This window comes from Dermatophagoides farinae, chromosome 7, assembly GCF_024713945.1.
Source record: "Dermatophagoides farinae isolate YC_2012a chromosome 7, ASM2471394v1, whole genome shotgun sequence".
Classification (NCBI taxonomy): Eukaryota; Metazoa; Arthropoda; class Arachnida; order Sarcoptiformes; family Pyroglyphidae; genus Dermatophagoides; species Dermatophagoides farinae.
Window position 1 is genome coordinate 2,501 of NC_134683.1, and position 107,073 is coordinate 109,573.

The window sequence follows — 107,073 nt, forward strand, 5'->3', positions numbered from 1 at the left end:
CTAACCTAACCTAACCTAACCTAACCTAACCTAACCTAACCTAACCTAACCTAACCTAACCTAACCTAACCTAACCTAACCTAACCTAACCTAACCTAACCTAACCTAACCTAACCTAACCTAACCTAACCTAACCTAACCTAACCTAACCTAACCTAACCTAACCTAACCTAACCTAACCTAACCTAACCTAACCTAACCTAACCTAACCTAACCTAACCTAACCTAACCAACCTAACCTAACCTAACCTAACCTAACCTAACCTGGCAACCGACGACTGACGTCTTTCATAGATCTCACCCTGGTATCACAGAATCTCAATGATAAAGTCAAAAATTGGACAGTTAGAGATGACATCCACAATAGTGACCATCGACCAATAATCACTGTTATAAATAATATCAGATTAACATCCTCAGACAGTGGAACGACGGTCAGGTGGAGTACAGCCAATATAGATTGGTCTGCTTGGTCATCAGAGATTGGTAACGCTAGATGGCCATAGTATTACCTGTGACGATATCGACAGCATTGATGACCGTCAACAACTGGACCTTGTCATCGCCATCTTCACCAACATTGTCCAGCAAACATGTGATAAATTCTGTGCGAAATATATCAATAAAAGAACTAGATGTGATACCTGGCATAAAGATAACGAGCTTCGACAAATTGTGATCAAACAGCGTCAAGTATATCGAAAAATTCGCCAATGTTACAATCAGCTGGCTCTTCAACGATACAAGAATGAATTCCAACAACTGCGGCAACAATATAGGGATCATCTTCAAAATCTGAAATTCAAAGCATTTGACAAACACATAAACGGGGAAGGACAAGCGAACTGTTTTCAGAAAGTCTCCCGTCTTATTAAAAACAGTGGCCACGTGATTGTCAAAACTATTGATGGAACAAATAGTCCGGCTGAATCCACAATCAAACTGGTCGATGCTCTATTTCCCACCGATGACATTGACAACGATACTGATGAACAAAAATCTTTACGTCGCTATATCGATCTCTGGTTACGAAAAAACCACACCGTTATCTCACCACCGCCAATATCGATGCATGAACTACATAGAGCAATCACGAAATTCAAAGACGGTACAGCACCTGGTTATGACGGAATTTCACCGAAAATCTTGAAAAACCTGTGGATATCATTTCCGGAAATTCTTCTTGCCATCTATAATGCTTGTCTAAGGCTGAATTATATGCCATACGTGTGGAAAACGGCCATTGTTCGAATCATACCAAAACCTGGCAAGGACGATTATTCAAAGACAAATGCCTATAGACCAATTGGTCTCTTATCAACAATGGGAAAGGCCTGCGAACGAATCATAGCAAACAGAATTTCTGGCCACCTGTTGAATAATGGGCATCTGTCAACAAGCCCTTGGTTTCGGCGTTCGTTGCAGGTAGGCCCACAGACCAAGCTTTTCTTAATTTGACCAGGGACATCGAATCGGCTATGGGCATTTCCAACAATCATGTGGGCTCTAATTTCGTTTGGACATCATAGGGGCATTTGAATCATGCCTGGCAATCCTTTCAGCTAACCCAGTTTATGTGATCGATTACCTGACACCGCCCATATACTTGATAACAACAATGGCCAATTAACAAATGGAGAGGAGAATTGGTGGAATCCATGGCCGGGGTATCATTCTGCAAAGAAACAAACCCGTGGTTGTCGTCCATGTTAAATTTTGGGCCCACTAAACTGGAAATAATTGTGGGTGAACACTTTACTGATGAAAAATCTGGGTCCCGACATTAGAAATGCAGGCGTATGCGGACGACAATTGCCATTATCGTATCGAGTCAAATGTCCAACGTGTTTTCCGATAAAAATCAATAATCGTTCTTACAATTGGCATATGAATGGGGAGCCAAAATGCAAACTGAGACCCTTACTCTGAACCCAAGACACAAGTGCTGTTCGTCACCAGGAGAATCAATAGGCCAATCTATCGCCCGGTAATCATGAATGGCATCGAAATCAAATCCGGTTGAACAAATGAAAATTCTTTGGCGTATTTTTGGATCACCGACTATATTATCGGCCACATATACACTATGCCGTCTCAAAAGCGGTCAAAGTTTACATGGCGGTCCCAATTCCATTGCACCGTAAAACATATGGCCTAGACCCACGCGTGCTCCAGCTCATCCATCCCTGTATCATCGAGCCTATTATCCGCATATGTGAGCCGTCGTTACGCACGCGTCGAGCTGTGGCAATAGCCACCCGTGAATCAAAGAACTTCCGACAAATGCTCAAAAACCCAATGGCACAAAAAGCCACCATGGCCATACCGAACATCACCGATCTTGGCCACTGTAAACAAATCCATAGCCGGTTTTCCCACTAATCGAACCTACTGATCAATTATCGTGCAACAGTTGTAAATGCTAGAGTTACCAAGCTATACAGCCATCTTGATTCTGATATTAAGAAACGGTCGATATTGAAGAAGTTCGAGTCCTCCGCTGAAGGTAACGAATCAAATTTTCATTTTAAACGTGAACCGGCCGTAGCCCTCCAATCAGAATCTTCATGAAATCGATTGTAAACAACCCATGGGTATTGGCAGGCGCTTTTATTGGCCTTTACTCAAAATAATCGCATCAATCACCAAAAGTTATCGGCTACCAGTTTAATTTACTTTGTCAACAAGTCTTGATTTCTTTTGTATTTCTAAGGCAATTGAATGGTCATCGGGTAAATCTTGGGTCACACAAGGCAACGTACTCCATGACAAACAACATCGGCACTGTCTCAACATCTAAAGGGCGGGCGTATCGACCATCGAAAGACACAACAACGGGCTGGCTAACACATCACCCCCGACCACCATCACCGACAATGGCAAACAACACCATTACGATTATGTGGCATAAAGTTTAGATCGAGAAAATAGATGGTATCGATCTATCGCATTTGAAAAACAATTGGCTAGACGAACCGGCAATCACCGGAACAGGAATTATGATTACGACCGAATTCATATGAATGTCCTCAAAAAGTGGGAACGAATGAATATGCTGGCCGAATGGAATAACACATATACAAATGACAAGGTTTTGGAACCACCATTAAAAACAATTTGTCCACAGCTTGGCGACGCGAGACAATTTTCCAAGGGTGATCAACAGGTTTCACCTTTACGCAACGCAACCCTAACTGGCTGGACATGGCCAGTATGGGAGCTACTTGGCCAGATTCCGTAAAAAAAATTTCATACGATATTGCCTGTATCTGCGGCTTCCTTCCCGTCCAGGATGCTGCCACACCTGATCAATGATTGGCCCACTACGATGCTCAAAACAAACTCGTCTGACGAAACGATTTCTGGCTGGCCTCCAGAACAACCACCGATCCAATCTCGAAAATCGAGAAGAGGGCCATTTTCTATTCTAACATTTGCGATTTTTGGCAGACGTGAACCGTAACGCAATTCATCAATTACGGCCACCATTAGTGCCAACTAGCTCGACTACAAATTATCGATTCAACGGATGGCTGAGGTCGCTTCGCCGTGGGAAGTGCGTCCTCCGGGACCTCGTCCCAAACCATCACGAGCATAGCTCGTGAGGTTTGGCTTGAAGTGCACTCCTCCGGGACATCGCCAAACCATCCACGAGGCAAAGCTCGTGAGGTTTGGCTCGATTTGCGGCCCTAACCTCACCTACACCAATTTATTCTAGTGAATTCGACACATACTGGTATACAATGTGCCATCACACATCCATTACAAGACATTATCATTTTGTTGTTTCCACACCACACCACAGTACCAGTAAAATCGGGTTTAGGGCGCACATTCGACTATGGCCATCAAACAACAACGATCACCACCGACACACACACATCAGCTCTCCATCGTTGTTTAACCATACAGAATTGTTATCACCTACACCGTAAACACACAAACATCGGACACAACAGCTGTTACAGACCCTACACACCCCAACAGAATACACAACATAGGGCCTACCCGGTTGTTTCGTTCGTGCGCCAACAGGGTCCCAGGACTAAGCCACCGTAAACAGCTACCGTTGCGAATGCGGTTGTTTTCCATGGTCATAGGATGAATCTTGAAGCATTATTCCACCGAATAACATGAAATGGTTGGGCCATTCAAGCCTATGAGCAAATCTAGGAGTCATGTGCAGTTTTGTTTGTTTACATTGCTCAAATTATTTTTAATCCATCCATGCCGGCTAGTTAGCCACATTTTTTTCAACAAATGCATTCGTGAATCATAATCGGGTACCTGGACCTAGATTTCTGGTACCAAAATTTACAATATTGATTCCGTAATATATTTTACCTCGAATAATCATAATCATCATAACAAATATTGGCATTTTCTCTCGAATTATCTCTATCTCTCAAAGACGAGTCGACCTATCACCTCACACCAGCTTCCATCATAAGTGAAATATAATCATCATATCGGTTTCTAAATAATATCGGGTGGTCAGTAACTTACAAATAGAAGAAATTTGGGGTCAAGACCTAGTCTGAAATTGAAAATCCGCTAAAAAATTTTATAATCCTAAATTTGATAATTCTAAAATTTGAAAATCCTAATCTCACAGTGGCATATCCTGGCGATCACCATCATCATTGTCATAAAAAATCGGGCGGCCTAAAAACGCTAAATAACAGAAAGCAACAACAAACTGGCTAAAATCTTAATTTTGAAAATCATAATATATCAAAGCTGATTTTTAGAGTGAATTTCCAGCGTTTTTCACTGATCAAACGCATCCTGGTTCGTCGATTTTCGCAATTGTTTTTTTTAACAACGGCGGGTTTCATCTAAGTAATCACAAACGGCTCCAGTTTCAATGAATCATTTCGAGTATCTACTTTGGGGGGCGGGTAAAAAACAGTTTTCAAGTTAAAATCGAATAATTTAAAATTGAAAATTTGATAATTACCTAATATCACAGTCGGCTGGCTAAATATTTTAAAAATATCTCATTACGAATCGATCAATAATTGAACACAACAAATATTCGGCATATAATTGGAGAATATCACAGAAATTTGAAAATCCTAAAATCAACTAAATTTGATATATCTAAATTTGAAAATCCTAATATCACAGTGGCATATTCTTGGCAACCATCACCATCATCAAAATCGGGCGGGTTAAAAACGAATTTGGCTCACGTATTTCACTAATCACTTTGGACCGACAATGCAATTGTTTTTCTTGGAGTGGGTTTCACAAATATCACAGTCGGTTCCATGTTACACGTATCAACAATTATCTGGGCGGGTTAAAAAGAAAAACAATTTCAATTCTAAGATCATCATCATATATTCTGGCTACTTATCTTTATTTCAGTCGGCTTGGCTTCCAATCACGAATCACGGATATTTGTCAATCAATGACTAAAATGGAAAAATAATTCATCATCATTAAATAATTCAATTGGTTAATCCTAAATATCACAGATGGACGGCAATTTGAAAATCCTAAAAATACAACGTGGTAGAATGTATGACGAACCAAAAATGAAAAAATCGCCAATCAACAACAACAAAATCGATACTGAGCAACAATCGAAATTCATCCATCAACAATGTACTTTGGCAATATATTAATCACAATTCTGCAGTCAAGTTCATCCAAATTTTTGCTATGATCACCATCGAAAAATCATCATCATCGAAAATTTTTTCCACCAATCGAGTATATAAACGTTTTTCTTGGCCATAGAGTCTTCGTATTCGCAACAGCCTATGGGGATCGGTCGTATGAAATCAATCAAGTTTCATTTCAACATTGCTTTCGGTCTCCGACGTTCGACCACATCAATCACACACAGCCATACACACCACACTTGTACACACTCACACCAACAGAGCTACACAATACACAGAATCACACCGGACACACACGCTCTGTTGGATTTCTTTGTTTTTACACACACAGGATAATTTACACATTTTTATTGGAATAAGCCTTTATTCAAATATAGTGTTATGCTGCAGAAATTTTTCTTCATCATATTTTTATGTTGTGTTGAAAATTTTGTTGCATACTTATATTTTGTTCGTACAAATTACATTGTGATCGTGTGTGCTGTGACATTTCACCGTGTGTCCCATCACCATCCAATCCATTTGTGTGATTCGTGCAACCATCATCACCATCGTCATCATCGTCATTCGGCCCATACACCTGTGTCCGTGGTCTGGCCAGGGTTCGTAATCATGGCCATTGGCAAGCGAAAGGATGTGTCGCCGAATGCGGAACTGCAAACTGGTTCCAAACAGCAAAACATCAATGCTTCATCATCCTCATCATCTGAAACATCTCTAGAAAAACGATTGATTTATGGTTCCAACAGTCAAATGATGCAACAACCAATTCCCAATGATCATTCCACCACATACAACGACGACGATATGCAGTTCTCACCAATCCTGGACAATAGAAAAGACAAACGAAATCTCACCACAACGATAGAGAAGATCAATAATAATTGTAATGATAATAATTCTAATCTTTCTTATGCCTCAGATACAGATGTCATGTCAGCCCAATTGGCTTTAAATGAATTAATGGATGTTAACGGCACAATTAAAGACGGCACCAAATTACGTGTCATCGCTGCATTAAATACAATACTGGCCTTGCAAAAAGAAGTGAAGGATTTACGGGACAAATTGTCCAATTATGAATGTCAACAATCTTCATCAGGTGCAACCAACAACAACAATAACATGAGCAACATTGCCATCTTTGAACAGCTTAAAGAGATGAAAAAATCAATCGAATCAATCAATGAAAAAATGACGAGAAGTGATGTCCCGCCAGAGACTGTAGAGTACCAACGGCCGGAGTCCTTCGCCACTATTGTTAAAAAAACAACAGCCCGAAATCAGCTTAACCTGGGCAGTGTCGTTTCAATTGATGGTAATGAAAATGCCGAAAATGTTCGTAAAGAAATTGCTCAACGTATTGTGCCCACTCAATATGGTATCAGGATCAAAGAAACGGCCAGTCTATCCAACGGTAAATTTGCGCTTCGGTTTGATAGCCCGGAAAGCAAAAAGAAATTTGATGATATTGCTACAACAACTGCTGGTTGGAAGTGTGAAGATGAAAGAAAAAGAAATCCAATCGTTTATCTCAAGGGCGTGAGGAAAGACATTCAAAAACGTGATTTGCCTGGTTTGATTACATTTTTCAACATACCAATTGCTGATCATTTGGAAGCCAATCAGATGGATATGGACAATGCAATTGAAGTCTGTTTCGAAAGGCCAAATAAAAATCCACAAAAATTTGCCAATTTCGGTATACGTGTCACACCTGCCATCCGAGACATCATCATCAACCGCTTGCAAGGTCGTGTCAACATTGATTACAATTATGTACATGCCGAAGACATGAATCCACTTCATCGTTGTTACAAATGTCAAGGTTTTAATCATCATCAAAACAATTGTCGAGAAGACAGACCAACTTGTTTACATTGTGGCGGCGATCACTACTATGAACAGTGCCATCTACGAAATGAATTGCCATTCTGCACCAATTGTTTTAAAAATCGAATCACTGATGTTCCATCTCACCGCACCACGGATACCAGATGTCCAGTCTACCAACGAATGTTAAAGCGTGTTGTAAATAGAATTCAATATGTCTAGACACGCCAAAAATTTTCCCGATATTAAAGTTGCTCAATTAAATGTTCATCACTCACCAGCCGCTCTTAATTCATTTCTTGATTATTGCACACACAAGAAAATCGACATCTTAATCATTAGTGAACCGCCCATTCGTAAGGGTGTACCAAACATCAACAAGAAATTTTCACCATTTTATGTCACGCCATCTGATAACAGCAGTCGAGTTCGCTCCTGCATTTGCATTCTCAATCCATCAATTCAGCCTATGATCATTTCACATTTATCGAACCACGATTTTATTGCAATTCAAATTGGGGACATCATCATAACGTCGGCATACGCAACACCATCTTATGACATCACACCAATCCTGCATCGTATTGCCGACGTGTCCAATTATGGGGGGGGTAGGGGGTTAATTATTGCAGGTGATTTTAATGCTTCTCATAAGCACTGGTTCGCTAAATATATCGATAAACGTGGTGAAGAATTGCTTGCCACCTTGCTACAATACAATCTCGACACAATCAACGACTGTGATATTCCAACTTATGATACCATCCGTGCCAATCGCCGGTTAACGTCATACATCGATTTGACCATCGCATCATCCACCATCATAAATCATATTCGCAACTGGCGTGTTGTTGATGATGTAAACATGAGTGACCACCGTGCCATCGTCTTTGATATTGTAAACAAACCGAATCTGATCACTGTATCGTCCACCACGAGATGGAACACCACCAACGTCGACTGGGAGTCTTGGGCAAACTCAATTCAGCAAGGGCTTGATGACCATAATCTCACCCGAAGCTACATCGACACCATCACTGCACCAGACGACATCGATTACACCGTCGCATGTATCACCACTTGCATCAAATCATCATGCGATCAGCATTTTTCCCGGTACGCCCAATGTAGACGGCGTAAAACGCCATGGTATAACGACGAAGAGCTTGTGGATCTCGTTCGCCAACAAAAATCTACATACCGGAAGATGCGGCGGTGTTTTAACCAATCACGATGGATATCATTGAACAACGAGTACCAGCGGCAGAGAACTGCTTACAGAACCCGTCTGGATATTCTGCGTGCCGCCCAGCTCAAACGAGATATCTTTGGCCAAAACGACCAAGACCATTACCAGCGCGTGTGTCGCATGCTGAAGGGCCAAGATATCCTCCCTGCACGTACGTTCATCAATTGTGATAGTCCAGGTAGCACCGTGCAGAATCTGGTAGACGATTTGTTCCCAAGTGATCACCAGGAAACTGACACACCACATCAAGCGGCTGTCCGTTTATCAATACATGATTGGATTTCCCGACATTCCGGCATCAATTCATCATACGAGCCTGTTTCACCGATTGAATTACTAAATAGTATTCAACGGGTTAAAAATGACAAGTCACCAGGTATGGACAACCTTTCGCCAATCATTTGTAAAAAATTCATCGCACATCATCTGGACATAATGGTCGCCATCATCAATTGTTGTTTACGGCTCTCATATGTGCCTTATTTATGGAAAATATCCGTGGTCCGCATCATTCCCAAACCTGGACGTGAATCATATGATAAATCCGGTAGTTACCGGCCCATCGGTTTGTTATCAATTCTGGCCAAAGTACTTGAAACCATCATGGCTAATCGTGTCCGTAAATTTATGCAAAATAATTGCCCGCTTTCTACAAAACAATTTGGGTTCATGAAAAAACGGTCAACTGAACATGCCCTTGTAAAATTAATGGATAACGTTGAATCAAATATTCAAAATAAATATCATGTGGCATTGGTTTCGATGGACATTAAAGGAGCGTTCAATCACGCGTGGCCACCTGGGCTGATAAAACGGTTAATTGGCATGAATCTGCCTGAATATTTGATTAAAATGATTACAAATTACAATGATGATCGGCGAATTGTGACAACATTTGGTGGCGTTACCAGGGTCAAAGAAACAAATTGTGGCACCGTTCAGGGTTCTGTTTTGGGCCCCCTTTTCTGGAATATAATTGTCGATGATCTTCTTCAACGTGATCATGGTCCGAATGTGCATGTCCAAGCCTATGCCGATGACATTGTAGCCGTGGTGGCTGATAAATCAACAAATGGCCTGGCCGAATCAATCAGTTCGCTAATTTCCGTGACCAAATCATGGTGTGATCAAAACAAATTAAAATTGGCCGCCGATAAAACTAGTGTGGTTGTGATGACCAGAAAATTAAAACCACCGACCATTCCACCGATCATTGTTGATAATAACGCGATTGCGTTAAGTGATAAAATGAAAATTTTGGGCATAATCGTCGACAAAAAAATGGATTACCGGCCGCACGTTCATTATATTATTGATAAATCTACAAGGATTTTCCGTCAAATTCTCGGTATGGCTAGATCAAAATACGGTTTGGGATGCAAAGTAATTCGCCAATTGGTTCAATCAATCATCGCGCCGATCCTAATGTATGGTAGTGCCGTATTTTTTGGTGCAATGAAATTCAAAAGTATACAGGATGATATCCGCCGGTTTCAACGTCCCATCGCCCAATTGGCCTGTAAATCATATCGCACTGCCGCGTTTATTTCAACCACCGCAATTACCGACATCATGCCATTTAATTTACAAATTATCGAACGTGCATACATTAATTTGGCCAAAATCCGTCGACGATATTGGATCAACAATGAACTGGCTGTGCCAGTGGACACCCCTGATGAATCAGAAATAGATCCAGGGCCCGGACCAATGATTTTAACTGGTGATGCAACTGTGGTCCCCGAATATCATGTTTTTACAAAATCAACGCTGACAAACCGTGGTATTGGCTGTTGTGTTTTTATTCTCGGTGGCCAAACAATCATCGACACATTGGTTTTTAGAATGCCTACGTATTGCTCTTTGTTACAGGCCGATCATTTTTGTGTTCTGAAAGCAATTGAATGGATAATTGAAAATTGGCCGTATCAGCATTCGGTTTACGTGATAAATAATAATCTTGGTGCTCTGGCCCATTTGATGAAAAAAGATAAAAATAATCTGGCCAACATGGCAAAAGATATTATCCGAACGTGCCCACACAATGTTGCCATCATTTGGAAAAAAACCGATCGGTCGGACAATATCTACAGGAATTGCAAAAGGGTTGCAAAACGGGCCGCTAATAGTAACCGTCCGTTCGACTACAGTATGGCACCAATGGCCACTGTCAAGAAAAAGGAACACTGTGACATCCTGGCCGAGTGGGACAAAATGTATCGGTTAAACAAATTTGGCACCACCATCAAACAAATCTGCTCTACTGTCGGGGAAGCAAGAAAATTCGCTCCCTATGCCAATTTTTGGTTGTCACAAACGCTCACTGGTCACGGGCAATTTGGCGCTCATCTAAAACGATTTGGATTTATTAACGATCCTTCATGTCCATGTGGAAATCCAAATCAAAGTGTCGTACATATGATAAATGATTGTAGACTGGCCAACCGTTTACGAGCCGATTTTAATGATGCAAAGCGGAGAGCAACTAACCATGATGAACGGACACGGATCACTGCTACCTTCTTCGAACAATTGGCCATGATGGTAGATATGCATCGATCCAATTTACATCGACAAATCATCAACGATACACATGATTGAGCCAATTGGCAAATGTAAACAACATTTGAATGAATAATTTCTTCAAAAAACACCAGATGGCAGCACCGTTGACATCAACAAACAAAAAAAATATAAAATCAGCTGCTTTTTGTTTTTGAACATTTTTGCCAATCAACATTGAACTCAACAGCCTGGCCGATACACATTGTGACACAGGACACTTGTTTTTAACACACCGTTTCTGATATTTATTGTATACAACACACTACACAGATCGGCCAGTTTTGGTCTTCACGAACTGGGTTGGCACCCGTAAAATGCCATCGTGATTTCCTACTCATCATGTGCAAAAGATTCGTCGTGTTTTTGGATTATCGATTGTTTTCAAATATACAACCATTGTTTCTGCATCACCATCATCGATATGTATAGCATGGCTGCTCTCCTCGCTTGTTACCACGGCGGTGGCACTTACACATTATCCTTGTTTTTATACACACACATTTATTCATTGAAATTGCTTGATTTTACACACTTCGTGACACATATACACAACATTGGACACACTGGTTACCGTCACGACACACAACATCTTTCAGACACCACACACCCACATCATATGTTACAGACATTGTGGCACATTGGACACAACATCGGACACAATTGGTTACCGCCACACTACACACACAAGTCCACCGCCGAGCAGTCATTGCTGGAACGTCCAACTGGCATCCGACAACACCACTTGTGACATTGAACACTTACGTATTTATTTATTTATTTATTTATTTATTTATTTATTTTTCATGATATCACACAAACAACACATTACACAGGTCGGATTGCCAGGGCAACAATGAACAACCACAATAATCAACCACGTTCATCATTTGCCCGTTCCTGAAGAAGTGTATGCATCGTGGCCTTTGGAAACAGCACATAGTGAAACAGTTCTTTTCTGCAAAACCAGATGGCAGCACTGTCGACCACAACAAACAAAAAAATATACGACAGCCGATATGCACCGGCCATCAATTACATTCACTGGTTGATACACGTTGTGACACTGGACACTTGTTTTTAATTTCTGTTTCTGATATTTATTACACACACCACATCACACAGATCAACCAGTTGAATCATCATCATGACAAGTTCTGGTATTGGCTGGATGTCCATACACCTGGTGGTGGCACACACTTGCATTTTTATTGTATGATACACACACAACAATCAATTGATATTTTCTCATATACACACTTCGTGACACATAAACACAACACTGGACACACTGCTTACCGTCACGTACACACAACACCTTTCAGATACCACACTCACATAATTTTATTTACAGACACCGTGGCACATTGAACACAACATTGGATACATCGTTATTGCCACTTCACACACACACACAAGTCCACCACCAAATGGAAACTTCGTGGATCCGACAGTGACCATCAAGCACAGCAACAACAGGTTGCCTTGTCACTGGACGCGACCGGCATCGACACAACAACACTTGTACACACATACACAACATTGGACACAGAGGTTGAAAGTCATGATGCGGCGTAACGCAGGATGGTACCTGCTTACGAGGATGCAAGTAAGAACCGGTAGCTCGGAGTTTTGCGCATCGCTTCGACTTCCGGTTACTCCGCCCGTCTGATTGATCGTAAACCTGATGCATGCACACACACATCATTGTTACACACCAACACCGGACACCTTCACACTTGATGCCATCCACCGCCAGCCAATCCACCAATGTGATTCAGCACCATGGCAATCATCCAATTGGTCTTGCACGATGAACTGGCCTCCTGATACACAATCGTGACACTGGATACTTGTTTTTAATATTTATTTATTTATTGTCATGATATCACACAAACACAAACTGTATACACAGATCAGGGGGTCAGGGGTCCAACGAGTGGGGCAGGCACCCGTAAAATGCTATCGTTGGCCCATTCCAGTTGGCACTTACCTGAATTGGTTATATCGATCCAGCATCAAGATATTGTTGCCATATTGCCATTGGAATTTCAATCGTTGCATTATTATCATGAAAATGTAAACATTGGGCTCAATCAGCTATTTCGGCACACATAAACATAATAGCTGCCCAATTGGCTGTTAGCAACCATCCATCATCGCATAGCAACGGCTAACATGGTTGCCATCGATTGTATTGTTCATACCATTGCTTGTTGCCATGGTACTTTAACTGTGTTCACATTGGCTCACTATGTGCTGCTATCACCATCATCATCATGATTGCGCATATCAGTATGCATATCATCATTGCAATCAATGCTTTTCCGCCTCGAACACTAAGACTACCGACCACACAAGTTGAAAATCGAGCATGGCTTCGTCACACACACATTGGTATTTAAACACAATGAAAATTTTAAATCATTGCGAGTCGACAACCTATAGTGTTATGCTGCAGAAATTTTTCTTCATCATATTTTTATGTTGTGTTGAAAATTTTGTTGCATACTTATATTTTGTTCGTACAAATTACATTGTGATCGTGTGTGCTGTGACATTTCACCGTGTGTCCCATCACCATCCAATCCATTTGTGTGATTCGTGCAACCATCATCACCATCGTCATCATCGTCATTCGGCCCATACACCTGTGTCCGTGGTCTGGCCAGGGTTCGTAATCATGGTCATTGGCAAGCGAAAGGATGTGTCGCCGAATGTGGAATTGCAACCGGATTCCAAGCAATTTGTTGTTAATCCCTCAACCCCGTTTTGGCATGCGACGTTTGGATTTGCATTGATCAAACCACCCGCACCACTACGTACCGGACATATTCAACATATCTTGGAATTGGAAAAGACTGGCCGACCAACCACCATGAACATTTTGAGCAAGCTGTCCCATCTGGGCCTGGCCTCGAATCATTATCATCATCATCACGAGAAAAAAAACCTCGTTTATTTTTTTTTATATTTATTTTACTTTTTATTGTTATTTTCTTTTTCTTTTTCTTTTTCATTTTTTTTTTTAATTCAAGATAATAGTCCTGTTCCAGGATAATAATTGTATTTTATTGAAAATAATGACCGGCCATTGCCGGTCTTTTTCTGGATATAATAAAATTTCATTTCACCTAACCTAACCTAACCTAACCTAACCTAACCTAACCTAACCTAACCTAACCTAACCTAACCTAACCTAACCTAACCTAACCTAACCTAACCTAACCTAACCTAACCTAACCTAACCTAACCTAACCTAACCTAACCTAACCTAACCTAACCTAACCTAACCTAACCTAACCTAACCTAACCTAACCTAACCTAACCTAACCTAACCTAACCTAACCTAACCTAACCTAACCTAACCTAACCTAACCTAACCTAACCTAACCTAACCAACCTAACCAACCTAACCTAACCTAACCTAACCTAACCTAACCTAACTAACCTAACCTAACCTAACCAACCTAACCTAACCTAACCTAACCTAACCTAACCTAACCTAACCTAACCTAACCTAACCTAACCTAACCTAACCTAACCTAACCTAACCTAACTACTAATTTAATATAAAAATCTTGATGAAACAAGCAATCGTTGCGATTTACAACGACCTAGTGTTGTGATGAAAGACATTTTTCAATCTTTGATTTTCTCTCCCACACACCGCGTCATATTGTATCCAATCTTGTCGATTTTCATCTTTGTCGTTTTCTTTTTCATTTCTTCACGACAATCATCGACACATACACCATACAAAACACACATTCATTTACACAGCCATCTACACACACGTCTTGGCCCGTTGGCTCAAACGAGCTTTGTTTACATCAATCTTTTTCATCCACAAAATTTCTTTTGTTTCAATTCACAATCTTTTTCATCACATCAAGCTTTCATTTATATCTTTTTGATTTTCTATACCAGTGATCTCTTTCATTCACTACTGGCTATAATCTCATCATTCTCATCAATTGGCTCTTCATCAAATTATTTCATCAAAATTTTATTAACTTGGCTCTCTATTTCATTAATTGGATTCATTCTCATCAACTGGCTTACAAATCATTGTTTTTCATCAACTGGCTTACAAATCATTATTTTTCATCATTTGGCTTACAAATCATCATTTTTCATCATTTGGCTTAAAAATCATCATCTTTTTTTTTTTTTTTTTTTTTTTTTTTTCATTAACTGGCTTATATATCATCACTTTCATCTACTGGCTTAAAAATCATAATTTCATTAACTGGCTTTTATTTTCATTTTTTTTTTTTTTTATCATCTTGGCTTTCAATTTTATTATTTATTTTCGGCTTTCAACAATATCAACAATTTTCTGCTCATCAATATCATTATCTGGATTCAGTTTCTGTAAGCTTTCAATTTTCTTATTGCCGATCATTACCACCATCACCGATCCTCCCATCACACACTTTATTATTATCACCATACACCAATTACATTGTTTATTAATTATCATTCCTTATTCAATTACACATATCTCAAATAACATTCACATTTGCATAAATCATTATTATTATCACACAATAACCTTTACCAAACCAATTTCTTTGTCAGATTCAATCACAAACCATATCAAACACAATTATTTTTTTTCTGGTAAATAAATAAATTTCTTTTCTTACAATCATACGAACCGACACCATATTCTTTATTAATTGTCAACATTAATCACACTTTCATGTTATTTTCTGATTACATAATTCCATTCACAATTTCCACTTTTCATAAACCATTATTTCTTCTTTTGAACTTACATCAATTCGGTATTGGGTCATCATCATTTATCACAATCACAGCTTCGATTAAATCATTCACATCTCATTGACATTGAATCATCATTTAATAAACAATTGGCTCATCATTCATATAGATCAATCAATTCAACCTTGATGGGCCCCACCCGTAAACCGACAGCTAAAAAAATCATAAAAGTTAGTGAGAAAGCATCTCCAATAACAGAAAATATCAGAGTGTCAACAGCATCTCCAGTCATGAGCAAACAAACCATAGAAATCATGGAGGATGACTCAAACGAACAACCAATGACAAACATTGATTTTACGCAACCATCCACCAGCAGACATATTGTTACACAACCAATCACCACTTCACACAATATCGCAACAACATCACACATGAATGTCAACGTTATGCCTCAACGTCATACATCAAGACATAACATAATCACAAGCAATGTAAATACATCAACAAATGCCCAATATACATCCAATACAGTGCCACCGTCCACAATCTATATGCCGACACAATCACAGACACAGTACACGTCACAACAATACACACAGCCACAACAACAAATCCCGCATCACACACAGACATACGGCACTTCATCATTTGATTATCGGTACTTACAATCCACAGTTTTGTCTAGACCTCCGACGCCTGTACAATTATCATCATCACACACCCACATGCCGTTATCAACACAACAACCGTTAACGACAACCATCACTCGCACAAACCCACTTAATTCAAATTTACAACAACCAGTGATAACAGAAGACATCCACTACATCACTGATGCATTAGGAATGGCCATGGATCTTAAAGGAAACATCAGCACGGAGAAAAAATTTCAAACAATAACGGCCTTGAAGATCGCAATCAATTTGCATACCGAAAACCAGGCATTAAAAGAGCAACTGTCAACCAACGCCAAGCGTAAGCGACATATCTACGACGAAGAAAAAGAAAGTATTCTAGGCGACGATGAAGACAGTCTCGACTCCATTGCAGAAATGAAAATGTGTATCCTGGATCTAAAACATAGTGTTAAAAATTTGACCGAAATTATAATGGGCCAAAAGAACAACAACGTAACCAACACCAAGGTGAATAAACCGGTTTCTTTTGCCGACATCGTAAAAGAAAACAAGAGTGCATCCACGCCTAGACACCAGACTGTGATTTCAGTAATCGACAACACCGACACCACCATAACCAGAAAAGTGCTATCCGACCTGATTCAACCAGCAAAACACGGCATTGATATGACTGGAGCTCAAGGTCTATCCAATGGCAAGATGATTCTAGATTTCCGAGATGAGCAGAGCAAAAATAAATTCAACAACATCGCTGTAGCCACAAACAAAATTATTGCTGAACCACCCAGAAAATTGGCTCCAACGATCTTCCTGAAAGGGGTGAGGAAAGATATTGACAAAAACATGATTCCAGAAATGTTCGCGAGCTTCAACCACCTAATCGAACAACATGTTACCAGCAATAATCTGGAAATCAAAAACCTGGTTCAAATCGTGAATGAACGTACGAATTTTCGTAACAGTGATCGGCTAATCAATTACGGTGTTACTGTCGATCCCAAGATCCGTGATATCATCATCAACGATATGGCTGGAAAAATCATTCTCGACTTCTCAATGGTCCACGTCGAAGACATGTCTCCTCTGCGGCAGTGTTACCGATGTTACGGATTTAATCATAAGGCTGAAAAATGCCAGCTGAAACCGGAAGACCAGCTCTGCTTTCATTGTAGTGGACGTCATCATTTTAATCTATGTCCAAATAAGCATCTGGAGCCTCGATGCACCAACTGTGTGAAAACTGGCATCAAGGACAACATCTTCCATAGCAGTGTGAGTAAAACATGTCCCGTCTACACCAGAATGCTAATGCGTATTGCCAACAAAATTCAATATAATTAATCATCAACCATCCAAAACCGAAAACCTCCGTATAGCTCAAATCAATTGCAATAAATCACCGACTGCTCTTTCACAGTTTTTAACCTTCTGCGACGATAATAAAATTGACATAGGAATCATAAGTGAACCTCCTTTACGAAACAACATACCATCAATCAACAGTAAATTTAAACCAATGTATATGACAAATCAGCTTCAATTACCGACGAATAATCAACGCATCACTCGACGACAAAGTGCTTCAAACAATCAATCAACATCCAACAACGACCAATCAAATAATAATAATCAACCAGCTGTTCGTGCTTGTATCATTTTACTTAATCCATCATTATCGTCAATCATCATAACACATCTTTCAAACAGTGATTTCATCGTCGCCAACATTAATAACATAATCATAGCATCTGTGTATAGTGAACCGCACGGCAACATCAACAATACAATCAATTGTGTGATCAATACAACGAATTATGCCAACAACAACAAATGCATTATAGCCGGTGATTTCAATGCTAAATCAATTTACTGGGGTGAACCAACATCAGATGAACGTGGCCACGAAATAATATTAACGATAGTTCAGTGCAATCTTCATATTTTGAATGAAGGAAATAGGCCAACTTTTGACACTGTGCGTGGTCAGCGCAGACTCACCTCATGCATTGATCTCACCCTAGTAAACGACAATCTTCTTGATCAAATCAACAATTGGCATATTCATGACGAAATTCATCTGAGTGATCACCGGCCTATCACCTTCACCATCACTGACCAATGTATTGATCACCAACAAAACCAATCGACAACCAAATGGAACACGACCAACATAAATTGGACCGAATGGAGCTCAGATATCGAGTATCAGTTGCATGATCACAATTTGTCCGCCACCACTATCAACAACATCAATGACACCAACGAACTGGATCTTGCCGTTACAATAATCACTGTATCCATTCAATTTGCATGCAACCTACATTGTGGTAAATATCGACACAAACGTATACGACCGGCTAAATGGACGAGCAATCAATCACTATTGGACATCACAAAGAAACAAAAAGCAATTTATCGAAAAATTCGTCGATGCCACAATCCGTTCACGATAGAGAGATTGAAAAATGAATATATGATTGCCAGACAGCAGTATCGTGACATATCACAATCTTTAAAAAATGATGATTTCAACAAGTATCTAAATGGCCAAGGACCAGAGAACTGTTATCAGAAGGTCTGCCGGATGCTCAAAAATAGTGATGTCATGGTTGCTCGAACAATTGAAGGTACCAACAGCCCTATCGAATCCACAACCAAACTGGTCAATTCATTATTTCCTGATGACGATTTTGACGATAGTAATGAACAACACGAGATACGTCAATTTACAGAAAAGTGGCTGAAGAAAAACAAAAACAATACTAGTGTGTCAGCTGTTTCGCTGCTAGAGCTGAATAATGTCATTCATAAATTCCGTGACGGCAAAGCACCAGGCTTCGATGGTATATCACCGCGAATTTTGAAAAATCTTTGGCTCTCTTTTCCTGACCTGTTGCTCGCTTTATATAATGCATGTCTTCGACTAAAATATGTACCGTACCTGTGGAAAAGCTCGATTATTCGTATATTACCGAAACCAGGTCGTGACGACTATAGCAAAACCAACGCTTATCGACCTATTGGTCTGATTTCCGTCTTGGGTAAAGTATTGGAACGAATAATGTCAATACGAATCACCAATCATCTTATCAGTAATGGCCACATGTCAGATTATCAATATGGTTTTATAGCTGGCAAATCTACTGATCATGCATTACTGAATCTACACAACGACCTGGAATCAGCCATCACCAGATTTAAGCACGTCTGTCTAATTTCGCTCGATATCAGAGGAGCTTTTGACCATACGTGGCATCCATTTATCATCAATCAATTGATCAATTATCGTGCGCCAAAATACTTAATCCAGCTGATTGATGCATACCAAAACGATAGACGAATCACAGCCAGTTATGGAGGCGTCACATGCAACAAGACGACCAATAGGGGAACCGTTCAGGGTTCAATTCTGGGGCCATTGATGTGGAATCTGGTGGTGAATGATCTTCTCCGCAAAAATTTCGGTCTGGATGTGAAAATTCAAGCCTATGCCGACGACGTCACCATGGTCGTGGCCTGTGATTGCATCAAATACATGCCGGTTAAAATAAATAAAATCCTGGAAATGGCCGCCAGCTGGGGACGTAAATGTAAGCTTACATTTTCCGAATCGAAAACCAAAATCATGTACGTTTCAAAGAAAATTGCACGTCCAATATATCCACCGGTAAGAATGAATGGCGCAATTATTGATCCAGTGAAAGAAACAAAAATTCTTGGCATAATAATTGATCATAAGCTTGATTATCGGCCTCATATTAAATATGCCATCGCCAAAGCCACGAGAATTAACAGAGCTGTAACTGGTATCGCTCGTAAGTCGCATGGTCTCAGCCCTCAGGTGCTAAGAATGATATACCATAGCATCACAGAGCCAATTATGTCTTATGGTGCCTTGATTACCGGTAGGGCTGTCAAATATCAGCATATCCAAAAGATCCTCAGACAAATGGTCACACCAATGGCACAACAAGTTGTAAAAGCATATAGATCGTCTTCATACATATCGGTTACAGCATTGGCTGATTTCACACCTATCGAATTATTCATTGGATTCAGAGCAGCAATAGCGACAGCAAGAACAACAGGTCAGTATAAATATAATGATTTACCAATTACAGTAGATATAAATGACGATCTCAACATCAATACAACGAGCAAAATTACCACCATCATCAAAGAACCATCAGCATCACCACCGCTTAGAATCATAATTAAATCCATCAAAACAACAATGGGCGTCGGTGCTGCATTCATGATTTTTAACAGCAATAATATTATTGGCGTCAAACATTATCGTCTTGCTCCTTATTGTATGCTACAACAAGCTGATCTCTTTGCCATAATGAAAGCAACAAATTGGATAAATGAAAATAGCAACAATCAAACGGTATATATCATCACCAACAACATAAGCACGGTACAACACATCAATCGTATTGACAGGAAAAACAGGCAAAGATTAGCAAATGAAATAATCGACAAATCCATTGATAATATTGTGATCGCCTGGAACAAAGTGGATAAAGCTGAACCATGGTATCACAGGCTCAAAAAATATGCAAAAATAACAGCCAACAACCGTTCACGAGATTACGACTACACCAGGATGCCCATTAGCTTCGTCAAAAAATATGAACACAACAATATGATGATAAGCTGGAACGATAGATATTTAAGAGATCGATTTGGCACAAATATCAAAAAGCTATGTCCGAATCTACATGACGCACGTAAGTTCGTCCCATACGTTAACAATTTCGTCACCCAGACGTTAACTGGTCACGGACAATTTGGTGCTTATCTATCAAAATTTGACATATCGAATGACAAAAAATGTTGCTGTGGTTTCCGATTTCAATCAGTTCAACACCTCATCAATGATTGTCAAATGTTGAACCATCTAAGACGTGATTATCGAATTTCAATCAATAGTACCGACGATGCCAGGGAAAAAACCAGGTTAACAGCAGTCTTTTACGGTAATATTGCAATGTTTGCTGATCAACATAGAAGATCAATTCATCGTTTACATCCACCGTAATCATATGAATATCATTAACCGGTATTGCATCGTGGTTGCCAAATATGCTCAGCTAATTTGATTACATTGCATGGCGTCTGCTCACCGATCTCCGGGACCACGCCAAACCGTCACGAGCATAGCTCGTGAGGTTTGGCTCGAAGCTCACTCCTCCAGGACCACCCGCCAAACCGTCACGAGCGTAGCTCGTGAGGTTTGGCTCAGAGTTCACTCCTCCGGGACAGCGCCAAACCGTCACGAGCGTAGCTCGTGAGGTTTGGCTTGCGGACATTACCTAACCTAACCTAGCCTCTGCTAGGGAAGGGATGGTATGGTATCTGCTTGCAAACATACACACAAGATTTTATCCAAACACACCAGAATTTATCCACACACACACCAGTTTTTATTATGTTAAACACACCCACATAAGATACAACATCTGTAACAGACTTCTACATACACACACAAAAACACTTTGCAGCAGTACCAAATTGACATTTCCGGGTGGCTCCCGTAAATCGCTATGTCAATTAACCAGCGGAGGACCAGGACGTGAAGCTCGACCAAAACAACAGCGTGACCACACATACACAACAATCATTACAAGAATTAATCCACAGTAATTTAATTTAATGTTCCACACAAACAATGGACACAACACCTGTTACCAGACCCTACACTCACACATAGAACACAACATAGGGCCACTTGTGGTCACGCGCACCAACAGTCCCAGGGTGGCCCCCGTAAACAGCCACTGTTGTGTGCAGTTGCCTAGTAATCAAAGTATTAACGATTCAAGCTGGAGCAAATCAAAATCAACATGAAACGGCATCTCATCATATTTGGCCATACTAGTCAACAACAAAAACAACATTAAACAATAGCAACGTAATTTATCGTCTGTTCCAACACAGCAACGTAAATCGATGAAATAATGTACCGGTAGTCCAAAAACAACAACAAACAGCGGCCTGCATCCTTCTCACAGCTTTCCGATCCATGATCCATAGTATAAGAAAATTTTGAAAAAAATCAACAGAAAACAACCGGATCAATGGTAGTGGCACTTCACAACAAAAGAGTCAAAAAAAATAACGGCATGTGAAGTATTAACTTCACATGCAATTCCATCATTGAAGTCTGTTCCAATAATTTGAAACGTCTATGGCTCATCCAATGGTATGTTTCCCGCCACATAAACGCAACAGACTATATGGCCTAAATATGGTATAAATCAAGTTAACATATGAACAAGTGCACAATGATCATCATCATAAAAATTAATAATATAGTATATATCATATTTCTGCGGCCCATCCATTTGAATATATCCGTCATGGCCAATCATTGGGTACCATCAACAGCAACAACATACGCCCCATCAAATCGAACAAAATACTTGCAGGATTTACAATTAAAAAAAAAAAACAACAGAAATTAACAATCAATATAATTATGACAAATAATAACAAATATCACCGGTATTGGAACGATAAAATCAACAGGTTAAAAACGAATACGACCACCATATAAAACAACAGAATCAACAAGAAAACAACAGTATTCAACATTAATTGACTAGAATCCTAGAGAAAAATAAAAAACAAGAATCAACAGTATTTATAATTATCAAAAATAGTAACAACATCACCAGTATTATAAAAACGATAAAACCAACCAACGAGAATATAAAACCGAAAAATCAACAAGAATAACCAACAAAAAACCAACAGTATTAATTAATTTAAAATCACCATGGACGAAACCAACAAACAACTAAAATCAATGATAAAAAAAAAGAAGAAAAATCAACAGTATTTAAATTCAACGAATAATAATAATTACCAATGAAAACAATTATAAACGACCACAATCCAAATCAATAATTTAAATAACAAGAATCAACAAATAATCGGCAACAACGATAACAATAACAATCAGCATAAAACCGATAATTTAAAATCTGAAAAATAAAATCAACAACAACAAGAATCAATAATATCAACAAGTAAACAACAACACTTACCAGTATTCATTTGACAAAATAACAACAACGAACGAATAGAATCAACAAGGCACCGCCAACGCATAAGAAATATTCTGTAAAGAAAAATCAATATGGTATACAATTAATTATAATGATTATCAACAATATCACCGGGCAACAAATGATGGTTTTGACGATTGAAAGAAATGATACAACCACATAATGATGACAACGATTCTAATGGAATATCATAGACTGATCTCGACACCAAACAGCACGATGATATATGAATATTAAAATGGAACACCAAGAATTTACCATCAACATTGGATATGGCTGGCAGAACCACAATACAACACCAGTAGCAACAACGAAACCAAAACCAGCATGGCAAAACATGACAATGGCGTTTTGCAATAATCATGACAACTGAGTGGCATTTACAATCAACAATTAATCATACAGTCAACATTGAACGAAAAAAAAAAAGAAAAATTGGCCAACTCACTAGCAAAACAACGTAAGTCATGCAAAAATCTTAGTCCATTCATAACAATGTCAATGTACACGCATGCACACAAACAAAGAAAACAAAGAAAACAATCTTTTCTTTTTGGCGCCAATTAACGCCCAACAAATAGATCATGAAACAAAAATCCATTTTCTTGTATACGAATTGACCATTATCAGACATAGTTTTTACTATTTTGTGTACCACTTGTACATCGAATACACCACTAGGACACAAAAACATGCTACAAATTTTTCAATATAAAAATCTTGATGAAACAAGCAATCGTTGCGATTTACAACGACCTAGTGTTGTGATGAAAGACATTTTTCAATCTTTGATTTTCTCTCCCACACACCGCGTCATATTGTATCCAATCTTGTCGATTTTCATCTTTGTCGTTTTCTTTTTCATTTCTTCACGACAATCATCGACACATACACCATACAAAACACACATTCATTTACACAGCCATCTACACACACGTCTTGGCCCGTTGGCTCAAACATGTCACAATACATAGGACACACAGGGTCTTTCTTTTCCTTTCCTTTTCTTTCTTCCCACACATACAAGAAATGGACACATTTTTATTTTTGGAATCATTTTCTTTATTCAATTTTATTGTTGTTTTTTTTATTATTATTTTACTTATGTTTTTTTTTTTCTGATCCATTGATATCAGTCTTTTATTTGATTCTGTATTATTTTTGAGGTCCTTGGTTTGGCCATTTCATCTCGGCTCAATTTCATATGTTTACTTTTTTTCTGATTTCATTTTCATCCTTTCATTCATCTTGGCTCAAATTCATTTGTTCATTTTTCTGCTTCAATTATCATCTTTCATCAATTGGCTTTAATTTTCATCAATTTATAAATCATTTTTCTTCAAAGACCCGGCTTACAATTTCATCAAGTATATCAGTTTATCACAATCATCAATCAATATCAATCTTTGCTGTGATCAACATTTGAAATCATCTGGCTCAAACTTCATCAACCAACAATCGTATGTCATTATAATCACATTATCCATTGTTTATTACACACATCACAATTCAATTGATTACACTGACCTTGTTTACATTCCATCATCATATTATTGTTTACATTAATACAAGATCACTGACACCATCATTATCATCAGGTGCCCACACATCAGCCATTCATCGATAAAACAATTAATTCTTTGGTAAATACAATCATTGTACCGATATTTTCATATCATTGATCAATTTGGTGTCAAAATTTCACATCTTATTGCACAGTTGATCTGTTTCATTGCTATCAATACAACACATCATTTTCATTAAGCACATACGATCAACACCATAACAAATAGTCAATTAGCTTTCAATACAATTTTTTTTTTTTCTTTTTCACACATCTCTTTTATAACCCATCAATTCATTGCATTTCTTCATCAATAAATTTATCAATATCATTTGTCTAAAACAATCTTTTTAAACACATTGGTGTCTGTCTTACAATAAATATTTCAATAAACAAACAAAACAAAATTTTTCAAATTACATAATCTCAATCATTATTATTCAATTTAATAAACAATTATTTCACCATAATCATTACATTCATTTAATCATCTTACGTGCAAAAAAAAAAAACAAACACACAACACTGGCTAAAAAAGTCGTGAAAGTTACTCACACATCAACCCTCCAATCGACACTTAGTCGGTCAAACACGTCATCACCAATGGAGAATCCATCTGATGATCGAATGGATGACGGCGATGAAGACCACCCAATGTCTTACGAAGAAGTTACACAACCAAGAAACACAAGACACAACACAACATCACAACCAGCTACATCTTCCAATTACATTGTAACAACAGTAAACACCACAATGCCACAACGACACACAACAAGAAGTACTGCTGCAACAAGTCATGCACAGCCACCAATTAGCACTGTACCATCAACATCAGCACAATACACATATCCACAATATATATCTGTCACACAACCAGATACATCATCAAATCATACTGTAACAACAGTGAACACCACAATGCCACAACGACACACAACAAGAAGTACTGCTGCAACAAGTCATGCACAACCACCAATCAGTACTCAACCATTCACATCAGCACAATACACATATCCACCATACACACAACCGAATATGCCACCAACAACTGTCTTCATACCACCACCACAAACACAGTTTTTGTCACAGCCATACACATACCAACAGTATCAAGTGCCACCATATACAAACGCACTCTCATTGACTTCCGGCAACACAAACGCCAATCCAATAAGTGTTCAAATACCATTAATATCCAGACCATCCACACCATTGAACACAACATCATCACACATACACACAGCCATACCATCACCATTGACAACCAGAATCACAAGACACAAGCCATCGAGCTCGTCGGATCAAGCACTGGATGCATACGAAGACGAACTCCAATATCTCAACGAAACACTGGCTATGGCCATGAGCCTAAAGGGCAACATCAACAGTGCCAGCAAAGCCAAGACAATTACGGCATTAAAAATCGCCATAAATCTGTATACCGAAAATCAAGCTCTCAAAGAACAACTGTCGGCCAACACAAAACGTAAATTATATACGGGCGATGAGGAAGAAGAAAGCGTCTTCAACGATAACGAATATGGCCAAAACACCATCACCGAAATGAAAACGTGCCTGCTTGATCTAAAGCATAGTGTAAAAAATCTTACAGATATTGTAATGAACAAACAAACCAGCAATAATATCGTCAATACAACAACAAAGCCGATCTCATTTGCTGATATATTAAAAGAAAACAAAACCACAGCAACACCCAAACACCAAACAGTGATATCCATCAGAGACAACACCGATACCACCACCACAAGAAAAGTGCTGTCCGAATTAATTCAACCGGCAAAACAAGGTATCGATGTCACAAATGCCCAAGGTCTCTCCAATGGGAAAATGATCCTCGATTTCCGTGATGAAGACAGCAAAAACAAATTCAACACCATCGCAGCCTCCACCGCCAATATCATTGCCGAACCACCAAGAAAATTGACACCAACAATCATGTTAAAAGGCGTAAGAAAAGATATCGACAAAAGCAAAATACCAGAAATGTTTGCTAGTTTTAACCATCAAATAGACATATACGTCTTAAGCAACGATATCGACATTAAAAAAGCAGTTCAAATTGTAAACGAACGTACAAATTTTCGCAACCGCGATAGATTGATCAACTATGGCATCACCGTAGATCCAAAAATTCGAGATATCATCATCAATGACATGGGTGGCAAAATAATTCTCGATTATTCAATGGTTCATGTCGAGGATATGTCTCCTCTACGACAATGCTATCGATGTTATGGATTCAACCATAAAGCAGAAAAGTGTCAATTAAAACCAGAAGAGCAGCTATGCTTCCACTGCGGTGGTCGCCATAACTACAACATCTGTCCAAACCAGCATTGTCCACCACGATGTGCCAATTGCATGAAAACCGGTGTCAAAGAAAACATAAATCACAATAGTGTCAGCAAATCCTGCCCAGTCTATACTAGAATGTTAATGAGAATCGCCGATAAAATTCAATTCAATTAATCATTCCACATCCAACAAGGACCGTATCTGCGTGGCACAAATCAATTGTAACAAATCACCATCAGCTCTGACACAATTTCTCAAATTCTGTGACGAAAGAAATATCGACATCGCCATCATCAGTGAACCACCATTACGCAACAATTTACCATCAATCAACAAGAAATTTAATCCTATGTATGCCATCAATTCAAATCGACCAACAACAAACAACCGACGAGTAACACGACGAAGTTCACGTATCAATCAATCGACATCCACCAGCCAACAATCAAACAGTGATCAACAACAGCCTGTTCGTGCCTGCATCATCACATTCAACCCAGCCTTACCATCGATAATCATTTCACATCTGTCAAACACCGACTACATTGTTGCCAACATCAACGACATTATCATCGCCTCAGTTTACTGTGAGCCAAATACCAGCATCAACGACACCTTAAATTGTATCACACAAACAGTCAACCATGCCAACAACAAAAAGTGTATAATTGCTGGTGACTTCAATGCCAAATCCTTATACTGGGGCTCGGACACCACTGACGATCGTGGTCAAGAAATCATGTCAACAATAGCACATCTCAATCTCAACATCCTAAATGAGGGCAACAAACCAACGTTCGACACTGTACGTGGTCAACGACGTATTCTTTCATTCATCGATCTTTCACTAGTGAACAACAACATAATCGACCATATTTACGATTGGAAAGTGCATGATAATGTCCATCTTAGTGATCACCGACCGATCACATTTATCATCACCGATCAATACATCAACAATCAATACGACAGATCAACCACACGTTGGAATACGTCAAACATCGATTGGAACAGTTGGAGCACCGACATTGAACAGCAACTTGACGATCACAACATTACACCAGCGATAATCAATAACATCAACGATCATAACGAATTGGATATAGTTGTCATAAGAATCACGAATTTCATACAACATGCCTGTGATCAACATTGTGGGAAATACCGAAACAAAAGAACAAGACCAGCCAAGTGGACCAACAATCAGTCGTTAAAAGACATCATCAACAAACAAAAATCAATATACAGAAAAATTCGTCGTTGCCATAATCCATTTGCAATCGAAAGATTAAAAAACGAATATTTGATTGCTAGACAACAATATCGAGACTTGGCACAGTCACTTAAGGATGATGAATTCAACAGATATCTCAACGGCTATGGACCAGAGAACTGCTACCAGAAGGTCTGCCGCTTGTTAAAAAATAACGACAACATGGTCGCACGTACCATCGAAGGTACATACAACCCGATCGACTCAACCACCAAATTAGTCGCATCGCTTTTCCCAGATGATGATTTCAACGACAACGATGAGCAACAAGTCATTCGCCAACATACCAACAAGTGGCTTAGTAAAAATAAAAGCAGTAATGGCATACCACCTGTATCAATCCTCGAGCTAAATAATGTGGTGCATAAATTTCAAGATGGTAAAGCGCCAGGCTTCGACGGCATCTCACCAAAAATCGTAAAAAGTTTTTGGCTCTTCTTTCCGGATATCATGCTTGCCATCTACAACGGGTGTCTTCGTCTAAATTATGTGCCATATCTGTGGAAAAGCTCAATCATCCGAATATTACCAAAACCTGGACGTGATGATTACAGTAAAACCAACGCCTACCGCCCAATAGGTTTAATCTCCGTCCTAGGTAAAGTGCTCGAACGAATCATGTCTATACGTATTACCAATCATCTCATCAACAATGGTCACATGTCACATCATCAGTACGGCTTTATGGCCGGAAAATCAACCGATCACGCATTATTGAATTTGCATAATGACATCGACACAGCAATTTCAAAATTCAAACATGTATGCTTAATATCATTAGACATCAGAGGTGCATTCGATCATACATGGCATCCTTTCGTCATCGACCAAATGATTAAATACCGCACTCCAAAATATCTCATCCAATTGATCAATGCGTACCAGAACAACAGAAGAATAACGGTTAGTTACGGCGGCGTTACGTGCAATAAAACAACCAATAGAGGTACTGTTCAAGGCTCCATTCTTGGTCCATTAATGTGGAATTTAGTGGTAAATGATCTTTTGTGCAAGAATTTTGGCTTCGACGTTAATATACAGGCATATGCAGATGATGTTACCATGGTCGTCGCGTGTGATTGTATCAATTATATGTCAATTAAAATCAACAAAATACTGGAGATGGCAGCCTGCTGGGGACGTAAATGTAAATTAACATTTTCAGAATCAAAAACAAAAATTATGTACGTATCAAAAAGGATTGCTCGTCCCATCTATTCACCAGTGAGAATGAACGGTTCAGTCATCGATCCAGTAAAAGAAATCAAGATCCTGGGCATAATATTTGACCACAAACTCGACTATCGACCACACATCAAACACGTTGTATCAAAAGCAACAAGAGTAAACAAAAGTATCACTGGCATTGCCAGAAAATCATATGGTCTGAGTCCTGCAGTCCTGCGCATGATCTATCACAGCATCACCGAACCGATTCTGTCGTATGGCGGGATTGTCACCAACAAAGCAACAACATACCAACATATTCATAAAATATTCAGACAACTTGTCACACCGATAGCTCAACAAGCCACCAAGGCCTACAGAACTTCGTCATTCATTTCCGTCACCGCATTAGCAGATTTTCCACCAATCGAATTGTACATCAATTTTAGAGCAACAGTTGCCACAGCAAGAGTAACAGGTAAGTACCTGTACAATGATCAACAAATTCAAGTGGACATAAATGACAACCATAACGATGATCCATCAAAAAGAATAGCAACAATCATCAGAGAACCATCAGTATTGCCACCAACAAGAATCATCATTAAATCAATCAAAACAGCAAGAGGAATTGGCTCAGCTTATATGATTTTCAGCAGCACAAACATTACCAGAATCAATCATTTCAGATTACCGTTATATTGTACGATCCAACAAGCCGACCTTTTCACCATCTCAAAAGTGTTCAACATGATACAAGAAAATCACATTCATCATACTGTTTATATCGTCACAAATAACATCAGTACGGCTCAGCATATCGGGCGACGTGACCGGAAAAATCGGCAAAGACTGGCAAATGAACTTATTGACATGGCTTTGACCAATGTAATAGTCGCCTGGAATAAAATAGACAAGAATGAGCAGTGGTACCAAAAGTTGAAAAAATATGCCAAAAGAACAGCAAACAACAGAACAAGAGAATACGATTATCAAAGGATGCCGTTAAGTTATATCAAAAAGTACGAACAAACAAAAATGATGATCAACTGGAATACCATGTATCACAGAAACCGATTTGGCACCAACATCAAACAGCTGTGTCCAAATGTACATGATGCCCGGAAATTTGTACCGTTCATCAACAAACATGTCACACAGACTATCACCGGTCACGGCCAATTCGGCGCGTATCTGGCCAAATTTGGAATATCAAACGATAAAAAATGTTGCTGTGGCTTCAGATATCAGTCGGTACAACATCTGATCAACGACTGCCAATTGTTAAACCGGCTAAGAAATGATTATCGATCCACAATCAATAATACAACCAACCCGAATGAAAGAACACGACTAACAGCCATCTTTTACCAGAATATTGCCATTTTTGCCGACGAACACAGATTATCGATTCACCGGCGACATCCACCATGATCAATTCATCGATTCAACTTATGGCCACTGTCCCGGTATTGATCACAATGCAACGCTTAGAGCTCATCATGCACAGCAACGTATGGCAGATCTCCGGGACTCCGCCAAACCGTCACGAGCGTAGCTCGTGAGGTTTGGCTCGAAACGCACTCCTCCGGGACATCGCCAAACCGTCACGAGCATAGCTCGTGAGGTTTGGCTCGATGTCTTTACCTAACCTAACCTAGCCTTACTAGGGAAGGAACTAGGTACGGTACTTGCAAACACATCCACACACGTTACACACCTACTAGATTTTAATTGTTAGACACATCCACTGGACACAACATATGCAACAGACGTTCATTCACACAAAGTACACAAATGCATTACCAGATGGCAGTGTCAGGGTGGCCCCCGTAAAAAGCTACTGTCCATCAACCACGGAGGAGTGCGTTTGCCAAGAATCGTGTTCACCGCAACAACATGACCATCAACACAACAATTAACCAGACAACACACACAGTAATTTAAATCATTGTATAGGAACACAAACAAGAATTACAACAATGTAACAGACGTTCACTTACACACACAAGAATACAACAACAGGGATACATGTTGGTCATGTGCACCGACAGTCCCAGGGTGGCTCCCGTAAACAGCCACTGTCGTGTGCTGTTGTCGGGTCATCACAAGAATATTGAATTGGTCAAATGTCAAGAATAATTTATGCAAGATGTCAACAACGCCATCCCCTGCTCAAACCAGGTCTACTATGCCGGTTCACGATCAGCAACGACAAACAAGAAATATAAACCAGATACAACATCCCAACAAGAATTCATCAACACAGATCTGTCATTATCAATTTCGATCCATCCAACAACGAACGAAATCATCACACATCCAACAGTTGGTTCCCCTACAAGTGAACGAAAATGGCATTACAAAATTTGATTCAAATATACATAAAAGTCATAATAATAATTTCAAAAATTGACATCGGCAGAATCGACAAACAAAACAGCAACAGTTGAATTTCCACCATCCATTCGTCACCAGAGTATCGGCATCATGATCATCGATTAAATATTTAACAAAAGTCCAGTACCAATCAATGAATAATAATGTATGGAATAAATATATCACAGATACAACTGGCATCGAAATCTCCATTAAGGACGACCACCATTGAAGCAACGAATAACGACAGTCGATATTTCTTACCAGCACTAGAATGATAAAAACAAGAATTAAAATCAACGAACAACAAATCAAATATCACAGATAATCACCGGTCACTGGAATTTCCGTCCGGACAATCACCACCAAAGTAACGAATAACGATGATTGATATTCCAAACCAGACTAGAACATAAAAACAAGAAGTAAAAATCATCATCAACAACAACACGATTCAACATATCACAAATAAACTTTGGCCATGGGAATTTCCAACTGGACGATCATCATCAGAGCAACGATTGATAAAAATCGATATTCCGGACCTGGGGAAATAAAAACGAAAATTATAAAAACCAGCAACATAAAAACGACAATTTTAAACATGATACATTCCACCAGTATATCAACACAGTGCTCGTATTCTTTTGGAACCATATCTCGAACAATTCAATTGGATGGCTAATTGGAGCCAATCTTCGATCAACAACAAACAACAACAAGTCAAAAATGAGCAGAAAACAAAATGTGGCCAAGCAGTGTGAAAATTGACGCCAACTCATCATTGAACAAATTGTAAGTCATATTCATGCACATTAATCGATCACAACAAAAATCAAAACACAACACAAACAGATGTCTTCATCACTGTCAACAAACACACGCATGCACAATTGACAGAAAATATACCGCCAAATTTGAGCCAACAATAGAAAGATCAATCGACCCGACGTAAAAACTACGTTTGGCGCCATTATCTTTAGCATAGAAATATGTAGACAACGCCGGTCGACATACGACACTTGACAATCACTGAGTTACATTGCCACTGTACAATGATAGATTTTGAACATTATGAACGACCAATAGATTTCTTTCTCGTAGTTTTTCCCCTCTTTTTCCCCCTCAATAACCGATAAAGCATTACGAACAGTGTAGGGAATTGATTTATCAAATGTATATAAGTCTCGACAAATCTTCAGATCATCAGTTCTCGCAGCCTAGTGAGTTATGCTGTCAGATATATCGACGACCAACAACAAATACAAATCAATCATCGATCACAATTTTTTATTTCATTCCATTTTCATTATTGTGATCATAAACACACCAAATTTTCTGTCTTTGATCGAACACAAACAGACACACACACTTTCAAATCGCATACACACACACACATATTGGCTTAGCCAACACACCAGATTCCATTTTATACATTCTATTCCATTGGACACATACACAAACACTGGACACAATTTAAATTAATTGAAATGTACTTTTTTTTTATTATATTTTTTATTCTTTGTTAGTTTTTATTCTTTATTTTATTGTCTGTTTTTTCCTTTATTTCCATTGATCGATTCCATTTTTTCCTGGCCGATTTGTATTGCCATTTTGAATGCCTTGATTGGCCATCGCCGATCTGTTTTTAAAAGAATAAAGTTCAGTTTAAAAAAAAAAAAAAAAAAAAAAAAAACCTAACCTAGTTCCGAAGACCTAGTGTTATGCTGCCAATCAATGCACAACATTTGTTTTTCATCAATTATCATCATTTTTATCAAGTGAAAGTTGCCATAGCTTGGAAGAAATTTCGTCAAAACACACACCATATCAACAACACAACACTTCGATACACAGGACACATTGTTTTCTTCTTCCACACTTTTTATCTTGTGTCTCTTCATCTACCATCGTTCCATTTCATCTTCTTTGCTTCAAGGATAATTTGCGGCAATCTTCCATTCTTCCATCCATATTTGTGATTCAAGGACGCTCAGTCGTCGGGTATAGATGGGTACCGGGAAAAAGACCATCACCAGCCGAAAAACGGTCAAAGTCAATCGTCCAACCAACAACAACACTGACGACGACCGATCCACTTTTCCATCACCAACCATGAGTCGGGCCTCCAATGATGATGAACGTATCGATAATGGAATCATTATAGACGATGATGATCAACCAATGTCGCATGTCGAGATAGCAACAACATCGGCACAACAAAACCTGAATCAACAAATTACAGTTAGACAACAACAACCGGTAGCTACAATCGGCAGTTTCGCAGGTGGGCCAATCTATAATAATGTAGTGTCCCAATATCAGCCTATGAGTCAATTTCAAGCTATGACCACGGCTAGTTATCAACCGCCACCATTTTCTCAATATGGCTCGACATCATATGCGTATACTCCATATCAACAATTACAAATCCAACAGCCTCATGTATCTGCGCCAATAACAACAAATCATGATTTACAGAATTTCAATTTTGTTATACCAAGACAACCTCAGGCAACTTCATCAAATAATCGATCATATAAAATATCAACAGCGGTGAAAACACCAATAACTACAACAATTTCTAGATGCACCACACCGATTGGGGATGATAATAAACAACTTGCAATTAATGATGATTTGGCATTCATAAACGATACCTTGAATATGGCTACAGATTTAAAAGGCAACATTACAACAGGTAACAAACATCAAGTTATCGATGCTCTAACTAGAGCCCTAAGATTATTGGCCGAAAATATGGAATTGAAAGAACAATTAAATACAGCTGGTAAACGAAAACGATACGATACCGACATGGATCCAAGAGATGAGGTGATGGATGACGATAATGAGTTTGTTACCAAATCGGAAATGAAAAAATATTTTGGTGATATCAAAAGAAGTATCAACAGCCTGTTCACGGCCATGACCAATAATAAAAATGACAACAACAAAAATAATAACAATCAAAATAAAACAATGACATTCGCTGAAGCATTGAAAGAAAATAGAAATACAGCAACACCCAAACATCAAACCGTTGTTTACTTACCAGATAATGAAGATACGGCCGTCACTAGACAAACTTTGGCTAAATTGATTCAACCCGCAAAAGAGGGCATAGCTATGACCGATGCAAAAAGCTTGTCCAAGGGTAAGATGATTATCGATTTTAAAGATGAAGCGAGCAAAAGCAAATTCGATTTATTGGCTAAAGCAACAAAACGACTAGCTACTGAGCCGCCGCGGAAGTTATCTCCCACGATTTTGCTAAAAGGTGTGCGTCGTGATATTAATAAAGATGAAATTCCAGCTATGATTAGCTCATTCAATTATCCTATCGCTTTCTACACCGAGACAAATGGACTGGACATCAAGAAATTAGTGGCAGTAGTGGCTGAAAGGAAGAATTTTCGCAGCGAAAGATTGATTAATTATAGCTTATCGGTGGATCCTAAAATTCGTGAAATAATTATCAATGAATTGAATGGGAAGATAATACTGGATTATTCTTTGGTACATGCTGAAGATTTGTCCCCGCTCAGGCAATGTTTCCGATGTCTCGGGTATAATCATAAGGCTGCTATCTGTCAACTGAAACCGGAACAACAAATTTGCTTTCATTGTGGCTTACAACATAAATTTGACGACTGTCCGAATAAGAGCTTTCCACCTTCTTGTGTCAACTGTCGCAAATCCGGAATAAAGGATAATGGTCAACATAATAGCATTAGTAAATCGTGTCCAATTTACCATAGAATGTTACAAAGAGTCGTTGATAAAGTTCAATACGTTCACCATGGATAGAGAAAATCAGCCAAATGCCCAACAAGTATATATCAAAATAGCACAAATAAATTGCAACAAATCACCGAGTGCTCTTCAACAGTTTTTATCCTTCTGTGACAAACATAAAATCGACCTTGCTCTCATTTCTGAACCACCTATTCGCAAAAACATACCAAACATTGACAAAAAGTATCGTCCCATGTATGCGACAAATTCATCATCATCCAGCGTTCACCAAGTGTCAAACAGTCTCACTGCAAGTAGCATCGACCAAGTATCTAGTGTGTGGCAAACATCAAGCAATCATCACGCATCTCATCACATTCATACAATGCAACAAGTGTCTATTAATCAACAGTTGCTTAACCATCTTCATGCATCCACCGTCCATCTAGTGCCAAATTTTAATCAGGTGTCTACTTCATCAAATGTGCCAGTCAATTACCAAGTGCCGAGTATTCATCTTCCGCCATCTAGTGCCCAACAATCAACATATGCCCATACGTCCCATGATCAACATGTGCCCATTACCATTCAGCCACAATATGACAATCATTCCAACAATAGCCAATCTTCCAATGACCAACAAACAATCAATGTCCAACAAAGATCAGACAATTCATCAACATCAACAACAAGTCATCCTGTCCGCAGTTGTATCATCATCTTAAATCCATTAATATCACCAATCATTATTTCTTCTTTATCGAACGTTGACTTTTTAGTGATTGAAACCAACAATTTTGTCATCGCATCTGTATATTCTCAACCAGTTGAATCAATTGAAACCACAATCGATAATTTAAATAATTTAACTGTATATGCTGGCAATAAGAGAATGCTGATTGGTGGCGATTTTAATGCAAAGTCAACTTTTTGGGGTCCACATAACGATGATAGAGGAGAGCAACTTCTATCGGCAATTATCCACAATGATTTGACATTATTAAATGACGGAATTAAGCCAACATTCGACACAACCCGTGGCAATCAACGATTATCTTCATACATTGACTTGACAATAGTTTCACAGAATATCCTCGACAACATCAGTGAATGGTCAGTTATAGATGATATATACAACAGTGACCACCGACCTATTTTAACCATCATCAGCAATACCAACATCACATCCACCACAAACAGGTCAACAGTGAAGTGGAACACTAACAATGTCAATTGGCTTGGGTGGTCAACTGCAGTTGGTGAAAAGCTGAGAGATTTTAACATTAGTGATAATGAAATAAATAATATCGACAATCAACAACAGCTTGACTTGACCATCGCCATCCTCACCAATGTGATTCATCAGTGTTGTGATCGATTCTGCACCAAATACATTGATAAAAGGACCAGGTGCGACAACTGGCACAAAGATGCTCAGCTAAAACAAATAGTGACCAAACAACGACAAATATATAGGAAGATCCGACGATGCCACAACCAGTTCGCATTACAACGATACCAACAAACTTATCAGCAGCTTCGACACCAGTACCGATCCCATCTTCAGAACCTCAAGTATGATGCTTTCAATAACGACATTAACGGGGAAGGACCTGTGAGCTGTTTCCAGAGGGTCTCCCGGCTGATAAAGAATAGTGGCCACATGATTTTTAAAACCATCGAAGGAACAACGGATCCAGTTGAATCAACAACGAAACTAGTCGACACCTTGTTTCCGAATGATGATCCAAATAGCGATAGTGATGTTCAAAAGTCAACAAGAATCAGTGTCAACAGGTGGCTACAGAGAAATAATAACGTCAGCGCTCCACCACCAATAACCATACAGGAGCTTCATAACGCCATTATCAAATTCAAGGATGGAAAGGCGCCTGGTTACGACGGTGTCTCGCCAAAAATACTGAAAAATTTTTGGGTTTCCTTTCCGGACGTGTTGCTGGCCGTATACAACGCATGTTTAAGATTGGGCTATATGCCATATATGTGGAAGACGTCGATCATTCGCATCATACCAAAGCCTGGAAAAGATGATTATTCTAAAACGAATGCATATCGACCAATCGGTCTAATCTCCATACTGGGCAAAACTTTAGAGCGTATAATTGCCAATCGAATTTCTGGACATTTGATCAACAATGGGCACCTATCGAAGAACCAGTTTGGATTTATTGCCGGTAAATCCACCGACCATGCCATCTTTAATTTAAATAGAGAGATTGAACTAGCACTGGCCTCCAACGATAATGTGGCACTAATCTCACTCGATATAAGGGGGGCGTTCGATCATGCGTGGCACCCATTTATTATTCAACAATTAATTGATTATCGTGCACCGAAATACCTGATTAAAATGATGGCCAATTATCAAAAAGATAGAAGAATCTGTGTAAACCATGGTGGTGTTAGTTGTCATAAAGAAACAAACAGAGGAGTGGTGCAAGGCTCTATGCTTGGACCGCTAAACTGGAATATCGTCATTAATGATCTTCTGGCTAAAAATTTGGGTGACGATATTAAGATGCAGGCATACGCGGATGATATTGCCATTGTGGTATCGAGCAAGTGCAAAACATACTTACCGATAAAAATCAACAACATTCTAAGAATGGCATATGATTGGGGCCAGAAGTCCAAATTGACATTCTCCGAAGCAAAAACGCAAATAATGTATGTAACAAGAAGAATAAATCGACCAATATATTCCCCTGTGGCTATGAACAATATTGTTATTGAACCAGTTGACCAAATGAAGATATTAGGTGTTATATTCGACCATCGTTTGGATTTTCGTCCACATATACAATATGCCGTTACGAAAGCAATCAATGTATATCGGCTAGTTAATGGAATAGCACGAAAAACGTACGGCCTAAGTCCCCGGGTGCTTCAGTTAATCCACCACAGCATGATTGAACCGATTATCACGTATGGGGCAGTGATTACATGTCATGCCACGAGATACCAGCATATAACTAACCATTTGCGGAAGTTGCTTAAGCCCCTAGCACAAAAAGCTACAAAAGCGTATCGTACGGCACCAGTGGTAGCCACATCAGCAATAGCAGATTTCCCGCCTTTGGATTTATTGATCAATCTTCGTGCTACCATTGTCAAGTCCAGAGTGACCAAGAAATACAATTATTATGATAACGAAATCTCGGTGGATATAGAAGAAGCACAAGAGCCATCAATCAATAGGCATATAAATTTTATCGTGCGAGAACCGGCCGTTATGACACCATCAAGAATCTTCATCAAATCGATCTTAACAAATCGTGGTATTGGCGCTGCATTCATGGCTTTCATTGACAACAACAGAATAGCCGTTAAAAGCTTTAGGCTACCGACGTATGGTACATTGCAGCAAGCAGATTTGTTCACAATTAAGATGGCTATAGAATGGACAAACATCAATCTGGGCGGACGATCAACGTATATTTTAACAAATAATATCGGTACGGTTCAACATTTAAAACGTGATGACCATAGAAGAAAGCAAAGTCTGGCCAATAAGATTGCCGCTACAGCAAGCAACAACATAACAATAATGTGGACCAAGGTGGACCGTGAAAATCAACATTACCGAAAATTGAAACAGGTGGCACGACGAACTGGCAAGTTTCGAAATAGAAGATATGATTATGAATACATTCATCTGAAAGTAATCAAGAAAATCGAATACAGAAATATGCTGGTCAAATGGGATGATAAATATAGAAATGATCGTTTCGGCAGTAATATCAAAAAGATTTGCCATCATGTCGGAGATGCCAGGCAGTTTTCAAATTTAATCAACAGGTTTCTCACCCATACTTTAACCGGACATGGGCAGTTTGGATGTTATTTGGCCCGTTTTGGCATCTCTGATGATATTGCTTGTGTGTGCGGTTTCCCTGTACAGGATGTAACGCATCTAATCAACGATTGTCCGATGACAAACCGGCTTCGTAACGATTATAGACTGGCAACAAGTAGATCTACGAATCCGAAATCAAGAATTGAGATAACAGCTATCTTTTTTGCCAATATTGCCATTTTTGCTGACATTCATAGAAATTCAATACATCAACTTCGCCCACCGTGATTTGTGAAATTTAGCCAGCCATTATTACATCAACTGTATGCGTATTGCTAAGCCTAGGAACGTCCACCTAATCTCCAGTAGCCAAATTATTGAAATCATCTTTATAGGTACTTTTCATCCTTTATGCACACAACACCATCACAGACGCAGTTTTTATTGTACCAACCACACATAAAAAACAACATCTGTCACAGACACACACACACACACACACACACAAGACACACCAACACGCATATAGTACCAGTCTGTTTCAGTTTCAGGGTGGCACCCGTAAACAGCCACTGACAGACGGCTAGTGGAGAGACACTTCATCAATTACTATCTTTCTTAATGGTGGCCGCAACATTTTATGTAAAGAAGAAATTTCCTGGTAACAGCTAATTCGTCTCTCTCACACACAGTAATACATATTGGCTCCATCCAATGCTGGCCGGCCTGCCACATTTTCGACAAATAATTTTGGCAATTGAAAATAATAAGTTGACCTAGTTTCTGGGAAAAATAGGTATAACAATGGCAAATCAAGTATAATTGACATCGATTCAATGAATAATTTCAAAGTAAAAATAACAATTAAAATAATGGCCAAAATCCTTCGTATCATCATCATGAACATGTTATCGATTCAAAACCACCATCCAGAATCGCCACCAGAATCAGGCAACATAAAAATTTATCGTTTGAACTAAAATGAATAAGTTATGAAAATAATTTGAATTTGATAATCCTAAATTTGAAAAAGTACCTATTGTATCACAGTTGCTGGATCATTTATCACAGATATAGTTACATGGAAATTTTTCGTCGATATTATTAAGAATGGTCAATGTCATCGAAATGGATTGTCAGATGATAATTGCTTTCCAGAAGCCGAACAGAATATATCACAGATTTGACCACCAAACAACTAGAATAATTGATAATAATAATTGATTAGACAAATAATTCCTAATAGTTAATTTAATTTAAAATACTTAGCTTAAAATAATTGTTGAAGAAATTGAAAACAAATCGATCAAAAAATGAATATAATATCGTGGCAGAAATACAATGTCAACAACATGAAAATCGAATGAGCAACAACAGCAACATCGTCAAAATCAACAACCAAATGATAAAAATAGCCACCACACACTGTGAGCCACAATGATCATCCGAGCATAATCAATGCATTGAATCTTAGTATAACATCAGCAGCAACATCATTAATATTAACCACCAGCTAGTAATCATATTGCTAGGACAATGTGATAAATTTTTCGAGACAGAAAAATTTTCAATATAAAAAGCCAACAAAACCACCGATCAATCGAGTTCCGAAGACCTAGTGTTATGCTGCCAATCAATGCACAACATTTGTTTTTCATCAATTATCATCATTTTTATCAAGTGAAAGTTGCCATAGCTTGGAAGAAATTTCGTCAAAACACACACCATATCAACAACACAACACTTCGATACACAGGACACATTGTTTTCTTCTTCCACACTTTTTATCTTGTGTCTCTTCATCTACCATCGTTCCATTTCATCTTCTTTGCTTCAAGGATAATTTGCGGCAATCTTCCATTCTTCCATCCATATTTGTGATTCAAGGACGCTCAGTCGTCGGGTATAGATGGGTACCGGGAAAAAGACCATCACCAGCCGAAAAACGGTCAAAGTCAATCGTCCAACCAACAACAACACTGACGACGACCGATCCACTTTTCCATCACCAACCATGAGTCGGGCCTCCAATGATGTATTTATTGTATCACAGTACCAGCCAACGAGCCAGCAATCGAGTCAGTCCCATCCAGTACAGATCCAGTCCAGCCATCTTCCACCAACTTCAGCATCACCATCAACAATTTTGAAACTTATTGCCATGATATATCCATCATTCTCATCATTACAAATAGAAATTAATGCAAAAGCAAATCATTTTGGCAATAAATTATCCTTTCGCAATCATCAATTTTCATTTAGGACAAGTACATATCCTTGGAAGATGTCCATTATAAAAATTTCTATTTTATTAGTTATTTTCTTTTTTATTCCTTTTTTTATTATTGTTAGTTTTTTTTTTCTCATTATTTTCATTGATTTATTATGATCGATTGTATTATTATATTTTTTTCTGATTGCCGAGATTGGCCATATGCCGATCTTTTATTGAATTGAAATAAATTATTTTTAAATTTAAAAAAAAAAAAAAAAAAAAAAAAAAAAAACCTAACCTAACCTACAAACCTAACCTCCGGGACATCGCAAAACCGTCACTCGCTTCGCTCGTGAGGTTTTGCTCGAAAGGCACTCCTCCGGGACATCGCAAAACCGTCACGAGCTTCGCTCGTGAGGTTTTGCTCGATTGTCCTCCCGGGAATTTGGCCACCGATAATCATTGTGTAAATATCCGAGCAGTTCATTGAATTAATATCAAAAAAACAAATAAATATTCACAAAACAGTCGATTCCGGCAATAACTGATAGTTATACCGCAAAACTGGATATTATAGTGAGGTTTAAATAAACCTTAGATTTAGGAAGACAGTTGGTAAGGTTTAAATGAACCTCAAATGTAGCAAAAAAAATGATACAGTAGCAAAAAAAATTGATACAGTAGCAATTTGAAATTGATACAGTAGCAATTTGAAATTGATACAGTAGCAAAAAAAAATTTGATACTGTAGCAATTTAAAATGCAGCAAAAAATTGATACTGTAGCAAAAAAAAATTAATACTGTATCAATTTAAAATGTATCAGCCTATTATTATACATTTGTAAAGTAACATATAAGTAAAAAACATAACCAGTAATGATAACGATGACATATCAAAACAAAATAAAAAAGGTACACTACAAATATCAGAAATGCCGAAGAAAAACCAATCCAATCATCAACAGGTGAATATATACTTCAATAATAAAACAAGTGAAAAATGACAACGAAGAACAGTGAACATAAAAGCTTGCCAAAATAATTTCAAAAAATAAGTAAAGTTTCTTCACATAGAAATATGGCGCACGAGTTTTCAAAATTTATAAATCGTAAACAATCCATTATCATCCACAAGTGTAGCGTATTTTGTCACGGTCATATGATCGATGCTGATATGACCGATGAGTCAATGACAAAAGCTAAAGACAAAAAAACGCATAAAAGGACAAGAACATCAGTGACGAGCAGAGTTTTTCTGTTCACGTTTTCTAGTGAGTATTATCTGTACATTTTTCATGATCATGTTTTCTTGTGCTCTTGTGTGTTACTGTTTCTCATATACCCGTGTTTTGCTCCAGTTTCATCAACCTAAACATCGATAAATTCTGGCTGGATCTTTGAGTTGAATCCATCATCATCATCGTAACCGAAAGATCGAACGTATTCAACCCATTGGAGAAATAATTAAAGAATCACCGTATTGCATTAACTTATATTCATCATACGCCTTTTTTTCTATTCTTTCATTTTTTTACATCATTATTATTATCCATTCCAATAAAATCAATTTTAATCATTTGCCTTCGTGTAACTTTCTGATCTAACAAGTCACAATTTAAAAAATCAAAGACAGATCATAATTCGATACAGATCGTGGCAAATGGCCAACCAAGAAAACACAATACAAAACAATGGCATTAAGTTGATAAAAAAAATAATTTGGATTCACAAAAACAAACAAAAAAGTAAACAATTTGTGTATGATGACTATTGTGACACAAGTGTACATAGTAAAAATAGTGACAACATGTGATGATATAAACAATTTACTAATCATCTCACATTTAGATCTATTGCAACTCTCAATCACGTCTGAATCTCACTTGTAATTGAAACTGAAATATTTCTCAATTCAAAATCGCGCAAATGAAAATGACACCTACTATGCAGTTGTCCGGGAACGTCGAGTCGATCAAGTTGATCAGAGATGATAATGTTAAATGTCGAGTTGATAGCTGATTTGAATTCACGATATGAAGATGAATTCTAGATGAACACATAACACAACACAAAACACAAATGAAATAATCACAATCTAATCAACACACAGAAATCCTCTTGACAATTGTTGATATATTGTCCGATGACTATGACGGTGATAACAATCATGTTGATTTAGTGACGAATACAAAAAAAATCACTTTGGATCACAACACTAAATCACAGCACTGGATCACAACAGGAAATTCTGCATGAAAGAAACAACAATTAGTCAAAATTTACTAAAAATAAACCAATCACTCACCATTCAAGGTATGGAATACACAAATGAATGGACAACACTTCATTTCACAAAACACAAACATATTCTGTCGAAAAGAAAATGAAATTAATTCACATCTTCAACAATATAATTAACAACATACCACTAATTGATAGAGATGACACCAATGAAACATTTGACAATACACCAACAAATCACTGCACAGCACTAAGCACAACACGAATTTGCAACACCACGCTGAGTTGATAATGATGAGAACTAAACAGATGATAATAAAACACTAAACACTTGACAAACACTAATTAAACACGGCACATCACAACACGAAATTCTTTTGGAAAGAAATACGAATCAATCGTTAATTCAATATTGTTAATCACAATCGAGTTGGATACTTCTTTAAATCATGTCATCAACATCTTGTTTTTATCATGGGCATTAATGGGTTAAAGCAAGCACAGATGATGGAAAGTGGCTTTCAGATGTTCATTTTCTGTGAGATGGCCACCGGCTGCTTTCTTGATTTGGTATCGTTTTGAAAGAAGCAGCTATTTATTGTACAGAATTGGGAGGTTGTTTTTATAATTTCCTCGGCTTTGATTTTTCATTTAAATCAGCATGTTTTGTGCATTGATGTGTAATATAGTTTCGAAAAGCACATGTTCACTTTATTCCATCATTATAATCAACGACACGAAACTTTGAAACAAAAAAAATCAGTAACCAATGCATTTTATCATAACGATCATCAGAATACATTGATCGACAATGATTCCGAAAAACACGTTGTTCGAATGAAAAATCACAACGTAGAAATGGAAAAAACAAACGCTCATTTCATTTGGTTGAAAAATGTTTTATTATCAGCTCGATCAATGAGTTGGCAAAAATGCAGAGAAATTAAATGATTGCAATGAATAGAAATAGAAATGAAAAACATTTAGTGTGAATAATCGAGTCATCATCGATTAAATCTGATCAAATTGTTGTTTCACCAGTGATAAAAAGTTGAACGTCATCATGCGCTTCGTTGTCCAAACCAAATTGCATTTTGAATGATAATTTGAATTTGAAAATTGTTCCATTGTACCATACGATTTTGCTTTTGGAATAAAAAAACAAAAATAAAATCCATCCAACTCTCTTATTAATAATTAGCATTAACGCATTTTGTTTTTGCTTGGCCATTGGTCTCTAAAATGATGATAAATACAAATACAGATTAGTTATTGGCAAAATTAGCAAAATTCTGAAACTTAATTTTCCGAGCACTGTTCATAGACAATGTACACTTTCATGATTTGGATACAATCATCAGCTGTGCTGGGTGAATGGAAAATGGATACATGAAACTTGATATGCATGCCAAGTGAAACCAGTTTATCAGCATACAATCATGAGGCCTTCAACTGGTGAGTTTTAATCGTCCGATTAATGATTAGAATCAGGTTAAATCAGCAAAATCGCTAAAACAAGACGACGAATGGCTATAGTTCATTCAGTCTGTAGAATCGTCAATGGCTAAAACGAGCTTGAGCAAACGGGCCAAGTCCCGAGTCCGGTCGTTACAATCGTCAGTGATCGTTTTTCTTTTTCTTCTAGAACAAACCGTATTGCACAGGATGTTTAAACTGTTGGAAATGTTGAAAGGTTAATAATTTATGAATGCCTGTACAATTTTCATTATTAATTTAACAATCAACAGGTCACAAGCGAAAATTGATGACTACTAAACGACTACGGTGGTTATATGTGCCGACATCGTTTGGACTCATTTTAATGTTGCTCGGTCAAGTGCGTAAAGTGCGTAGAAAAGACGACCAGAATGTTTACAAGCCACTACCGTTTGAAGTGTCCATGTATCGGATGCTTCCGTTACGAACACTGTCAAGAGTGTGGGGATGGATCAATTCGATTGAACTACCACAACCGGTACGAATACCGATTCTACAATCTTACGCAGCTGCCTTTGGCTGTGATCTGGACGAAGCACTGATTCAAGATTTCAAACAATACAAGAATCTCAACGAATTCTTCAAAAGAGAACTAAAGCCCGGTCTGCGACCTATCGCCGGCCAAGAACACGACGTCGTTTCGCCATGTGATGGAACAGTGTTGCATATGGGTCTGGCCAAAGATGGTCTTCTCGAACAGGTAAAAGGCATCACATACACGATGGAATCGTTCTTGGGCCCCATCACCTGGAAATCGTGCCAAGTATCGGAACGCAGCGATACATACCAGCAATGTCTGCTACAGAACCAGAATACTGATCTATATCACTGTGTCATTTATCTGGCTCCAGGTGATTACCACAGATTTCATTCTCCAGTCAACTGGACAGTCAAGTATAGACGTCATTTCCCGGGAAAACTGTACTCTGTACGTCCAACATTCGCTTCATGGTTTCCGAACCTGTTTTCGGTCAACGAACGGGTTGCATATGTCGGTGAATGGCAATATGGATTCTTTGCCATGGTTCCGGTAGGTGCAGTCAACGTTGGCTCAATGAGAATCTACTTTGATCCAGAACTGCGGACAAATCGAACGCAAATGTTACTTTCGGCCGCCGCACACTACGAAGAGAAACCAATGAATCAAGCAGTGGCAAAGGGCAATCCATTCGGCGAATTCAATCTCGGCTCGACCATTGTGTTGATATTCGAAGCACCGAAATCGATGCGATTCCAGATTGAACAATCGATGAAAATCAAATACGGCCAACTCATTGTTGATGTGCGTAATTCTAATGATGATTGTCAATAACACAATTGACCATTTAATGAGAAAACAATAAAACAAATACAGCTAAACTTTACATGTGTGTCAGACTTTTGCTAGTCAATTGGTCTCGTGTTGCTGCTGCTGCTGCTGCTGATGAAAGATGGCTTCAAATTTGCCAACAAACTCCAACAGCGACGGATACTGTTTGACCATATTGCTCAACACTTCGTATGTCTTGTCGTACGAATTGATGGCTTTGATATGACCATAGATGAGACACAATAGTTCCTGAGATACGGCACTGCTGCCTTCATCCACTTGGCGTGATGTCACACGAATCATTTCTTGCAAATATTCTTCCAATGCATTCTGTCCATTAGAATGGTCTTGTAGTCGCTATACACAAGCAAGTAATTAGTCAACAGAGCAATTCATTTTATCAATGATCAAAACACATACCCAGGCGATATCCCGTTGTTTGAGCCAGCAAAGAATGTTGTTCAATGGCCACGGCTTGTCGCATGCATAGCTAATTTTCGTGTGCTTGTCGTAGGTGTCCTTGTCCAGCCATGTGTAATACAGTTCAGTGTCAATAATCACCTTGTTGAATAAATCAATGTGTGCCTGACGCTCGGAACCATCACCCTTGACCGTAATGTGAAATTCGTTGTTGATGAATTCGACAATCGGCCAAAAGCCAGAAATCAGCTGGCGACCAAACTTGATAAACGGTAATTGGCCATCTGGCGACATCCATTCCGCGTTGGAACGTTGATCAATCCGGTAGTCAATCTTGTTCAATTCAAGGTATGCCCGCAATGCATTGACAAAGCCCAATTCTGGCAACATGATCTGCACGTTGTTCAACGATTGCACAATGACCACCTTGGTGTTGGCATCTCGTGTATTGCTGCTGCTGCTGTTGTTCAAATGTTTGACGACCATATCGGTAAGTACCATTTAGTAATAGTAATAAGAATGGCAGAAATTTCAATAAAAAACAATTTGACCAACTATAAATTGTGAATGATATAACAATAACAACATATAATAATAATAACAAATTAAATCACAAACGCGTGCAGCATGCACCCAAACAACAATCACTTGGTGGAAATAGAACAACAAACAAACAGCAGATGATTTTATACATGCCAAGCTGTGTTGTGTTTACATATACACACACGCACTGATTTGATTCCAATTGACCGCAACTTGTCCTTTTCGTTTCTTTTTCTCAATCTAATTCAATTTTCAAGCTAATCATCTATCGTTCAAAAAGAATCCGCTGCAACATGGCCTTTCTGCGACGACTACTGGTGCAATCGAGTGTTTTGGTGGCCACAACAAACAAACCGAAACAGTTGGTGCTTGCCAGATGCATAGCTAGTACGGCCGTCAACAACGAAAGCGAAAATTGGTTAAGTAAACTTCTCATGGTTCGTAAAATCGATACCGGAAAAGAAGCTCACTCCCGACTGCTTAGTGATACGGACAAAGTGTATGAATTGCACAGTAAGTAGTGCTCAAACACGTTAACACCACATATATTGTAAAATTGTAACATTAATAATTTCTAGTTCACGATGTCAAACCTCGCCACAAGGAAGAATACTTGCAAAACTTGTAATACGCTCAACTTGTCATTCAACAACTAATTCCGTAATTTGTTTTCCGTAGCCAAGCATGGTGCAACGAGATCCAGACAAAAAGTCCGGAAATCCGACTGGTTGGCAGCTGGAAAGTAGAAGTGGGCGATCTCGACCAATATGGTAACTTGTGCTGAGATAATGATGCTTCAACTTGATCTGGCTAATTTTATCCTGATGCTTTTAGTTCATATATGGGGCTACGACGGTTGGAAACAGGCATCACAAGTGTTCAACTTGATTCGAAGCGATCGAACACTGATGGCACTGGAAAAGGATCAAGAACCGTTTCTACGATCACGCCAAAATCAGTTCATGTTGTCGTTTAGTTTTTGGCCTAGTCCTCAACCGCAAGTAAACAATTCAATGTACGAAATGCGTTCATACGTACTAAAGCCAGGCACCATGATCGAGTGGGGAAACAACTGGGCCAGAGGAATCAACTTTCGACGCAACAATGCCATTGCCGGATTCTTTTCGCAAATTGGCCAGCTCTACTGTGTCCACCACCTTTGGAGTAAGCAAACACCATACAAAATATGTTATTCCATGCTCCGACTAATTATTGACCAATTCCAATGCACAGAATACGATGACCTCCAAGCTCGTCGTGAAATCAGAGAAGCTGCCTGGCGGAAACCCGGTTGGGATGAATGCGTCGCCTACACTGTACCTTTGATCCGGGAACTGAGAACTCGGTGGATGTCACCGAATCCATTTTCACCAATCAAGTGATAATAAATAAATCTATACATATACTAACAATAGCCAAGAGAGAATGATGACAATAAAAACAAAAACAAACAAACAAAACAAAAAACATTTACCTTTACATTGTACAATCTTTTATAACAAAAAAAATTACAAATGTAATTAATGTGCTGCACCAGCAGCACCATTCAGACAGGAATGGCAAATCTTTCTATGTAGTGAATCACTTCAAAGACAACCTCGATCATGATCAATATGATAATCATCCACTCGAGTCGCACGTGGTGAATGTCATTCAGATGACTGGAGAGCAGATCCATCAGCTCGATGCAATGATTCAGTTTCTCGTTCATCACCCTGGTTCGTTTGTTGATGTTCAGGTGCAGATAGGTTGCCGTAAACAATCGTTCAAGTTGCTCTCTGTCCCAGTAAAAATCGGGCGTGTCCAACATATCTGAACTGAGGTTGAGTCGATGTCGAAGGCCAAACAATTGGCCCGTTTTTTTAAACACCTGATCTCTGGTCAGGTTAATTTTCCGGCCTTCTTTCATGTCCTGAGTGATGTAACCGATGCTGTCGATGTAACGGTCAAGATTCGCTTCCCATATTGACAGTTTGACCGAAAGTGCAATGGCGTTGGAAAAGGCAAACTTGTCCAAATTGACGGCGTTCGGTTCGTCATTATTCATGTTCAAATGAATCAAACCTCGAGACAATCGGGAGTGCGATGATCCGGTGGTGAGCACGACATCAATCTCTTCACGTTCTTCGTTGACAATGTCTTGATTGTATGAATTTAGCTCGTAGTGCCGAAGCAGTTTGAGCACGAGACTGCATTCGCTGGCCGACATGTTCCAGAAAACGATCGAACCTTCGTCAAAAACGAAAAAGTCTCTTTTGTTATTCTCGTCTTCCAATTTGTATTTGGCCGTCATGTGCAATACTTGGCCATTCAGTTCGCTTTGAATGGATTCGTCGTCATATACCACTTGCTCGTATAGACCGTGTTGCACTAATGCAGAATGGAAATCGTCGAGGTTGTATTCTTCGGCAGTGCTCAATGCATAAACTGGTCGTTCACATAGACCTTCAGCTGTTTGTTGTATGGTACTCTTTTTTTTGGGCGCCCGTCGTTTGATTGAATTGATCAACAAACGGCCAGTATCGGTGAGACCAGTAGTAGCAGTGGTTGATGATGTAGTTTTCATTCGTATAACGGTTGGCCGACTGATTGGCCATTGTTTGAAGCCAAAAACAACCCGACTATAAATACGACTAATCATTATCATCGGAATCATTTAAAATAAACATGCATTCAGTGCAGAACACAATATTGTGTAGCATGTGACTGACGGTACTTGCATCGTTTAAACAGGCTGTTGTGTTGATCATTCATCATTCATCATTCAAATATAACAACGAACATTTATTCATCAAGCAAAATCAAAATTAGTGACGATTTAGATATAATTTTTTATAATATAGTAATAGTATAATAGGATAAACAACCAGAGCTACAATACAATTGGGAGATGAATATCAAGAATATCAAGATCATGACCGGGAAAAATCGAGGGCACAATAGCCCAAATTGAAAAAACACACACTGGTTAACGCGGTAATAGAACATTGCTAGAATAATGAATCACTGAATGATGAGTGCATGGCTGCAGTGGCGTTGAGATTGACAATCATCGATGGCTGCGAAGAATCTCGGATGATGAAAGGGGGTTGCACATTCTGCACACACTCACGCACACAACACGAAACTTGACTAATCTATCTGTTTGGTTCCTTTGAGGTTGCCTTTGGCACGTTGCTGTAACGTGGAAACGTGAGATTTTGGTTAGTCAACGAGCCAACTAGATTTTTTACAAATTACCTCGTCCAATTCTTTTTTGGTCTTTTCCTCCAATTCACGAATATCCTTCATGGTCAGGCCATGCCACTTGTCCACCCAACAAAAGACTTGCCTGTGAAAGTTGAGGAATATTCTTCGCTCGGTCTGAAAACAACAAATTATGGTGAACAGGAACAACAACAACAAAAAACAAAAAAAATGTCATACCTTTTGAATATAGTTCTCAATACGACCTTGAAGGCCAAACCATTTAAACTCACAAGTGACCAGTTTGTAGGAACACATGACCGGTTCACAACTTTTCTGCAAGCAAACATTGAATGAATCATATGAACAAAATACAAACACTGACAATTACTCACTCTCCAATCGTTGCACAATGGTCCTCGATTTGTTTTTTGTGATTTGAATTTCCTAGGATCTTCATCGGGCTTGTAGTCCTGCATTGGAAATGTAACAACAAAAGAGAATGTGATATACACACACACACACATGAATACATTTCAAATGTATACCGATGGATTGACAGAATCGTTGCCAATGTCAATGAAAACCACATCCCGTTGCTTAAGAAGCTGTGGATCCAAGTGGTGAGCGTTTTCTTGTGTCCCTCTGTCCGGTGAATGCATCGTTTCCACCACCAAACGAAAATTGTCCTTCATATAGTCTGGATTCTGTGGATGAAGAGAGCATCGTCATCATGTGATCATTGAATAGATAAAAAAAATGATACATACAGTGAGGATGGTTCTACAGTACGGGTAGGCATTCCAGGCTTCTTCGTGAATCTCCAACGAACCTTTTGGTGCGATTAGCCGAACAATAGAAGGCACCTTGGAATCAAGGTGGTAAATCTTGTAAGTGTATTGGCCTTTGTCAAATTTGCCATCCAAAAGTGGATAGTTGCTGAACGGCTCATTCTTGACCACCTCGACGCCTTCACCACCACCAGTTTCATTTTTCGAAGCTTCGGCAACGCTAAACAACTGTCCTATTTGATACTGGAAAAATCATCATCGTAATCAATACACATAGCAACAGAATAAAATGAAAACCCACCTCTTCTACCGTCAACGGCAGCACGACACGACTAAACAGGAACAAAAGAGAACAATATCATTTTAGCATTATAGTAATTATAATAACCAAACTGGACAATACTCACAATTCTTTGATGAGCATCGTCTGGGATTCAATAAAACAAAGCAACGACTGATGCAAATGATGATTTGGAATAAACAATCAACTGATACTTGTGTGTGTGTGTGTGTGACGACTATGACTAATGATGGTGACAACTGGAAATGCACACTTTACATGTGCATTGGATGGATGTCTTACAGACACCAATCCTGACTGTTAATCCAAGTTGATCCAAATTAATCCAATTAATGTGCGCGGAATGTAATCAACAATCATCAACAACAACAATTCAATCAACTAAAGTGGGTGTTTTGCCAATATAACGCCAAATAAAAGACATATGGATTCAGCAGACAAGGGTCAAAGGAATGATGATGATGACTTGCCACACAAACATGGGGCAGTGAAAGTAGCAACCAGCAGCAAATGTTGATCCAATAATTAGATTGCTGATAGATTTTTATAGGTGGATGATGATTATGCACACTGCTGGATGCTGTCCAATCGGTATATTGTTGGCCACACAATAAACAACGATGATCGTTCGTGTCTGTGTTTGTGTGTGTGTGTGCGTGATTAATCTTTCTCAACAGCTCAATGCAAATAGCAGACACACCACCAAGATAGCAACTATGATGACACCAGCAACATTCTAGGGTGTCATGCGCCCTAACAAACAAATGTAGCTTTTATTGAAAAAAAAATTCAATTATTGTGACAAATCAATGTGAAAAGATTTTATGAAAAAAAAAATTAGAACAGTTAATACACGTGACAAAATGAGTCATGTTTATTCGAATTATATTTATAACATGCATGCATGTGGCCCAGAGATTAGTGTGTTGGAAATGAAATGTCAAAAACCAAAATTGTGTAATTTCTTTCTGTGTGTAAACTGATTATTCATCATTGCCATACTGGTCATAGGGGTGGTGGTCGGGAAAAACCACGTTCGACGTGTAGGATCCCGCAGCCTTTACCGATTTCGATGGTACAACTTGCATTTGAACCTGGCCATCACTGCAACCTTGACACACGGGCAAGGCAACTGGACGTGTGACCAAAGTCTTTTTCTTGCGAAACACGAGCATAGGCACACGAACCATGACCGGAACTTTTTGGAAACCAATACCGATTTCTGGCGATTCCTCTACATATGCCTTTGTGTGCACATAACCGGCTGCTGGTGGACCTCGACTTGTAAACAGCGATCCCAATGAAAACGACATGCATGGAACGATGGCCACGAACGCAACCAACAACAGGAAAGCCTGCATGATGCGTTCTATTCTCTAGAATAATTGACTAAACAAATGAGAGAATCATTCACAAATCAATAGTCAATACTTACGGAGAATCTCATTCTCGAATATCGTACAATGTGTGTGATTTGATTATGCAACAGAATGTGCGACTGAAACACCAACGATCAAACAGCAAATTGAAATCAAACCAAACTTGTACAAGTCTTTTATATAAAAGTTCTCTCTGTCTGCACTTTATTATTATCTAATCCATCAGCAGCGAATCGTCTATAACATTCAGCGATCCTGGGCAATGATAAATTGCATCTCGGAATTCGGGACAGGTTTCATGTGTGTGTATGTGTGTGTGTGTCATAGTGCCAAATCTAGGCCAAAGATCAAAAGGTCACAGAGGACAGGAATGTTTGCACAGTACTAATGAGAAAATATTTTAATGGCAGCCCCCGACCAATAGACACTTTAACCAATGAGCAAAGATCAACCACAAGGTTTTATATATAACATTCAATGTGTGTGTATGGATGCATTTATTCTTGACAAGTTGGTGCTATTAAGTATGTGAATATGAATGATATAAAATCAGGGAGATATCTGTTCCGAGTCCATAGTTGTCACCAGTGGTTGCTGCTGCTGTTGCTGTTGCTGCTGACTCGAGAAATGGGTTGCCATGGGATACGGTCCCAAATGAATGGCGGAAGATGCGGGCAAACTGGACGGAAACATCCTAGTGGCCAATTGTTGCGTTGTTTGCTGTAGGTAGGCAATGTTGGCGTTTGGCTTGGTCTTGTAGGAAGGAAGACGACTATTGATCCTGGAATCGATGCTCAGCTCGTGTTGACTGAAATCAAACAGTGGTGGCAAATCGCGATTCGATGACCACTTTTTGTTCGGATCACGCAATTCGTCAAAGAATTGGTGTGCACAAGCATGCAACGGAGCTATTCGATGTGAAGGGTCGTAAGCAAACAGCTTCGATATGAGATCTAGAGCGTCGGTAGGTGCACACGGAAACAGCAGCGGCCAGGACCGTGGATACACCTGAGGAAATTGATAGCGGGCGTACTTGGGATTCATGGCAAGAATCTGCTCTTTGGTTGGCGTGCCCAGCTTTGATATGATACAAACCAATTGGTCGAGGCCGCTCTGCTCATAAAAAATTGGCTGGCCAAGCAACAGTTCGGAAAAAACGACACCAGTCGACCATAGATCTGCAGATCACAAATTGAAGACAATTTTATTGCACACAATTAAAGGGATTTTCAGTTTCACAAACCTATCTTTTCGTTGTAGTCGGTGGCGCCGAAAAGCAGCTCGGGAGCTCGATAGAATCGTGCACAAATGTAGGAAACGTGAGAATCGCCACGCCGTAAATGTTTGGCACTTGACCAAAAATAACAATAACAACAACAACAACAACAAAAATCATTGAGTAATGCGATGACCAAGTTTAAAAGACTCACCTCCCGAAATCGCATATCTTGAGCACGCCCGTTTCCGAATTAAAGAGAAGATTGTTTGGTTTGATATCACGATGACAGATGCCTTGAGAATGAATGTAGGCCAGACCACGGAATATTTGATACATGCACAGTTTGATGGTAAACAAATTGGTGGCAGGAACTGGCGACAGCGAACAAAGGTCACCATGCGGCAGAGAGTGACGTGAATTCTTGCGGTTTCTGTTGCTCTTCTGGATCAACATGTTCAGGTTGGTCGGTATGTATTCCATGACCAAATTCAGAAAAATGTTCGAGTTCTGTCCAACACCGAAACAACAAACAACGTCAGAGTTGATGCATCAATTCGCCATTGTAACACCTACCTTGAGATGGTCGTACTCGGTGTGGTAAAAGTAATACAGCAACGTGACAATGTTACGATGGTTCAGTTGCTTCATGAGCGGCAGTTCACGATTGCGATAACGTTTGTCTTGCAGCACGTGCTTGATGGCCACCTTTTCACCTTTTATAAAAGCAGTACGAACATGGCCAAACGCACCCTTGTCAAACACTTGTTCCAAGGCGATGCTCAACTCGATTGGATCGCTGTCTTTATCATGGCGATGATTGTTCTCATAGACAGTGAATTTCCTTTCGGACATTTTACTACTACTCATATTTCCAGTGTTCATGGCTATGGTTCGACCTTGTTTCTCGGTTGGATGGTTATGTGCTATAATAAAGTGGTAATCCCAAATCCAAAACAATCATCTATTGGTTATGGTTATGATTAACATACCGTTCAAAATGATTTGCTGCATCTGTGAATTGATCATACCCGAATATCACTAGACCATCGATCAACACAACGATGACAAAAACAACCAACTGAACAGACGATGTGATCAAATGATACTGGACGATGACGTCGTCGTCGTAAAATGTTGTATTGTCACTTGTTGATGAGCAGACAATAGCTCAACAAGGAAAATGACAGTCTGATGAATTGTCGTCGTCGTCGTCAATCATTGAATAAATCACAAGACATCAACCATACAAACATATGTATTTGGCCTTTGCTCATTGCAACCATCGTCTGCTCACTCGTTCATCACTATCGATTGGCGATTGTTCATGTTTGAATAATTCAAATTGATACTGAATAAATAATGTGGATTGTAGCAATTGTATAGCATTTTTTATTGTTACATTACAATGATTACACAATATATAATAATAATAACCAAATAAAAATAGAAAAAAGAATAAAGCTTTAATGAATATATATAAACACACACGGGGAATGGTCATAAGTAGACTGCGAAATAAACTCACTCATTCGTCACTGGTGCTGATTGTGAATGTTCCAACGATGAGGCATCGATAACGGACAACAAGGAACTTTGTAGCTTTTTGTTATCGCCAGCAATACAAGTGATGAGCGATACAATTTGCTTTCCAGTGTAGACGTTTGACTTCTGACGGATCCAATCGGCGAATGTAGACTCGGTAATGTAGAATGCTTTGATGTATTCTTCCACTTGAAGACGTTCGTTGGCCAGATAGCTTTTCAGGCTGCTTTTGGCAGTTTGTTGGTTCGTGTAGTAATAGTAATAGTAGCAGGGTGTCATCAGTTTTTCCATATGCGACAGAAATTGTTCGTAATCCAATTGCATTAAAGCTCGACCTTCGTTTGTGCATTTGCGAACAGTTGAGAATCCCTCGATGAACGTTCGATTCAAGGCACGCAACAGGCATTCCCAAAGAGTTATTGGAATTCGTCTAGACAACCATTCAAGTTTGGTCAACGGCATAATGTTTCCATCTTCATCATCATCATCACCATCACCATCATCATCATCACCATCGACGTGGTCATCTTCGATCAAACTGGCCGTAAGAAAGGTCAGGTCATGTGAATGCAGCAATTGGCCATAGGCAGCATCGAAGCGATTCAATTGCTCAACAATAACGTTGACATATGGCGAATGTATGGATGGTATCTCTTTCAGATCCCAACGAGTTTGTTGCATCTGTTGTACGATCGTCTCGTAAGGCAATAATTTGGTGACCACGGCGTATAAACACTGATACTGCAAACTTGCCACACTCGACCACATCTAGAGTCCGATACAAATGATGAATCAATTAAGAGTCGTAAAAAAACAATATTCTATACTAATAAACATACCTTGTCGTGGTAGAATTGAATACCCTTGATGAATCCGTCCTTTGTCAATTTCGACGTTTCAGCATTCAGACTCCAGGATGATTCATCATCATCTTGTTCATCGTCGGGTCGTAAAAACTCCAACAGCAACGGACAAAGGTGATAAAATTGACGGCCTATGAAAATCCTGTGGAAAAATCATTAATGACAATCACTCTTGACAATAACCACACTATCATCACACTCACATGGACTGGATGGCCATAATACGTTCACCAAGAGCATAGTGTCGATCGGCCAATTGAATAGGAACATATTCTGAAAGATCAGGACATGGATATTTGGGCATTGACCAAGCAGCCTTCGAAGGAGAGCAATTTGCCGATCCAATCTCGTCGTCTTTCAGGATAAAAGTCCCATTATTCGAAATCAAAGTCTCATTAATGCGTTTGATGAACAAAGACAATTTGTGATTGAGCTGCAATCGATTCGATTGTGATGATGGTGGTGGTGGTGGTGTGCTCAGCTGATTCACAACAAGCCACGACACCGGTAATGCATCTTTGGCAAAAAAGTGATAGACCACGTACAAATAATAATCAAATAGTTCGAGTAACGCTTGTATGATATCATGTGAAATTGGCCGCAACAGAAACATTATGTTCATGTAACGGCCCATCAATCGAACCACATTCAAAGCCGTGTTGGTGGTCACAATCTCCATCTTGGAGCTTGACACGGAATCGTTCGGTGGTCGAATGTCACATCGATCATCATCTCTGTCGGAATCAGAGTCGAATGTCTGCTGAGAAATGATTGTATCACGGGTAATGAGTTCATCGAAAGGCGACACCGATACCCGCAGCGATAAAACATCATCATCAGCGTCCAAATCGTCCGCGACAAAGTAGCATGCTCTGGTCGTGCCCGAAGCAACGGGCGACAGCAGCAATGTGGAAGGAATGGCTTTGGTCAGTTTGTCTTTTTTCCCGGTTGAACATTGTCCTTCGTGAATTTTCATTCGCAGCAATCGTTGTTTGATGAATGCAAATTCCTGCAGCTTGGCAATCAGTTCAAATTCATCGGTCGTTTCGATTGGACAACGGGTCCATATCTCATTCTCGAGGAAAATCTTCAACTCGAACATGGACACCTGATGATAGGATTGAACATAGGCTCTAGTCTGCTGATAAAGCGTGCTTTCCAATTCCATAGTTGGACTGGCTGATGGTGACAACAATTCATTCCGATGATGATTGCAAAGTTGGTAAAGCTGACAAAACTGCTTGCCAATCTCAATCATTCGCTCAGACACGCTCAATATCTTGATGAATTCTTCGAAACTAAACAGCAGTTGATCCTGGTGGTGGTGGTGGTGAGTAATCTGATCAACATCATCGCCCGGTGGCTGGTTAGTTGCTGCATCAGAATGCATCAAATCGGCATGGTTGCCCGGTTGTTGGTGGACAAACTTGACACTGGTGAGAAGAATCCGAACTTTGTGCTGAACGTCTGACCAAACTCGCAGTGCCCCATGTGAAAGCTTCTTGACTGCCAAATCAATTTCCTCTTTGGTCAAGCTCGATGGCTGACGTTGATAGAATGCAAGACAATGGTGATAGTTGTACATGACATCCCAAAGAGCACGACACATGTCAATCAAACACTGTAGGAACGATTCAGGATTCAGATGCTGACACAGTTCGGCCAACGGTTTGCGTTTGAAGCTAGATTCTGTGGCCGTGTGATGATGATGATCGGGCGAAAAGAGTTTGACGTAACCGAGAACAATGCCGAACGCTTTGTCGTGGATGGTGTTGACAAAATGGAGTTGTAACTGCTGCAGCGATGATTCTGTTTTGCCAATCTGAGAATATGCTTTGACCAGTTGTCGATAGGTTCGGACACAGAATCGATCGCACATCTTGGCCAACACGGCGTCCATCTGATCGCCCACCAACTGAATGGCCACCAGCAGTCGATCTCGCATTTCGGCCACACAACTATACTTTTCGGAAAGTGATTCGAGAATGTCCATCTGTTTGTCTAACAAATCGATGGCCGTGGAAAAGTTCTTTTCGTACTGGAGCATATAATCGATGCGTTCGACCGTCTCTCTCAGTCGTTTGATCGCTTGCAGACAATCGATGATCTGAATGATTGCTTCACGTAGTCGATGGTTATCGATGATGGTCATGCTGGTTTGGGTAAAATTTCGTTTCGATTCTCTAAAAGCTCGACGGCCATCCACACAGGTGTGTATGGCTGTTGCCAAATCCTGTTCGATGCATCGGACACGTGCCAATTCCGATTGAAAGTGACCATCGTTGGCCAGTATCATCTCAGTCAATCGTTTCGACACGATCGTCTGTTGACCAGTAAGTTTCTTTTTCTCTAGTTCAATGTAGTTGAGCAATTCATCGGCCTGGCTCAGTGGAGGCAATTTCGAAAGAACACACTTTTCCATTATTTTGGCCTGTTCCAACAAATCGTTATTGTTCCTATCGAATTCCAACTCATCACAGTCCGGTGACTGATGGTCAGCTGGTTGACTTGGATCAAGAAAAAACTCTGAGCCGATTGATTCAATGATGCCATCTTCATCCTCGGCACTGGTGAATGTTTTGACCATCTCTTCGTATGGAGACAAAGTACGTTGGCACCGTTCTTGCACATACGAATTGATCAAACAGTAATTGTATTCGATTGCCGTTGATAAATCAATCGTTGGCTTGCCACCATCTTCATCATGGCATACGCTATTCGGAGATGAAACACTGGATAATCGTGGGCGATCTCCCGTCGATAAAACTTTGGCCGAACTTTGCTAGACACGCGTGTATAAATTATTGTACAAGTTTCAAGTCTGAGTGAAATCAACTTACCACTTGTTTGAAAATTGATCTGAGCTTTTTGTTTCCAACTTCCATGGTTCAGAAACTTGATCAATCCATAATTGGATGTCGTCGATTCGCAAATCTTGTTTACAAGCACCACCACCAACATACACCTGTCAACATGCAAAGGTTTTGTTTATGCCTGTGCCGCGTACGTCCTCTATGGATGGCCATGCGACGAGCATTTAAATTTTGAAATTTCTTCTTTGTAGCATTTCTCTCTTCAATTGTAGCAATATATAATTTTGTACTGAATGTATAATAATAGGAAACAAATAATTTTAATGATGACATTTGCAATAAAGATTAAAAGTTATTTACAAACAAAATGGATACAATTCGTCTAGGTATTCAATAAAATGAAAATAATTATGGTAATAAGTTAGACCAAGAAGTATAAGATGGTGTGTGATCAACAAAACAAAAATGATAAAATAAGAAAAGAAAAATTCATTTGTGTGACACATTGAATGCTATTATTGTTGTTGTTGTTGTTGTTGTTGGGTGGTGATAAGTACAAAAAAGACATGATCATGATGATGCATATATATAGAAAACAATGAGTAATGAATAATAAGGATTTTTTTGTTTTGTTTCTAAGCAATCCAGTAATTTGGTAATAAGCTATCACACACGTAGAGGAGGTTGTAATTGAGTGAATTTACAGAGAGGGAGAGAGAGAGAGAGATGATTTCAATCAACGACCAGCCGTTGTTGAACCATATCCAGATTCGGCCAAGCCGGCTGCTTTCATAAAATTCATCATAGATGACGATGTCGATGCTTCGGATGCCGCAAATGGATTATGATGACGACCCATTGATGTCGACGATCCAAACATACCGGCTGCAGCCGCAAATTGCTGATGATGTGCAGCGGCGCCAAACAACGATGCTGTTGGCGGTGGTGGTGGCATATACCACGAATTCAAATATGAATGATGATTCAATGGCGGCGGTGGTGGTTGTGGTGGATATGGCGAATAAGCAGAGGACGATGGCCCAGCGGTTGTCGATAGATTATTGGGCGCTAAACCAAGATGAACAGTGGCTGAATGATGACTTCTGGTCGATTTATTATTATCACTTTTCTTTTCATTCGTTTGAAGCATTTCCAATTTTTCAATTTGTTCTTTGTTCAGTTTTTCAAGTATACTGGCACCACCTCCAGATGAATTGAGTAATGAATAACGAGAAAATATACTTTCACGATCAGGTGTGACCAAACCAGCCCGTAATGATATGTCTTGTAATGATTTGAATGGGTCAGGAACAATTGGCGATGAATTGGCGGTCGAACCTGGATAATGATGATGATGGCCCAAGGAAGGCCAAAGAGGAGTGGGTGCTTTCGATGTTGTAGTTGTCGTTGTTGTTGCGGTTGCAGTTGTTGGCCTTTGTGATTGTGATGCAATATCAACACTTGTACGACCTGGTAAAAATGCAGTCGAAGGAGGTGTTGGCGGAAACGGACCATTATTCGTAGCAGCGGCCGCTGCCGCAGCATTCAGCAGATCAAAATAACGTTGTTGCTGTTCATTGGGCAATGCAGTTGACGCAGTAGATGTTGTAGCGTGATATGGCAACGATGATGATGATGATGACGATGACGATGATAGTGGAGAGATCGGGGAACAATGATCCATATGTCTGCTAGTAGCACCCAACAGATAGTTACTAGCAGGCAATAATAGATTGCCGTTTTCCATCGAATTTTGTTGTTGTTGTTGTTGCTGCTGCTGTTTCGTTTGTTTGGATTTTTTGCCACTGGATGTTTCATTTCGATGATGATGATGAATATCACCATTATGATGTTGATGCTTATTGGATGATGGTCGATTCTTACTGTCGGATGATTCATTTTTACGTTTTTGTCCGCTAACGTGTTTATCCATCGATGGTGGTGGTGATTGATTCGTTCGACTCAACGTTGGTGCTGACGATGACATAAGATGATCTGTATGTGGTCGATTGAAAGCAGCCCATGCTGATAATGCTGCTGAATAATAATCATTTGTATTGGACGAAATGATTGGTGGTTGATTACGGCCATAAATAGATGTTGATGATGTTAGTGGTGATGGTGGCGACGGACGTGGCCACATATCAAATGATCCAGCATGTGATGGCTGAGGTGGTGGTGGTGGTGGTGCTGGTATTGGTGCTGGTGGATATAATGCAGGTAGATTTGGTGGTGCCGATAATGACGGTAATCCTGGGTGCGGAAATCTGGTAGGATATTGCTGTGTAATGGTTGTAACCGATTGGGATCGCGTCAATGTCGTTAGACCATTATATGGATCAAGTGCTTTCACAGTTGTGGTTGAATAATTTGAAATACTTAACAATACTGGATCGGATGGTGGTTGTGGGGGTGGTGGTGGTGGTGCTGCTGCTGGTTTTTGTGGAATACTATGAATCGGTTGTGATGTCGATTCAACGTGGGTAATAACGGGTGCAATGTTTGCATTCGAGTGTTGCTGTTGCTGTTGTTTGGCTTTCGATATAGACGAAGATGATCTATGACTTTTCATCATCGGAATGAACGATGTATTTTCCTTTTTGATATCACGTTCTTCGCTCGAATGTTGCCCTTTATTATTGAGATTGGCGTATTTTCTATCCTGATAAATGTTCCAGGCAATTTTGACATGCATACTGGCACCACGAATCTTTCCTTTGCGCTAATGAACAAGTGAAACAATCGATTAATTCATTTCATCATTCAATCAATTTGAATTATAGTGAACAAACCTCTTGTAATGATAATTGCGATGATGATGATGATGATGATGGCTGTTCGAATTTCATTGTTGATCGTGCAACATTCGGCGCTGATGCTACCGGTTTGATGATCACAGTCTGTGGCTGTTGCATGGTTGTCGAAACAGGCTTTCGACAATTGGCCATTGGATAATTTGTCAATGTGGACGATGACGTTGATGACATTGATGAATTATGATCATGTTCATAAGGTCTATTAGGCGTCGTGTTATTATTCAATGGGTAAGGCTACAAAATCAAAATGAACACAACAACAACAACAACAATTAGAACGAATCAAACATGAAATCATCAACGAACCGAATTGGCATTAGACATGTAAGGTGATGCATTGGCCAACGTCGTCGTTGTAGTCGTAGTCGTCGTCGATGCTGCTGTTGACGGCGCTGGTGGTGGCGGTATCATCATCAACGATGGTGACGGTGAATTTTTCAGATTACGTGCAAACAGGTGATGATGAGGTGTAGGTGTCAATGGACCACCGCCGGAAATATTATTAAACGACGTCAATGGTGGTGGTAACGGTGGTTGCAGCTGACGACTACTGCTGCCATCATAAGTAGATACTGCAGCAGCGGCAGCAGCAATCGATGCTGCCAAAAATCGTGAATCCAATTCATGTCGAAGTAATTCTTGACCTACATTATTACACACAAGACAATCAATCAAAACGATGAACAATACAATGAAACAACATACTCTGTGATGACGAATAAATGGACGATGATGCCGATGATGATGATGGCAACGGCAGCGATTGCATTGTGGATGGAGTAAAATAACTGGCCAATGATGCTGGTGTAGCCGGTGTTGGCGGACATTGACCACCACCACCACCAACACCACCATTACTACCGAATACGGGATGTACCGGTGATGATGATGCCGAACTGGACGAGGATATCAAGGAACCGGCACTAAACATGATAAATGAACGAATGAATGAATGAACACTGATTGATATGAGAGACAAACATGCAACATACCTAGCATTGGACCATAATCGATTATGGTGTCCATTGTTATTTTTCGTAATCACATTCGAACCGGTGTTGAATGTATGACTAGCCAGATGATGAGCATTGTTGCCATTATTACTATGATGAATCGAATTTAATGAATGATGATGAGGATAAGTATGTTGATGGTGGTGATGCAAATGCATATCGTTGGGCATCATCATTGCTCGATTATCATTGTTGTTATCAAAATGGAAATGTTTATCATCTGACTGTTGTCGTTGTGGTTGTTGTTTTGATGATGCAGTTGCAAATGATGTTCGAAGTGAATCATCTCTCGGTTCTTCTTTGATGTTCAATTCCGTCGGTTGTGGTTGCGGCGGCGGCAACAGAGCTGGACCCGGTTGATTGGTGGATGCACTACCAATCGATTGACTCAATTGACTTAGACTTGAAAGACTTGCATTTGGTCCATATGTGTTGGCTTTTGATTGTGGTTCATGATAGGACTGGTGATGATGAAGATGATGATGATGTTGATAGTGATACGGATGATGTTGAGTGTGGTGATGCATTGCCGATAAATCATCAGATAAGGAATCACATTTTGCCATCTTTGTTGATAGCTCAATTTTGTCATCAGAATTATCCTTTGTGGTTGCTTTTGTCACCGTTTCTCCTGGTGACAGTTCAAAAGTATAAACATCTTTGATCGTAGATTCTTTGGCCGTAGATTCTTGATCATTATTGGCCACCGTTTTCTTTGAACCAAGTGCCGTTGCTTTCTTATTCTTTTTCGTGGGTCGTTTTGAATCCTTTTTATTATCGTTTTCATGGTCCAATGACGACTCCTCAGCATTGGAATCATTTTCATCAGTATCATCATCATCGGATCGTTTTGGCTGTGATTTTTTCTTTGGTTTTAAGGCTGATTTTTTAGAATTTTTCAATTTCGATGTGGCTGGTGATTTTTTCGACTTTGACGTGGTCGTCGTCGTCGTTTTATTGTTGTTGCTTTTGTTGTTGATGGTGGTAGCCAATTTTCTTTTTGCTGGTTTTTTCACTGATTTCGACTTGCAAATGGCTGCTGTTGTCTTTTTGTTGTTGTTGTTGTTGTTGACAACACTACTGTCATGATTCTCATCTTCGGTCAAAATATGACCATCATCATCATCATGACTATCATCCTCGGTGAGAAAATTTTCAGCCAAATCATCATCATCATCAGCAGCAGCATTAACATCGTCCACATCATCGTCATCATGAGAAGCGGAAGAATTAGACGATGAAGAATCTGGTCGTTTACGTTTTTTAGTTGCTGTTTTCAGTTTCTTTTCAGTGATTTTTGATTTTTTATTCGCAGTCTGAGTTGACGATTTCTTGGTTGACTTTGTTTTCAGAGAAGCTGATTTTTCCAGTTTTGTCAAAGATTTAGACCGAAGTATTCGTTTTGTATTTTGTTTACGATTATTTTGAACCGGTTCTTCGAAACCGTCATCTTCATCCTGGTCGCTATTGTTGCTATCTCCGTCATTCGATGATTGCGAAGATTCGGAATGCTCATCCGAATCGTCTCTGGCATTGGTGGTTGATTTAGTCTTTTTCGCGTTTTGTTTTTTATTATTATTTACAGCTTTTCCAATCGATTTACCGGTGTTCATTTTAGCTGCCGCTTTTCTTTTTTTATTCCTACTACCCAGTGGTCGACCGACAGTTCGTTTGATTTCTGGCGTCTGATCATCTACTTCATCCTCGTCCTCATCCTCATCATCATCATCATCATCGTCGTCGTTGTCATTATCAGATTCAGATTCAGACTCAGATTGAGCAGCAGATAGACCATTATCGTGTTTCTTTTCATCATCACAAGAACTGTCGTCGGAAACGGGTGATGAATCCATTTCCTCTTCGGAATCTGACTTTGATCGTTTTGTTTGTTGTTTTGTCGTTGTGGATTTTTTATTATTATTGGCTGGGGTTGATTTTTTCCATTGCTTTGATTTGCTTGTTGTGGTTGTGATTGTTTTCGCTGAAGATTTAGAGGTCGATTTGGCCGATTTCGATTGTTTTGCAGTTGGCTGATTCTTTGACTGTTGTTGGTGTTTAGTTGATTTTGTGTGTTGTGTTTGTTTAGCCGATTTCGAGCATTTCGCACCTGAATGGTTTGAAAAAGAAAAAAGACAAAGAAAATAGCCATTTGATTAACGATGTTTTCTTGTTTGTTGAACGAAAAACCAGTAATCATCATCATCGGAATAATAATAATAATTATAATTAACACTGAAAAAACAAACAAAACAAAACAAAACGAAACAAAACAGTGGTTATGACGATGATGATGATCCAGAATTATATTTTGCATATGCACGAAACAAACTTGACAAATAAATCCTACATCAAAAGAGCTTTGTTGTGCCCGAAAAAAAAACTCATGGCTGGATGTTTTCCACGACTAACAAAGCAAACAAAGAGAAACAGACAAATGATGGATGAATGAGAGCATACAATAACTATGATGATGTTGGCTGCTTTCGATGCTCATAAATCAAACGAGAGGATCATCATCATCATCATCGACAACGACAAAACTGTACTTTTGCCGATTTCAGAGAGATTCAAATTCAATTGGAAATTGAAATTAAAACCAAAGACAAAATTGATTTCCGAGAACATTAACAAATTGTTCATATCCAAATGAGACGATAAAAAATATGGTTAACCACCAGCGATAATAGCTACCTGCTGACTTAATACTAGTAGGCTATAGAATAACAACAACAATTCTGGACATTTTTCTCTTTTGATCAAGTTAGTTTTAAACTAGCGAGAAAATAAAAAGTTTTAAATGTGTGAAAAAATGATTCCCAAACGAAAAAGATTTTTGCTGAGCGCCAAGACAAATGACTTGCTATCGACTATACTATAGTGTTCCCATCCACTGATGATGATGTTGAAAAAAAGTTTTATCCAAGTTTCGATAAACAGACACTCAGTCTGTGTGTGTGTGTGTGTGCGAGTGACTAAATCAAAATGGCCATAAGAATGTCAAAAGAAATGCGGATTTTTCTGTTTCACTTTACATTCACTGGTTCAAATGGTGCATAATTTATTATATGAAAATAACAACAACCAGAGAGAAATATTCTTCAGACATTTGGATTTCCATTCCATTCCATTCCAACCACACACAAATTTAGTCTTTCTGCTCACACACACACAGATGGAACGAGATTGCTTACATATTGAGAAAAAAACCAAGAAAACTTGGAATCAACCAAACAAATATTCAATGAGAAACAACTAAAAAGGAAAAATTTCAATCGTAATGTGGACAGGCAGATTTTCTTCTTGTTTTTGGATGATGAACAAGAAGGAAAAAAACAAACGACCGATTGTCCGGGCTGAGTGTGTTGGACCGATCCAAACGACGGAACAATTGGGCTATTTGTATGCATAAAATACAATGCATTTATTTTCGGCTATTGCGCCCAGTCAAACAACGTTGTTGTTGTTGTTGCAATCCAAAATGATTTAGTTCACAACGGAAATTTTTTCCACGGTTATTATTGCTTTGGCGGGAAAAAAAGTATCGATGGATAGAGAATTGAATCGTTTAACAGAAAAAAATTGTTCTTAGTAGATAACTGGTTAAATAAAACTACTGGAACTTCTGATACTGACAGGAGAACGACTAGTGAAGAGAAATAGAAAAATCCATCGTATGTCAACCCGTCAACTTCTTGAAACACACCAGCCAGCCAACTAGCTATTCTTCAATTTATACGTAACGAAAGATGGTGTAGAGAGAAAACCAGAAAACGAAAAAAAAATTATTCAAAACTCTGGCTATGTCGATGTCGATGGTAATGGTGGTGGCGGTGGTGACAAATGATGTCACGCATGAAAGCCATACATGCAACAACAACAATAACAACAACAACAACACTCGCACAGGAATGAATGTAAAAAACCAGATGGAAATATCACAATCATTCATTGAACGAGACGATTATGAGATATATAAGTACAGTGAATGCTTCAACGAATAAATATAAATATCACACACACACACACACACACAGACACTTGAGAGATTCATTGATTATTATTATGCATATCATTATCATTGCTAAGATGGTCATTTCTACATTTTACAGACAGTCTCAATGAATGGACTGTGTTGATGCAGTTGGATTGTTTAAATATAATTATTCATTAGTCACTATCATCGTTCAAACAAACTAAAACCAATTAACCAATCAATGAATTTCGACTATCAAACACATTCGGTTCATCAAGATCAACTTTTCATTAGAATCAAACGATGAATCTAAACTAAAAAATATTGGGAAAATCTCCATTTCACAGTGTTTCAAAGCGAAAAAAAATAAAACACCCACAATGAGAAAAGAAAACAATTTTCAACGAGTAACACACACACAGACACAGAAAGACAGAAATCGGTTGATGATTCATTCATGAGAATGCAGAGCGTGGCAGCCATATTCAAAATCCCACGTTGACTGCCACACTTTTTTTCGTTGCGTTATGCAAAAGCCATCTAAGGACCGAATAGCATCTTCATATAATGAAATAATAATTTGCTGCACACTAACATACACACACAGAGAGACAGAGAGAGAGACCAGGCATTAAGCATTCTGATAAATTATGTAACACACACACACATACACACAGACAGCAAATGATCCCTGAATAAGAATCGAGAATATGTCAAGAGCGAAAAAAAGAATTTATGCATCTTTATAAGGGATTCGCATGTTATTAGCATGACTAGAAGTAGAATACGAAAATCATAATCATAACCATCATTATGATAATGATGATTATAATAATTAACCTTTCTATCTGCAATGTTGCCGAAATCGATGAATTTATTGAGGCAATAAAAGTACTAATATAATGTACAATGTCAAATTTGAATGATAAAATTAAATGACCAACAAATAACGGACACAAGTGAGTTTGGTCCATTTTCTTAGCCAAATCGAGAGAGAAAATAAAAAAAAAACGAAAACAAAATTCCAGCAGCAACTAGATTATCAAATGCCAAGGGATTTCTCTTTCTCTTTGCTTTCGATTTTTCTGCCTATCAGAAAAGAAACTGCATTTGTTCGATACTTATACAGACACACACACACACTGGATATATAAACGTCGACGAAATTCGATACGGCACGATGAACAAGCGAGAAAATCATTCATTCAATACATCCACAAAAAAGATATATCGATCGATTGAAAACGAAATGATCGATACACACAGACAAATGAAAATGGTATGAAAATGTAAATGAAAATTTCATTCACTCAATACTCAATAGTAATCATTCCAATGATAAATATAATGATGATATTGGATTATCATCACATTTTCAATTCTGAAAAGAGAAAAAATGAATCTTTGTGACGCCAAACATAATATTTCCGGTATATTTGCAACCAAACAAACAGAAAAGTGTTGAAACCATTTCCGTTTTCTTTCAATAGACAAGTGACTTTTGGCTACTTGTCCTTTTTTTTGCTGGTGATGGTCAGAAATTCAAAATTTCCCATATTTACGATCGTGATCATTATCAGAGAATCAATCAATCAATCAATCGATCGATTGTAAGCAAAAGACTTACCGGTCGTGGCTAATGTTGAATCGGAATCAACGTGAATGTTGTTGTTGTTGTTGCTGTTGCTGCTGCAACTATTACTACTATTGTTCACATTCAACACTGGATTCGTTGATGGTGGTCCATTATTTGAATTCGTGTTCACTGCCGATGAGGCGGATGTTGATGATGTAGCATTCACCTTTGTCACCTGGAGTAATGAAAAAGAAAACATATTAGTCGAAAGTTTTAAAAAATCAAACCGAATAACATGATTTAGGCGTTCATATAATTTAATTAAAGAAATCAAAGTTAATTCTCTCGCATTGTCTACAAACACAGAATGGAAAAACAAACATCATTTATTTGCCAGTTTCAACCTGAATGACATCGTTATTGGATCTATATGTTAAATGTTCATGGAGCCCGAAAACTGGTCATCATTCTTCAACGTCCATAGGTCGTTTTTCCTGTACAACAAACTAGACACACACAGTTTGAACATTTTTGATGAATAATTCTCGGTTACGGTAGAGAAAAAGAGCCGTCAATGATTGGAGCGATATTCATTCATTCATGACCAAACTTGTAATTAACACTGATCGCCACTTGAACTGAAAGCATTTCGCATTTCAATTCAAATCGGTCCATATATGAATCAAAAAACCCACTCAAGTTTTTTTCACAATAAATTCCACACAAGAATATTTGCAATTCAATTCGGATTTTTTCAAAATCCAATTTCAACTGGAATTGATTTTTTCAATCACAATCGACAAAAAACACATGAGAAGAAAAATTGATGGCCGATAAAAAAATTATCATTTCAAAGTTCATCGAATGACAATCGTTTAAAAGTTTTCATTCATTCAACGTTCAATTCATTTCATTTTATTTCATTTTTTTCTCTCATCATATTATACAGCACATACTTGAACAAATCCTATTACTGTATATAGTCATAGTTTAAGCCAGAGAAGAAAAATATTTAAAAAGTCAAAAAGATAAGTGAAGAAGATCAAATCACTCAGACATGAACATGGGACATTGGCCGAAGCCAACAAAGTTGTCAATGCTCTATGTTTGTTTGTTTGTCAATATGTTGTCGTTGTTGTTGTTTGAATTTGGCGCGACAAAATTCGAATGCAAACCAACAACAACAACAACAAAACATGGCCATGATCTGAGGTGAATATTTTATTTGTCGAGGCATAAAAATTCAAATTCATGATCATCAAGCAACTAGGATTTGTTGTTGTCTTTTTTTCGAGGAAAAAACACGACCTCGCTGAACAATGACCTTTGATCTTTGTTTGATATAACAAAAAAAACATGATTATCAAGATGATAAATTCACAAGTGTAGGCGGAGGTCACCTCCAATAAATGCTAAATCGATCAATCGCTGAAAAGAGTGAAACAATTCGGATACAATGTGATGACGATTAAACCCAGTGATCATCACCATAGCTTCGAGGCTTGAACAAATAAACGAATGACATGAACAACATATATATCATATATCAAATTAATTAATCAGTGTAATTAATAGAATCAACAAACACATAGTGCAGGGAAAATGAATCAGACCAGGTGAGAGCGTTCAGATCGTACTGACACAAACACTAACAGATACACACCACACCATACCAAAAACCAATTGACATGATTTCAGAAATGCAAATTTTCAGCAAGCAGGCCATTATTATCAAGAGAAAAGCCAGCCATTGGTCATCATCATGATCGGATCGATCTAGTAAATGATAGGTTATCAAACTATTCAAATCAAAAAGAAATTCAAAAATCAATCCGAAATCTGCATGTCAAATTAGATTCCAACACAGTGCTTTTCGATCCAGAAGGGAAAAAATCTTTCTGGTCATTAACTGCGAAAAACTTGAAAGCCAATTAACACACAAGTTGCATCATTATCTTTCCAGAGTAGTTTATAGTCGTCGTTCATATATTTCACGCTCCGATGAATACACAGCAAAAAAAAAATTCAGCACCAAAAGAATTTTGCACAACAACAACAACAACAATAACAAGCAATCATCATAGATGAACAACAAGACAAGATTTAATTTTTTTTCTTGCAAAATAAAGACAAACACAAACAAAACGATGATCATGATTGTCATAATGAAATGGCTAAAAATGAACAAACTGCTCAAATCAATCTGATGTGCATGTGTGAATAAACAAAATTAGGCTGCCGTAAAGAAAAATGAAAAATTTCAATCCAACAAAATTTTTCATTTTTCCGTTACGCTACAATATCATTAAAAAACGATCCACAACAAAACGGAGATGACATTACAATCTTGTTCTGTTTGATCATTTCGGATTCAATGATAGAATGATAGAATCCCATAATAAATGGAGAATCGTCCCCACCAAGGATGAATGGGCGCCGATCAATCAAACAAACAATTTTTTTCTCGTCGTTGTTGTCAACAGAATTGTTTTATAGTTTGAGCATCCGAATCACAACAAACAAGGAATCGAAAACAACCAGACGGGCCTTTTGTCAAAGATTTTTTCCCATTTCTTTTTGTTATTGGAAACTTTTTCCTCAAGTTTCGGGTGTGTGTGTGTGTGTGTGTTGCAAAAGAAATCAAATCGGAACAGAAAGAGGAAAAAACAATAATAATACGAACAAATGAAAGGGCAATATTTTTCATATGGAAAAATAAACACAAACAAGTGACCAAGATTGTTTTTCATTGCAACAATTTGAATTTGAGCGAGTAAAAAAGAAATTTGCATTTGAAAAAATCGAATCAAATCAACACTGGTAATGGCCATCATGATTGGAATGAAAAAGCCAAACTCAATGCTCATTCAAGTGGATCGTGGAGAAGAAAGAAACCAAGCAATCAATGATCATCACAAACAAACAATCCCAAATCATCATTTGTGTCCCGGTTTTTTCCTGATCCGAAAATTCAAAAGTCCGATACGATGTTAATGATAATTACAGTAAATAGGAAATAACAACAACAACAACGATAACAATAACGACGACGACGACCAGATCGATCAAATCGGGATTTTTTCAATAGTTTATCACACACAACCAGAGCGATTAAATAGAGAGAAAGAGAGAGAACAAAGCCAAACCAAAAAGCTAATTAGCATCCTCTGTGCTTTACAAATGCTATCAGCGTGATTCGATCATCATCATCATCATTAGTCCGTAATACGTGTAATACTAATACAATGAACAAGACCTATTATTATTTTCATCGATCGATCGATTCTCATTGATCAATCATCATCATCATCATCATATAAATTAATTATCAACATCTATTAATTCAAGGTTGAATAAACAGTGGTCAAATGACATTTTTATTGACCAATCAAAAAAAGATTGCAAATCAAATTGACCGGAAAAAGAAGGGTAAAAATGAAATTCAATCGAAAGCAAAAGTTTTTTGGATGATACCTTTTCATCAGTTTCATTTTCTTGCCATTTTGTCTTTCCATCATCATCATCACCATCATCATCATCATTGATTAGTGATGGTGCGTTGTTCAGAGAATCGATTTTCATCATTCTTCAGTTGCAGGATTGGACCAGATGAATTTTTCTTCTTTTTCGATAATCGATTTATCATCATTATGATTCATTCTGGATCACAGTCATCAGTTACAAGTTCAATAGTAATAATAAATCAATGAGTCGGAATCAATGTCAAACAAATTCTTTCATCACATCACACAAAAATTGATACAACAAAAAAATTTTGAATCTGAAAAAAATTTGTAGCAAAAAGCAAAGAAAAAAATTCACAGCACTCACAAGAATCAAATTTGCAATTTAAATTCACACACAATGAAAATATTTGGACGAGAAAAAAAACACCGATATATAAATGGAGCAGGATTTTCATACGACACGAAATGAATACATTGACTTTTTTGTCTGTTTGTCAAGAGGTGAAAATCTTCAGGCCAGAATTATGTAATTGAAAAGAAAAAGTGATGTTTAATGTTAATGAATTTATCAAGTCAAATCATCAATATTCTCAAGCTGTAGGCAATTTCAATTCGAGATGGATGCCGGAAATTTCCCGACAAACAAAGAATTTGGATGATTCGGCAAGAATTTGTTTCGCTTATTGTTTTCAAATTTAAAATTGAAAAAAAACAAAATCAAATTGTTATTACAAACACACACAACAGCAGCAAGAAACGAACGGAACTCACATTTATTACATTTGATAAGATAACAAAATACAAATTCAGACATAACAGAGATTTATTTCGGCCACACAATCTGATCAGATCAATTCACACACAAAGATGAGAAACAGTCGTACGATGTGAACACGACGACGACTGTCGACCAACTGACGATTGAAATATGAACACAACATGCACACACACACACAATAAACATTATAATGGAAACCAAACCAAAGTATGAAAAACCAGCCAGGCAAATTGTGAATTGAAAAAAATACCGAACCTGAACACAAGCCAACCAAGCGAACAAATAAAAAGGCCCATATAGCCAGCCAGCACAGCATTAGAAGTAGTAAAGTCGGTTCCATCTTTCTCATTCGATTTGGCTGCTTTTCCATTTTTCGTCATTTTCTCTCTGTGTATATTGTGAACACACTAACCAACAAACCAACCAACCAACCAACCGACCGACCGACCGATCAAACCGAACCGAACTGAATGAACAAAACAGAATAGAATTCAGCGATAACAAAAAAAGCCTGCCATAAACAGAAAAAAGCCCAACTTGAAAACATGACGAAAAAAACTAGCTATATTCGAGCAGCAGGCAAGCAAAGCAAAGAAATTTGAATCCAAAAATGCAGAAAGCGAGAAAAAAACTAGTTATGAGAAACAAGGATCTGCCAGCCAGTTAAACTACCACCTATACAGAGACTTGATTCGGATCTTGACTGAGATGAAATATCCATTTTATATAGCAAAAAAATCGGGAGTCGAATCTTTTGAGGAAAAAAATTTAGCCAAAACATTATTGCATACATCCCCAGATGGATTTTTTGGTTTCATGGAGCCATTTCAGTGCAAACGGTTTTTTCTCATTGCGAGAAGAGAATATGCTGCTGCAGAATTCCGAAAGAAAAAGTTTCGTTTCACCCGAACAAGAAAAAAAAACGAAAAGCAGAAGCTAGGATACTGGATTCTCAGAATTGAAAAAAATACACATACATCCCGTAACAAGGCAATGGCAATGAATAGACCCTTTTTCCTGTTGTCGACTTGATTATAATATGAAGAATCTGCTTCAACATCAACGCGAGAAAAAAGCACACAATTCTATTTGTCTATCATCATTGCTATTCAATTCGACTGCGTGTGTGAATGTCAGATAAAATGTTGATTGGCAACGGAGAACCACAATGTAATTCAATATCACACACAAATACAACTGAACATCTATATATATGCTATACTACACATTAACCATTATCATCACCATCAGAGAAAACCACAGAATAATAAAATTAAAAATGGCCATTGCATTGCATGATAATGATGGTGATCAGTTTTGTAGAGGAAAAAATATTCAAATCATCATCATCATGTTATCCAAGAGTGATAACGGAACCTATCAAATGTTTTCATTCAATATTCACTCAACATATATTTATAATAATAATGATCAAATGAACAATCATTGGATCGATTGGATCAATCAAGCAAAAAATCGATCATCAAGGCGATGTCTTAAAATGGACATTCACAAAACAGACAATATGATTGCATCATGAGAAATGAACAAAAAAAAAATCAACTAACCTTGGTATTGGTCCAAGATGACGATGAGGCTGATGGAGACGATGCAACTGCAGTCATCGACAATGATGATGATGGACGCGTGCTACTGACCGATTGATGATGGCTAAGACTATGATGCGAATGTTGTTGCATTGCAGCTGCACGTGCAGCCGCTTTACGTACGGCTTCACGACGATTCGAACATTTAATAAGATCGGCGATTGTTCTATTATCTTCAATAGTCTCTTCACCATCATCATCATCGTCATCATCATCATCATCGTCGTCGACGTCGTCACTATCATCTTCATCCGACGAATCAGAATCATTCTGGGTATCATCATCATCATCATTATCATCTGAATCAGAATGATCAGAATCCAAAATTTCATCATCTTCATCATCAACTTCGGAATCATCATGATTACGACGGTTTCGACGCTGTTGTCGACGTTGTTGTTGTTGTTGTTGTCGATTTGTGGTTGATTTACGACGTTGATTCTGTTGTCGTTGATTATGATGGCGACCAACAACATTATCATCTCTCACTATCACTATCACTATCATCATCATCATCGTCATCATCATCGTCGTTGTCGTCATCATCATCATCATTGCTGGAAACTTGATTTGATTTCGATGATGGGACATTGTTGACTTTTTGCTGATTGGTCGTTGCTTTTTTATTTTTACTATTAACCGCTTTCTTTTTCACTGTTGATTTCTTATTGGTCGTTGTTGTTGTTGTTTTGTTTACCGTTTGTTTATTTTTGACATTTTTGCCCATTTTCGATGAGCTGTTGTTGTTGTTGTTGTTGCTGGATTTACACGGTGATTTGGATTTCGATTTTGTTGGCCGTTTTTTCGGCTGTTTTGATTGTATGGTTTGAGATTTACATTTCTGCAGGCACTTGCTACAAGCTGATTGGTTTTTTGCATGTTTATGCAAACATTTGATTGGAATATTCTTTCTAGTTCTGTTATCATTGTCCAGTTCATCATTTGATTCTTCGTGTTCGTCAAACTCATTCTCATCCTCGTCATCGTCGCTGGTATCAACAATTTCTTTGGATGAAAATGATTTTTTGCTGGACAAATTGTTGGACTTTTTATTGTTTGATTTTTTATTCGCCAAATGTTTCGACGGTGAAGCTCGAGGTTTTTTACACGTTTTATTATTGGTCGTAGCTGATTTTTTCCTAGGCGAAGATGATCGAGATTTTTTACCATTCGAAAGACTTGTTGATTTATGATTCGTAGATATGAGTAAAGATCTTTGGGCGATTCTATCATTTCCAACGTCATCGTCATCGTCTGATGATAAAGACGATGACGATGTTGGAGATGGACTCCTTCGTAATAATATTAAACCATCACAATAATTATTGGTCGTATTCGACAATTTGGACCTTGAACCATTCATCAATTGATGATTACTATGGTTGATTTTGGAATCATTTTGTTGATTTGTACAATGGCTACTATTCATTTGTTGCCAAGTCGTGGATTCAACATCGGATTCGGAATGATAGTTATCCGATAATTCTGACGATGATGAACGATTCGGGTCTAGTGATTTGCGGATACGTTCACTTTGTTCGACAGCACACTAATTGGTGGATGAAAAAGAAAATGAAAAAAAAATTGTGTTAAAATCTAATGTGTCCACGAAAAACTTAAGAAAAAGAGAGAAAGAAACGGTAAAAATAACTGGCAACATCGAATAATCCATAATGGTGAAAAAAGTGGTGGCCAATAGACAAACATAACAATAAAAAGCATATATTTGACAATCCAAAAGGGATGTCAATGGATTTTGGAAGAAATGAAATAAAAAAGAAAAAATAAAAAAAAACTTGAAAATAGCCACCACTAACGATAGATTTCAATGGTAGGATGAGGGCTGTTAGTCACGCTGCTTATCCATTATTACCATCATGGTGGATTTCAACTGTGGCTATAAATAGACAATGTTTCCAATGAAAGAAAAAAACTAAAAAACCAATACGACTTGTTGAAGAAACAACTTGCATATGGATCATGTATACTTAGAGATCATCTGATAAAATTTCTTTTTTCATCAACAAAACAAGTCAATCAGTGGGAAGAAATGGTTTTTTTCAATTTCAAAAAACAAAACAAAACAAAAAACAAAAAATAATTCAATGTCTTCAATTCAATAGACAAACCGATTTTCGCGCCAATCTTTATTGCAATCTCATCTGTGGCTTATTTTCTAAGTTGATGAAAACGTACAAAACAACAATCACATGTGTATAATGTAAATTGGCGTACGGCACGAATCGAAATGGGGCGTCTGCTAATGCCAATATACACGACAATGATACCAGAAAGCTACTAAAGGGACCCGAGAACCGACACCACCATAATCATCACTGGATATACAGATCCATCCGGCAATGAAACCAAACAACAAAAATAACTGTATTTGAATCATTGTGTGTTTGCTATATGATTCGTGGTTGTTCCATTTGGGAATTCACTACATCTCACTACATGTCTCTGTAATGCTGCTGTTTTTTGTCGTCATTGCTTGTATCACTGGGGGTTCACTATAGTTTTTCATCATCATCATCATCATCATCACCATCAACATGAGAATCGTCAAAAACAATTTGGTGAACATTCAGGACAAAGACGATACAACTTTTTTCAAGGCTTTCTTTTCTTTGAGCCGATGAAAAATCGGTGAATGGTTAATGTGTACTGTGATTCGTGTCGACCGAATACTGAAAAACTTGATAAGCAAAGGTTCCCGCGAAAGTTTCAAGTCGAATGGAAAATGAGTGTTTGTTTGTTTGTTTGTTTGGATACTGAATCCATTCACTTTGTCGTTGTTATTCAATTTTTCCTCACTGGATCCTGTTTGTATTGGTTTCTAATATTTTTTTTTTATTTTTTATTTTTTTTGTTGGCAATTTCATGTTTGTCTCAAAACAAGAACGACTCATATCATCAGAATTGTAAAAACAAACAAACTCGAACAAAGTAAGCAACTATATCACTGCTGTATCAATAATAAAATCCAGGAAAAACCAATTGAAATGCAAACAAGACTTTCATTCAAGAATCAAATTTTTAAGCCAAAAAAATATGAGAATGGGCTAAAAACCACAAATTGATAACAAACGATAATGGAAAAATAAATTCAATTTGCAACAAACGAGAAAAAACTTACCATGAGATCGTGTTCATTATCAAACACTTGTAGAGCGAAATTTTCAATCAAATATTCGGCATAATGAATGGTTCTCGATTTTTGTATCGCAAATGTTTCATCATCATTCACATTATCATAAACACCATTCTCACCAGCTGACAATTTATCAACATTGGACAACGACGATGGCGAGAATGCAGAATTATTTCCGGAAATTAAATAACCACCACCATCACTATTAATCAAATTTGGTAAATCACCGATAGAACCTTTGACAAGTGGACAATTTTTTGTGCTCACTGATTTTCTGTTTGCTTTAGTCGTTTTGGATTTGCTTGTTTTTGTTTTTGAATTTGATGAATTTTTCGTTTTCGATTTTCTTGCCGAATTTGTTGTGGTCGTCGATGATGATTCTGATGTTATGGTAGAATTTAAATTTTGTTGTTGTTGATCGGCTTTGGCTTTTTCTTTGAAAAATTTAAAAACCTTTGGTTTCGCTGTGGTCAATGTTTTATTGAGATCAGATGATGATTGTGATTGATTGTGATTGTTATGGGTGGTGGTGATGGTTGATGTTGTTGTGTTGTAATGAAACCTCGATGACGATGATGATGGCTGTGTGAATGCCGAATGATTTTTGAATGCAGTTGCAGATGAAACATTTCGAAATGCAAACAAATTACCGTTTGGATCATTTGTCAAGTTGAGATAATGGTTATGGTTATAATTGTTGAAATTATCATTCAAACTTCTACCACTATGATGACTATGATGATGATCTGGATAATTAACACCATTCATATTACTATTTGTATTTGTATTAATCGAACCGATGCCATTTTGTTGTGATTTGATTTTGTTGCCCAGAGTATCATTATGATAACCACCATTCAATGATGTTTTCGATTTTATTGTTGAATTCAATTTACCATTCAATAATGGTTGGCATTCTCGTGCTAATAAGTTCTTTTTAAATGGCAATAATCGTTGTTGATTAGTTTCAGAGGTCAGCGAATGATGGCCATTGAAACCAAGATAATTTGTTGGCTGTGATTGCGTCGATATAGTTGTTGCTGATGCTGTCGCTGTTGCTGATGATGATGATGATGATGATGATGATGGCAGTAAATTTGTTGTAGACGATGACTTTTTGTTTGTCGTTCCATTTGGCCGATGAACACTGAAAGTGTTACCATTTTGATGATTGTGATTGCTACTGTTTCCCTTTAGGCCTCCATTTTTCAGATTAGACAACGATGACGATGATGATCCGCCTACACTACCACCACCATTGACCGCAACACCTAGAAATTCGAGCAAAGTTTGGATCAAAGTGAAAATGAAAAATTTGGCCAAATATTCACATCCACTCAGTCAGTCACTCATACCTGCGGTATTTGGTGATGATGTCGATGACGTTATTCGTCCCGTTATCGATCCGATATTGGTGGTCGATGAAGATCCATTGAGACAACGTTTTAGATTCGAGTTTGTTTCCAATGATGTGGTGGTTATCGCCGCAGATGATGATGACGATGAACAAGAGGATGAAGAAGAAGAGGAAGATGATGTAACCGATTCAATACTCGATAATAAAAGGGGGAATGGCCGTCCAGTTACTTTAGTAGTGGTGGTCGCCGTCGTTGGTTGATTATTATTTGTGATGATTGTTGTTTGCAAAGAACAAGTTGGTGTTATTGATGATTGCAGTGGTGTCGGTGGTGGTGGGTGTGATAAGCCACTATTACTATTATTAGTGTGGTGATTGTAGCTATTCTGCTGGTGATGATTATGAGATGAAGGTGGTGGATGGTGGTGAGAATGATGATGATGATGATGGTTATGATGATGTTTCAAGGCGTGAGTGGTCTCCATTCAGACCATTTCCTTTTCCGTGCAATGCCAGTATCTCTTTTGTTTTGAGGAAAATTGATTACTTTTAGTCGATGGCTAGAGCATTTTTTTTTTTATTTTCGACTGATCACGACCATCTTAATTATGAAACATGATATATCGCGGCCCAATTAAAGCACCTTTTGGATAAATTAACTATACAAGAATAAGCAGATTAAGATCAAGACCAAAACTTTACATCGATATATATTTAATATTCAAAGGCAAAACACCATTGAACTTCTTGAACAACATAGCAAACAAGCAAAAAACAATGGACAAATCGATTATCGTTTTGGGATTCAGATTCGAATTAGAATTCGGTCAATCAATAATGGATGAGAGAATCACACAATCACAACACATTCAAAACATTCGAAACACACAACAAACAAACACACCCACCACTAAAGCTCATCATCACGCTGTAAAAATTAATCAGATGATTTTGAAAGAAAATTTTTTTATTTTGAAAAATTGAATCAAACTATTGATAATCATCACGGATTATATCAATAATCGATGTGTTTGATGAACAACATCATCATCGGTAATCAGACCCACACACCACACAACAGCATCAGCATTAATCAACAACAAAATTAAAAAAAAAAAAACAAAACAAACCGACGTAAACACAAGTTCACAGTTTGGCGGCCAACTGAAGACTGAACGACGACGAAATCGACGACAAAGCCGAAGAAAGAGCCATTATGGCAGCTCAAAAGAGAAAGAAAAAAATATTTGCACACACTAAAAAACGATCGAGGGTGAGCAGGAGTTGGTGAGATAAAAAGAAACAGAAACAAATGTGACGATGATGATGATGATAATGAGTAGCAAACATTGACGTAGCAATACTATAGTAGTCGTAGTAGTAGTAGTTGGATTGTATTATTCCGTTCCTGGATTTATTCCATGGAATGTATCCATTGTATAGCATAACATTGTTGCCTACTACTACTGCTACTATCTCTCCATGCATATGTTCAGATGTATGTCCGTCGAAAAAGTGAGAGAAATGTTCGGGATAGGGCGAGTAGATTTTGATTGATAAATAAGAATCGAATAAGATAGATAACCACTTCTACAAACCAAACTCCACCATCCATTGCTAGACCATCTACCGATGATGATGTTTCATTGGTGCACACCACTACCGCATTGTACTAGCATCATAAGCTCCGTTCTTTCCATTGCTTTCGGTGGACGCGCGTACAGAAAGCTGTTCATAATGAAAATGGCATTATGGAATGTAACAAAAAATAAAACAAAAAACAAACACCATAAGCCATTTTCAAAATGAATCTAAATTTCAATAGAAAAGCATAACCACTGAGGGAAAGAATTTCAAGACACGGTGAGATGGAGAGAGGAAAATAAAGAGGGGCAGATCATGATGACGATGATGATGATGATGATGAGCTCGTACGTATAAACAATTCGAGATGAAGACGACGACGTTTAAAATATTTTTTTCGTTATTTCGTTACTGTGTCTTGCTTACACATTGCTACTGTCAATTTGTCCCTCGGTTCAATTCCCTATTCTTATGGCCACAATAATTCTTTGCCTCCCTCTTTGACATATTCACAGAGGTCGTAACATTTGATTGATAACGATCATCATTGGCCAAGCAATATGAAACAAAAACGATAATTCTCACATTGCAACATACAAGATTAACATTTCAAAAAAATAGAATCGGAATCGTGTGGATGAGGTGACAATAAAATTTCAAAACTTTTCCAGATTAGAAAAGTGAAAACAAAAAATCCAATGAAAAGCCAATTATTTTATGGGCACAAAAATAGCAAAACCAAATCAGATTGAGAAAGAAAAAAGAAAATTTAAATTCCAGAACTAGAATGCGTCCAATTAAAAAATTTGAAAAACTCAATTTGTGTGCACGAGTAACACTGCTACACTGAATTATTATCTTTATCGGGCGTCGATTATATGTGCAGCATGACAAAAGGCAAATTTCCTTTTCTGAAACACACAGACAGACACACATACACACACACACAGTGAATGTGAAAAGTCATAGTCATGGAAAGAGACGAAATTTGAATTGGCTAAATGAATAGAGAACGAACGAACAACAGGCCGACACACACACTTAAGACTTGAATCGAAATTGACGATAAAGAGAAAACTTTGGCCAAGTCTCTCTCTCTCTTGTGTTCGTGTGTGCTTAGCGAGCGTTAAATTGGCCAAATAGCACGAATCGAAAGATACAAAACAATGAACAAACACAGACACACCGACATAGGGATGGAAATCATATTCTCTAGGTTTAGGAAAGTTGTAAAAGAAAATTTAAAATTTTTTTTATTAAAAACAAACAAGGTGACAATTTTTCATTTACAGTTACAATTATTACAATTATTACAGTGTCAAGACATGATGTTCAATTACTACTACTCGACAATTGACCAAACAAAAAAAAATAATCGATCCGATTCCAATAAAAAAAATGTTGATAAAACCGAACATGAATGAACAAAAAAGGTTTTTTTGGTTACAAAAAAAATGAATGCGACAAAAAAGAATCAACAAACAATGACAGTGACATAACAATCAAACAGTTCCATTATGAATTACGTTCGATCCATGAACATACTTGCACCAATGATGATGATCCCGGTGATGAGCATGTTGTGGTCGACGGTAAAGTCACATCGATATAATTTGTCGATGGACGTTGTGGTTGCGCTGATGCTGATGATGACGATGATGACACAACATTTGCCTGTGTTTTAGATTGCTGTTCGTTCAACGATCCAGTCGATGAACCTGTAGTGCTAGTTCCACATTCGGTAGATCCAGCTGAATTTAGACTAGTTACACTTCCACCATGTTGCTGTATACGTTTTTTACCCGACGAATGAACATTTCCGTTCACTTTTGTCGCCGATTGTTGTGCATGATGATTAGTGGTTACAGCCATTGAATCAGTCGAACGTTTTTTTGAATTCGATGCTGTAGTCATTGTGGTTGCTGCAATCGTTGCAGTTGATCGGGTACGTGGCAAACTTCCAGTCATCATTGTCTGTGAGCCATTACGACGATATTGGTTCGATCTATTACTTGCAGGGGTTTGATGATTATTTGGCACTTTTGTCAAATGACCAAACGAATGGGATGATGACGAATCGTGCATCTGATTCAACGAACGACTAGCTGATAAATCAATGGTCGATTTATTCAATTTATGACCACCACCATAACGTGTGGGCGTTTGTTGCTGTTGCTGATGACGACTTTGGATCTTTGCCTGTGCTGTGCATTTTGACCTCGAAGATCCGTTTACTGAAGTGGTGGTGGGCGTTCCAGAACAAGCCAGATAGATATTGTGACTGGAATAATTTGTGAGAAACTTTCGATGATCCACACTCAACGATGATGATGATGATGGTGTCGGAATACGAGAAGCACTTGTGGAACCAGAAACCAACGAACATATGGAGGTAGATTTTGTTTTATGCGCCGGTGTAAACCGTCCATTCACCACCGGAACTTTGGATCTATTGTTGTTTGCCGTAGTAGTCGGTATCCGTGATAGTGGAGTCACACTTTTGTCGCCATCAATAGATGGACGACGTGATCTCGTTATTGGCTGCTGCTGTGGTTGTTGCCGTCGTACAGCAGGTGTTGGTTTGGCCAGACCTTTGATGTTATTATTGCGATCATGAATGGCAAAATGTCCATCAGTCTGTGCATTCATAGCTGATGATCCATGATCCGGTATCGAACATGAGGATGATGATGTTTGATGTGATTCATTCGATGACGTCGACGATCGACGGCCATTCATTCCTATTGATGAATGGTAATGATGGTCAATGTTATTCGATAGTTGTTGTCGCTGACGACGCACGGAAATCGGTGATGAATTCACAGACGAATGATGCAGCCGAATCGATGAATCAGGCCTATCGAGTGAAACCTGCATCGTAATCGCTTGCTGTTGTACTGATTGCCGATTGGACGTTGTCTGATGAGAGCAATTTAGATTCGATGATGATGAATATGGCAATGATGATACTCGTGCCGAACTCGTGTAACGATGGCCTGTTAAGATTGTGAAATGGTTAGCTGTGATGGTTCATTTCAATGTGTCCATAAAGCCAACGAATAAATACTCACCAAATCGACAACGACATGGGTCATGCTTTTCCAGATAATGCTCCAATGTATCCCTGAAAATTTTCATTATTGTAATCATCAATCAATGGTACGCGTTATTCAAAAATATATAAATGGCGCCACAATCATGACGTTGCGTTGATTATGTCACAGATGGCGTGACCATGCTCAAAGATGACTCCAACAAATAATGCAATGCTAAGCAAAACAGGCGCGATCTGTTCATCTGTGCTTCTGTGTGTGTGTGTCGGTGACCTAGATTAGCATGAATGTGGATAGAGCAACTTGGAACTTGTTCATTTGGTTTTTCCAAATCAAATAGTGTGGTTAAACGCGCCTTATTTTCATGATGATTCAAATTAAAACAAGAAAGGAAATCGCAATTGTTGTCGTTGCTGTTGTTTAGGGACTAATGAATCATCATCATCATGATGATGTTGTTTGTTCCAAATATGACCAAGTGGGCAACATTTTTTATTTTCCGAAATTTTCAATTTTTCAACAAACAAAATGTAATGATGAGCAATTCAATTTCTTGTCTGCCGAGTATATCAAACGAGAATCAAAAAGTGTGGATACGGATGAGTGCAGAATAGAAATTGTGCACATCGCTTCCACCACCATCATATATAGTGTATGTATGAATGTATCAGATATCATTACAAGTTTGCGTGTTAGTCAATATTGTTGTCCATTCACCACAATAACCAAAACCGGAACTAACCCGATTTTTGTTTTCAATACATTAATACTATTACTTTCTGTGTGTATGTGTGCTTATAATGACTAAATAATGAACCAGAAAAACTCATTGAATCATAAGAGTTTAATTGATTCATCATTAGTTGTAGAATTTTGAAATCTTTTTCATTAGCAAAAAAAAAAAAAAAATTGAACCACTTACCATCCACCGCCAACACGGACCATAACGTGATTTCGTAAAATCTGTTCAGGAGAAAAGGAGAAAGGGAAAAAAGGAAAAAACGAAATTGTAAAATTAGTTCATGACAATTTTCAACAAGAAATTGATATGAAAAGAAATTTTCTGCATCAAAAAATTTCACGGCCATGACCCAGTGTGTGTGTGTGTGTGTGTGCCAGAAATTAGCAATTTGACACGTGGAAATCACACAATGATAATCATATGTCACACCGTTGCCGGTTATTTGTTGATATTTAATCATATGATACCGAATCGTACGAATGTTTTCAATTTGTTTGGCGCCCTCGGTAAACTCTCAATCATAATAAATTCATATATATCATATATAAATAGATAGATATAGATAATGAAAGTGTGTAAAATTGTGAAAAAAAATTTCTCAATGACCTTTTCATGTTGCACTTTAAAGTGAGCCGAAGAATTCTTCACATTTGGTGTTGAAGCACTATAAATATAAATGAATAAATAAATTATAATGGCACCATGAATCTTTTTCATTCGTTCCGGTGTGTGTGTGTGTGTGTGTAAATTCATAAATAAATCAAACCAGCTTGTTTTTTGACTAGTTCCTAGATCGATTTTCATTAATTAATTTCCTATCCTGAGCGATAATTGGCTGAAAATGAATGATTCAATCATCGTGTGATGATTGTATCCATAACTACTAGCTAGATTGAGAAAAGACCTGATTGACAATAAATAAATTAGCATCGAAATGCAATCAAGGTTCGTTTAGAACGATTCTCCAGTTTCCGTCAATGTATCAGCCCAGAAGAGAAACTCTTTACGACGTTGAGGTTTGATCTACGTAGATTTAGTGTTATAATGAAACGCGTATTTTAGAATTCTATTATTCGATAATTCGAATAATATTTTGTATTTTGTATTTAATATTATGCTTTTTGAAAATATACTGGTACTTGATTTTCATGCTTTCAAATAAACACATCGTGTTATTTGTTTTAATAATTGTTTGTGTTTTATTTTGTGATTGAATTGATCTTGATTTATAACAAGCTTTCTAGCACACGGATCGAGCTATCGAAGTTTGGAGTTCAACCTACGAATTACGAATTTCACATCAATCTATTGGTCGTATCGTGCTTGAAACTTGCCAAGCCATCTGGGATGTGCTTTGGCCAATACATATGGCGGTTCCAACTGAGGCCGATTACCGTAGCATTTCAAAGTCATTCTGGGACCTCTGGGACATGCCTAATTGTTGCGGTGCCATTGATGGTAAGAACATTAGAATACGCTGTCCGAACCAATCCGGAAGTAGCTTCTTTAACTATAAAGGCTACTTTTCAATCGTTCTCCAAGCAGTTGCAGATGCCTATCACCGGTTTAGGATAGTCCGCGTCGGTTCTTGCGGAAGGTAATGATAATTAATGTTTATTGTTAACATGCGTATATACGCTTACGTTTATTAATGCTATTAATATTATTATAGATCAGCGTATAGTGGAGTGTTCTCTAATTCCCAATTGGGAATAAATATGAGAACTGGCAACACTCCATTCCCTAGGTCTGTAGATAGACTACCCGGATCGGAAAAAGAATCACCATTCTTTTTCATCTGGGATAATGCCTAAACGCTTGAATCTTGGATGATGGCCCTTTTTGCGAGCGATCAAGCCGCAGCATGGACAATTTGGAATCATCCAAGCGAGAGGTAATCAATTAATTCATCCATTTTTAATCATATTAACCGTTTTTTAGGTTTTCAACTATAGATTAAGCCGGGCAAGACGCGTAGTTGAATGCGCCTTCGGAATAATGGTGTCGAAATTCCGCTGTCTAAATGCTCCATTGTCAATGAAGCCAGCAAATGTAGACAAAATTGTGTTAGCGTGTTGCCTGCTACACTACATCATTATTGACAAAGAAGGAAGCCCATATACACATCAGGAAGTAGAGAGGACGGCCACACAATTCCGCAATTCTGCCGATTCTCGTGTGCCATTTGATTTGGCAAGAAATTCTTCTTTACTATCCAAACACGTTTGAAATGAATTGATGGAATTCTGTTGGAACGAGGCAAAAATTCCATCACAGCCATACTGTTAAAGCAAACGATCGACGCAGTCATAGTTTGGTATAATTATGGTATGAATGACATTTATCTTTATTGAAACATTTGTCGTTATTTATCATTTGCTGTTGTTGTTTCTTTTAACAGAAATTCGGTTATCTGAATTTTTGGATATGGTAATTGAGAAATCAAATTGTCCATCGATTCACAATACCTTTTTATGCTTTCTGTTTGTTCCAAATATTTTATTTTACTCTGTAAATTCATTTTGATAATTTCTAGTGTGACCGTAGCCTAAATTCATAAATAAATCAAACCAGCTTGTTTTTTGACTAGTTCCTAAACTGAATACCATTAAACTGGCCTATTCAAGTGGAGAAAATTCTTGGCTTCAATTTTCAATTCAAATTAAAAATTACAAGACAAATGCTCTCGGTAGAAAAACAAATCAGTGGTCGAAAATCATCAGATCGATTTTCATTAATTAATTTCCTATCCTGAGCGATAATTGGCTTAAAATGAATGATTCAATCATCGTGTGATGATTGTATCCATTCCTACTAGCTAGATTGAGAAAAGACCTGATTGAGAAGAGTGAAAGGCACAAATTTCGATGCTAATTTCTTTATTGACAATAACTGAATGGACAACAATAACAACTGGGTAGAAGCTAAATCCAACAGTCTATGGCGATGGTGCTATTCAATTGAATTTTTTCCGAATCCATGAGAAACTACAACAACAACAACAATAATAATAATAATAATAACCAGAAAAAAAGAAAACAATTCTCCCGAGAGCAACCCCCAATAGAGTGCGAGTTGTTAATGTACAAAATACTGAAATAAAAACCCAAGTGAAAACGAATCCGGTTCGTTCGCGTGATTCCTATTCAGGCAATTCGTAATTCATTCGAAAATTCGGTTATCCACCAAATGGCGAACAACAAGAAAACAGACTGACTCATACATTCAGTCAACTGCCGCTTTATTTTATTTCGGTCAATTTGTTTTAGTGAAACAAGCAGGGTAGCAGGGCGAGAGACATACGTTCATTACTTACCCGTACAAAAATTAATGTCCGTGTATCACCAATTCGATATTTTCCTTCGGATAAATGTTCTAGATAGAATTGTACCGGACATGTACAACGTGATAAAAGGTTGACAACCTGTGAATGTAAAGAATAAAATGTTTATTATCCATTGGTGGGTGGGTGTGTGTGTGTGTCATCAAGACACGCTTACCTTTTCATGTAACGATTCGAGATCATTGTTGATTATCTGCTGTTGCGGTGTATCATCGTCATCATCATCACAATAATTGGATGGCTGCTGTTGTATCATGTATGGTATCTGTGCATGGCCCATACTCTGCTGTTGTTGATTATCTTTTTCAATCTCCTGATCAATTTCCTGTTCAAATTGGACGAGTGTTGGCGCAAGTACACCTTCAGTTTAAAGGGAGAAAAATGATTGTTAGTTGTGATGAAATCTTAGTAAAACGCTTAGTAAAAAGGATAAACTTTATGGTTTATCATTATAAGTGATGTAAAACGTCAACTAAATTACTAAAATAGATTGAAATAAAGTTTAACATTAAATATGTAATAATAATAATACGTTGAATTTAGAATTTAGATTTAGTTCGATTATAGAATGTTGACGTGTATTTTGACATCTGCGCCATCGTTTCACGACAGTTAGTTGTTGAATGTTGAATCATTGGAATTCCGAACAAATTAAAACATCCACAGGGTAATGGACATTTGATGATCATAATGGCCCAAATATATTGTATGGTGTGATCATCATCAAGTCAGTCTATCTAATCTAAATCCAAGTCCACATCAAGCCTACCCCATGGAAAAATTTGTGGGCTACAAATGTGAAAAAGTAGCTCAAAAATTTTTTCGCTTTGAATTTAAATTGCAATTGCTTAATATTTCCGTTTCGTGTATGCGCGTTTTGCATTTTTTAAGTTACGTTCAAAAGTTTAACCTGATGACTATTATGCATTTCTTAATAAGTTCGAATTATAATAATTCGATTTATGATTGCAAAAAACATGTTTTTTATGTTTGAGTTTAAATGTAGAAATCGAAATTTGAATGTTTCAATTTTGAAAATTTGAATTTTTTTTTTTGGTTGTCTATTATCAACAGATGGTAAGGAATTTATTGTGTTCTTAATATTTATGTTTCATGTTATTATATTTAAATATAGACAAAATTTTCTGGAATAAACATTTGACCTTTGCCATTTGCAAATTGTATACATAGATAAAAGAAAACTCATCATAATCTTGTTGTATGCTGATTGCTATAGATAAACTCACATGAAATGCATCAATGAATAGACTGAGCTAATTTTGTTTTTGAAAAAAAAACCACAACATACCGAATTTGGCGCCATAACGTGCCACTTCCAATAGGCATAGGACAAAACTTTTTTCATTCTTACGACTAACAAGATCTTCGGTTTCAAAAAGAAGACATTCATGTATTTGTATACGGCGACACCATTCAATAAAATTGGCAACATTATCACGTGCTTGAAATGTTCCAGGCAAAGCATTCAATTTGATGGGCACTAGATCACGGCGATCCATTGGTGAATGATGAGGATCATTATTCGTAATATCACTATTTATTATTGCTGCTGCTGCTGTTGTTGTCGTTGTTGTTGCCATTGTTGTCGTTGAATTCAATGATTGTAACGAAAGCAGTGAAGGATAACCCCCAATAACAGCATTATTGTTGGTGGTTCCATTATTAGTATTCAACATACGCCATTCACGAGCTTTACGAAATACTGAGTTAGCATGTCTATAGTATAGTAATGGTGGGCATCAGATTAGATGTGATTACAACAAAAGTAAAATAACTTACTGGCACAAAATGACTCCCGTTTCGAGTCGCTGTAGAAAATTGTCACATGTCAAATCTAGACCATACAATGTATTGAGCCATTCGGCCAGATCTTCTTTCATGGCAATCAGATATTCTTCATTCGAACGAAATGGACGATAGGATTTTCGCTCAAAATATCCAGTTCCAAATTGTTGATCCGTTGTCGATGTTGATGTGGAGGAATAGGATCGATCCGAATCGGTTAATGATAGGGCACATGCTGAATATGATCGTTTTGGTTCATTTAAACATTCGTTGTTCATCATCATCATCGTTCCACAATGATCCGAGGATGATGATGTCGATGTGGGAGTTGGTCGCCGATGAGCATTCTGCATGGGCGATATTATCGATGTGGATGATGAACTAGTAAGGCTTGTTTGTCCTGGACTGATGCTAGAACCAACACTGTTCAATGATTCCATCATTGTAGGCAGTGCTGGCGGTATTTGGTGGTGGTGGTGGTCATCATGTCGATGTGAATGCGGCCAATGATCGGTAAGAGTCATTTTTGTTCGTTTTAAATCAATGTAATATTTATTTACACTTGAATCACTTGTTGTTCAAATTTGAATTTGCTTTATGTTCACACGTGATCAATCATCAATGTAGAAATGTTTTCGAAACGATCGATCGATCAAAATCAATCATGATGTGATGTGATGTGCTGTGATGATGAGATGCGGAAGCAAAGTGTTGTGTTGATGAAAATTTGTCGCGCACAAAACAAAATCTATTTAGGAGAAAACAAAAAACAAAAATCAAAGATCAAAAATGTTGAGTCGATTGATTTGATGAGAATGTTTTCAACAACCAACCAAAAACAATGTTTTCAATAAAAAATTTGCAAAAAACTTAAAACTTGACTATGACGACAAATGTGACTAATTAAAATTAAAATCATAATAATTGTGTGTCTCTTGGCCAAAATAAGATTCCTCACTACTATATGTTGCCATTAGCATTTTACAACAGCAGTGAACACCACTTCAACAAGACTGAACTTTTCAATTCTTTGCTTCCCAGTTGATGAAGATGACTAATGTCTGCGACGAAACAAAAAGAAACTGAGAAAGAAAATAAAAGTGAATGTTTGACTGAATGAACTCGTTCAGAAATGAATGAAACTTGAATAAAAAAATCGAAATGATCACCAACAAATCGAACAGGAATCAAGTTAATCACCTAACCACGGATATTACTTGAGAACCACTAAAACAAGCAGACGGAATCGTCTTCTCATATAAGGAAGATGATTTGGTTCAGAGATAAAATACAAAATGTTTATTCATCATCATCATCATCACCATGATAATGATCATAAAAGGCAATTCTTGGCGACGCGATGATGGAAGAAAAACTCATTTATTCCATTGGATAATTTGTTTTCCGCAGCAGCAACAACGATAATTTGGGTGAATCAAAACGGAAAACTTGTAATTTGAAAATTTTTCAAATTGAAAAACTGTCATCCATGATATACACACTCAGAATCAGAATATAGAATTCGGTTTGTTCTCCCAAGAGAGATGTGATTCTGAAATGAAAGACAAATGGATTGACTTGTTTTAGTAAATTTGTTTTCTTTCTTTTCGAATAATCACTTGTTTTTCATCTCTCCAAACTGTCTGCTTCTTTGCCGTTGGTTGTTGTTGTTGTCTGGGATGGTATCTGCTCGATTCCTTTATGATGCAACAATATTGTTTCTTTCATGGTGTAACGTGTATGACACATTTGAAAAAAGTTGAAATGTAGTCGAATGGCAAAACAAAACCAACGTGGGCGTAACATGTATAAGAAAGTGAATCACAAATTCTGTCATAAAATGACAAAATTCTCAAATGGCTAAAATCATGTCACCATTTCGTTGTTGATGATTTAAACATTTCGGAAATGTTGTGTTTAAACATTTTGCAGTATGTATTGCCAATAACGAATTAATGACAATAATAATCAAACAAAATAATAATCATAATCATAATGATCATCATCATCATCATCATGATGGATGTCAAGATTATTTCACACTTTAAAAAAGACTTTTTTTTCAAAAAAAAAACCGGAAAACAGCAAACAAAATAAATAATCGACGAAGCAAATATGGAAGATGATAAATATGCGAAAACATTACAGAAAAATAGACAGACAGGTAACGTTGGATTATGTCGGATTTATATATTGCGGCTATTAATACTAAACAAATATCAACATCATTAAATTGACAGATGAAAAAAAGAAATTAACAGATTAACACACGTACACACACGAGACATAAGAAATGACAAACAGCCAACTATTCATCATCATTGTGTGGATATATAGAGACGGACAATGAACGTTTGTTGGGTTTGTTGTTGTTTGATCTAATCCAATCCGATCATCATTTCTCAATGGTAAAAATGAAACGAATTTGAATTGCATCGTGATCATCATCCATACAGGTCGTGACCAATCATTCATTATACACGTGAGCCAATAAATTGAAATAATTTTTTTCTCACAAAATAATAAAATGAATTTCAATTTGTGGCTGAGAAATATTTACTATTCAAAAGTTTCCATAGACACAATTACCGGATTTTTGGAACCAAATCGATTCAAGCTTACCCAAAAAAATAATAAAGACGATTCTTAGGTAATGCAACTTGAAAATTAAAAAAAAAAACGAAATGAAAACATAAAATAGATAGATGGGAAAAAGATAAATTTCGTCAACTGCAAGACAACTATTGAATTACACAGAGTGTTTAAAAAACAAGAATTACAACGATGGAGAAGGATGGTACGACCGAAACACAGCATTAAATTTATAATAAATAAATATATAAATACAGGTAATAACTAGACATATGACAGTGAAATTACGATGGCAGCAAAGAACCTTGAAAACAACGGAAGATCGACACAAACATGATGATTTTGCAAGAAATAAACAAACAACAACAACAACAAATGAATCTGGGCAATTTTCGAAAAGTATCAATTTAACAATGACTCGACACATGCACATGATGCCAGCATAAATTCAAGCACAAAACAGACAAATTGAATCCGTGTTTGGTCTAGTGAATCTATTGAAAACCAGGATATATCAATGATTCACATTCAAGGAAACAAAAACAAAATCGGGATTCAAATTTCAATGAGAAATATGTATGAAACAAAAATTCCGACCAGCAGGATGCCGCGAAAGGAGACCAATAAAATTGCCCTAAAGAGATATAAAGGCAGAAAAACAGGAAAAATTAAACTGTTAACCCATTCAGCGTTTGGTTTCAGTTTCACCATCATTCATTTATTCATTGAAATTTCCATTTTCAATTTGTTCCAAATGTGAAACTTGAATTGAATATATAGTAATTATAATTATATTGTTCAATGTTCAATTCATCGACAATTAAACATTGCGGTTTTGTGGCATGCACGAACTAACCATATACACAACTCGTGATCATCATCATCATCATCATCACGATAGGAAGCTATGCGAATAAAACATAAATTATACACTACGTTATTCATTCCAAGTAACAAACAATTAATTCATTTCAATAATAAGTTTCTGGAACACCGCATCATTTCACAAGAAAAAAGGTTTGGTATACCATCTTCTGGAACAATCAAGACAAATACAAGTGGCGATAATCTCTGGCAGATGCTGTTCATACATTTTCAGCTATCGTGCTTATCGCCATTCACTTATGATCCAGGATCATAGTCATAGTCATAGTCATCACTGATAAACAACAACAAAGGCGGAACATGTAATGACATAATCAACAGACAATTTTGATAGTTAAGTTCATCTTTTTTCCCAACCAACAACAATTCACAATATTTCTCTAGAAATGAAAATACGACATTTTCAATTTGGAAAAAATTCATTCATTCATATTCACCCCACACATCATGGCATCCATCCACACGTTGATGATGCAGTTGTTTCTTTTCTGGGCCAAGTCTCCCTCCACAACAACAAAAACAATCGACCATTTGTTTTGGATATTATGAAAAAGTTCCACACACACACACACACACACAGGCCATTACAACTAACGATCACTGTGATGTAGTTAATGGTGGTGGTCGATTCAATATAGATGGAAAATGGATCATAACATTCATAGCATTGGACAGTTTAAATATGTGGAGATATAATGATTGTATCGATAATATCGTGTGGTCTCTTTCTTTTGCCCATTTTTCTATATCATCATCATCATCATCATTATCATTTTGATTCATTTTGGCTCATACTTACAATGGACAATGGTCATGTGCGAATGATTTTTCTATGGTTCATCATCATCATCAGTCCAATATAATCTCGAATGAATATCGAATGTTAATGTTTTCATCGTGATTATGACGATGATGAATGATGATTGTAAAATGAAACAAATATTCAAATCGAGCAACAAACTAAACCAATTGTCCAGATTAGGAGCTCAGGATTATTGACCATTTCATGATGGATATCATTTATCGATTTATCGATCATCATCATCATCATCATGGATCGATCAAGGATTTTTTTCACATTTCACAAACAACAACATTTAATGAAGAAAAAAATCATATGCGACTGAAATTAAAAGTTTAGGATGGTGAAAATTTGGCAATAAATGGCTCATTTTTGTTTCACTCAAGTCCAGAGTCAATAATGATTATGCCAAGACAAAATGTCCATCAAAATCATCATCACCATGGCTACTGTTTAACAACTTGTTATGTTCATTACCGATATCAAAAACGAACACCCACCATAAGCAACACAAACAGACACAGAAATGCTTAAATTAATAGCCAAAACAGTGATGAAAGTATCATTATTAATGTTAAAGTCAAAATGTCATGTCCACTTGGTTCACTGTGTTGATTGAATAAAATGACGGAGGCGTTTTATTGCCAGTTGTTTGAAATTGTTTGAAAACTCAAAAATAATTCATCAAAATAAAAGAAACGATGATCGATTATCTGGATCCGGTTCGACTTATCCACTATACCCAAGATTGATCAGTGTTGTTTCGTGTTTGTAGTAGTGAGATCTTGACAAGAAATTAACCTCAAATACAATCAAGATAGAGAGACAAGATAGTGAGATGTAAAAATCAAAGAATTCGATGACTGATTTTACAAGCAATTTTTTCTTTCAATAGTGAACCGGCACCAAGCAAGTTCATTGAATTCAAAAACAAACAAACATGAATTGTGCATTTCTCTGATTTCTCTCTTTTCCTCATCATCATCAATGTTAATGTAAATAAATATTACAACCGAGAAAGAGAAAAAATAATGAAACCAAGATGTATACAGTGAGAATCGAATACATTCATGCAGAGGTCAAAGTGCAGTAATGTCTTAAAATTCACCATTAAGCCTGATTAGTTTGGTGTGAATGCTAATTTGTTTTAATTAATCAATGAATGAAATTGGCCATTTCAATTCAATCAAATCGATTATTAATGGATCCATTTGGTGCAATGAAATCATCATCAAACATCCAAGACAATGAGTTGGTTGACATAATGCAACTGGAAAATTCTGTTCATTATCATTTCTCCTTCACAACATAAACAACGATTAGTTTGCTTAAAAAATGATAAAAAAAAATCGATCAACAACCATGTATTTGGCATCGATTTTTTAGCATAAATTGTTTTTCATGTAGAAATAGAGGACAATGTACAAATGATGCAAATCAACATAACAACATAAAGACAGACAGATCAATCATCGACACTTGAAGAGATGCATTATCAGCCATCATCATGTATTTGAAGCTGAAAATTCTAAATTTATCATCAAAAAAACAACAACAACAACAACAATTCATATAGCAAACAAAACATATGTGTGTATGTGCAAACAACAAAAACGATAAATGGAAAAGATAAAAAACATACAAAATAATGGAGAGAGATGGTAATATGGATCCGGATCTATTTTTGGACATTCACACAAAAAAGCATGATAGCAAGGTAGTTTTTTCATCGAAAAAATTATTCTTTCAAAATTCACGAACAAACAATCGAACTGGTTAACAATCGATGATCAAAAATGGAACAATCATCATTAGAACTCATAACAAAAATGGATATTTTTCGCCATATTAAAAAATAATTCACATACCTCAAAGTGGAAAGCCGAATTTAATGAAACACATCTTTAACCGAAATGAATCATTTGGTGAAACTTGAAAAAACTTTAACCTTTGGCCAAATAACAAACACACACACACACCCAACATCATATGTCGATGTTATATATAGACGGGAATGTCAGCCAACTACTAATACACCACTACGACGATGTGCTCTAAATGAACTCATCATCATCAGAATACTCCCACACACACACACTTACATACAAATACGAGCAAGAAAGACATGTCATTCACATTGGACAAAGTTTTTGGTGTTTAAAAAACAATAACAGTGATCATTTGAGGGATTTGAAAAATAATTTGCCAATATTAACGGCGTCACGGCAAAGTCGGACCATCATCAATGATAAATGATTGGATATTTGATATATCTGATACAAATGTATGCATCATCATCAGCAACATAATTATCGATTATGACAGGCTTATCTAATGTGTACAAGTAAGCAGGTAATCGAATAGTGGTACCACTCGATATCATCAGATATCATCATCATGATTACAAGATTAAAATCAGGTCTTGAGTTTGCTTGTCAAAAGAAAATCTTTTCTGTTGTTGTTGTTGATATTCAGTGGCGAGAAAAACGTGGATGAATGATGTGAATAAAATGGCCAACTGACCGGATTGAATAAGAACATAACTCGGCCAAAATTTGACCGGTTAACCTGTGTGTAAAATACGATCAAATATCGAATATAATGACTACGATGATAAACAAACCAAAAGCAACAAAATGAAAAGCATCCATAATTAATATGATGATGATGGTCATGGATGGCTCCAGGACGGATGAATGAATGGTTCGTACGGCAGAAGCATCGAAACAGCAAAAAAAATTTGTTTTTTCTCAATGGCGAACTTGACCGAGAGCAAGGTATAATCAATTTTTTTTCTCATACTCCATTCCGTTTGTTTGTTGCACTGATAAAGAGCATCATTATGGCTTCAAGCCACAACAAACTTGAAACAGGGCTTGAAAACGAGTTCGATTCATCGACAACAACAACAACAACCGAATAGACCTATCCATCCACCACCATTCATGTATCGAGCAAGCCAACATGATAAAATGGATACATCAACCGATAAAAATTGGACCAATGTATCTAACGATGCTAAAATCGAATCGAATCGAGATGATGATGATGGCAATGATGTGATGGCCATCAAGTCACCAACGTCGGTTCAAGTCATGTCAAAATAGAAAACCATTTGCTTGTCCAAGTATGTGCAAGAGGATGTGTAGATCATATCAGAATAGGCATTCCATTATTGAAAATTTGAAAATACAATCTACTTGTCATTGAGAATATATTTTTTACACTTGATTTCATTTTGTAAACAAACCTTCTACTTCAGAATCAAAAGAAAGAGATTAAATGTCAAACTTTCAAAAAATGAAATGAAAATAGAATTGCATTTCAAGTGTTTTGCCAATAATAATAATATTAGTATTAGTAATAGAAATAGTAAGAATAAGAATAAGAATTTGAATAAAAATAAAAATAAAAATAAAAATATGGCCACCAAATTCAAACAAATGGTACGCAGACTTTTTGAAACTTTTGGTCCACAATGAATCATGGGATACTACTACTATGATCATGATGACGATGGTTATAAATAAATAAAAACATTTCACAACACACACACACACACACAGGACATAGTTAGTTATACACAATACACAACTAATAAAACAACAATAAAAAACCATCCATTCACATAGTGACAAAGACTAAATTTGCATATTACGATTTTGGCCTGAAAACGTAATGCTTTAACAATCTGGACTTGGTTCAAAATGGTTGTGAATCTTTGTAATATAGCAATAAAAAATCACTGAAATGGTGTGAAACACGAGTTTTCGCGCTTTGTGATGTAAAGAGAATCTATTCGTTTCTGGACAACAAACAAAAACCAATTGACCGAATGACCGATATCACCCAGTAGAGATCATCAAACAATTCGATACATTCATTGTGTATCGATTGGAAAATAATAAAAAATGAAACTTGGAAAAAATGGCCAAATCAACATCTTTATGCGAAATGTAAGGAGTTTTATTTTATTCACATTTCATTTTGGACAATCTTTTAAAAATTTTAAACGTGTGACAATGTCCACATTTTTATCCATTATAATTATATCATGCTTCATCATAGTCAATTTGTAGATGATGAGAAACTAAACATCCAGTATGCTTGGAGGAAAATTTGATTCCTTCAATTTGATTATGATTTGTCTACATTCTATGGTCATCCAACCATCACCGACGATAATAAAGATGAATTACCTAGAAAGAGATGATGAGATTTTTTCAAGTTTCAGTTATCATCGAATGTCTCTATAATCCGTTGATGAATTTGAGCAATAAAATTCATCAACATTTTCTCGAACCTGGAACTGGAAAAATTTGCATGCAAATACCACTTTTCTCATCATCAAAGAGCCTGTTCAGGAATTTTAGAAAAACTTTAATGCGGAAATGAACGATTTGCATCGTTTTTTTTCTTGCCAACAAGTTTCGGTTTAAGTCTTTTTTTCACATTTTAAAAGAAATAAAAAACTTTCATGTGATAATTTCAATGATGAATGATGGTTGTCGTTGTCGTGAAATTCATTGCACGTTCCATCATCATCAGACATATCAAATTCGATGCCTGATGATGGTGATGATGATGATGATGATGATGACAACAAATAGATCGATTTGATTGATCGATACCTATGTTTATTTGAAAGAGGATTATCGATCGGAAAATCAAATTTCATTTTGTTTCCATGTTTATTTGGGAAAAGAGGACAACGACATTCTCATGAATATAATCCAATAATGATGACCACAAACAGTTTGTATGTGGCTTTTATTTTTATTTTTTTTATCAGTGATAAACATGATGAGATCACCAGATAATAAGAATCACGAATGGAATTTGCAACCATTTTCTCTGGCAAATTGCAGAGAGAAAAAAATTTTTCCCAATCCATCAACAACAATAAAAAGGGTTATTTATTTATTGTGGCTAAAATTAGCATCCTCATCATCATCGACAAATGTGTGTGACCTTTATGATGCATGATTGGTTGACCGCTCAGAAAGGTCAAAGATTCAAAACAATTTATATTTGAAAATATGAATAAAATGAACAACAACGACAACAATAAATAAGAAATGCTTTTGAACAATGAGAAAAATTCAAAATTCAAAATTCAAAAAGAAAACTAGATCACCAACACAGATAATAAGAAATAAATTGCCCGGCCTTTATATTTATCCATAAGTTTCAGCACAGAAGCTCATCGGTTGACATTCTGACTGTCATCATCATCATCATCATCGAGCATTCATTCATCGATTTTTTTGCTAACAAATCATTTTCCTTAATGAATTTTATTGTCCAGCAACGACAATCATCAAACGGCAGCAATGCCAAGTGCGAAAAACTTTTCTTTCTCTTTCTTTGTAGGAAAAAAGAATTATCCCGAAACAATCATCGACATGATGATTGACATGAAATGAAAATGGATTGTCCAACATATCATTATCCCTTGATTGTAATGATGTGGATGATGATCCAAAGTCATTTTTTGTGGATTCAAACTCAAACAACACTTACATCTCTATCCCATAGTTGTTACAACTGTCAAATTCACTTTCACATACAAATCAAGCATTTTAAGCACCCCATGAATGAATAAAGCTTTCATAATCATCATAAACACGTGTTCATCGTCATAATTTTGGCTTGAAAAAAATTAACCTGAAGCAAAAAAAAACCATTCAAACAATTGATGACAATGGAAAACGTACGTATTGCCATCACCACCATCATTCATTAAGAATGACAAATTCATACATTCACAATGGTCAGCTGATAATTACACATCACCTTTGTTGTTTTGTTGAAACAAAATGAAATTGTTTCAAACATGTCATTATCCATGTTTGTAGTATTTATCCACAATCAACAATCATGGATCAATGATTGTTAAAAATGTATTGAACACGATCGAATCGAATCGAATCGAATCGAATAGAGAATGGATTGAGGATAATGTAATTCATAAATAACAATAACAAAAAATCACCATATCATAAGGTGTTAATGAAATGCAAACGTTACACCTACAAACAACAAAAAGTCCACTTACATGATGATGGTGGGTGTTGTCTCTGATTGAGCAATCAATCATCAATCATTAAATTGTAGCGTATTATTATTAATAAATGGATAAATGGATGATGAATTTATCAAACAAAACAAAACAAAACTTTCAGTAATTATGATCAGATGGATGAGTGATGACGAAAACAAAAAAATCAACAAGCAGCCATCAAAATCAAATGATTTTCCTCTACATTCATCATGATGACAAATGTGTATTGTGAATTATGTTGAAATTTTGTCACACCGTTAAATCCTCCGGATGAATGAGTGAATCAATGATGATGATATGACGAACACAAACTTGTAAGGCTGATGGGTTGTGTGTATGTGTGCATTTGTGTGAATTTGACAATGATTTTGATGGCAAAACAAAACATAACATAAATGGAAAAATTGAACGAATCATTCAACCAGACAAAACGATCAAGATTTAGATAGGTTGTTGATTGTCATAATAAATCGAGACTAATCACAGAATGTTAAACAGCAAAAAATGATGGAAATTTGAGACAGAAACTCGAGAGGAAAAAAAACAAACACCAAAACAAAGAAGCCGGTACCAGCATACAACAACAAACGAAAACATTCAGTTCATATGCACATTCATGAACAACAAGACAAGGGCACACAATTTTCCATGCTAGGCGCAAGCACTGTTTGGATTCTGGAATCGCGAGTCATTCATATTGTGATCAAGAAATTCACAATAAGAATTTCACTTGGATCGTTGATTTTGGTGCAACACAATCATCATCATCATCATCACGATTCTGGACTAGACCAAAATAACAAATTGGATCGCTTTTCAAGAACGATGTAGATGTATGCAACACAATTCGTTTGAATGTAGTGTTTGTCGCATCATCATGATTTACATGCGCGTTTCTGAACCTAAATTCTCGATGAACATGAAATCACACACACACACAAAGAAAAAGAGAAAAAGTTCGCGATTTTTTTTGGTCAAGTCCACAATTCTAATCATGATGATGATGATGACGATGAATAGGTATCATGACAAAATTGTCAGCTGATAATTTTTGTTGTTGAATTGACTGAAAAAAATTCTTTTCAGATTCGGCAACTGCCACTACGATGTGATATTGGTTAAAGCACACACACACACATACATAAATACGAAACACAGTGACCAACCAGACTGGATTGGCGCCTAAATCACGATGTTTGTCTAAATAGTTTTACACATTACGAAAAAAATATCTAGTCAGTAAATATCGAGAACTAGCTAGAAGCTTGCTTGGCGACTTTTTGCCAACTGACTTGAATTTTTCTTAAGCTCAACTAACTTTGAATATATCCAACCAACCAACCAACCAACATATATACAAACAACACATGGACAAACATTGAACAAGAGAGAAAACATTGAGAGAGCGCCACTCAGTATAAACACATACACACACACAATACATCATTATTATCATCGAAATTGAGCCACACATACATATTGATAGAGAGGAAAAAAGGATGTCTCCTATGCTGGTGTATGATGATGATGATGATGATGATGATCGTTGATGATAATGGTTATGGCAATGATGATGATGGTCGTGTTGGTTAATTTTTTTTTTCTTTATTCTCAGTGGCCACAAAATACTAAATGTTTTGCCTTTTCTAGAATTGGCTATTGTGTGTGTGCTGTAAGATGAACAACAACAAAAAAAGTTCTATTCTGTTTATGGACGAATCAAGTGTTTATTATTTTGACCATTTTAAGGCGTTGATCATGATGAAATTATTTGAGATTCACGAACATCTCACAGGATTATGATGATTCAACTTTGTGTGTGATCGATGCAAATGTAATTCATAAATGTTAAAAAGAGATGTGCAGCTGTTATTCTGATTGTTGATTTTTTTCTCGGTTCGTTGGTCACACACACATACCATACACACACCTTGACTTGATGTAACAAGAAAACCAGATAAAGGGTGTGTCATTCGGTGCAATACCGAGTCGATTCTATTGTTATCATTTGTCATATAACAGGGTTATTGATGATGATGATGATGACGAACGGACAATAGAAAATTAGTTTCCGGAAAAAAAATTCATTACATGTCATTGTCTATTGATTATGGACGAGTGTTAATCATGTCCAGGTTTTGAGTGTTATTCGTTCATGCAAAAAAAAGGATGCAAGAAAATGGAAATTTTCGATCAACTCAAGTTGGAAAATGACGACGATAACGAAAACAACAAACAGAGAAGAAACGACCAATTTCAAGCCAAACACGCATTGACAAGCATAGCTATCAACGGTTGACAATCACAAAGATTGCAGTATGTGTAGCATACACATTTTTGTTGCCCTTCATACGAACATTTCTTATCGAGAAAAAACCGGCAGTATTGATTCCATATGGCCGTAGCGTAGTTTGTAGTGTGTGTGTATGACACACGAGCACACACGCCGTTGGAATTTTTTAGTTTTTAAACTAAACGATTTTTTTCACAGAAGTAGCGAAATGACCCATCAGGGTTTGACCTCGAAACAGGGACTATGATTCTATTGTCACAGTGTGTTGTATTCAATATTGTCAACGAAATTGATGACCTTTCTTTCTACTGTATCAATAGTAGTGGTGTTGGTCAGATGAAAAAGTTGACATTTTGAATCTACACTACAGTCAATAAAAATTAGTCCTGAATTAATATTAATATATAATATCACAGATTTTTATGGCCAAATCGTAATCACAACGGTAATAGTCGACCTCAATCAATTTCGATTGAATAGATATCGATTTCATCAATAATGATAATGATGACATAATCAAATCGATTCATAGAATCTAATCGAAATATCAAATGTTTTGATTGATTGATTGAATACTTAATTGATAGGATAGGGAAAACTTCCTTTTGGCCCATTGATTTTCATTTGATCAAATTCAAGGAAACGAATTTACCAACGGACGACCTTAAAAACCAAGAATTGGGAAAAAACGGGTTATACCTGCCAATTAAAAGAGAGAGAGAGAGAGAGAGAGTCAAGACCTACCCAAGATTGCATTTTCAATTTATCCGGTCATCAGTGTCATGATGATGATGTTGATTTGAAGTAGAAAAAATTCAATATTTTGATTCAACATCATCACGATGGCTACAAGTAAGACAATGTGAACCCATTCAAGCGAGCAAAGTCAAGTCATGTTTTGTGTGTTCAAGTTTTTCATGGACATGCACACAAAACTTATACCCCTTCTCTGACACACTATTAAAATAACCTGGCGCGAAACAAGATCTATGACTAAGAATGAATAGAGCAACATGAAAGAAATGGGCCATCAAAGGCCATCATCATCATCATCATTTTATTTGACCTACCGACTGAGATTACAACAAAAGCAATCAACTTTTTCAAGATGATGATGTTTCCTAAGATTTATTTGTTATAACAACAAACACAGGTTGCCTTTCTCTCTCTCTCTTTGTTTATGGCCATCATAATAGATGAAAATCTTTCAAATTCAAATTCACAAAGCTATTATGTCTGGAATAGTTGTCTATTAATTGTTTGTTTTATCGATTTATTCGATTGACGACCAACAATGGGAAATGATTCGGAATCATAGGCAAAGATAAGATTGAAAGGAATTTTCTGGCATCAGAACACACACACACACATGACCATGATCCGATTTATTTGACTATTCATTCAACACCTACAACAACAAAACGACGGCCAGCCAAATGGACACGAAATTTTGTTGATTGCGTGGGCCATTATGATCATCATCATGATCACGAATTAAATGTTGTTGATCATCATATGAATCAAAAACAGAGATTGTATTTGCACAATGACAAATTTAATTGTGCAGTTGATAAACTCTTCAATTATACAATCATTGAAATTTTACATTTTATAGATGAGATTCTCACGAAATCAAAAAATGGAACTTACAATAAATTCAAAGATGACAATGACGCCCAGCTTCAATTGGATTGAAACGAAAAAAGGCCAAGCCATATATTCGATTTAATAATGATGGGCTTTGTGAATCTCAGATCCAAAGTTGGTGCCAGTCAAACTCAGAATGAGATGAAATTCGAATTGACGATTGACACTGAAACAAGAAATAAAAAGGAAATCTCAATCAAGTTGATTTAAGCCAATAATTGACTCACCGATTCGTTCATCATTGAATGATGAACTGGAAATAGTTGCCGGGTTTTTGCCACCATTATTCATAATCAATCGAATGAATTATCATCGTTGCTGCGTGTTCGGTTCATTGACCACCAACATCTATAGCGAATGCTGCCACTGCTATTTCTGGAACCTTATCGAATACTGGCCATTTCCATTTACATTTTGACCATTCGGTTGAACACACACACATGTGACAATTGATACAATGGACAAACAACAGATGTTCAGCTTTATCATATAATGCACTAATTGAACTCTAATTTGTTACAAAACAAAATTGGGTCGATCACGTGAGGATTTTAGTAATTAGTTGATGATCAGTATGAAAATTTTCTCCGGATGAGGGAATTATTAAAAAACGAAACCCAAGTCAAGTATTGATTGAATAATTGTGATAAAACTCGAAATGACAGTGACAACAAAATTGTCAACAAGGAACAAATACTGGTTGCAAAATTGTTACCATTTTTTTGGTACAACAAACGTATTGGTCGGTTTGTATATCATTGTGTGTGGTGTGTGTATTCATTCGAACGTAACCAACAGAGGCGACAATTGTTTCGAGAAACAGATGATACACACACACACACACACACATACATGCGGTGAATGTTTCTGTCTAAATAGTACTTTCGATTTTTCTCATCATCATCATTAACGCATCGCTATTATGGGGCAAAGATGGCTATATTTAGCCAACAATCAACAATCTTAGTATAATGATGATGATGATGAGTATAGTCGCGTGCTCGGCAACAGTAAGGTATCATAGGTGAAATTCACCGGATCCAATTATTATCATTGTTGTGCCTGTATATCAAACAAAAGCTATTTAAATTTGAATTCCGGGTATCGAAACTGTAAGAATTTTTTGTCCAATAACAAAACATGGACAGAGGAATTTTGCTGAACAGAGTGGAAAAGGTAACCAAAAAACAGTTCCGTACTTTTCATCATCAATTTTGTCGAACCAAAGCCACTTTTTATTTACAATTAACAAACACAATAATAGACAACTGATAAACGATACAAAATGGATACAAACAAACAAATAAATAAACGAACGGGAAATGAAATGAAACAAAAAAACAAAACAAAACAAAACAAAACAAAAAGAAAAACAAAAAGACGTCAATTAGAGTCGATTTTAAAATTGGAATTTAAATTAAATTTCTTTCTTTCCTTTTTTGTTTTGTTTGCTTTGTTCTACCTTGTTTCTTTTATCCATCCTTTTCTCTCTCCCTATCTCTGGCGAGGATTTCTTTATTCACCCGGCTTTGTGTGTCGTAAATTTGTCATCCTTAACTTGTATCTATTTTTTACCCCGTTATTAGCATCATCATCATCATCATCGTTTGAAATGTAAATTTTGTTTCTTTTTAGAAAATTGTCCAATCGTGATGATGATGATGATGATGATGATGATGATGATGATGATGATGAGGGTGGATGTATGTGAGGAAAGATTTGAAAAATTTTCTTTCATTCATTCATTCATTCATTCATTCATTTCGTTTGTTTTGTTTTGTTTTGTTTCCATTTTTCCATCGTCATTGAAATGGAAATATCGTGTGTGTTGGCCAGATGGAAATTTGAATATTTTTGGCAAAACTTGGTGGATCAAAGTCGAATGAGATCAAATTGAATGGAAATTGATCTGTATTAGTACATAACGGAAACGAAATGCCGCTTGTATTATTATACACCTGCAATGTTGAATGTTTTGGTGAAATTCCGAAACCAAGACACACACACACACACACACACACACACACACACACACACACGACACACAATTTGAAATGTAGCCAAAGAAACAAAACAACAAATTCAATGCGGTTGATTGATTTCCCTTGTTTCTATGGTTGTTAAATATTTGATTGACAAATAGGATCAATTTGAATAGTTACAACATATTCAACTTTGATTTAGAGAAACATTCATGACATCAAATTGGCTCGAAAGGG

The 107,073-nt window shown here is 37.4% G+C and overlaps 13 protein-coding genes and 1 long non-coding RNA gene across 27 annotated transcripts; 6 read left to right on the forward strand and 8 right to left on the reverse strand.

Annotated features, from left to right (window-relative positions):
- Positions 1 to 6,014: 6,014 nt before the first annotated feature.
- Positions 6,015 to 14,410, forward strand: LOC142597637 (uncharacterized). Its single transcript, XM_075732510.1, has one exon. It carries the CDS (start codon positions 6,015 to 6,017, stop codon positions 7,686 to 7,688), a length of 1,674 nt encoding a protein of 557 aa, XP_075588625.1. The 3' UTR covers positions 7,689 to 14,410.
- A 472-nt stretch (positions 14,411 to 14,882) lies between these two features.
- LOC142597697 (uncharacterized) lies at positions 14,883 to 18,123 on the forward strand. Its single transcript, XM_075732853.1, has one exon. The coding sequence runs from the start codon at positions 16,197 to 16,199 to the stop codon at positions 17,988 to 17,990; it is 1,794 nt and encodes a 597-aa protein (XP_075588968.1). The 5' UTR covers positions 14,883 to 16,196; the 3' UTR covers positions 17,991 to 18,123.
- A 6,788-nt stretch (positions 18,124 to 24,911) lies between these two features.
- Positions 24,912 to 30,601, forward strand: LOC142597638 (uncharacterized). The gene has a single exon (XM_075732511.1). It carries the CDS (start codon positions 25,893 to 25,895, stop codon positions 27,780 to 27,782), a length of 1,890 nt encoding a protein of 629 aa, XP_075588626.1. The 5' UTR covers positions 24,912 to 25,892; the 3' UTR covers positions 27,783 to 30,601.
- A 1,365-nt stretch (positions 30,602 to 31,966) lies between these two features.
- On the reverse strand, positions 31,967 to 34,065 carry LOC142597640 (uncharacterized). The gene is made up of 2 exons (XR_012832318.1): positions 32,760 to 34,065; positions 31,967 to 32,696 (listed from the first exon to the last, which is right to left on the reverse strand). It is a non-coding gene; the product is annotated as an uncharacterized LOC142597640 (long non-coding RNA).
- Positions 34,066 to 34,707: 642 nt separating this feature from the next.
- On the forward strand, positions 34,708 to 36,251 carry LOC142597639 (uncharacterized). The gene has a single exon (XM_075732512.1). The coding sequence runs from the start codon at positions 34,756 to 34,758 to the stop codon at positions 36,235 to 36,237; it is 1,482 nt and encodes a 493-aa protein (XP_075588627.1). The 5' UTR covers positions 34,708 to 34,755; the 3' UTR covers positions 36,238 to 36,251.
- Positions 36,252 to 45,792: 9,541 nt separating this feature from the next.
- Positions 45,793 to 47,295, forward strand: LOC124496848 (phosphatidylserine decarboxylase proenzyme, mitochondrial-like). 2 transcript variants are annotated; one of them, XM_047060410.2, is made up of 3 exons: positions 45,793 to 45,894; positions 46,085 to 46,132; positions 46,188 to 47,295. In XM_047060410.2, the coding sequence occupies exons 1-3, from the start codon at positions 45,879 to 45,881 to the stop codon at positions 47,246 to 47,248; spliced, it is 1,125 nt and encodes a 374-aa protein (XP_046916366.2). In that variant the 5' UTR covers positions 45,793 to 45,878; the 3' UTR covers positions 47,249 to 47,295. The 2 variants fall into 2 exon arrangements, with proteins under 2 accessions (XP_046916366.2, XP_075588629.1); XM_075732514.1 differs by lacking the exon at positions 45,793 to 45,894 and having other exon boundaries at positions 45,907 to 46,132.
- LOC124496853 (metaxin-2) lies at positions 47,223 to 48,302 on the reverse strand. The gene is made up of 2 exons (XM_047060414.2): positions 47,666 to 48,302; positions 47,223 to 47,602 (listed from the first exon to the last, which is right to left on the reverse strand). Exons 1-2 carry the CDS (start codon positions 48,164 to 48,166, stop codon positions 47,324 to 47,326), a joined length of 780 nt encoding a protein of 259 aa, XP_046916370.1. The 5' UTR covers positions 48,167 to 48,302; the 3' UTR covers positions 47,223 to 47,323.
- Positions 48,303 to 48,343: 41 nt separating this feature from the next.
- On the forward strand, positions 48,344 to 49,675 carry Nipsnap (protein nipsnap). The gene is made up of 5 exons (XM_047060412.2): positions 48,344 to 48,721; positions 48,787 to 48,832; positions 48,887 to 48,978; positions 49,043 to 49,372; positions 49,442 to 49,675. Exons 1-5 carry the CDS (start codon positions 48,502 to 48,504, stop codon positions 49,588 to 49,590), a joined length of 837 nt encoding a protein of 278 aa, XP_046916368.2. The 5' UTR covers positions 48,344 to 48,501; the 3' UTR covers positions 49,591 to 49,675.
- LOC124496849 (required for meiotic nuclear division protein 1 homolog) lies at positions 49,668 to 50,909 on the reverse strand. Its single transcript, XM_047060411.2, has one exon. The coding sequence runs from the start codon at positions 50,862 to 50,864 to the stop codon at positions 49,755 to 49,757; it is 1,110 nt and encodes a 369-aa protein (XP_046916367.1). The 5' UTR covers positions 50,865 to 50,909; the 3' UTR covers positions 49,668 to 49,754.
- A 62-nt stretch (positions 50,910 to 50,971) lies between these two features.
- Positions 50,972 to 53,174, reverse strand: vib (phosphatidylinositol transfer protein vib). Its single transcript, XM_047060413.2, has 8 exons — positions 52,593 to 53,174; positions 52,487 to 52,517; positions 52,165 to 52,428; positions 51,943 to 52,101; positions 51,790 to 51,867; positions 51,635 to 51,730; positions 51,449 to 51,571; positions 50,972 to 51,385 (listed from the first exon to the last, which is right to left on the reverse strand). Exons 1-8 carry the CDS (start codon positions 52,607 to 52,609, stop codon positions 51,341 to 51,343), a joined length of 813 nt encoding a protein of 270 aa, XP_046916369.2. The 5' UTR covers positions 52,610 to 53,174; the 3' UTR covers positions 50,972 to 51,340.
- Positions 53,175 to 54,039: 865 nt separating this feature from the next.
- Positions 54,040 to 56,331, reverse strand: LOC124496847 (glycogen synthase kinase-3). Its single transcript, XM_047060409.2, has 5 exons — positions 56,074 to 56,331; positions 55,658 to 56,007; positions 55,296 to 55,591; positions 55,109 to 55,215; positions 54,040 to 55,043 (listed from the first exon to the last, which is right to left on the reverse strand). Exons 1-5 carry the CDS (start codon positions 56,108 to 56,110, stop codon positions 54,415 to 54,417), a joined length of 1,419 nt encoding a protein of 472 aa, XP_046916365.1. The 5' UTR covers positions 56,111 to 56,331; the 3' UTR covers positions 54,040 to 54,414.
- A 110-nt stretch (positions 56,332 to 56,441) lies between these two features.
- Vps50 (vacuolar protein sorting 50) lies at positions 56,442 to 60,524 on the reverse strand. Its single transcript, XM_047060407.2, has 4 exons — positions 60,330 to 60,524; positions 57,693 to 60,271; positions 57,466 to 57,631; positions 56,442 to 57,394 (listed from the first exon to the last, which is right to left on the reverse strand). Exons 1-4 carry the CDS (start codon positions 60,372 to 60,374, stop codon positions 56,606 to 56,608), a joined length of 3,579 nt encoding a protein of 1,192 aa, XP_046916363.2. The 5' UTR covers positions 60,375 to 60,524; the 3' UTR covers positions 56,442 to 56,605.
- Positions 60,525 to 60,600: 76 nt separating this feature from the next.
- LOC124496846 (uncharacterized) lies at positions 60,601 to 76,046 on the reverse strand. 3 transcript variants are annotated; one of them, XM_075732516.1, is made up of 7 exons: positions 75,494 to 76,046; positions 69,732 to 69,915; positions 64,111 to 66,238; positions 63,824 to 64,041; positions 63,425 to 63,762; positions 63,095 to 63,352; positions 60,601 to 63,024 (listed from the first exon to the last, which is right to left on the reverse strand). In XM_075732516.1, exons 1-7 carry the CDS (start codon positions 76,043 to 76,045, stop codon positions 61,039 to 61,041), a joined length of 5,664 nt encoding a protein of 1,887 aa, XP_075588631.1. In that variant the 5' UTR covers position 76,046; the 3' UTR covers positions 60,601 to 61,038. The 3 variants fall into 3 exon arrangements, with proteins under 3 accessions (XP_075588631.1, XP_075588630.1, XP_075588632.1); XM_075732515.1 differs by lacking the exon at positions 75,494 to 76,046 and adding an exon at positions 73,155 to 73,342; XM_075732517.1 differs by lacking the exon at positions 75,494 to 76,046 and adding an exon at positions 70,376 to 70,481.
- Positions 76,047 to 82,854: 6,808 nt separating this feature from the next.
- LOC124497326 (uncharacterized) lies at positions 82,855 to 105,620 on the reverse strand. Of its 11 annotated transcripts, none has more exons than XM_047060980.2 (9): positions 105,082 to 105,620; positions 104,858 to 105,020; positions 90,566 to 91,319; positions 90,075 to 90,502; positions 88,923 to 89,125; positions 88,739 to 88,846; positions 85,603 to 85,643; positions 84,699 to 84,751; positions 82,855 to 84,623 (listed from the first exon to the last, which is right to left on the reverse strand). In XM_047060980.2, exons 3-9 carry the CDS (start codon positions 91,093 to 91,095, stop codon positions 83,143 to 83,145), a joined length of 2,844 nt encoding a protein of 947 aa, XP_046916936.2. In that variant the 5' UTR covers positions 91,096 to 91,319; positions 104,858 to 105,020; positions 105,082 to 105,620; the 3' UTR covers positions 82,855 to 83,142. The 11 variants fall into 11 exon arrangements, with proteins under 11 accessions (XP_046916936.2, XP_075588633.1, XP_075588640.1 ...); XM_075732518.1 differs by lacking the exons at positions 104,858 to 105,020; positions 105,082 to 105,620 and adding exons at positions 100,909 to 101,695; positions 101,945 to 102,356; XM_075732525.1 differs by lacking the exons at positions 104,858 to 105,020; positions 105,082 to 105,620 and adding an exon at positions 103,952 to 103,967.
- Positions 105,621 to 107,073: the final 1,453 nt, after the last annotated feature.

Excerpts from the sequence above, each read along its gene's own strand:
- LOC142597637 (XM_075732510.1), top strand. The coding sequence starts at position 6,015 with ATGCTGCAGAAATTTTTCTTCATCATATTTTTATGTTGTGTTGAAAAT.
- LOC142597697 (XM_075732853.1), top strand. The coding sequence starts at position 16,197 with ATGGGCCCCACCCGTAAACCGACAGCTAAAAAAATCATAAAAGTTAGT.
- LOC142597638 (XM_075732511.1), top strand. The coding sequence starts at position 25,893 with ATGGAGAATCCATCTGATGATCGAATGGATGACGGCGATGAAGACCAC.
- LOC142597639 (XM_075732512.1), top strand. The coding sequence starts at position 34,756 with ATGAGTCAATTTCAAGCTATGACCACGGCTAGTTATCAACCGCCACCA.
- LOC124496848 (XM_075732514.1), top strand. The coding sequence starts at position 46,000 with ATGGCTAAAACGAGCTTGAGCAAACGGGCCAAGTCCCGAGTCCGGTCG. Across the intron at positions 46,133-46,187 it reads ACTGTTGGAAATGTTGAAAG|GTCACAAGCGAAAATTGATG; the intron begins GTTAATAATTTA and ends AACAATCAACAG.
- LOC124496853 (XM_047060414.2), bottom strand. The coding sequence starts at position 48,166 with ATGGTACTTACCGATATGGTCGTCAAACATTTGAACAACAGCAGCAGC. Across the intron at positions 47,603-47,665 it reads AACAACGGGATATCGCCTGG|CGACTACAAGACCATTCTAA; the intron begins GTATGTGTTTTG and ends GCTTGTGTATAG.
- Nipsnap (XM_047060412.2), top strand. The coding sequence starts at position 48,502 with ATGGCCTTTCTGCGACGACTACTGGTGCAATCGAGTGTTTTGGTGGCC. Across the intron at positions 48,979-49,042 it reads GGGCGATCTCGACCAATATG|TTCATATATGGGGCTACGAC; the intron begins GTAACTTGTGCT and ends TGATGCTTTTAG. Across the intron at positions 49,373-49,441 it reads CTGTGTCCACCACCTTTGGA|AATACGATGACCTCCAAGCT; the intron begins GTAAGCAAACAC and ends TCCAATGCACAG.
- LOC124496849 (XM_047060411.2), bottom strand. The coding sequence starts at position 50,864 with ATGATTCCGATGATAATGATTAGTCGTATTTATAGTCGGGTTGTTTTT.
- vib (XM_047060413.2), bottom strand. Across the intron at positions 52,102-52,164 it reads ACTGTAGAACCATCCTCACT|AATCCAGACTATATGAAGGA; the intron begins GTATGTATCATT and ends CTTCATCCACAG. Across the intron at positions 51,572-51,634 it reads TTGAGAACTATATTCAAAAG|ACCGAGCGAAGAATATTCCT; the intron begins GTATGACATTTT and ends TGTTGTTTTCAG.
- LOC124496847 (XM_047060409.2), bottom strand. The coding sequence starts at position 56,110 with ATGATCAATTCACAGATGCAGCAAATCATTTTGAACG. Across the intron at positions 55,216-55,295 it reads AAGATATGCGATTTCGGGAG|TGCCAAACATTTACGGCGTG; the intron begins GTGAGTCTTTTA and ends TTTTTGGTCAAG. Across the intron at positions 55,044-55,108 it reads CGACTACAACGAAAAGATAG|ATCTATGGTCGACTGGTGTC; the intron begins GTTTGTGAAACT and ends TGTGATCTGCAG.
- Vps50 (XM_047060407.2), bottom strand. The coding sequence starts at position 60,374 with ATGGAAGTTGGAAACAAAAAGCTCAGATCAATTTTCAAACAAGTG. Across the intron at positions 60,272-60,329 it reads GATCAATTTTCAAACAAGTG|CAAAGTTCGGCCAAAGTTTT; the intron begins GTAAGTTGATTT and ends ACGCGTGTCTAG. Across the intron at positions 57,632-57,692 it reads ATTATGGCCATCCAGTCCAT|GATTTTCATAGGCCGTCAAT; the intron begins GTGAGTGTGATG and ends ATTTTTCCACAG.
- LOC124496846 (XM_075732516.1), bottom strand. The coding sequence starts at position 76,045 with ATGATGATGATAGTGATAGTGATAGTGAGAGATGATAATGTTGTTGGT. Across the intron at positions 63,763-63,823 it reads CATTTATTCGTCATCACAGA|GTCAAGAATTACTTCGACAT; the intron begins GTATGTTGTTTC and ends GTAATAATGTAG. Across the intron at positions 63,353-63,424 it reads ACATGTCTAATGCCAATTCG|CCTTACCCATTGAATAATAA; the intron begins GTTCGTTGATGA and ends TTGATTTTGTAG.
- LOC124497326 (XM_047060980.2), bottom strand. The coding sequence starts at position 91,095 with ATGACTCTTACCGATCATTGGCCGCATTCACATCGACATGATGACCAC. Across the intron at positions 88,847-88,922 it reads TCGAATCGTTACATGAAAAG|GTTGTCAACCTTTTATCACG; the intron begins GTAAGCGTGTCT and ends TTACATTCACAG. Across the intron at positions 84,752-85,602 it reads GTCCGTGTTGGCGGTGGATG|GGATACATTGGAGCATTATC; the intron begins GTAAGTGGTTCA and ends GAAAATTTTCAG.